Source organism: Strongylocentrotus purpuratus, unplaced genomic scaffold (assembly GCF_000002235.5).
Source record: "Strongylocentrotus purpuratus isolate Spur 01 unplaced genomic scaffold, Spur_5.0 spur5_contig_866, whole genome shotgun sequence".
NCBI classification, from domain to species: Eukaryota; Metazoa; Echinodermata; class Echinoidea; order Camarodonta; family Strongylocentrotidae; genus Strongylocentrotus; species Strongylocentrotus purpuratus.
The window spans coordinates 386,412-530,590 of NW_022145575.1; the positions used below are offsets into that span (position 1 = coordinate 386,412).

A 144,179-nucleotide genomic window follows, 5' to 3' on the forward strand; every position below is an offset into this window, starting at 1 on the left:
ACCAAGCTTTAGTTGGAAAGATTTTTTCAAATCAATAACAAAACCTCAACTTTTCAATGAGGTAAAATCAGAGCTGAGAAGACAGAAATTATATTTGGTGCAAAATATATAACAGGGAAACGATTGTAACTAATTTCATTTAAAAATACTAAAATATAGCAGTTGGAAATTAAGAAACCTTCACTCAAGAGCACCAACTAGTTATTTATTCAATTTGAAGTACAAAGGATAAAGCAGGTGAATAAAATGCTTCATCACTATACACACCTGGAAAGGAAGCACTATGAATCTGAATACATTTATACTTGATACACAACTTCACATAACGGTCACGTGATCTAGAAAATGGCGATACCCCCCCCCCCCCCTCGATGCCCATGGAGTGCTGAGAAATGTTCATTCTTGTCGCCTCTCTCATACACTTTGGTAGGGAATCTTGTAGATTAATTGGCAAGAATATAATAAACCCTTCAGAATAAGTAAAATTATTTCTTGGGGTGAGATTTCCTTTGGGTTTAACAATCCGAATTTCGAAAGTAGGCCTACTGCTTGAAGTAAAACTGAACGGATATGAATAAAAGGCAACCATATGGTGTTAAAACATAAATAATTCATTGTTATTAAACGAATGGTACGTTGGCTTGGAAAAAGGGGTATAGGCCTTAATTGTGGAATAAAATTGGAATAAAGAACGCTCAGTATATAGGTTAAAATAAGTAATAAATATTTATATATGTATTAACTCTGGATGATGCAAAGATTAAAGGGGGGGGGCGAGAAAACAAAAGAAAGAACGGGAGGAAACAAATCAAAGAATTATGGGACGATCGACGAATATAATATGAAGAAAAGAGCCTAAAGTAGAGAAAGATCTAGATATAAACGGAAACAAATTTGATTGACATGATGTGCATTAATCTTCATTACCAACAATTTTGGTAATGAAGAAAAAACAATTAATTATTTATTTTTAAGATTAGATGAGATTTCATTTGACTCTATCGACCACCTTCAGGGGTATGAGAGCACAACATATTTACAATACAATACAGAAAGATATATAAAACAAAGTAAGATATGATAATAAAATACATACCCCCTAAAAAACACGAGTGATCACGGACGTCACTCCTCTGGAAATTAAAAATGTAGTAAAAATAGAGTGAACATTCACTCTTTTCTTCTTAGAGAGCACTCTAAAATCTGAATTGATATTCACTCCTAAACAAGTGATCCCTGACGTCACTGAAAGTAAAAACAGAGTGAAAATTCACTCTTTCTTTTAGAGAGAAGTAGATATGCTACAATCGGTATTATACATTTTAATATTTCTAAAACACAATAAACATGAGCTAAAGACTAAGTATACAATATACAGTTTAGAGTTATAAGTCTAAAATATCACATGGTTTGGTTTGTCTACCACTACGAGTAACTACACTTTTATTAACAAAAATACAGGCCTTTCAGCTTTAGGAACCACCGAAAAGATTGTATTATTACTGTTATGAATTTTACGAGTTTTCTTAATTGTTTGACACTAGATCTTTTAAACAATTTGTCCATGTGAAATGTGCTAGGGTTACTCACAACAAACTGTCGATCTAAGTATAACTGCCTTTCTTTCTTGAAAAAAGGGCAGAAAAAAATATAATAAAATTCATCTCCAAAAACCTTTAAATTGCAACAGGGACATTCAATTTTATTTTCTTCGGGACTACTTTCAAACCTTCCATTATTAATTGGTAGGCGATGTGACCTGCATCGGAATCGGCACAAAGTGATTGCACCCTCTTCTATTCAACTTTAACAAGTACTGTTCAAATAAAATTTCGTTCTTAATAATGCGATTTGACCAAACATTTGACAATATGTATTTCTTGCTTTGACATGTTAGTCAACCTGAGCTTAAGAGCATAAATAATCCATGTATTACTGAATCCATCCCCTTGCCTTTGCCACACATTTCCTAGCCCAGCATTATTTAATCTATTTTCTACACAATGACAACCATTTAGATAATTGAGACTGGGTACCTCTTTCCATAAGTAATTTTAAAAGATTATAGAATCTAAATGAATATTTACAATGACTTCCTTAACTACTTTTAGCCCAAAACCTACCATTCTACAATTGTTTTTTCATTATTCACACGCAATTTCCATTTCTCACAGTAGTTAGACAGAGCATCTAAAGCCATTTGGAGTTCCTCTGGATTTTCAGCAAAGATAAGAGTATCATCTGCATATAGCAATGAATATAAATTCATAAATAAGTCTTCATCAGAAACTTTATCAAGAACATCAGAACATACCCCGTCATATAAATACCGTAAACTTTCAATTTTGGTTCGAATATATCCAACAAAATCATAAATATAAATGGCGAAAAATAAGGGGGATAAATTATTATCCTGCCTTACCCCCAATATTAAAAGCAAATGTTTCAAAGGTTTGACCACATGTCGTAACAGACGACTAAGCAGAGGCATTATTCTTAATGTCTTTAAATACATTGCCGTTCAATCCTGACATTAAATATTTATACCAAAGGGATGCTCGATCTATCTATTATTAAAGGCTTTCTAAAATCCACTAAGGCGCAATAAATCCTCCCTCCCTTTGACAAACAAATATCCAGTAAAGATTTCAACACAAATGCATGATCCATTGTGGAATAACCTTAGCGAAACCTGCCTGTTCTTTTCCAAGTACAGATTCATTTTCAAAATATAAAGTAATCCTATGATTCAATAATGAAGTAAACAACTTCAGTGGCGGATCCAGGAATTTCCTACCGGGGGGGGGGGGGGGCACAATATCGCATTTGGTGAAATATTAAACAAAATAATGGAGCGAGGCGTCAGTGGCGAGGGAGCGGAGCGACCAAGCAGGGGTGGGTTTAGAGGGGGGTCAGAACCCCCTCCGTGAGTGTGAGTGTGAAGCATAGCAACTTTAGAACCACGGTAGGCGCATTTTTAGGCACTTCCTGGAGTAACGTGGCGTAAAATTGCTCTCTCCTACCCCCTCCAAGAGTAGGGATTATTTGCAATTTGAGAACCATATTTGGCGCATTAATGTGCACCGGCCCTTACTGGAAAAAACGAGGCCTTCTGATTGGTTAGAAGTTAGAGAAAAGTGATCTGTCACGTCGAGAGACGTTGTATATGCTTCGTTGCTGCACAATGCACAAAGCCGGTGGTCTGGCGATTCACCAGTAGTAAAACATTATCTCGAGTGTATAAACTGTGTTGTTATCAGGGGCGTCGCTAGACCTTTTTCAGTGGGGGCGGGGTGTAGAGGCCACCAATTACCGACAAAACTAGCCACCAATTACCGACAAATATATTAATGCCAATGTCCCAACGTCTACATATTTAACCCTATAAACCCAGGGCCAGGAACTAAGTAATTTTTTAGCCCCCCCCCCCCTACCGTGCGAAGCGCGGAAGCTTTGACCCTTCATTAAATTATTAGAGAAAGAAGACGATTCGTTGTAACGTACCCGACTCTAACTTCTTGTTTCGCCCCTCCCGCGCGAAGCGCAGAATCTATGATGTTTCATTTAATTAATAGAGAAAGAATACGATTCATTGTATGAATTGTATGAAAATTCCTTGTATGAATTCAGAATTCCCCTCCCGCGCGAAGCGCGGAAGTTTGAAGTTACATATTACTGTTAATCCTTGTCTGATTAATTTTTGGCCTTTCCGCGCGAAGCGCGGAATCTTTCACGTTTAAATAAATTATTAGAGAAAAAAAAAAGATTCATTGTATCGTGTCCTTGTCTTAATCCAGGTTCCCTCCTCCCGCGCGAAGTGCGGAAGCTTTGATGTTTCATTAAATTATTAGAGAAAAAAAGACGGATCGTTGTATCGTTATCGACTCTTAATCCTTGACTGAATTCAGTTTCCCCCCTCCCGCGCGAAGCGCGAAGGTTTAACGTTTTATTAAATTTTTAGAGAAAGAAGACGATTCGTCGACTGTTTTCGTTTTTAATCCTTCTCTGAATTCAGTTCCCCCTCCTTTGACGTTTCATTAAATTATTAGAGAAAAAAAGACGATTCGTTGTACTGTATTCGACTCTTAATCCTTGTCTGAAAGTAGTTTTCCCCCCCCCTCCGAAGGGGCGGAAGCTTTGACGTTTTACCGAATTCAAACTTCTGCATTGATTAAGTACACGAGGATCGAGCAAGAATACCGACACAGCGAACCCGATACTGCAACATGATTATATCTGTGCGTATTTCTTTTGCCCCCTCGACGTGGTGACTCCACCCAACATTCCCCTCTCTCTCTCTCTCACTTCCACCCCTCTTCTATAGGCTCTTAATACCCCTCTCTGTCCCTTTTCCTTCATCCCCCGTTTCCTTTTTTCCCTTTTCTCTTCTTTTTTCCCTTTTTTCTTCTTTCTTTTCCTTTCTTTTCCTCTCCTTCCTCTTTTTCTTTCTTCTCTTTTCTTTCCTGTCTTCCCTTTCTTTTCCTTTTCTTTTTTTCTTTTTATTTCCATTTACCTCTCATGGCCATGATGGCCCTCCCCCTTCTCCTCATTTTCCTCTTTAGCAACGACCCTGGTCATTATCCCATTATTCTTTTAAAAGAAATGCAATTCCTCATGCTTTCGCACCTCTTTTTTATCGTTGTTTAATTTTCTTTCATTTGTTTCCTTAATTCTCCTTTAACTCACAAAAATGCTCTCTTCCCCCCTTTTCCATCTTTTTTTCTTCTTCTTGTTGTGCTTTTTTTGTTAGTTGGGGGGGGGGGGTACACGCCTGGCAGGAGGGACCCTATACTATGCACACTGCAAAATTGCGTGCCCCCCTCCGCCCCTTTCCCGGTAAAAAAAAACACAACACCTTTCTTATAATATCACCCCCTTTCTTTTTTTCCCTTTTCATTATTCTACTTTCCCTCCCTTGCTCTCCTCCGTCTTTCCGCCCTTTTTTCTTATTCCGCCTTTTATCTCCTCTCTCTTTCTTCTTTTTCCTCTTCCCCCTTTCACACTCTTTTTTTTTTTACCGGGGGGGGGGGGCACGTGCCCCCTGTGCCCTCCTGAATCCGCCGCCGAACTTTCCTAAACAGCTTAAAAGGCTAATACCACGATAGTTGTCTGGATCTTTGTCCGACTCTTTGTTTTTGAATATTTGCACAATCAATCCAACACACCAATCATGAGGCACTATTCCACTTTCTAGAATTATATTAAAACAATTGTTTTCACTTCCAGAACCTTACCGGTTACGTTTTTCTAAAATTCATTACCTATTTGATCAATACCGCATGCCTTATTATTTCTCAATTTCTTAATCATCGAAATAACCTCCTTAATAGTTGTTCAAGTCTGACACCATTTCAGTTTGGTGTACTGCACCTGTTTCATCTTGAGCACTGAACATTCAAATGACGAAAATGAGGTACAAAATTATTCAGTGAGTCCTTGTTATTGTTTTGCTCAGTTCCAGAGTTACAACTCAAATTTTCCAATACCCCTTTGGATTCGTATTTTATGTTGATCTGAGATTTAGAGATTTGCTGTCATAAATCATTTTTCTACGAAGCAACTGTTTGTATTCCCTCGCTGCTTTACAAATTTCGACCTTAATTTCTTCTATTTTATTAGATGGCTCACCCTTCTTTTTACGCTTCAATTTATTCTTGAAATTAAAATACGAATCCCTTTCCTGTTTAGATTCATTATCGAACCATGGTTTATTTACTTGTACACCAATTTTTTCCCTTAAATTTTTTCTTCGAACTTCTTCTCACAGACCCCAACTTCTAGGGCAGCATTTACAAAAGATTAATGACAAAGAAGTGTACAAAAACCATCCACACTCAACTGGGACGTTGGTCTTTCATTTATTGCACTCTGTTCACTCTTCATTTTATCTACGTAATTATCTAGATTTGATTTAAAGCTAGCAACTTTTCAGGCAGACCATTTAAAGGCAATATAGGCCTATACGTTTCTCGCTCAGAGGATATAAATAAATCTTTATCCAATATTGAGGTTTCATTGCTGCTGGGTTAATCTAAAGAAATATCATTACATAATGTATTGGCAAATCCATCGGATAGGATTAACAGCCGTCGGTCCCCTGCATGCATGGCTGCATGCTTAATTCATTAACAAGCATGCTTTCTTATATAGCAGTCAGGTACAAACAGACACGAACAATTTTCATAATACCGACCATGGGATACATTGTGATTGAGCTGCTGTGCTAAAATACGATTACTCGCATATGTTTTTTAAAACATATCTCATTTACAAAAGTCCTATCGCAGGGAGATAGTACTTATCTATCATTGATCATGTGACCTCGTTTAGACCAATCAGCTGATTGCAAGATTCTTATATGCGGGATATAAATATATATTATATGTCGCATATATCTACATCCATGCCTTGACCAAAATTATCCCTAGCCCTCTATTGTTCACAAAGAGCAAGTATTGAGGCGGCTGCTGCATTGAAACTGTAAATCAGAGCTGAGAGGCACGAATAACAATGAAATTGAAGGAATTTGAAAGTTTTCTCCAGCAAGTTGATATATTTGAAGAACCAAAGATATGGCTCGAGCAGTATCCAACTAGGCCACATATTGCAGGTATCGTTGAATCAAGTAAATCATGTCCTCGCCCTTTCCATGTTTAGTGTAGCTTAGTCCCAACCTACTCAAATTTGTGTGGCTTGATTGTCATTATTATTTTTTTGCAATCATTCATTGTTAAGTGAGGAATAGGGCCTATTCATATTTTAAATAGAAATTGAGGCTGATTAATTGAGTTTATGACAAGTAAATACTGAAGATTTGTTTGATTTCGAACCGTAATATATGAGGATTTATCATAGAAACATGATTAACCAATAAAATATAGATCTAGTAGGATCTAGATCTAGAGGTCTAGAGTAAAGGAGCCCGTAATCGGCCAGCTCCCGTTTTCGGCCGATTGGTTGGATACAAGGTAAAATCACTCTAAAATACATCGCATAATAGCATAACACATATCCCACACATACCATACCATGCCAGTGTCACTGAAGAACCACATTTGCAATGGAAAATATATCCTAAAATATCACATTTTAGCGATGTAATCGCCGGTCCCGCTACCCAAATCTGAAAAATCGAGTATCTTACGCGTGTCTGTAAGAAATATGGGTACCATAAAATGAGCTTTATTTCAAGTATTTTTCAGATTTAAAGCCCGATTTTGTGCTAGTCGCAAGCTCAAAAGTATGTCATCGCATGTATTAAATCAATGCAGCCGCACACCGCGACGCACACACGATATCTCTATCTAATTCAGATTCCAACTTCCGATCACCGCTGTGCCCGTCTTCGGCCAGGCGAGCACCAGGGAGCTCCGGCGTGGGATACCTGCTCCGCCCGCTTGTGCTGTACATCAGCGCGGAAACGCACGGCGCGCGCGAGCGCTTCCTATTGACTTTGTACATGCGGCCGTAAACTGAAACGCTCGGCCGATAACGGGCTCCAAAACAGTGAAAATTGAAATGGATATTGTCATGGCAATTCGTGATTTTTTTCTGGGATTCTTTTTTTGTGTAAATAATAATAATATTTGCTTCATGATTTGAACAAGAAATGATAATAAATAGGAAGTAAAGAGTCCTAAAAATAGGATTTTGTCTTAAGTGGCCGAAAACGGGCTACTTTACTCTAGATCTAGACCTACTGAAACTTTGAGAGAGAAAGTGTCAGGGTAGGGAGGCCAATGCCCGGGCGTAAGGCTTCTACACTTACGATTTGTGCGCTCGTCGCCCACTTCAAAAAATTAGCTAAGGGAAAAAAATGATGTAAAAATAAAAATTGAAGAAAATAAGAAAAGAAAATACAATTATACATTTCACAACATACCTATAATCACGGATCTGTAACAGTCTTTCACCATTTGTTGACAATCTTGCAGATTTTGACGTTTTTTAATCCAATAATTGTGGTTGCAGACGACCTTGACGCACTCGCACCACCGACTAAGAAAATCCTAGAGGGCGTAGAGGTTTGCTCACTAAAAACCTTCTCATTGGCAGAAGGTAGACCCTAAAAATATGGGATCCGTTTTGAGTAAAGAACTTTTGATAGAGATCAACATTTCAGATGTTCACAATTGCCACTTCTAACAACTAGAAAATATAAAGAAAAAAGATTATATCTTTTTAAATACAGATTTTTACAAACTGAACATTCGAAAGTAGATAGAGTACGATGTTTCTGTCAATCGTGCGTTGGTTTGAGCCCTATAGCTACATCCATCTCAAAATGAGAAGGAAAACAGTGAACAGTGACGTCATTGTTCGCGCCAAAAATAAAGGGTATTGCGACATAATCTGAGCTCCGGTCAGATCGTGCGCAAAGCGTAGTCTTATTTATAGACCCTAGTACCTTATTCTCACAGCACTAGATACGAGTGTCGTGCAGTAATGTATGAGAAGTGTTAAAAAAGATATTTCAGTAAAAAAAAAAGTCTACGTGAGCAGTCTATACTCCAATTGAGAATTGAAATGAAAGCCATGATTTGAAGGTGTGTGTTGTATGATACATGGTTAGTGAGTGTGTATGTTACGTATAGCGAAAGGGAGAGAGAGAGAGAGAGAGAGTGAGAGAAATATTAGTACACGTACGTTGCATGCATGGATGTGCGCTATGATTGTGTTCGCTGCAAGATGGATGTTAATTGGACCTCGTAACTTCTCGATCGTTGATAATAAGGAATACTCATGAGGAAATCAAATTATTGGAATGCACATCTAAGGTAAATATCAATGAATTATATATATTTCTATTCTTCATTTTTGAACCATCGTCTTCGGCTCGTAGTAGTAGAAGATGTAATCGTTCGCACATTGATGGCTGGACTTCAGCCTGCATCGGGGCTTGCCTGTGAAGAAGAAGGTGTGTACGTGTGCGACCGATTCAAGGCTAGCCGCTGTTGAGTGATTGCACTTTCGCGCGAAGTTTTAAACTTCATCATGAACTTTGTCCCTCGGGCCTGTCTAATTATGAACGTAACTTTGCGACATGAAATATAATTGTTTCAAGGCTCTTACGTACGGAAAGGCCTAGAAGGAACCTCATAGGAACTAGCTGGATATCTCCTATTTGATGGAACTTCTGGAGTCGGCAGATGGGTGGATTTTCTTAGTGAAAGTAAATGCTTTCTTTTAATCTTAGTTTTAGTATAAACAAATTAGTAATTAAAAAGTTAGATTTGGGCATTGGCCTCCCTAGTCAGGGAGAAAACGATTTAAAGAAAGAGGGTTAAGTTAGAAAGAAAAACAGGGAGAAATGCCGAAGATGAGAGAGAGAGAGAGAGAGAGAGAAAGAGAGGGAGTGGTATGAGAAGAATGGAACAGCTGGAACTGTGAAGACATGGAGAAGATGAATGATGATGAAAATAAGACGACAAAGGGGAAGCAAACAGAAAGAAATTACAAAGAAAATGACAAAGTTTCCTTTACAGAGAAAAACAGTACAATTTACCAATTAAACATGACTAAAATAACAGAATATATGCGCAAATTCTTTAAATATGTAAAGAGATAGAATGTACATGGGAACGTGCATAACTATAAAAGAGAGATTTACTAGTTAGTCAGTTTGACAGTTAAAAACACAGGTTTATCCCACACATACTTGCATTACTATCCTGGCTGTGTAGTAAAAGCTGCATGTGCTTTTGATTCTCAACATTTCAAACTCCACTGTACAAAACTCAACTGATTTCACTCAAAATCGGTACTTTAGTGATAATTGATGACATTTAAATAGCAGTAAAATACATTTTTCCAACTTACTGATGTTAAAAAGAATAATTTAAAAATTCAAATTATAAGTCTAGTGTCGAATTTGCTGATCAGCCCAATCGGTCCTATTGTGTGCAGTCTATGCAATATTGTGTGATGTGTATATTTGTGTATAATACCTGCCTCACAGCAAGTATGCAGTGCTAGAGGTCAATACACATTAGCATTGACTCTCTATGCTTTGCTGGAGTGGTTTATCCATTCATTAAGATAACTTGCACTAATCTTTATAATCCTTATGACTTGCGTACATATGAACGGCTCTCGTTCTTGGAACATGTTCTAGATCTACATGCATCTTGTCTTTCATTCATCTTCCAGCTCGAATGCTGCATACTATCGAGGCAAGCTATGGAGATATTAGTGGTCATCTGATAGCAGATCTTGGTTGTGGCTGTGGGATGTTGAGCATTGGAGCTGCAATGCTTGATGCAGGGTAAGATTTGTCTTATTTTTGTGATTAAACTTTTAAATGTTGGGCTATTTGCACTGAACTGGTACATTATTTTTACTGTTGGTGTTTAAATGTCTCTCTTTCTTTCTTTTTTCATCCATAAATTCTGGATTACTACACTAACATCATTTTTAGAATAGAAAATTTGAAAAATAAGCAGGAAAAGGAATAAATAGTTATGCAGACTAATTAGCAATGCTGAATTAAAAATGTACATACCCCAATAATCACAACCCCTTTTTTCATGTTTGCTTCATCTTCATTGTTAATATCAGATTCATTGAACTCTCTTTATTGAAGTAATGTAACAGTAAAAAAAAGAATGGCTTCATTACCACTGTAATTAAAGATAAAGATCAATTCTGGTCATGCGATTGCATTGTGAAAGAAACGTTGTGGAATTGATCAGAAAAGTTTGATCATCTACCATATAAGTATTGGTGTGTACTGCAAGGTTCTGCAATCAACAAAATGATAAGAAATTTGGCCCAGTCTTGGTAAAGTTACAAGCACTTTACGCAGAAAGATGTATATGGGACTACGCACACATGCGCGACACATGCGTTTTATCTATCACATAACAATAGATAATCTAATTTACCAAATATATCAATTAGTAGGCGCCTAGCCGGTTTCCTGGCAAAAATGTTATAATTATGTATTAGTCCAAACATATTCTTTCACATGATTGGTAATAAGAGCTTCTATTTCATTTTTTTGAAATTGGGTCGTTTCCAATACTTAAAGAACTAAGACTGGGTCAAATTTCTTATCATTTTGATGATTCCAGAACCTTGCAGTACACACCAATACTTATATGCTAGATGATCAACTTTTCTGATCGATACCACAACGTTTCTTTCACAATGCAATCGCATGACCAGAAATGGTCTTTACCTTTAAAGGATTGAGATAATCTGTCACAACAATTCCTTTTCAGTCTGTGCATAGGTTTTGACATTGACCAAGATGCTCTGGAGATCTGTCAGAGGAACTGTGAAGAGTTTGAGCTTCCTTGCGTTGACACTGTCCAGTCTGACCTTACCAAGATGGAGGCAGGGCCTTGGAGCAAAAAGTTTGACACGGTCATCATGAACCCACCCTTTGGAACAAAGCACAACAAAGGTTAGTCGTACAGCCTTTTCACACAGGGGTAAAATTCATCGTATCTAGCGAGTCACTGCTCGTAAATGTGCAATGGCCCTACTGAGCGTTTAAAGAGCAGTGAATCTTGAACGACCGCACCAAAATTTTCTGTGTGTGAATGATGTTGTATCTAAAGCTGATTAGTTAAAAGCTCTTTAAACTAATCAGCTTTAAAGAATGTTACCCTTGTGTGAATAGGGAGGTAGTCTGCAGGTTTGTAGAATCTCTTTTGAACTCACTGGACATGTCAGTTTTGTCTGACATGAATTTGCATCCAGTTTCAATATGTTGCAAGCTATATCAGGCTCGATATTCAAATATGGATGGTGCTTTTATAAGCCAAACACATTTCAGCTTTAAAATGGCGGCTGTGTATTCGTAGTTGAGAAAGCCTCACTCTAGGGGCTTTTTCAACTACAGAAGGAGATTAGATAAACTACAGAGACCAGAGAGACATATTATTTGCATCTCCCATTCTGCACATTGTAATTGTATTAAGACTGTTGTGTATCTATGAATCCTTATTGAATTGTAACAAGAACTAGTACAGAGTCTCTTCATTTATGCTCCTCATCTTCAAAATCCGATCCCAACACGACAATAGGTTTGACTCTGTAAATTAACTGTATAGGTTGTGTCTTTTTCAACATTTTATTTACCTTATAAATACATTTTTTACATCTCCGTTATAAAATATATAGAGGTTAATAACAATTTGTTGATGTTGTTGTTGTTGCAGTCATGAACATCTATGGTCAATGAGTTCTTTTCTCTCTGTGGTTCTCCAAATTGTTTCCATTGTCTCATAATGCATTATATCTGTATTACCAGGGATTGATTTGCAGTTTGTACAGCTGGGTTTGGAGATGGCGACAAAGTCTGTCTATTCTTTACACAAAACATCAACAAGGCAGGTAAGATGATCCAGATAGATTCACAAAAAATGTGATACACTTCTGTATTGGGCTATTTTGAGCACCTCACTGACGGCCGCCGAATGTCTGATGAACACAAAAATTTGCACGTTTGTAGATATTTACGTAAGGAACAAGATGGTATAATTAGTTTTTTTCATAATAAGCAAAAAAATGTATTGAATAAATGTTTCCTTCATCTCAAATTTATGAGGTTTCATTATTTTTATGATGTTTGAAAATGCATAGGTTAATTTGCATAAATTATGAATACGCAAATTACGCATTCATGAATATCAAATCTGGAAATATATATATAGGGAACTAGAATCATTACAAAAATTGTCAGACTCCACTTTTTAAATGTTGAAACTCATTATTCATATGAAACTTCTTTTCTAACACAAGATAGTTATTTTGATTGATGTAATTAATAATGATAATTTATGCAAATTTGGTGCAATTTTTTCAAATATTTATTTTCTCATGTATTTTATTGTTTTTTTAATTTCTTATCATATCTATTGTTTTATTTCTAATGTATTCTGTTGTTCTGGAATACATTAAGTTACTTTGAGAAACATATAAAAGCAATTTGATATGAATTCATATCTCCCACTTAGGAAGAAATACATCTAAACCTGTATTCACATTTCTGCTTGTACATGAATACATGCACATACCAATTGTTATGTAACACCTTACAGGTATATCCGATTTCGACGGAAATGGTATCAAAATGTGCGTAAGACTAGAGGGAAAAAAGTCATGAAACAACAATTCAAAATTCCAAGCGGTTGCGGCGCAATCTTCAAAAATGTCAAGGGAGGGGGAGGGGGTCTCCCAGCCCCCCCCCCCAGTACAGTAAGGGTTAAAGTTGTTCATGTTTCTATAGGAAGGCATCTATCAATTACTACTAATTAGTATATGTATGCCATTAAAGTTTGAATACTCTTGTTTTTTTTTTTTTTTTTTGGGGGGGGGGGGGGGTATATGGTAGAAAGAAATAATTGTCACTTATATTGGTAAAGGAAATGTTGTGTCAGCTGCCCTGAAAATGATAATTTTCTTTTTTTAAGTGCATTCATGCAATTCATTGCATTTATTCATTCAACAGCTATAAGAAATTGAGAAGTTTGTTGGAGATTTCATATTGAGCTTAAGTTAATTTGGGGGTACAGCGGAATCTTGTTATAATGAGGTCCTTTGGAGGAACGTAGAAATTACTTTGTTATATCAGGAATCTTGTTAAATCGGGGTAAAAAACAAACAATCATATAGCCGAGACCAGCAAAATCACCTTGTTATAACAGATACCTCATTATAACAGATCTTTTTATAATGAGTTTCCACTGTACTTTATTATTAATTTGAAGATGATAATGTAATGTGCAATATATATCAATATATCTTGTTTGTCTTGCAGCATATTCAGAAGAAAGCTGTGCAGTGGGGTGTGGATTGCGAGGTTGTTGCAGGTGAGGTAGTAGAGGTGCTATTATTTTTTTCAAGCTAAAGGAAACCATCCCATGAAATAACTTAAATTATTTTTGAGAGATTTTTAATTGTATTCTTGCCCATTAATCTACAAGATTCCCCACCAAAGTGTACAAGAGAGAGAGGTACAATGTACAATTTCTTAGCATGACATGGGCATCGCCATTTTTTTGATAACATGATGTACCACATGGGTACCTGGTAGGATGCGAAAGCTAATGTGCTTAGATTAGCAAGTGTGCGCATGTAAAAATGATGCCTGGCTGGAATGCTCCCCAGGGAGTGGAGAATGTGCATACATTGTGTGCGGGTAAGCCTGAATCCGATGCCGGGGTAATGATATGATTGCAGGGCCCTCAGGGAGAACAGTATGAATACTGATGAGGCTACCCTGGGTAAACAAGACATATTATTATTATTATTATTATTATTATTACATGTACATGTATACAAAGTTGTTAATCAAGAAAATGTATTCAAATTTATGGATGCTTCCTTCCCAGATGTGTGTGGTGATGAAGTATTTCATTCAACTGCTATTATCCTTTGTACTACAATTGTCAGAAGGCATTAATAGATCTCATCTTTCAGCGTACCTACACTTATTCTTTGGGGGTGAGGTTTCCTTCCATGTATTGGAAGTATTGTCCAGCAGTACTCCAAAGAGCAGGAGTATTTTTGATATTTTATTTTCTTTTCTTTCATTTTCCAGAGTTGCGGTTTGATTTGCCCTCGTCCTACAAATTTCACAAGCACTCCTCCATAGACATAGAAGTGGACTTTGTACGCTTCTCCTTTCCGACACTCCCGACCGGTCATCAGAGAAGTGGTCATCATAGCAAAGGACACAAGAAGAAGGCATCCGGCACATGACATAGAATGAAATGAAGGATTCAAAGAGATGGACACTGGACAGTGCAATATTAGCTCTGTGGTTTATGGCATTGATCCCCAGAGTGGAAGGACAGAGGTTCAAATATGAAGTCAGTGTGGTACTAAATGACCAATTACCCAGTCCCTCTAGTAGAACTGAAGGGAATTCCACCCTCAAAGTTTATGAAAGGATACAGGAGCACCGGAGAAAAATCGCAAGAACAGATTGCAAAAGTTAAGAAAGTAATCATATTTTCTTGATCACCCATGGAGTACCCATAATCATTTGCACCCTGGAGTAGTGAACTACATGTATACGGGTCTCTTGGCCAAATATCAACCATCCTGTGTCTAAATTTTGTAAGCCAATGAAGTGAGTGAGCAAATAATTTTTTTTTTTTCCACCATGGAAAAAATGTTGATTCATCTTTAGAATACACCAAATACGATATAAAAATTAAATTTGGGCACCTTGCTGCTCGAACTTGAGGTGATGGTTGCCCGAATATTGGAACTGAAAATCCCAAACAGTCAAACAGTAGAGCTGTGCAATTAAACTTGGATAGGCTTAATCTTCTATTCACTTCTTCCTCTAATGGGTGCCAAGTTAAGCGACCTACTCAAACGCCGACCATGTAGAGATTAAGGCGCCGACTACCATTAATCAAGTCCATTCGCTTACGTGCAGTTGTCCAAAAGAAGACCTAGATGGCTTTAACCAGAATTTGCTAAGCTACACTCCCTTTAACAGAACTAAAAAGTGTTTTATATGAACTGTTGAACAGAACAGAGTGACTTTGTAACATTGTTGAAGGTTGATGAACAAATTGCGTATTTTTTAATGAAATGTTACTTATTATAATATATTCCTTCTACTGTACTAACCCTCTAAAACGCCCCAAATTCTCAAACCATAGATATTTATGGTTTTCTTTGAAGGTGTCACTGTGCAGCACCCTTTAATTAATTAACAGTAAATTCTCCCAACCATTTTTTAATTTTCCCAACCTTTTTTCTATGAAACTAAGACATTAAAACAGGCTTTTAAAAATATTTCTACACTTAAATTTCTGGAATGGTATATAGAGCCAATTCATTGCTTTGTGATGATTTACATAAAATGTATTAAATTGTAATAATATAGTTGGGAGAATTAACGATGTGATCAGATCAGTTTTTCCCAATTTCTATCACTAAAAATGGTCCGTTTTTCATTCAAATTTTCAGATTATCTCCAATTGTACATACAGCATTGAAGTCACTACCTTAGCACCATTTTCCTCTCATCTGAACAATGTTCGTTAGTCCCTTGAAAGTGTTGAAAAAAAAATTGAATTTCAAAGGTTTACGATGAGAATAAAAGGCAAGATTTATAAGGCTCGTCTTAGAACAGGAATGGTATATGGTTCAGAAACTTCGAATGTGAAGACAGAAGAAGGTATCTTGAGGAGAACAGAAAGTGAAATGGTATGGAAGATGTGTGATGTGAAACTGTCCTAAAGAAAGAACTCAAGAGAGGCCATGGAAAGGTTGGGTCTAGGGACCTGTTTCACAAAACTTGTCATCGGTGACACATGACAGTTTTTGTTATAAGCTACTGAAATCCTTGCTTCTGATTGGTTATCAGCAGACTTGTCACTGATTTTTGTCATTTGTCATTGATAAAAAGCTTTGTGACATTTGTGTTATAATGGGGCAAAAGTCAGTAAATATACAAAGGTAAACAAACATATAAAAGTTGAAATATAATATCTATAATATATAACGTGAGAATCGCAGAAGCGGAGAAGACAAGAAAAGAACAAAACAAAACAAAAGATCTAAACATGTTCATTAGTGAAAGTATTTTGAGACAAGACAAGAAGGCTGGGCTTTATGTAAAAATCTGTCTCCAGTGATTGTGTTAAAATAAATATGTACATTATTTAAATTATTACTTATTTAATAGAAGGAGAGAAAAAAATTACTTGCACACATACACTCTCTCCCATGCACACAAACGCCCACATACTGATCTGTCTGATAAATATTAAAGCTAATAATAATAATTATAATAATAATAATAATAATAATCTTTTAAAGTCCACTCCAAATTTTTATTAAGACCGAAAATGGATTTTTTTTTTGCCCAATTGATCGTGAGCCCGGCAGCCACTGAGCAGTGCCAGATCGACGTTGCTCTATCCCTTATTGTTGAACGCCAAACAAGGTAGCAGCAACTCCCGTCTTTTAACGTCTTTTGGTATGACGCGGCCGGGGTTCGAACCCACGACCTCCCGGTTATGAGGCGGATGCTCTACTGACCGAGCCAACACACCAGTTTGAAAGTTGTTAAAGGGTCAAAGGTTTCATGGAAAGATATGATGAAGAAAAAAAGCAGTAAGGTTGTCTAAACAAAGGGGATGCTTAAAGACCGTCAATACTACTGGACCAGAAGGGATTAGACCACACAGCGAGGTCACTGATAGGTGGCTATCTCATTAACTCAGCTCTCAACTAACATAAGAAAAAGAGGATCATGGGGGACCAACAGGCACCGATTAGGGAAGTTTTCTATATAGAGGGAGCAAGTAGGACAGTGGGGCTTTAAGAGGAAAAGAACAGGAGGCAGTGTCATAATGGGGCAAAAGTCAGTAAGTTGGAAGAGGGAAAATACCGACTTTAAAAAATGATGAGGAAAGATGATGAATGAGAGTAGGGAATTGAAATAAGTCGTTCATTGGGAAATTAAAAGGAAATTCCATTCAGTTGATTTATATAGAGGCAGAGAAGTAAAATAGAGCTGTCTGTTAAAGTTTTATAAACCTGGCTTTAATAAGGACTAGTCTTTCCCTTGTGAGTAGCCCTCTTTTTATTTTGTATCAAGAATGATTCTTGATTAATGATGCTGAAAAGAAGAAATTTATCTTTCTCGCATCCTTTCACAGGACATACCAATCAGACGGGAAGGAATATAGAATTAATATCATTTGATAAAACAAACGAGTACAACTGAAAATGAACATGTAATTATGTATTCAAAAAATATTTATTAGAAGGCTTCATTCACATGGTACATTGTTTATTCATCTTTATTCAAGAAAATACATGTAACATGATAATAAAGACGTTATATAAAACCCAGGACCGAGATTTGGATTACATTGGATGCTTTTCATCCACAATAATAAAGCGAAAAAGAGAACATTATAACATCATTTTTTTTTTGAATGAAAAGATTAATGATTCCTGACAAAGAGTAAATAATTATTTTCTTAATTAGGAATACCTCACTATACATTTATATACTGTGGTCATATCTATCAATCTCTTCTTAAAGGTACTATGTCCCATTTGCAGGCCAAAAAATGAAAAGGTTAAATTCCAACGGCATTTGAAAGATAATGCTAATTTAGAGCTTCCCTAAAAAAGGTGGGGCTTAAAAAAGGCTTCAAGAGGGAAAATTACGACTATTAGTTGTCAAATCGACTTAGGAGCTATAGAGCCAATAAGTAATAGTCTTGATTTTCAGACCATTGTGCTGAATGGTCATACGTTTTATGCTGCGCAAAGATTCAATCAGTTTAATTTTGGCCATCACACGAAGTGGGTTATTGATGTAGACAAATGCTCATGTACCCTTTACAACTCATTTTATGTATGTTATTACCAAATTGATAAAAAGCGAGTTAGTCACTCAATAGTGTCCGACAGTTAAGTCTAGCAAGTAAACGGGTTTCCTTGCATAATTTGAATATTAGGACACTGCTAACGTTCAAATTTCACAGATAGAACATACATGACATATTCATAATTCCTGCAAAGTTCTACAGAATTTGAGGTTGGCTTTAAAAGGGACATAGTACCTTTAATATCATGAGTAATCAACCACGAGGAGCTATCTCCATAGAGAGAGAGTTGAAGTGGGGAAGAGGGAATGGGAGAGAGAGAGGGAGGAGTCTCGTTATAACAAGTTATATTTTACAATACATAGGCATAAGATTTACAAATATGGAAGAAAAAATCACTTGAAAGATACATGAAAACAACATATAATTGTACAAGCATGTATTTATACATTCCTTCAAATAAATAAGAAAATGACAAATGGTAATACATATAAAATATTTTGTGCTGAAGTGAAGATAGACCAATATAAGTTGGTTTTTAATAGTAAATACAGTAAAAATAAGGAGAAGATCAGTAAAAATGTGAGGAAATTTAAAAAAAAGGTATGAAAGTTCTTTGTACATACATCATAGAAAGGAAAAAAATGCAACGAATGGCAAAGGAAACATAATTGAGGTAGAAATGTACTTCCGTTCTAAATATAAGGTAAATACTTGCGTTTTATATACAAGTGCAATTGCAGTGTTCTGGTATGGAATACCTTTTGGCATCAACATTCTCCATCAGACTTAACTTAGTCCTATATACAAATCTGCAACAACTATTTTTCTTCATTTGCCCAAGCTGACAAAATCTGATGTATTTCAGTTATTTTTATGAAGTTTACAAAAGCCTGATATTTTATACCAAGCATTTTGTATTAATTGAGACTCCATTTGAATTACAATTTTTGTTTACAAGTATTAGAGGTGTTGTGGTCGAGTGGATACGTCGCCGCACTAATGTTCTTTGGCAAGACATTGATCTACATTTGCCACACTCCACCCAGGTGAAGTAAATGGGTACCTGGTAGGAATTTATTCCTTGAAATGCTAGAGCGCCGTATGGCAGCCGTGCTAAAGCCAGGGTAATAATCGGGAGTGCCAGGAGGGTCAAATCTGACTGACATGTGTGCTATACAAGAACCCACTATTATTATTATAATTATTAATTATTATTATTATTATTATTATTATTATTGTTATTATCATTTATTATTATTTATTATTATTATTCAAAAATTTATTTTTCTTGAGACTTGTGATTTGAGAATATGATCATAGTATGCTAGAATAATAATTCTTATCAAGCACTCTTTTAGTAACAGAGCTGCTAACCTTTGGAAGTATAAATTAGTACTCAGCACCTCCAAAATTAGTATTTTACCATCAAAATTAGTATTTTACCATCAAAATTAGAATTTTTCAACCGGCCTTCCTTTCACCTATTAAAAACCTATTGATGTCGTAATGCAGCGCAAATGCATACCGTAAAGACCAAATTTTTGCTGTAATTAGTTTTTTAAAAACATATTCAATTGTAAATGTTCATCTATATACCTTGTTTTAACTGCAAACTCAGTTCATTTTGGTTCCAAGCTCTTGCTTCAGCCACAAAATCACCTTGAAGATTCACACACAAGTGACTATAAGCCACTCCATATAAAATGATGCACTGAATTCACAATATAGCTCTTGTAAAAATCTGCAATAATGTAGTACAGCAGAAATGCCAACCTCTTGACACAAAAAAAACAAACTGAGTATCCTAAAAAATCAGATTTTCACGAAAACTCGACACACCAATGGCCGGTTGGCCCCGGGCCACTAAAATTTCAGAAAAATGTGATACTGGTACGTACAGTCAAATAAAATGTTTGCTCTTTCATAAAAATTTTAAAAGAAAATTGTAAAGCAAAGTTGGGGCGATTCCGTGGTTTTTATGGGCATTAACAAAAATATTTTAAAAAAATATTAAAAAAAAAAAAAAAAAAAAAAAAATTGAGGTGATATCGTATTATCGTATTTCACTCTTATTATCGTACTAAATACGATTAAATCGTACTGGTTGGCACCTCTGTAGTAAGCATTGATATAACATAGAAATGGCAGACAACTGCAATTTCAGTGATTGTTCATCATAGTTCATCTTGATACACACACTATTCCATGATATCTAAATGTAACTTCACAGTCATGAATCCATTTTGAATTTCAAAAAGAAAGACAAGCTATTCTCAATATATTGGATACCATATACAATTTGGGTGCTAAAAGCTACCCATGGCAGTAAAAAACTTAGCCTGGGTAGGACTGGCAAGTTCCGGTGGTGTTCAGTATTTCATATTCAAAGGGGTAACATGATTGTTTATTGGTGTAAAAAATCCCCCCCCCCTTATTTCAGATAAGACTTTCAAGAATATTTTTCATAAAATCTGTCCCCTTTTTGCCTGAAAAAAACTAAAAAAAAGGCTTTACATACAACCCTTCTTTCTGGCCAATTTCAGTGATTGTTCATCATAGTTCATCTTGATACAAACACTATTCCATGATATTTAAATGTAACTTCACAGTCATGAATCCATTTTGAATTTCAAAAAGAAAGACAAGCTATTCTCAATATATTGGATACCATATACAATTTGGGTGCTAAAAGCTACCCATGGCAGTAAAAAATTTAGCCTGGGTAGGACTGGCAAGTTCCGGTGGTGTTCAGTATTTCATATTCAAAGGGGTAACATGATTGTTTATTGGTGTAAAAAATCCCCCCCCCTTATTTCAGATAAGACTTTCAAGAATATTTTTCATAAAATCTGTCCCCTTTTTGCTTGAAAAAAACTAAAAAAAAGGCTTTACATACAACCCTTCTTTCGGCTGATCAAGTAAAAATTCAAACAAAGTACTAAGTACCCCCTTTTCAAGGAATTTGCCAGTGTCATTCATATCACAACTTTCTCTTTGAAATATATAACCCTTTTTGTGAAATTAATACGTAAAATATCTCTTTTTTCCCCTTCAAATCTGTGAATACTGAAATACTTGAAAATGTTCTGTTTTGCAAAATGTCTTAATATCGTGCGCAAACAAGGACAACGTGAAGTGATACAGGAAGGGGGGACATAATCACTACAAATTAACACAACTTTCTCCATTAGATGTCTGGTGAGTTTCCATCATTTGCTGGATGACTCCCGTCAAAGTCAAGTCGGTTGTAGTGCTCTCTATAGAAGACCATAAGAGGGATGCATATAACCACAGATCCTAGCATCACCCAGTTCAGCCAAGCAAAGTCAACTGAAAATTTGAAGAAAAAAAAAAGAAGAGACAATAATTAGCTAAAGCTAGGGTAAAACATGTAACTTCTAAAGCTCTTTGGAAGCGTGTTGGGACATTATATCATAATGTGTTATGTGCTATACAAGAATGGATTACTATTATTACATTTGATTTCATTATTCCTTATGAAATGATCAGCAGTAGAGGTGTCAGGGTGAAGTGGTCAAACACTTGACTGAAAAAGTAAAGGTCATTGGTTCAAAAACACCTGGGGGTTGCCTAAGTCATACTTGAATTCATTTGCCATCACAATATTTTTCTCGCAGAAATTCTCTTTTGTGATTTTACACTACAATATGTAATAACGAGAATCTTGAATGCATTCAAATAATGCAAAACTGAATTTTGATTATAAGTTAAGAGACAGCTTTTAAGAGAGATGCACTAAGGCTCTTTGTCATGCACTCATCAATGTTCTTCCTGCGGTGTGTGTTGGTGTGTCTGTGTGCATGTGTGCATGTGAATGAATGAGGTGAGTGTATGTTTGTTTTGATAAGTTTTACAATGTTTGTTATAATAATTTGCTTGTATGATTATTTTTGTACAGGGCCCCATTCTCACAAGCATGCTTTTCTTGGGGTCCTTCCGATTTTGCTGTTAATTTGTTATGTATTTTATTCTGAATTTTTAATGGAAAATAAATGAAATGAAAAAGTAAACTGTAACAGCTAATCTGCTCTAGTTTACTGGTATATAAAATGGCTGAACATTAATTTATCTTTTATCAATGGCTGTATATGCTTTAATAGTTTCACATTACCACAGGCAGTCGATGAGAGCCAGTTGAATAGTCCTATTTCAATTTTCTGTTCATTTTTGCAGTTGACTGATAAATGTAAGACGAAAATGTCTCTCTTCATTGTTAGTCTTTGTTTTTTTACGAGCACATGCAAATACAACATGATATGAAATATGCTTCATCGATGTTTGTTCTAGGGTTTCTTTCATCAAAAGCATTAGTCTATACAGTAGGGCTAGTTTGAGGGTTGCATTTGGATTTTCAATAATAATAATAATATTCCATGTTTATATAGCGCTCAATACATCGATTTTGCAGCGCTTTACAGATATATTGTTACCCCGGTCATCGGATTCAGGCTTACCCGCACGCAATGTATGCACATTTTCCGCTCCCTAGGGAGCATTCCAGCCAGTCGCCATTTTTAGGTTAGGTTTAGAGTTACGGTTAAGGTCAAGAATAGTGCAAGCTAGATCTATAGGGTTGCAGTTAGGAATTTAGTAAGTATAGGAAATCACTGCAGAGCTTTTTTACAGGAGCAATATGTGTCTTTTATACAAACACATACTGCATCAACATGGAAACTTGAAATTGTCTCAATGACAACATACAAACCTATGGATGGGACCATGGGTAGAACGAGGAAGCCTAGAGTAGTTACATTATTCAACATAGTCATCATAATTGTGGTCGTCTCTTCACCGATGGGGAAAGTGCCCTCTACAGTTATCTCCAGAAAGAGTGGTATGGTGGAGTTGAGGAACAATCCAAATAGAATGACAGTGACATACAGCCAAGCTATGAAAGAAGACAAAATAATATGTTTTGAGGTTCGGTTTCATGTTTACATAAATGGTGACGCTTAAAGCCCCACTGCACTACTTATAGCTATACTTGCGCCCTCTATATAGCTAACAATGCCTAAAGGTGCCTGTTGGTCCCCCATGATCCCCTTTTTCTTATAATTAATTGAGAGCTGATTTGATGAGATACCGCCCTTCAGTGACCTTGCCTTTGGTCTAATCCCCCTGGCCAAATTAGTGCTGATGGGTTTTAAGGGGTCGTTCAGATATGTCGCTGCAGTAAAGTGTTATACACTTCACATTTCTATATCTAATGACATAGAGCTGAGTGAACATGCCCAATTAAGTCTTTGTTGCGCAGACGGAGTTGCCATTCATATCTGAACAAGCCTTCACATGTATAATCATCCACCTCCAGAAAAAAGGGTCTAATCAAGGACGAAAAATGGAAATAGAAATGCAAAAAAGGAAACAACAAACTTCCAGATATAATTGATCAGTCCAAAGTTCAATGAGCTGAAAGATAACAAATAAAACAATCAATCAGTGATGTTTTCCATAAATGAAATGTAAGGTTTCAAGCTCCATTTTCAATGTATACAAGGCAATTAAATCAATGATGAAATTTCAAAGGTAGACCAACGCACCTGCACTGCTATATTAACATGGTGAATGATTGGCTTTTCCACTTCAAATGCTCCCCCTTAATGTAGTTTTATGGAAAAATCCAAACATTAGAATACAACTCAGGATCACAATCGGTTACATGGTAGGTTTAATAATTTCAAGACTCCCCACCAATATGCTGATTATAATTAATACAAATCAATTACATTAGTAATAATGATGATTATGATAATAATAATAATGATAATAAAAACACTAACAATAATAATAATAATAATGAAAATAAAAACACTAACAATAATAATAATAATGAAAATAAAAACACTAACAATAATAATAATAATAATTATAATGAGGTTAACACTCCCCTGGGAGCATTCTATTTCGTATATGTATCAAAACTCTTACCCAAGTTGAAAGGGATGTAGTCATGGACGAGAAGAATAGCCACGGTTAGAGCTACAGAGGATGTTACGATGAGGAATAGAAGAATGGGTTTCATCTTCGCAGTAAAGTAATCTGCACATCTGAAGCACAAAGCACAAAGTAATTATAGTAATAATAATAATAATAATAATAGCCTAATAGTCCACTCCAAATTTTATTAAACCGACACGGAAATTCTTTTTGCCCAATTGATCGTGAGCCCGGCAGCCACTGAGCAGCGCCAGATCGACGTTGCTCTATCCCTTATTGTTGAACGCCAAACAAGGTAGCAACAACTCCCATCTTTTAACGTCTTTTGGTATGACGCGGCCGGGGTTCGAACCCACGACCTCCCGGTTGTGAGGCGGACGCTCTACTGACTGAGCCAACACTCCGGAAGTAGTATGTAGTAGTATTAATAATAATTCATCATCATCATCATCAATAGTGATCTGTCAGTTTATGACAGGTTCAGTGACCCATTCAAATTTCTATATCAAGTGTCTCTCCAAGTTTCTCTCCAAGTTCCTTGGTCTTGAGCCAACCGTTTCATTGTTTCATACCCTGTTGCTCCACATTGTGTGATTACATCGTCTAGAAAGCCTTTACGAGGTCTTCCCTTCTTCTTCTTTCCATGAATACGACCTTCTATGACTCTGAGCATCAAGCCCTCGTCATGCCGCATTATGTGTCCAAGCCATTTCTTCTGTCTCTCTCTAATCGTTTGAATCAGCACCCGCCTTTCTTAATGATTATAGTAGTAGTAATAATAATAACAAATACTGATGATTATAATAATAGTCATAGTAATAATAATACTATACTGGGTAATAATAATAATAACAGTAATACTAGTAGATGAACAAGAAGAAGTAGAAGAAGAACAATAATTTTGGTGATATTAGTGACTATTTTCTCTATGATAGAGGTATAATACACATGCATATTACATACTTCGTGGCAGGCGCGTACGCAGGATTTTTCAAGGGGGGGTTTTAACATTTATAAATCGGTCCGAAAAATTCGCAACCACTCAGCCAGCCGCTGAATAAGCGGGGGGGGGGGGGGGGGGGGGGGGGGGGGGGGGGGGGGGGGGGGGTAAGAGGTCATTTTTTTTTTTTTTTTTTGGTCCCAAAAAAAATCGCAACGACTCAGCCGACCGCTGAATAAGCGGGGGGGGGGGGGGGGGGGGGGGGGGTTAACCCCCACCCTCCCCCCTGCATACGCGCCTGCTTCGTGGTAGAAAGAACCGGTAACAATAATAATGATTTACCTATAGGGCATCAACCATATAAATATACTCTAATGCACTAGCAATGTTTTCTATAGCTTATTTCTTTTGTAGAATTAACTGAAACAAGTAGCTAATGTTTTAGGAGAATTTGGGGATTAATTGACCTTTGATAGTTCATATATAATATAATGATATAAGGACATTTAGAAGGATTGCCTTTTGTATTTGATATTGTCAAATTTCTTTTATTACTGTACTACAACTTTGCCAAAATATACTTCAATCACTAACAAACCTATTACAGTGTATGGTGACATATATGTCCTTCATCTTTCACCAAACTAAAACAAAACTCGAGATCTATAGTGAAAATGCCACCACATTAATTCCTACTTTTCCTTACCTGCCAGTCACTGCCCCTCCAACTAATGATGCTAAATTTGTGTAAAAACCCATCCAGCCTGAGGTTGTCTAAGGATAAAACCATTTAGCAACACAAATGTTATTATCTACGTATAAATCACAATGAAGAGATTGTACTAATTATAGTAATGATATGATAGATAAATATAATAATATTACATTTTTAAAGCGCCTTTTTATTAGAATTTTCGCTTTTGAATATATTTTATTTTAAGGCTACAAATGGCTCGATCTCCATAATATTTAAGTCCAACTTAAAGTTAAGTTTGACTTGGGATCTTTGTGAAACAGCCCCAGATATTTTTTTTGCATGAAATGAGTATCTTCTTACCTGGTCAACTTTGTCACTGAAAATGGCCCCAAATTGTGATGTCCAACCATAAAACACACCAGTGATACAAGCATAAGCAATAGCAGGAATCCAGAATGATTCTTTCCTTTTAGTAAAAAGAAAAGAAATACACAAATACATGGCAATTACACACTGTTCGGAGTCTGTTTTTCTACTAAACTCTCGGAGTATAGAAAGCAAATAACTACCCTTGGTGAAGAGGATAGGGCAAACTATCACTTCCGAGGTGATCTGGATGTAGCTTTCTTTCCGGTCTAGCGCGTGCTAGACCGCGCTATCTCTCGTGGACCACCCCCAAGAGGTGCTCCAGTGGCACGCCGTTTTGGCTTGCCGTGGCTCACTGTTGGGCGGACCGAAACGACGTTGTACCTTCCACACCGCAGAGATAGCGCGGTCTAGCGCGCGGTAGACTGCGCTATCTCTGCCGGTGTGAACAGCCTCATAGTTTGCCATCGCCTGAAACCAAAAGGTGATTATTTATGCTTTATATTCCACATCAGAAACATTTCACTTCTTCCGTCATTTTAGAGCAAAAAGTAATCAATTAACAGCTAGCAAATGGTGTACGATACATATACCGTACAGTACGTGCATGCAGTATGGTGGTGTGACCATATAGTTCGCGCATGACCAAAGTTTGCGTACTAACACTAAAAGCGCTGAAAGAGGAGAGCAATACGCATATGCAGCGTATACATGGAAAGTGTGTTGCACTGTGTAGATAGTACTTCTATCTTCAGTGAAAGTGTGTTGTACTGTGTAGATAGTACTACTATCTACACAGTGCAACAAACTTTTCTTCTCCCATCAATGATTGGCGAACTTTTTTTCATCACATGATTTACTTTTGACCAATCGTAGAGCATGATTCTAATTAGTAATGGAATATAATAAAATCTGAACAGAAAGTATTTGAAGTGAATCCTGGTTATCCTAATCATAATTATTTGTGTTGAAAGTAATAAGAGCAATATTTATATTGCGCACATAATTCTCCCAGGGGATGCTCAAGATGCCTACAAAATAGTATGATTATCCTGGCTTTAACTCAGCTGCCCTAAGGCGCTTTAAGCATTCAAGGAATACATTCATAGGTAGGAAAATTAGGTGAAGAGTGGCAAATGCAGATTAGTGACTTGACACAGGACTTTAGCGCCACGACAGGACTTCAAACCGTGATCCATGTCATCCACAGTCCAGTCCACTAGACCATGACACCTCTATACTCTTCCCCCTTTTTTTAATCAACAAGGTTTAAACACACATGTGCCTTTCAACATTAGAATGCATTTGTGAGATATGTCATCAAATAATTTGAAATAAAAGCATATGACTGTATCATTCATACAACTAAAAAAAATAGAAAAAAAAGTTAATAATAAATATCTCCAATGAAAGTCAGTTATGTACAGTACATGCATCACATGCTGTAAGTACACTCCTTCAAAGGTGAATTTAACACTCTAGGTTTAACGATGATTGAACAGATTATTTGTTTAATTCTAATCTAATCTAATCTTGTCACTGAAAATTCATGATCATTAACAGAATTCATATATATATATATATATATATATATATATATGTCACTCCACCAAAAAAGTTAAAACTACATGTATATGTATACGAATTTTGACTCACTTAACTAAAGCAATAATTCCAGTTCTCATATCTTGTCTCTCCGTCACAGCCGAAGCAGTAGGTGCAGTGGCAGGTTTAGCAGGGAAGCGAATCAAAGCTACTAAAAATACCACAGCTACTGCACCAAACTCTGTTGAAAATCAATGGGGAAAATACATCAACATTAAAAATCTGATGCTTGCCATTGCTTGGTCTTTCGAACAATTTTCTGTGCAGGTTTCAAAACTCGCACAAATGATGTAAGAGGCTGGTTTGGCTCATCTGAAGGCATCATTGAGAATGTGGTCAAGCAAAGCTTTAAAGCCTGTCTGCACTAGTTTGGCCAAGGGGATTAGACCTCCCTGCAAGGTCACTGACAGGTGGTTATCTCATCAAATCAGCTTTCAATTAAAAAGAGGGACCAACAGGCACCGATTGGCATTGTTTGCTATATAGAGGGCGCAAGTAGCTATAAGTAGTGTAGTGCATGGGGGCTTTATTAAAACCTACATCACTTAGCTACTTCTGCATACACCATCTAGGTTAACTTCAAATCAATCATCAATGCTGTCATGTAAAGGTACAGAAGATATTTTTAACTTGATTTAGATTTCTACCATAGTTCAAGCGGAACCGTATAATACTCTATTGCACTGCTGGCATCATTCAATGAAACCTAAATTTTGTCAATATCATGAAGTGTTCTTGCATATCTCTTTATCATTATCAAATATATTTTGAAATATAAAGATAACAAAACATACTGTTTCATGAGTATTTCTGCAATTTGCAATAACTACACTCAGCAAAACAGAAAGTGGGTACTCTCTATCGTTCAATATTTCAATAAAAATCATCAATTAAATATAATGAAAGCTATATCAAATTAAAGAAAATTTGATACTCTACCAACTGTTGTGTTGTGGGTTGGAAACTAGTAACTATTAGGCTAAATAAATATGAGTATAGAGACATCAACAAAATGGAGCCTGCAGAAAAACGTGTGGTTGCTTAATTGGTAATTTAACCCAGACTGTCTGAACATGTGCATATTACATATGTGCATCAATCTGTGTACAGAATAATATTTGTCTGCAGTACGATTGTATAGCAGGCAAATGTTGTTTGTATCGTTAATGAATGCATACTTATGTTGGGTTCGGGGCTGTTGCCCTGGTGGAATGTAATTTGCATAGGCATGCAGCTCGTACAGGTGTGGGAGCTAATTCTGCCACAGACACCAGGTCGTGGCATGAATTAGTGTGTAATTGAATCATTCTAGCTTGAACTTTCAACAAGACAACTTTTATTTACAATGAAAGTGCGATGTGAAATGTTGGGTCTTAAGGTTTTCCAGAGTTTTTGTTTTCGTTGAATTTTACCTCTGGTTTTTTACCCTGGACCAGTTGGTCCAGTTTCCTTAACATGAAGGAAACAAGAAGAAATATGTTTTGTTAAACATTCATACTGAATAAACGGCTGGCTCCCAGTAGTCGTTGTCAGGCTATCCCACAATAACTGAAGTGTATTATATTGTGTTATTTGTTTGTAAGAGGGATGACAGACGAAATATATGTGAAGTTATAGGACAGACCAGAAAACCCTTGCACATGCACATTTGCCTTCACTTGCAATGTGTGTATACATGTGTACATTGTACATCTTATGAATAACCATGAGCAGTGCCTAGCTATACAGCTGCACTCTGCATATATTCTAAGTTTCAATGGCATATAGTTTCAATGCACCTGTTTCTAAACATAACACCAACATCAACTTTTGAACTTGCATGTTTGGATGGGCACAATCATGTAACCTTTGGTAGGTCTGACTAAGAAATTTGCAAAAATGGAGCAACTGGCCGTTCAAATTGTAATGAATATTATGATGTGCATCTGTAAGACAATCTTGATCAACGATGAAATCAAAGAATGAGAAATAATGAGGAGGATTATTTGAGCTCTGGATGTCAATTGTAGCCCGAGTCTCAGGACTCGATCCATAGTCTTAACAAGGACGGTAAAGATGCCTCTCCTTTCCACCAAAGATCGTGGACGAGCAATAGGATGTACCTCCAATGCTCATCAACATTTAAATGGCTAGATCGATGCCCCATATTTTTGCAATTTTTCTTTCTGAGATTAATTTATCATAAAATACCTATATGCTCACTCATGCATGGATGGTATGATTAGTTGCATATCATCTTTTAAAAAAAGAAGGATAAATTCATATTTATTTTGATATATAAATTAGAAGTTGATACCAAATATTCATTTGGAATTCTTAACTGTAAACATAACTGTAAACATAGACATAATCCCTAAAATTTATCAAATAAAATGATTTTTTTTTCCAGCTACATTGGCTAAAATGTAAAAGGTATAATACCATACACTGATATGGATAGAAGTGTAATAAACTAATCAAAGAACTGGGCATCATATATCAAAACCAAATGCTATTTTACTAGGTTTCAGATACTGCCATACCGCAATACTGTTTGCTCCAAATTTTTGCCAGACACAAAAGTATTACTCTGGGCGCGAAGGTCTGTTCTCTGTCTAGTCTAGCCTAGTCTCTTTTAATTTTTTTTTTTAGTCTATTGTGCAACAGTCCTTGACTTCAAGTAGCTAAAGCCAGACACAAAATGCATTCAAATCACTTCATATCATTCAATGAAGAGGTCATCCATCAAAAGCCGACATGTACTTATTCTATATGTAGAATATGGGAATGGTGCTGGTAGCTTGGTAATCACACCACTGCAAATCTCTGCAACTTTGCTATTGGCAGCCCCCACAGATTGTTATTCATGCTGTTACTGATATATTAATATCATCTGTAGTCTTGTGATCATATATCATTTCGTTTGGTGACTTATATGTGAACCTGGAGCCCTGAATGGATAAGGTCTTCTGTTTTTTCTCTCTTTTTCACCTCTTCCCTTTTTCTTTCTCTCTATCCCGGTGCTCCTTTTTTAACACATATATTAATACATTGTAATTTGTATTGCTATCGTACTGTACAATTGTATATATTGTTGATTATAAGTAACTTGCATGCCTCCTAACCCACTGGGTTGACAGGCCTATTTGTTTGTGCATGATGTCTAATAAAGACGTGATTTACCATCATATTGTCCATAGAATTCCTACTTTTTGATCCTAAGAATTTGATTTTCCAGCACCAAGGTCAGACAAACAGCCTATTTCAATAAATTGTTGTCAATTATGAATTTCTGTGAATACGACAATTACAAAACGATCCCAAAAAAAATTGTCGTGTTTGTGTCTAACTTTTTTTTCCTATGACCTTGAGTTAAGTGGCTTCATGACTAAACTGCACTCGCTAGTCAGGCATAAAACTCTATTCGAATCCCTCTTTATCTGTGGTTATTAAAGTCTAAGCTAGGCATCTTGTGCGTGAATGCTGCAATTCACAATTATTGTATTAAGCTGCTATACTTCATTGCATTTTATATTGTTTGGTGCAGATTAAAGGTCATCCATAAAAAGCATTGTGCATGTACTTTTTTTAGTATAGTATTATGCATAGAATTCTTAGTTTTTTTTGTTCATAAAAATTGCACTCCCAGGCCAGAGGCACACCCTATTCAATAAATTGTCTTCAGTGCACGGACCCAAGATATTGTTATGTTTCTGACCCAATTTTAGATGGGAGATTTTTTTCCATAACCTGAAGATTTTATGACTAACTTGAACCAAAGTTCAGAAATTCTGCACTGAAAATGGATGCTTCATATAGGTAGAAATGCAATCTGTATAGTGTCCCATGTTACTCCTTTAATTTTGTTGTTGTTGAATTGAAGCAAATTACACTTTGATAAAAGTGTTTCTCATGTAATAGCTGAAGACACAAATGGCTTAATTTGGACACAGAGTTGATATGATGTTTAGAAGCATATTACACCTTTTATAACAACATCTCACTTTGAATGTGATTATTTGGTGGAATTGTAAACTAAAATTAAAATTAAAATAAGAATAAAACAAAAACAAAAATAAATGCAAAAATAAAACAAATATAATGCTCGGTGAACTCACCTACATACATAAGCTTTCGAATTTCCTGTAGATGCTCTTGATTTTCATCATCTGTAAACAAAACAGTTGACCATTTTTATTTAAACAATCAAAATACTACAAAACATTTTGAATGGCTAATCTTGGTTTCCTGTTCTTAAAGTATATCATCTCATCAAGTTTTAATTGCAGACTTTGATTGAGGCTTTTAATGTGTTTCCTATAAAACTGAAGTTAAGTTGCTCAAAAGAAATAAGGGGTCGTTTCCAATTAACCGAAGGCATATTATAGAAACAGATTAATTCTTCATGTATCGACCTCAATGCAAAATTATAATTTTGCCTGATATGACTTCATAATAGTCTGATTATTGTCATACAATGATATTATCTTTAACCCTTTATGGAAAGAATTTATCTTTAGGGTTAAATTAATCACATATTGTTATTCAAATGGGCAACATTAATGTTTTCTGTGATTGCTACCTCTTTAAAAGAAATGTTATGTCTCTGAAAACCATATATATTTGCAAGAATGTCAAATATTGGAGAATGGCCTAGTTTGATTGAATAACAATGAATTTGAATTTTTAAATGTGTTGCCAATTCAAGAATTTAACGGCTTATTTTCCTTTAAAACTTCCTGGCATCACACGCAATAAGGTCATGCAACAAAAATGGTTACGTATATTGCGCACAGAATTATTGCCAGTTTTCCTAGTGCATCAGGTATATATCAAAAGTTATTGAGCCAAAAACCACAAAATGTGGAATAATTGTCTCGAAAGGGTAAAAGTCAAAGCTCACACCTATGTAATATTCATCAGAATAATTCCCACTATACGTTGTCAGTGGGGATCTATGCAAGAGAAAAATAAAAAGAACAATGTCATTTCTTCTCTGCTTAATAACCATAACAGGAAAATATATACAGTCAAGCCTGTGTTTAGTTGCCACATCAGTATAAAGGCCACCTGTAGACAGTGGCCATGCAGTTTGTATCCCTTGAGATAGAAATGTGTGTTGAACAACCTGTCTAGAATGACTTCTCTGTCTACAGTGGCCACTTTTTGTGTTTCCATAAGGTGGCCTTAATAGACAGGTTTGTATTTACGATCAAAGAGACCGCTGCTCCAAATCAATTAAGCTTCACGCAGCTTTATGCTATCGAGAAGTTAAGAATAACAAGACAGTAACTGCTTGCTTTAAAGTATATATCAAGGTACCGGTATGTGTGCATTTCTTTACATAAGAATCCCTTTCAAGGGTAATTCTGAGGAGTTACTTACACCAACCGCGTGCCATTAACTGCGACTGTTTAGCAAACATTGGAACATGACTAATAATGATATTTTACAATATGTGTAATGCAGCACATCGTGATTAATGCCACTTCAAAAGAGCTAGCTGTGAATGCTATTGATAGAAGCTGGTAGCTCTTGATAGTTTTATTTTACATTTTCCTATTTTGCACATCACAATGCTTACTATCTGCTTACTCATTAGTATATGTGCTTCAAATGTGCTTTGCAAATTATTGACATAAACTGAGGCAGCTGTTATCAGCACAGAGTAAAAAGGAAGATAAAAGAAAGTTGTTGCCCACTCCATCTTAGAACATATATGCTTCAGGCAGGGATTTTAACGCACATCTCATATATTCTATATTTTTACAAAGTGAACCAAGTAACATTTGTTTCTGGTTGGCTATAAACAATGTGTGGCGGTTCCCAGCATTTCTCATGAATAAAAATGACTGTTTTTTCCCTGATGGAGTCTCAAAATTGCAGGATCACTATTTCATTATATTCCCATTTGGCTTTTAGTATAGAGGTATAGAGTTAGATTTCACAGGTCATGCACCTAATCCCCTTGGCTACAGAGACAAGAAAAGGTATATACGTATATATTACACACTAAAAAGAAAGGAAGAAAACACCCCAAACAACTCACATAGGTAATCTTCTACTGTGTGGACACAAGATATTAGACAGACTACTTTCTTTTAAGGCCAGTGCCAAAGCTATTCCCTGCTTTTTACATGATTTAAGTGTTTTTTTCTTCATATTTCCTGGGTGGCGGGAGTGGCTCGACGTTTCGAACAGGTTGACTATCCGTCGTCAGGAGTGGAGAATAGCTTGCGTGCGTGAGCTTAAGTCACCGTAATGAACTTGTTTTCCCTGATTTCCAGGATAGCTGGGAACCCTGTGTGTGGAATCTCTGAATTTCTGGTGGCAGCGGTGGGATATGTATGAATCTCTGCCCTTACAAATGACCCATGAATCAAACTCTCAACTGAGATAAAGTGATTGATATCTAAGGAACCATTATACAGGGGTGATAGTGAGCACTAAGAACAATTTTTTTTTTCCTCAACCACCTGCGCCCCGTGAGTAAAAAAAAAAAAAAAAACAGATTCAGGAAGAAAAAAATGGCATCTAAATAACAATATTCCCCGTCTTTTGAGTAAAAAAATTGGGAAAAAAAAAAATTGGGAAAAAAATAATCAGGAAACCGATTTAAATCGGGTAATTATCAGGCCTGAGTACACCACATTAATGCTCACTTGACTACGATGCAAGCCAATAAAGTTCTCAAAACATTTCCCTATTCTCACCACTGCCAGAAAATGTAATAATCCATCACAGTCATATATTCTACACTGCAGTGTTTAGTCATTCAATACTGCATTATCATGTTACCCTGCAGTTCAGATTTATTATAATGGCTGAACTACATGTCACATACCCAGTTGTTGGACTGTGAATTTCTGTCACAATGGCTGGTCCGATGACAAAGGAGGCTGCAAGTCCAAGGTACGGCGAAGTAGCTGAGAGGGCCGTTGCTGTGGTACGTTCATTAGTTGGAAACCAGGTGGCAGATATACTCGTGACTGCTGCCATCAAGACTGGCCCAGACAGTCCTATGAAGATGTGCCCAATGTTCATGGTCCTGTATTGCAAAAAGATAATTTAAAGAAACAAATAGATTTCCAAGCCATGTCATTTCTTTCAAAAATGTATTTTTATACATATATTCCTCACATGGGATCTAAATTGGCAGTGGCGTTTCAGACTTCAGCCACATATCTATCAAAGATAACAGCAGTGCATATATTGGTCAATAGTTTTGTAAGGCTTCATTGATGAATTTCGAGATACATGTACATAATAATGCACTCATTACCCCCTTAATTGTCCTACATTTGAAAGGTTTTTTGTTTTGTTTTATATGGTTTGGGGTTTATTCTGCAAAGTGCCCCACCCTTAATTGCTCTTCATTGAAATATACTGGTACTAGCATGTCCAACATAGCATGTCATAAGAAGAAGGACAGGGTCAAATCAGGAGTTAAATTGATCAATCTGATAAAAAGTCACTAATAAACTATTGTGTATATTAGGTTTCTTGACCACAACATTACAATGTCTACCATTTGATAAATTGATTGTTTCTGACAAATCTGTCTTTAGAACATAATTATATGGTTAAGCTGAACATTTTGGGCTAGCTAGGTGTGTTAATTGGGCTACATCAGTTAATTTTACCTGAAAAATGACAATATGGTGGAGTACTGGTGTTGTCATGGAATTTGTAGGGTGTCCAGTACAAAGGTCAAATGTAAAAATGTCAGAGGTAGATACAGTTGGACAGGAAATAAAATGTCAAGAGGGGGAGCTGAATAGCACAGGTGAAAATAACTAAGGTATATAATAAAGACAAAGATAGAAAAAAATTCATAGTAAAAAAGATGGTGGTACAAAATAACAGAGGTAAAATTGTCAAAGCTAAAAACGTTAGAGACAAAAAAGGTAAAGTTAAAAGCTTTTTGATTGTTCATACCATTTCATCATAGCTATGGATACAGGGATACATCTTATACCACATCCAATGAAAAGAAGTCCACCAGAAATCAGAACTGATATACGAAGACCTGCAAAATATATTACAATACAAGGATTATACAGCACTGTTTTTTTGAAGTATGGATACATGCAAATGCATTGTACAGTAAGGCATCATGTAAATAAAGTAAATAGAGGTAATCAATTGCCTGATTTTAGGCTGATTTTTAACTAATTTCTCCAAAAAAAGATGGTGGTACAAAATAACAAAGGTAAAATTGTCACAGCTAAAAACGTTAGAGATAAAAATGGTAAAGTTAAAAGTTCTTTGATTGTTCAAACTTGCTGAGGAATAAATGACATAATATAAGTACCCTTTAACAGCCCAAAATCTGACGCTATTGTTTTTTAATCTTTTGACATCAACAGTGTGGTAATTAAGAAAGAAGCAATCATATAGGCTAAATATTTTTACACACACACCATAAATATCCATAGTATAACACATCAAAGACATTTATAAGGATAATATTTAAACTTTATAATGGGTCTTTTTCTTTCTCTCTATTTTGATATATTTCCCCCTCTTCTTTGTACAATTGGATTGAGAAGGCTTGTGCCTTCTTGTATAGTTACAGGGCAAAGGGGTCACACATATTTTAGGGATATCATTTAAAAAAAAATGAATGGTGGATATACTGACCTTTGGCATGAAGAAGCCATGAAAAGAAGAAAGCAGATGTGAGAAATGAAATGGGGCCCCAGTTGGCTAGCAGAGCAAATTGACCTGGACCCCACTGCAGAACCTCAGAAGCTACTTACATGTACGTGCAAACAAAGAAGAACAATCGTTGAAAACATCATATTGATAAAATACGGTAAGTGAACTGATCGAGATAGGATATCAGTTTGACCTGAGATAGGAATTTGACCTCTGATTACATACCCAGGCCATGTCCAGTATACACACATAAACACCCTGATTGACCGGACCAATATTAGCTTGCTATTAAGGATGGATTTCCATTTTGAAACGAAGCATTAATTAGCATGCAGGCTTACAGTGGTATTACATTTCAATAAATTGTCTTGTGTATATTGTGGTCTTAACACTAATCCACAACATATTTTTCAAATGAAAATTTTGTTGAGGTGATTTAAATTTCACTAATATGTAACTTTCAGAATATACGGTCAAATCTGCCTAAGCAGCCACCTCTATAAAGACCACCTGTCCATAGTGGTCACTTATTTGCTTCCTATAGGGGCAAATGTGTTTCGTAGAACCTGTTTAGAAAGTTTTAAAATTTCCATTAGATGGCCTACATAAAAAGGTTTAATGTATGAAGCCTAGACAGGCTTCTGGCCAGGAATTAATTCACAATTGAATGTCCTAATTGAAAAATAGGATGTCCCAAGAAGGTAGCCTATGAAATAATGTTGATTAAAAGAAATAATGTGGCATCTTCCTCAAGGAAAGCAGGACACCCTCTGTGATAATTGAGCCCAAGCTTGGGTGAAAATAAAAAAGTATATAAATTTGCTTTTGCTTCTACTTCAAATAAAAAGTTCCAAATAAAATGAATTACTTTGTGTCCTTGACAACCCTCATTGCATTTGTTTCTGAATATTTAAGTCCCATGAATTCAAATCTTGTCTTACCTGTGTCTTGTATAGGTCCCCAGGTATTCCAATTACACAAGTAGAGAAGGGCTAAAGCTGAGAAAATGCCCAAAATGTACCATCTTTCTTTATAAATGATGTACTCCTTGTTGAGCGACCGAGTAGGAGCATTAACTCGCGTTCTCTTCAGGTCTTCTTCACTATCTTCTCCTGTTCCATCTAAAAGGTGTTCCCTCTCCATGTCGCCTCGATTTGAATTAATAAACCCAGACATGACTCATAGATTGATAGATATCGTTGTCTCCGATTGGTCTCGATGACGGAGCAAGTCTTGAACGTATCACAAGAGAAACATCCAAGCATTGAGAGCAACACGTGTAACAGAATCAATAGTCAGGTAGGACAAGCCTAAATAAATAAAAAAGGTGAAATTCTAAAATTAAAATTCCAAACAAGTTTTAAGATTTGTGAGGTTGCAGGGCAAAACATTACATCTAATAAAGAGAAGAAAAAAAAGGAACAAATCCTAATGTAATCATGAAAAACTGAAAAGACCTTTAATAAGAAACGTAATTATATCAACTATAAATGCAAGTGAGTGGAGGGAGGGGGGGGGGAGCTTCATGAGAAACATAGGAAAGAGTTGCTCTTTGTCGCTTTATTAATAGGGGCACATGTAATGGAGAAAGGAAAAGTGGGGGGGGGGGCACTTGAGAGAAGGGAAAAGGACACTTATAATAAAAGAAAAGGAGCAAGTGTCAAAGTAGAAAAAGGGCAATTATCAGAGGTGAAAAAGGCACTTATGAGAATGGAAAAGGAGCACTTGTCAAAGGAAAATGGGCGTTTATCAGATTGAATAGGAGCATTTATCAGAGGTGCAAAAGGGGTATTCATGAAAAGGGGAAGCACTCTTATAAAAGAAGTACAAGGGGGCACTTATCAGAAGGACATAGGAAACTTTTTATAAATGAAAAAAGGGCACTTATCAGAGGTGAAAAGGGGCACTCATCAGAAACGAAAAGAAGCACTTATTACAAAGGTAAAGGGGCACTTGTCAAAGAAATGGGCACCTCTAAGATTTAAATAGGGGTACATGTAATTATCAGAGATAAAGGAACACTTTTCAAAAGTGAAAAATGGTATTTCTCATACCTGAAAAGGGGCACTCATCTGAAGGAAAATATGTACTCTTTAGAAAGGAAAAATGGACAGGCTTTGAAATTGAAGGGGCACTTATCAGAGGTGAAGAGCTGAATTTATGAGAAGGGGAAGGGCTTTTCATGAAAAGCTAAATGGGCACTAATCAGATTGAAAAAGGGGGCACGTGTCGAAATAAAACGGGCCTTTGTCAGAGGTGAAAAGGCGCACTCATTAGAAATGAAATGGAGCACTTATCAGAAGGAAAGGGGCACTTATCAAAGAAAAACAGGCACCTCTCAGATTTAAATGGGGGCAATTATCAGATGTGAAGGGGGCACTTCTCATACCTGAGAAGGGGCACTTATGAGAATGGAAAAGGGATGCTTATCGGAAAGGAAAAGGGGCATTTGAATTGTTGAAGGAAACAGGGCACCTATCAGATCTCAATATGGGCATTTATGAGAAGAGGGAAAGTGGCATTTGTCAAAGGAAAAATGGGGCACTTATCTGATTAAAAAGGGGCACGTTTGGGGTACTTGAAAAAGTGGGGGGGGGGGGGGCGGGCACTTTACTCCCCTGGTGTGCTGCCTGTAAATGAGCTTGTATATAGTTGTACTACTGTACTACTAGTACTACTCTACTGGAGTACTACTCTAGTCTCTAGTACGTCTCTCTCACATAATTGTCGAAATATCATAAACAAACTAAGCAATAGGAACCGATAACAATTATTAAAATAGTATATTAAGCTTTGTTTCATGTCTCTAGCCAGAATGCCTGTAAATGATGGGTTTTCAGTTAATTTCCATGTGCAAAAGGCCATATCTATGCAAATGATGTGAAATGAATATATGTATATAGAGAGAAGAGACTAGAGAAACAAATAGTAATTGTAACAAATCCAAGTATGGAATGAGTCCAATTTTAACTCATCATAAACTTCCCTTTCAACTAAAAATGTCCTCATTTTTTTTAAAGAGCTAAAACATTAATTTAAACATCGGATACGTCTACTCATGCAGATTAGTTTTCTTTTCTTCAAATTTTGCTATTTCTATTTTGAACAGCCACTGACGACAAATTACTTTTATATGTACTTAACAATAAAGAATAGTTTGATACCTTTACAATTACATTCAGGATATATCTTCTAAGTCTCTACTACAGAAGTAAAAAAAAAAAAATAGTCATGAATTACTTGGAAAACATTGTCATACTGACACCTTTGAATCCAAAATGCTATACACTCTTCAAATATACATTGTCAAAAATATACTTTTCCCAACATTTTGTTGTTGTTCTGATTTTAAAATGAATTGAAAAAATAATTAACATCTTCTTTTCTTCCTTGTTTGTTTGTTTGTTTGTTCATTATCATTATATTGCTCATCTGAAGATTTCAATACGTTTTCCTGCACTCATATTTTTTCTCAAATAAAAACATAATCAACCAATAGCAAAATAGGATTTGAGAGTAAGACTGAATATTCATAAGGAAAAGGAGAAGAGAACCAATGATAAGTAAGTGGAAATACCAAAAGCATTCACATAAGATATGATGAGAAAGGAGTTGCTGCTAAATATTTTCTCGAGCCCCCTCCCTCCCCGCTGGCTGCATGGATCCGCCCCTGATGTAACGTCCCTGCAATGAATCCGGGCTAACTCGCCCCACGGGACATCTCGCCCCGGCCTCAAAGACTGGGGCGAGATGTCCCGACAAATTTAATCGATCGAGAGATACCAATGTGTATATGTTTGTGCTCATTGTGACTTAATAATGCCATTTTCAACCACAATCTGTAATGTAATTGTGTTAAATGATACTATTGAAGACAATCTATAACTTCTCTTTAGGTAAAATGACAAAAAAACGGCATTTCGGACCATTTACTCACAGCTCGCAAATCGCATTGCCGCACGTACATTAAATGTGCGTTGTATCTACTCGGACCACTGAAATTCGAGCAGTGTTTTTGTCGGTAAATCACTGCAAAAATATCATTTTTATCTCGTATGAAGGTCTATTTTTATTCCTGACACAGATTTCATTATTGAGAAGTCGAATATAATACATTTTAGACGAGATGGTTGATGTTTGTTCACATTCTTTCGTCCTGGCCGTAAATTAGCAGACTACTGCCTAGTGCTACCGCAGCAGCTCAGCTCAGTGTGCAGCTAGCAGTACAGCGCCGCCGGCCGGGTCGGCGGGGGAATTCACTGACTCGTGCCGGGCTGCTGCACTGCATTGCACGATTGTACTGCCCAATTTGATCGAGTGATGTGTGAGTATAACTAATCAAACTAGATCTATATCTACTGTATTATCATTATTCATTCCGAGTAGAATATCCAATTTGATTTAAACTAGACCTAGACTCTAGATCTATATCTACTGTATACATCATTATCATATACTAGATTAGTCATTCAGAGTAGAATATTCGATTAATAAAGGAATGGAATTTTTCTTTTTCATAATCAGATAATCATATTTTACTCCTAAAAGTTACCCCCAAAAATGTATTTGGTGGATCTCAGATATCATTGAGACCCCCAAGTATTTTGGTGGGACTCTGATATCATTAGACCCCCAATTATTTTTGGTAAGGCTAGGATAATATCACGGAGCCCCCCGCCTTATTTGTGAGGGGCTCAGATATCATTGAGCCCCCCCCCCAATATATCTGAGACCCCCAATATTTTTTTTCAGATCCAGTGTTGAATTGTCGCTCCTCAGCTTGACGACAATTCAACACTGGATCTGAAAATGCTTACAGCTTAGTTATATTCTTATATAATAGACTGTTGCATAGGCTTAGGAACCGGGTGGCTTGGGGGGGGGGGCACAGCCCCCAATAAAAATATTGGGGGTCTCAGATTTCATTGCGCCCCCCCTAATATTTTTGGCGGGGCTTAATATAGATATCATTGAGCCCCCCAATATATTGGCTGGGCTCGGTTATCTTGAGCCCCCCCCCCCCCTAATATTTTGTTCGGGCTCGGATAGGCTATCATTGACCCCGCCCTCCCCAAATATATTTGCACACTTATGTTCTGGGCTGGAAGCTTCATGCGTTTCTATAATCCACTGATCGACTTAGTATTCAAATTATTATTAAAACTGAGAGTTTATGAATTTTGGAAGATTGATTGAGGGTGGCTCCTTTGTCAACAACCAGTATTGTCTCGACACACGTACTGCACACCAGCCAGAGGCGGCCCTCCCGGGGGGCAGGGGGGCACAATGGCCTTCCACTTTTTCAAGCACTCGAAAAGTGCCCCTTTAACTTTGTAAAAAGTGCCCCTTTTTACATATGAATAGTGCCCCTTTAACTTCGACAAGTGCCCCTATTAATTTGTAAAAGTTCCTCTTCCCCTTTTCAACTCTGATAAGTGCCCCTTTTATTTGGACATGTGCCCCTTTTTGCCCCTTTTCCTTCGACAAGTTCCCTTTTTCTTTTGAAATAAGTGTCCAATTTCCATTCTCATAAGTGCCCTTTTCAATCTCTAGTAAGTACCCCTTTTCAGGTACGAGAAGTGCCTCTTTTCACTTTTGATTAGTGCCCCCTTCACCTCTGATAATTGCCCTATTCAAATCTGAGAGGTGCCTCTCTTACTTTGACAAGTGCCCCTTTTCCTTTGTAATAAGCGCCCCTACCCCTTTTAATAACTACCCCCCATTTTAACTCGGATAAGCGCACCTTATATTTTCACATGTGCCCCCTTTCCTTTTTAATAAGTGCCCCATTTAAAAAAGAGCCCCTTCTCCTTTTCATAAATGCCCCTTTTCATCTATGAAAATAGTTCCTTTTCATTCTCATGAGTGCCCCTTTTCATCTCTTGTAAATGACCCTATTCTATTCTGAGAGATACTCGATTTACTTTGACAAGTACCCATTCCCCTCCTGATAAGTGCTCTTTTCATCTTTTATAAATGCCCGTTATTTTAACACTCCCCCTTTTCCTTCCTAATAATGCCCTTTTTCCTTGTAAGTGCCCTTTCCCCTTCTCATAATTACCACCTTTCGAATTGATAAGTGCCCCGTATATTTTAACATGTGTTTCTTTTTTTTTTAATAAGAGCCACTTCCTCTTCTCATTACCCTTTGAACAATATGTGCCCAATTTCCTTTCAACATCGTCTCCATCCCTCCAATCAACTGCATCACTAACAACCCTCTCATCATCTGTATCTCTTATCAACAAACATTATCTCCATCACTCTCGTCAACATCGTCTCCACCCCTCTCATCATCTGCATCGTCAACATCCCTCATAATCTGCATCTCTCATCAACATCGTCAACACCCCTCTTATCTCCATCCCTCATATCATCAACATCGATCGTCTTCATTCCTCTCATCATCTGCATCTCTCATCAACATCGTCTCCATCCCTCCAATCAACTGCATCACCAACATCCCTCTCATCAACAAACATCATCTCCATCCCTCTCGTCAACATCGTCTCCATCCCTCTCATTATCTGCATCGTCAACATCCCTCATCATCTGCATCTCTCATCAACATCGTCTCCATCCCTCTCATCATCAAGGCAAAGTATAATACACCTGAATTACTCATAACTATAGGATACAGTCCATGAAAATCAAGATATCAAACTTTGATCGTCATCAGTGGCGAAGCTATAGGGCACCGGCATCATTATGGAGCATCAGTCTTTCTCGGAAAATAATTGCAAATTTAAGGGACCGAGGATGATGGAGAGATGTTCATGGCCCTGGGAAGCGGGGGTGCTGCAGCAAAATCATATAAAATTACCCCTCAAAGCGTTTTTTAAATTTTTTTTTATACAAAAATAAAAAAATTGTGGTAATTGGTGACCAAAAATGACAGACCTTACCCCACGCCAATACCGATCGACCAAATTTTCAAATTATGGAGATATTTTGCGAGATTTTGGGGACCAAAAAAATAAAAATGTCCTCTTACCCCCCCCCCCCCCCCCCCCCCCCCCCCGCGCTTATTCAACGGCTGGCTGCAAGATTTTTGGGACAAAAAAAAAAAAAAAAAAATGTCCTCTTACCACCCCCCCCCCTCCCCGCTTATTCAACGGCTGGCTGAGTCGTTGCGAAAATTGCGCAATATATATATCTCAGCGGCTCCGGTGAAAAAATCGTTCCCAGGACCCTGAGCACCCCCGGTGAAAAAATCGTTCCCCAGGCCCTGGAGATGTTGCGGGAAAAATAAAGGTCCGGACGTCAACTATTCTCTCCCCCTCCCCCCATAATCTGTTTGTCTTTTCTAACCCTCCACTCGATTCTACGGGGTATAGGTGCCCCCTAATAACCTACGCCCAGGGGCGGCCGAGCGACTTCAAAAGTTGGGGGGCACCAAAAAAAAAGGCACTTTCTGGAGAAAAAAAAAGTCACCTACATTGGGAAATCTCAAAGCGAAAATATACCATTTTTTAGACATTGGTATATACCCCTACATTGTGATTACATTATTAGGGATGATTTCATTATTTTTTTCTCTTCATACATCATACAAGATATCGCTTAAGCATCATACTGCACAGTTGGGTGTGATGTCTGAATAAGCATTTACGAGCGAGCGAAGCGAGAAAAATTTTAAAGATCTGTGAGGTCGCAGTGCGAAGAATAACATCTTATAAAGAGGAAAAAGCCAATCGTGATGAGGTTATAAGCACATTCTTATTACGGAAGACTGAAAAGTAACATAATTATATCATCTTTAAATGCGAGCGAAAAAGAGGAAAACGCCAATCGTGATGAGGTTATAAGCACATTCTCATTACGGAAGACTGAAAAGACCTTTGATAAGTAACATAATTATATCATCTTTAAATGCGAGCGAGCGCAGCGAGCGAACTTTGGGTTCAACGGCTGGCTGAGTCGTTGCGAGATTTTTGGGACCAAAAAAAAAAAAAAATGTCCTCTTACCCCCCCCCCCCCCCCCCCCCCCCCCCCCCGCTTATTCAACGGCTGGCTGAGTCGTTGCGAAAATTGCGCAATATATATATCTCAGCGGCTCCGGTGAAAAAATCGTTCCCAGGACCCTGAGCACCCCCGGTGAAAAAATCGTTCCCCAGGCCCTGGAGATGTTGCGGGAAAAATAAAGGTCCGGACGTCAACTATTCTCTCCCCCCTCCCCCCATAATCTGTTTGTCTTTTCTAACCCTCCACTCGATTCTACGGGATATAGGTGCCCCCTAATAACCTACGCCCAGGGGCGGCCGAGCGACTTCAAAAGTTGGGGGGCACCAAAAAAAAAGGGCACTTTCTGGAAAAAAAAAAGGTCACCTACATTGGGAAATCTCAAAGCGAAAATATACCATTTTTTAGACATTGGTATATACCCCTACATTGTGATTACATTATTAGGGATGATTTCATTATTTTTTTCTCTTCATACATCATACAAGATATCGCTTAAGCATCATACTGCACAGTTGGGTGTGATGTCTGAATATGCATTTACGAGCGAGCGAAGCGAGCGAGAAAAATTTTAAAGATCTGTGAGGTCGCAGTGCGAAGAATAACATCTTATAAAGAGGAAAAAGCCAATCGTGATGAGGTTATAAGCACATTCTCATTACGGAAGACTGAAAAGTAACATAATTATATCATCTTTAAATGCGAGCGAGCGCAGTAGACAGTATAGGCAGTAGACAGTATAACAGGCATGCATGGTAAAATTGGTAATTAAGGAGTATCGAGACAGATTGGATGGGTCTCACTCAGAGTACTCAGTCCCTTTCTGCTGTGCTATACAATTTATTTAATACCAATTTATCTCTTTAAAAAATAACTTCAGTTTTTTATTTTTCCATATTCTCTTTTCCTTTTTTTGACATCCATGCCCCATGTAACTACGCCACAAGACCGAAGATCTTGAATACATGAATACAAACTTGCACTACATACAAGGGTCTCAACTAGACTTTGCCAGAGGCGGTGCCCCTTTTTACATAGGAAAAATGCCCCTTTTACTTTGACAAGTGCCCCTATTACATAGGAAAAGTGCCCCTATTCACTTTTTAAAGTGCCCCTTCCCATTTCTACCTCTGATAAGTGCCCCTTTTATTTTGATGCGTATAGAGGGGGGGGGGGGGTGGGGGCTGCGTAAATATACAAAAACTTGAAACCAACGCCTTTAATAATTCTTTTTTTGTAGAATTTTTGTGAGGCAGCTCCCTCCAAAAAAAAGGCGATTCGTCAGCTCACTTCTTTGCTTTGAATACTATGCTAGACCCGTGTGCTAGGCATGGGCGTCAATCCAAATCAGACCGTGGGGGGGGGGGGGGACACAAGTTCAGACAGGGCGGCGCCAGGTTATTTTGTAAGGGGGGGCGAATGGGCTCGCCACGCAGGGGGGGGGGGGGGGTGTCTGAGGGGATGTGCCCCCTCAGAAGTTGGATACTTTTTTTAATTGATGCATAAATGGCTCAATTTGGTGTATTCTTTTTGCACATTAGAAAAAAAAACAGTAGAACGCAGGGGGTGTCTAAGGGGGGTGGGGTGTGCCCCCCTCAGAAGTTGAAGATTTTTGTTTAAATTGATGGATAGATGGCTTGATTTGGGGCATACTTTTTGTCAAATTAAAAAGAAAACAGTAGAACGCAGGGGGTGTCTGAGGGGGGATGTGCCCCCCTCAGAAGTTGAATCTTTTTTTTTAAATTGATGGATAGATGGCTTGATTTGGCCATACTTTTTGCCAAATTAAAAAGAAAACAGACTTAAGTTCAACTAACAAGAAACAAGAACGCAGGGGTGTCTGAGCCCCCTCAGAAGTTGAAGATTTTTTTTTTAAATTGATGGATAGATAGCTTGATTTTGGGCATACATTTTACCAAATTAAAAAGAAAACAGTAGAACGCAGGGGGTGTCTGAGGGGGGATATGCCCCCTCAGAAGTTGAATCTTTTTTTTAATTGATTGATAGATGGCTTGATTTGGGCCATACTTTTTGCCAAATTAAAAAGAAAACAGTAGAACGCAGGGTGTTTGAGGGGGGATGTGCCCCCCCCCCCCTCAGAAGTTGAATCTTTTTTTTTTAATTGATTGATAGATGGCTTGATTTGGGCCATACTTTTTGCCAAATTTAAAATAAAACAGTCTTAAGTTCAACTAACAAGGAACAAGAACGCAGGGGTGTCTGAGCCCCCTCAGAAGTTGAAGATTTTTTTGAAATTAATGGATAGATGGCTCGATTTGGTGCATACTTTTTGCCAAATTAAAAAGAAAACAGTAAAACGCAGGGGGTGTGGCCCCCTCAGAAGTTGAAGATTTTTGTTTAATTTGATGGATAGATGGCTTGATGTTGGGCTTAATTTTTGCCCAATTAAAAGAAAACAGTCTTAAGTTCAACTAACAGGAACAAGAACGCAACGGGAGGGGGTAGATAGATGAATTTGTCGTTTCCATTGAACAATCAGCCTTAAAGTTTGGAAGATACAAGGGATTAATTTGATTTTTTCAGTTGGTGAAAGGATTTTCATCGTAAACCAATGTTTGAACTTACGGTAATGTGAATGTAATATTAATGACGCTTCTAGTTTTATTAATAAAATCTGATCGCCTGATTTGGCTTGATTTTTCTCAACACAGAGAGAAAGAGAGGAAGAAAGAAAAAAAAAGAGAAGATTTTAACCCCGAATCATGGGGGGGGGGACATTTCGCCACCTGAAAATTCGTGGGGGGGGGGGACGTGTCCCCCCGTCCCCCCCCCCCCCCCCCAGGATTGACGCCCATGGTGCTAGGCCCTAACACAAGATATAGCTATTTATTAAGTCTTTAACTTTTAAGAGTAGAATATGAATATCTGATTATGAAAAAAGAAAAATTCCATTCCTTCAATTCATTAATCACCATCATGTTAATCAGAGATTCTACCCTGATTCCCTGAATGAGTAGTAAAGATGATGTAGCTACAGTGATCTAGTTTACTCACTCAATCAAATTGGATATTCTACTCTGAATGAATGAATAATGATATAGATCTAGATGAATGTAGGACCCTACTGTAGTTTGATTAGTTTACTCACTCGATCAAATTGGGCAGTGCAGTGCAGCGGGTACGGATGCCGAGTCAGTGAATTCCCCCGCCGACCCGCCTGGCGGCGGCGCTGTACTGCTAGCTTGACACTGAGCTGAGCGATGAGCTGCTGCGCGGTGCACAACAGTAGTCTGCTAATTTACGGCCAGGACGAAAGAATGTGAACAAACATCAGCCATCTCGTCTAAAATGTAGTACATTCGACTTCTCAATAACGAAATGTATACCAGGAATAAAAAATAGACCTTCATGCATTATGAAAATGATATTTTTGCAGTGATTTACTGACAAACACACTGCTCGAATTTCAGTGGTCCGAGTCGATACAACGCACATTTAATGTACGTGCGGCAATGCGATTTGCGAGCTGTGAGTAAATGGTCCGAAATGCCGTTTTTTTTGTCATTTTACCTTAAGACAAGTTATAGATTGTCTTCAATAGTATCATATAACACAATTCCATTGCAGATTGTGGTTGGAAATGGCATTATTAAGTCACAATGAGCACAAACATATACACATTGGTATCTCTCGATCGATTAATCATGTCGGGACATCTCGCCCCAGCTTAAAAGGCTGGGGCGAGATGTCCCGTGGGGCGAGTTAGCCCGACCCCCCTGCAATATGGCCCAACAGAGGCTAGCTATACAACGGCGATGCCTCTCATGCCTTTGTCATATTGTTTGATCACTTGGTAACTCCTGGAAGCTCCAACACCGGCGCCGGTGTTGGAGCTTCCCGGAGTTGGTAGTTATATTACACCGACCCCCGAAACTTGAAATGGTATGCAATTTGTATAAATATAGTCTATACTCACCAAACAATAGTGGCAGGTGCAGGTTGTAACATTACAACAAGTTCCAGTGGCGGAGCGACTGTTCACGGCCTTGCTTATCGACAAAATAATACTCGGTGCATTTATATACAATATCCAATTCTGCCCAAAATTATAATTCTGATTTCTGTGTTGTGTTCTGCGAGCTGCTGCGGGTCTTACGTCGTCTGCACCAATTTGCCGTGTGTGTGCGTCAGGTGATCCGATTCAGTGGCAGTGTGGCAACAAGCTCGGGTGGCGATAGACTGTAATTAGCTATACGGTTCGCCGGATATGTAGCTCGAGGTGAAATGTCTCCTGGACCTTATACAACTAAAAAATCGGCTTAAAATAAATATGTAATCTATATCGAATGACAACCATTTTTCTGTATTTTTTTTCTGAGTCGGCGGAAAAAATTACCCCTTCTTTATTTCATTATATTTATTATTCTTTTTTGTATTCATTGATTTTATTTCTCAAAAAAAATTCTTTTTCAATAGTTTATACAAAACTGCAACATAATTATTACAAAGCTTTGTTACCATTTGATAAACAAAAATATATACAATACAATTCCTTGTTCATTATTTCACAATGTAGGCCTATATATATAAGGTCGAAAATATATCACAATCACATAATAGAAATATATCACCGCACTACACAGTTAATTCAACCACAAAACTACAAACAATGGGGTTTTTTCTTCAGAAAAAGACTGAATATAGTTTAAAAAAGAATATATAAAAATAATGAGTTTCATATTTTCAACATATTTTTATACAGAATTGAAATTTTTAGTTTTCTTTTATCAAAACACGATCTATCCCAAACCCTTCCCCATGGACTTATCCACCCCCCCTTCCTCATTTCTTTCCCCCCTCCCCTCCTGGATAGGGAATGCATTCTGGTAAAGGTTTCTTTACAATTGTGTCGAAATGACTCACTTGACTTTGTTCCACCTCAGTTTTCCCATTTTCTGAGATGTAGGGGAAATTTTTTTCTTCTCATCAATGCTAATTTTTTCCCCTCCAATTCACATTCTTTGAAAAAAAAATTTTTTGTACATGGTTATATAGGTGAAATCCGTTCTCTTCCCATGAAAATCAAATATTTACCAGAATTAAAAAGTGATTTACCAATTGCTCCTTTCCTTGATCAATTAATGTAATTCCAAAAAATATGTCCTCCCAATTTAGATTAGGTAAATTGGATATATAAAGCCAATAATATTCCACATACTAAGAATCTTGCTCTAAGATTGGTCAAAAGTAAATCACGTGATGAAAGATAGTTCGCCCATTAATGATGGGAGGCTGAGCAAAAAGTTTGTTACACTGTGTAGATAGTGCTACTATCTACACAGTGCAACGCACTTTCACTGAAGATAGAGGTAGGCCTACTATCTACACAGGGCAACGCACTTTCACTGAAGATTATCTAAAAGCGCACTAAAACAGGCGTAATTAAGCGCGCATTACCAATGAGCGCAATTAAAGAAAACACATACGCACACCGTACCCTCAAGTGGTTTGGTTAAACTTATACTTTTTGGGTATGAATTTGGGCCTAGGTATCTTTTATGTAGATGCATACACATCCTTCTCTTTTGTAGTTAAATTGTTTTAGATGTGGAATATAAAGCAAATAATCACCTTTTGGTTTCAGACGATGGCAAACTTCCTCGTCGATCAGAATGTATACGCTATCTTTCCTCAGCTTCGCTTCTGAAAGATAGCTACACTCAGATCGCCTCGGAAGTGAAAGTTTGTCCCTTCACCTTCACCAACGGTAATTATTTGCTTAATATATTATTACAGCCGCTCCATATCAAACGAACTATTTCATTTTTCAGAAAAAATGACGATATGTCTCCTCTTCCTTTTTTCAAAAGCAACACAGATTAGTTTGGGCAATTCCAAATCGATACAAATGATTATGTGTAAATAATTCCATGCAGTAGTTTAAATCGGAACTCCCTTAATCGGCTATTTAATGTACTTTGTCTTGGTCTCTTAAAAACGTTTCACGTCTTTATTAGAAAAAACATGTTTATCTTTTATTCTTTCGAAAATATTTGGCGTTACCGATTTCGGTTCAAGAAATTCTGTGCAGATTTTTTTAATACAATATCATTTATAGATATCATATTTTTTCCAGTACAAACGCAATTCCGTGTACATCATGAACCGTATCCCTGTCTTTTCTCATATTTCTTTTCCAGCTGACTGGAATTGTTTCATAAATTGTCTGTATTATTCTAAATTCAATTAAATTCAATTCCAGCTGTTGGAAATATGTCTAATAAATGTTTTATTATATGTATATTTTTATCGAATACGTTTTTGTAAGATATGCATTTCCCTCTACTCGTATTATTTTGTTATCAAAAATTATCTCATTTCCTTTATATGGTTCATATTTCATCTGAAAATCTCTCGTATCCATCAAAGAAGGAGGATGAAGAAGGAGGAGGAGGAGGAGAAGGATGAAGAAGAAGAAGAAGGGGGAGGAGGAGGAGGAAAAAGGAGGAGGACGTAGAAGAAGAAGGAGGAGGAGGAGGAGGAAGAGGAGGAGGAGGAAAAAGGAGGAGGAAGAAAAAGAAGGAGGAAGAAGAAAAAGAAGAAAGAGGAGGAAGAGGAAAAGAAAGAATAGGAAGAGCCAAGAGAAAGAAGAGGAAAAGGAAAAGAAAGAAGAGGAAGAGGAAGATGAGGAGAAAGAGGAAGAGGAAGAAGAAGAAGAGGAAGAAGAAGGTGGAAGAGGAAGATAAGGAGGAAGAAGAAGAGGAAAAGGAAAAGGAAGAGGAAGAAGATGAAGAGGAAAAAGAAGGAGGAAGAGGAAGAGAAAGAAGAGGAAAAGGAAGAGAAAGATGAGGAGGAAGATGATGAGGAAGAGGAAGAAGAGGAAGAAGAAAGAGAAGGTGAAAGAGGAAGAGAAAGAAGAGGAAGACGAAGAGGAAGACGAAGAGGAAGAGGAAGAAGAAGAGGAAGAAGAAGAGGAAGAAGAAGGAGGAAGAGGAAGAGAAAGAAGAGGAAAAGGAAGAGAAAGAAAAAGAAGATGAGGAGGAAGAGGTAGAGGAAGAAGGAGGGAAGAGAAAGAAGAGGAGAGAAAGAAGAGGAAGAGAAAGAAGAGGAAGATGAGGAGGAAGACGAGGAAGAGAAAGAAGAGGAAGATGAGAAGAAAGAAGAAGAGGAAGAAGAGAAAGATGAAGAGGAAGAGAAAGATGAAGAGGAAGAAGAAAAGAAAGAAGAATAGCCATAGCATTGCCAATATATTGTTATTTAAAAAAGCCCATCTGTATAACAGATCTGCATTATAAGTCATTGCTTCTCCAAACAGTACTACTACTAGTAGTCGGGTGGTTAGAAGGAGAATAAGAAGAAGAAAAGAAGGAGAAGAAGAAGAAAAGAAGGAGAAGAAGGAGAAGAAGAAGGAGAAGAAGAAGAAGATGGTGGTGATGCTGGTGATGATGATGGCGATGGTTATTATCATTATATTGGTCATCATAGTGATGCTGGTGATGAAGAAGAAAAGAAGAAGAAGATGAAGAAGAATATGCTGGTGACGGTGATTGTGATGCTGGTGATGATGATTACTATCATTATATTGGTCATTATGATGGTGATTATGATGGTGGTAGTGATATGATGATGATGGTGATGATTATGATTATTGAAAAGATGATTATGGGGACGGCAGTGATGATGATGACTATTATTACTAATGTTATAATGCTGAACATGATGATGATGATGGAGAAGAAGAAAAAGAAGATAATAATGATGGTGGTGATGGTGATAGTGATGATGATGGTGGATTTTGATGATAGTAATTTGTTGGTGATAATGGTGATCCTGATGAGGATGATGGTGATGAACATGTTTAATCATAAATGCACCCTAGATATACAAATAATCATAGCACATGTTTTTACATAACCCCTGTATAAAACAATTTTATACCTTCAACAACAAAGAAAATGGAATTTTTCATGAAATTGTCTGTACTAGAGAGAAAATATCCAAAGACACATGGATGTCAACTTGTTCACTTGATTACATCTTCAAAATTTCATACCTTACTCATTAATTTTTTAAATCTGATTTGGCTCAAACTTTTCAGCATTCCATTTCTGTCATTGTTCTGCTTCCCGGCCTTCTTCTTTACATCTCTGCCATTCAATCATTTCACAGAACTACACACGACACAGTTTTCATTATAAGAAATAATATCTATTTCCATTACCATATATTTTAATTTTTCCAATACAGCAGAGTCCTTAAGTTACAAGTTCTCGCATTAATAAAATAAATGCATAAATCGGTTTTTATTACTTCTGGAAAACAAATGTCAAAAATTTAGCTCTCATTTATCGTTTAACTTGATTAATAGGCAGATAATATTTTCATTGATAAACACAGTTTAAGAGGAGGCTTTCATAAAAAAGACCAGATTCAGGTCAATATCTCGATTTAATAATAAAAGGGAAATAACTTCTGCAATACTTTTAATAGCCCGACAATGTATAACAATAACTTTTTATGGCACATTTGTGCAGTGGTACCTATTTCAGAATGATTTAATACACACAGATACCAATAAAGCATATTGACTATTCAGAGCCAAGCAGAAGGGCATTAACTCTGTGTTACAGCATTTGATTTAACACGCCCTTCTGGCTCCAAACAGACGATGTCATCTTGGTGATGATAATATGAGCAAGGCAACACAAGTGTACAGCATCAAGTTAAGAAGATGGAACAGATATATTCTGCCAATCTTGGTGCAATGGCGATTTCAGACACGGGGGAAGTCATTCACAACAGCATTCATGCATCCTATTCTGGGCCGTGTTTCACAAAACTTGTCACCAGTGACAATTATGACAGTTTAACTACTAAAGTCCTTGCTTCTGATTGGTTATTAGCAGATTTGTCACTGATATTTGGTATTGAAGAAAGGCTTTGTGAAACACCCTCTAGGGGGGCATTTCACAAAGCCTTTTTCAATGACAAATGACAAAAATCAGTGACAAATACACAGATAACCAATCAGTAGCAAGGATTTCAGTAGCTTTAAAAACTGTCATTTGTCACTGATGACAAGTTTTGTGAAACGCCCCCCTGGTCTCTACTTTCTCTTGTGTGTGTTTGGAAAGGCAGTAATTAAAACCTTGCCAAAGAACGAAAAATTCATGACTAATATACAAACCTGGACTAGATCACCCATTGCCTTGTGTAACTTATAATAGAATCATAGAAGACACAACAAGTTGTTATTGTGTATAATCCCTAAAAAAATATAACTCTATTGGTTTGACATGTTTATAAACATTCAAATAGATTATTATATTTTGAAAATAAAACAAAAGCAAGAAATAACATGATGCTGCTGATATTAAACTATCGGCTTGCATGGTGATGTAGATATACAGTAGGCTTACGGTTGCACCATGTGAGAAAGGGGGGGGGGGTGGAAGGGGGGGGGGGAAGGGGGACGATTGGGGAGTCCTAAAAAGGACTGTCTGTAATCTTTCTTTCTTGAGAGTGTGTGTAGTCCTGAACCAGTGCTATAGTTCTCTTTAGACCTACACACACTCTCAAAAATGATAGATTACCGGCAGTCCTCTCCCTCCCCCTCTCTCACATGGTGCAACCATTATAACATGCCTAGATCTAAACAATCCAGGAGTAAAATATGTTAGTCAGCTGTACTGGTGCTTTATAAATTTGTAAACACAAGTTCTTTCTTCTTCGACAGGGTAACTATAAACCTTTGTGAATTTCTGTACTTTTTTTCCTTATGATGTTAATAGCTGTGATATTAGGATTCTAAACAATCCAATAAATGTACATGTAATCCACGCTGGGCTTATTCACAATGCTGCAAAATGCACTCAGCTACCCCTCACATTTCTTCTACTTCCATGAAATATATTTTGATCGCTTAAATTCAACGAAAAGAATGTGAACATGCAATGTACTTGAAGGAATTGTCCTCAATAGGCCATTTTCGTAATGTAACAAAATTTGATGCCTAAGTCTTTGTGAAGCGCCTCAATAAAAATTATTTAATTCATCTGAGAAGAATAATAGTATTTTAATAGTCAGAATGCAAACTGCGTATATTAAGTGTTGCTATAGGTAGGTCAAGCCATAATTTGTGTTCTACCTGGCAACAATTAATGTATGAGGTTTGGATTCTGTCTATTGAAATACTATTATTCTTATCAGGTGAATGAACAAATATGTATTGAGGCACTTCACAAAGACTTATGCATTAAATTTTGGTTACATTACGAAAATGGCCTATAGGGTAGATTCACAATTAACAGCAACCCTACCGGCAAGCCACAAATTCTGATTAAAACCCTTATCTCCTAGCGAATGCCACAGCTGAATGTTTTTGTCAACTTTTTCCCAAAATGAATCACGTGAAATCGCCTTTTCACTGGTGTCACTAGATGGTGCTGGGGATTGTGAATCCACTGTATTAAGGGTGTTTTGCTTGGTAATAAAATGTTCTTGGTCCAGGGATACATGTACATCATACTTTAATAAGACGACAATATTAAACTGCATGACAGTCTGAGACGTGAATGTTATCATCATATGAATATGGCCCATTGTGGATATAAACTGAACATACATGCAATTACTGCAGCTATGACCAATATCATTTTAGCTGCTCAACAGATGAAAAAAATATGGGCTCGTTGCACAAAACTTACCATTGATAGTAACTTTGCCATCAATAGTAACTACCATGGAAACCACCTTGATTTTGATTGGCTGTTGAGCCCTGTTACCATGGTAGTTGCCATTGATGGCAAAGTTACCATCAATGGTAAGTTTTTTGCAACGAGGCCATGAAAGGTCACATGACGTCAAGCTCTCTGAAAGGTGAATCAAGAAATTGTTGCTGGCTTTTTTTACCAACCAATTTCTGACTGCAGAACAAATCCATATTCAGAGAAAATCACACAGAACTTTTTGGAAAATTTAAAGATAATACTAAATAATAAAGATAATAATGTATATACAAATGTAATACAGTGGAAACTCAGTATAAAGAGGTCTGATATTAAACAGGGTATCTGTTATAACAAGACGTTTTTTGCTGGTCCATGCTCTTTATATTCTTTTGCTTTTACCCTGATATAAAGATTCCCGATATAACAAGGTAATTTCCTTGGTCCTAAGGACTGTGCACTGTAGCTATGTGTATGTACAGCACAGAAACTTTGGACACTGATGTACTGCAACAAATAAGAGACAGGGTTGAATGTGGTTATTAATACTTAATTTTCAAAATGTGCATAATTTTGGATTCCATTTTTTTTCTTTGTGCATATCTTTGAAAATAAAAATATACAGGGTGAACAAGTTTTGTGGTGTAAAGTGGAGGAATTGGCAAGAGCTTTGTGAAAAGCAATTTGAAATGGGATCAAACACTATATTCATGAAATTTTCATTCAAATCACTTTGGTTGATAAAACCTGTGACGATTGTCTAGATCATGTGAAAGGTCACATGACCAACAGCTGATCTCTGGAAATGAATCGTGATAACCTGTTCAATACGTGTTTTAAAGAGAAACACTGTCAAAGGGAAACAAACAATTGTGAGTGTGTGTATTGGGTTTTGACAGACGTGTATCAATCAGATATGATTATTTACGTCTGGGGACCGACCTTTAAACGTCACCATCCGATAGACGTGACTCAGTTTCGGACCTGCATCCTCGCCTGAATCGGTTTGTAACCTCCACTGTTAGCTGGATTACAGGCGCACGCCAAAACGCCTAGTCTCATCTTTATAGGAAAGTGGTCTTTCTATATACATGAAAGTGGTTGCTAACTCGCTATATAAGCAGATTTACAGTGGAGGTGTTATATAGTGGTATAGTGGTTCTTTCACTTGACTCTCAATCCAAGGCTTGAGGGTTTGAATCTCAGCCCAGCATTAGCGTCCTTCAGCAAGAGTAGACGTTAATCCGCGTTTGCCACTCTAGACCCAGGTGTAAATGGATACCTGTCACTTGCTGTAGTAATAATAATTGCAGAGCCCTCAGGAGGCCGCTACTAAGTCCTGGAACTTTTTACTTGCACCATGTGAATAGCATTGCACCATGCACCTGGCTCTCGTAAGCACACACACACACTCATCAGTCTGCAAGAATCTTCAACTGTGAAGGAGGTAGACTTTACCCAAAGAAGAAGAAGAAGAACAGCATTGAAGCTGATGAGGCATCCCTCGGTAAACATTATCATTGTTATTGTTATCTGACTGCATAGCCAAACCTTGTGATAGATCACATGACTAACAGCTTTGTGGAAGGTGTACCAAACCTCAAATCAGGTGATACAAGTGAGTCACATGACCAAGAGGTCTCTGGAAGGTGGCCTAAGTATGATAATGAAATCATGTGATGTGTCACTTGACTGAAATCTCTGTTGAAGGTGAGACGGCTGCTACGGAGTCTAGAAGCATACATCGACACATACAAGATGTGACTGGGCACTCACTGTGGGTCCTGCATAGAAATAAATAACATGTAAAGAGTGACTATCAATATCAACCAATGCATGTTTGATACAACTTTAAAAGTACCTGTGACATAATAGCCCCAAATAGAGCAACAGGCTTCTGGTAAATGTTGCATCTAATACTCTAAAACTAAAAAAAGCTTTTGTTTCTTCTTAAAATTTTAGCAGGCTTATGAGTTGTGATGTTTGATATCATGGATCACAGTTAATATCAAGATGAAGAAAAGAAAGAAGAACCATGATGAAATCTTGTATCATGAAATATTCAATTTTGATACATCTGTCAGTGTAGAGCACGAGAAGGGTCGTTTCTTCTCTCGTTGCAGAATTGTGAGTTTACAGTAAACAAGTGGAAAAAGGCAAGCAAGATGATCATCATTGCGTAAGAAAAGCCTCATCTATTGCTGTCTTCAAATTTTTGTTGAAGAAGCACTTGTTTTCAGGAGCTCTTTAACATTTATTTTTATTGTGTGTCCGTAGAATAGGACTGTTAGAAAGTTTTTTTTCATTACAGCGCAGTAGAGTACATCTTAATTATTATTTAATTATTATTATTATGCTTTAGTCTGTCCAGTACTATTATATAATTGTACAAACACAGTCCCATAATTATAATGTTCTACAAACTTTAATATTATGAGAAACTGTTTCAGTCAATATACATTTACATGGTACTTTGTTGCACTTAAAAGAAGTTTGTATTGTGAGCATACCGGAACCATTCTGTGAGATGATCAGCGTGACCTCCATGTCTACAGCTCTGACACCATGAAAACCATTCTCCAAAATCAGTCTGTCTCATCATAGGTTGTACTGAAGCTAAGATTACAAAAACAAGGGCACTAGAAGGGTAAATGCAGTTTACAGAAATATTAATAATAATATTAATATTCAAAATCTGGATTTATATAGTGCTTAAAAACGAAATACCGTTTCTAGTCTAAGTGCTTTATAGATACCCCAGTCACTGGATTAATTCAAGCACAATGTGCACCATCTCCTCTTCCTGGGGAGTATTCCTACCATATGGTCACCATGAGGGCATATGGCAATTACTAACACAAAGGCTTTTGTCATCCTACTAGGTCCCCATTTCTCTCCTTGCTATGGAGTGGCAAATGTAGATTAATGCGTTGCCAAAAAATATTAGTGCCGTGTCAGGGATCAAACCCACAACCCTAATCTTATACGAATAGTGCAGTGGGTTCATAACGTGCAAAGATGGTGAATCTCCTCTACACAGGGCCTCCATTTAACGTCTTATCCGAAGGGGGAGGGGGAGGGGGGGACGATGGATATATCACTTTTAGGACATGTGTAATTCTGTATATATAAACTTAGCCATGAGAAAGGGCTTTTCAAAGATTAAATCTGACTGTAAGCTGCAGCTATAGGGAGGGGCGAATGCTCAGTGCTAGTACAGGTTGTCTCTTAACCGTGAGGTCTGGGGCTCGAAACCAAGTCAATATGCTCGTGCCCTTTGGTAAGGCATTAATCCCCATTACCAAGTCCCTCGGAGAGGACTTAAAAGCTGTCTGTCCGCTGGTTGCTTACGTACATGCATACACATGCTTTCTCAGCAGTCGGGTAAAACGATTATCATCATCATCTATAATATGAGCTTTTAGTCTCAAAACCTCTATCTGCAAGTGAATGTAGCAAGTGAATATACAAGGGATAAACATCTCATTAACAACGTACCTGCCAATCTTTCACAGCAAAGAGTAGGAATCTCCCAAGGCAAAAATAGGAATACAGTCTATTTTGTATACTTTTCACACAGAATATTTCAAAAAACTAGAGGAATCTACGGTACAAAACAGTAGCTAGAAGACCAAAACAAAAATAGGAATTATTCCTCCAAAATGGGAATGGTTGGCAGCTATGTGACAATTGATGTACTAATTCACTATACAAACTGAGCCACGAGAAATGGCTTTTCAAAGATTCAATCTGATTGTATGTAAGCTGTATATAGCTACCTGCTTGCTTGCTGGAAGGTTTGTAACTCCTCTGTTGTGGACTGAGTTTGGACTCGCCAGACCTGGTACCCATGTGCATCAAGCATAGAGCACAGCGAGGCAGCGCCTTCCTGCACTTGTAACAAGTATTCGACTGAAAAAAATAGGCACACACGAATACGAGGGGTCAGTGACACAAAGACATAACTCTATTTTGGCCATTTTGAGAAAAGTGGTTTAGAGATAGAGGTCCACTTGGGCCTTAAGGAGTTAAGTCTATGTTTCACTAGCCATTGACTTCAATGGGGATGTTTGGTGGAGTAAATCTAAGTCTTTGTGTTTCCGGGAATGCCCACATTTATTAGAACATTTCGATATCAAATACAAATTTTGGCAAAATATGGAGTTACGTCTTTGTGTCACTGAACCCTCAAATATTGGTATTATTCCTTAGAGTTCGGATAAATATCAATGGATATTTATCTTGGGTAAATGATTTTACAAAATACATATCTATTCAGAATTAAGATGGCTCCTCATTTTCAATTTCAATGTTATTCATATATTTGATGTTTGCTTGTGCATTAGTGAATATGCACATCCTGCATGCATTTTAAATCACAATGGGATAAAGAACGAGACATGTCAAATTAATTATTCAGCTAATTATTCAAGCTATAGAAGTGGACTCTCATGGGAAATTTGACACCGTCGAGTGTTTACCCAATAACAGGTGTTGTCAATCACCAGGATTTAGCCTTCAGTTTTATGACCAACATGCTCTGTAATGCTCTGTCATTTCCCAAGTCATTATCTGACATTTGCATCATCCAAAGACTCTTTGAGAGACAAGGGGGCATTTCTTGATGGGACTACAGGTTTGCTGTGTGCGAGATTTGTGCACGCATTAATGGTATTTCCACCAAGTCTGGTGTCAGCGACCTTCTGCACATAAAAAATGAAGGCCTATTGGCTTAAAAACTCGGTCCCCTTCAATAAAAAAAATGGCATGCATCAACACAGAATGGCAGACAGTATTAGGGGCTAAGGTGTACATGTAATTTGGACTACATGTACATGTTACATAACCAGTGCTTTATAGCAGGATATTAATCTACATCTGCCACTCTCCACCCAGGTGAAGTTCATGGGTATGAAATAGAAAGGAATATTTTGAACACCCGAGCACCTTATCACGGAACCCGCTTAGTTTTAAAAGCTTGGTTAATACAAGAAATCATGGCTTTGTATCTCAGAAAAAATGAAATTGACTATAATAATAATTATAATAATAATAGGCATTTCTATAGCGCCATCTATCTAGAAATTCTATTCCGAGGCGCATATAATATTACCCCGGCTTTAGCCTAGCTGTCATTACAGCGCTCCAGCATTTCAAGGAATTAATCCTGCCAGGTACCCATTTACATCACCTGGGTTGAGTGTGGCAAATGTAGATCAATGTCTTGCCAAAGGACGCAGCGGGACTTGAACCGAGGACCTTGTGATCGACGGTTCGGCCACGTATCCACTCGACCACGACACCTCTATAAATTATGATGATTGCAATAATTACCCTTCTCTGCTGAAATCCTCTTGCGTAGCCTCCCATGTAGCCAGCCTTACCTCCCTTAGCTAGCTCGCTAGGTGAGATAGGACTCTGGCAGAAGTGACAGCTGACGTAGATTTGTTTGGACACTTTCTCTTTAGCATGAGCCTGGTATAGCAAATCAAACTTGGCCCTGAAGAGAAAATATCAACAAAATCAAGGTTAGGACTGACAGAAGTGACAACAAGTCGTTTCGCGGGTGGTATCTGAATTGCAATGCATCAAGTCTTTCGTCTTCTTTGTGCATGGCTGATCGTCAACGAAACGGAGTTAAATCTTTTGCCAACTGTTTGTTTATGGCAGGCAGCCAGTGCATGAAAACAAATTCGTTTAATCAAATTATGGAAATGCAAGCATTACTTTTAAACATGTTATTCCTGGCTCATTTTTTCTGATTGAGGAGTCGTATGAAAGGGCAGAAAATGAACTTTCTAGAAATGTGATTTTCTCGTTGAAATTCAGATACCACTCGCCAAATGACTTTTTGTTACCCTCTCTTTAAATTGTTTTTAATCACTCATGCGTGAAATATGCATCATATGGGCTGCATCAAATGAAAGAGGAGGATCTAAGCTTTACAATCATGTATCATTTATCAATTTTAAGTTATGATAAAACATTGATAATTCATTTTTTTTGGGACGCACTGTATATTGTGCAATTGCAAACAATGATCGATTTAGGTTATTATTAAATAACTGTTGACATCTGATCGTCTCAGCAGTCCCTAGACTCGTGAATCAAGCAATCAAGAGATGTGAGTTGGTCTAGCGGTACGGTCAGCTCTCTGTCTTCGCCTACAAGCCAACTCAGGCGGACCCCGATTCGAGAATGAGTCACGTCTTTCGGATGGTGACGGTAAAGGTCTGTCCCGGGATGTAGGTTATCATACCTAATTGAGACACCTCTGTATCAAAAAACCCAATTACACACACACACACCTTCAATCAAACTGATTTGTTGCTCCTCGAACTATCATAATTCTGTATTCGGCATCACCTGTGCCTGGGGAGGGGATACGTGACATAATCCTGCACTATGACCATCTAGTCTCTGGAGTTATGATCATCTTGTTTCCTAATTTTTTCTGGAAATAAAATTATACCTTCTATCTTAATGCCAGTCCCGCCCCCCCCACTCAGTGTTATTTAGGGTATGCGTATGCATGTTCCCTCCCTTTGAAAGCACCCCCCTAAGTCTGGTGTGTAAAGTCAATACGAGCCAATTTTTTGTGTACCGGTATTACGAGCCAGACTTTGTTGCGTGAAAAGTACCCCTTTACCAGAGATTTGGGGAACATGAATGTGATAAATTCTGCAATTTTTTTAAAAGTGAAGTCAGTGCAATAGACTGCATGCACAAATTGCTCTTTTAATACACATTAGCTTTGAATATGTGAGCAGTTAAACGCTAACCTTTCATGCCATAGTCTCCACGTATCTAAGAGTTGTCGATAGCTTTCTATCCAGTGCTGCACAAACTCTTCCCTGTAGAGCTCTGGTGGTAGAGCCTGCACTGCTACAAGACTTGCTGTCTGTACATCGGCAGTCTGAACGGTACAAATAATAACGTCATGGATCAAGTCAAATACGAGCAAAAGAGCAGTATCATCAAGACATTAGGAGACCTCTTGAGATACTTGTACTCCCTTCTTTTAATTTATTTCTTATTAAATTAAACCAAACATACCTTACAGAAAATATATTTGTTATAAAGATGGATCCATGCATAGATTTGGCAAAAAATGGAATGTGCTAGAATTAGGATGATATAGTGACCTGTTTATGTTGTTTTTGTCTTTGTTTTGTTTTTTTATCCATCATTTTCGGTTTCTACTCGTATTATATTTGCCATTATTTTGTATTATGATAATTATGTATTTGAAATACATGTGTTTCATTTTAATTTGTATCATGTATGAGAAGTTTTGACCGAATAAAAAAATAAAAAAAAGACATTAGGAGACATCAGCAATACTAAGATAATTGCAGACCTGTGATCAAATACCGGGTGATAAGCATGAAACAGCCACAAAACCTATCAATTTTGAGGGAAATCTCACCCAAAGAATATATTTTTCACCAAATATAATTTGTGTCTTCTCACCTATGATTTTCCCTTGATTGAAAAGTAAAGGTTTTATTACTGAATTAAAAAGTCTCTCCAAGTAGAGCTTGGTGCATGATACCTGTACAAGTTCGCTTGGTACGTCACATTATCAAGAAAATGGCTGAGCCCATGTCATACTAAACGGCATTACATCATGCCAAGAATATCTACATTTATAAATCTCTGTACATTTTTGTTAGGAATATTGTACACCAATAGAATCTCATACTTCTGCGAACCCACTTATTCTCTAGGGTGAGGTTCCTTGTAATATTAACACTAAGCACATCATAGTGATATAGATTCCATTGGCATAGAATGATATTGTATATATTGAGGGTTCAGTGACACAAAGACGTAACTCCATATTTTGCCAAAATGAGTATTTGATATCAAAATGTTCAGAAAAATGTGGGCTTTCCAGAAAACACAAAGACTTGACTCCACCGAACACCCCAATTGAAGTCAATGGCTAGTGAAACATAGACTTAAGTCCTTAAGGCCCTAGTGCTCAGCGACACATAAACCACTTTTTCTCAAAATGGCCAAACTGGAGTTACGTCTTTGTGTCACTGACCCCTCGATATGCATGTACAAATATGACCATACATGTAGCTCCACAAATGCACAGTTGTTTGTCAATGTCCATCAACAGCTGTCTTACCCTGTCAACATATGACTGCAAGAGCTCCACACCATCCTTGGTGAGTCCAGTAAGGAGAACACCAGCAAGGTTACCATCGGTTACGACCTGCAAGGTCAGCTCCTGTACAAAGGTCACCAGCTGGGCATCGTTCAGGAAGATACAAGCAAAGGCCACACGATCCTCAATGCTGATCTCCAATTCTCTCTGTAATAAGACCATAAGAATAAGAATGAAAATCGGTATTGGAAACTGATAAAGGGTGCAAGATTTCTCAAATGATTACTGTAAAACCAAAGAGTGAGACTGATAAAGGTGCAGGATTAAGATTTAGGAATAATCTTCCTAAATCGATTAAGAATAGTAAGCCAATCAACCTAGTTAAAAGACTATATAAGGAATGGGCGTTGTAGCGTGCTCCTGTAATCCAGCTAACAATGAAAGTTACAAACTGATTCAGCTGAAGACTCTGGTTCGAAACTGAGTCACGTCTTTCGGATGGGGACGTTTAAAGGTCGGTCCCCAGACGTAAATAATCATATCTGATTGATACACGTCTGTAAAAACCCAATTATACACACACACACACACACTTCTTTTTGGTAAATTCTAATGACTTATAAAGTCAATGTTCATAAAATGGTCCCTCTTCTTTTCTCTACTTTCTTTATCTTTCCCCTTTTTTGGTAATATTGATTTTATGCAAATTATGTACCAAAGTTATTGTTATTTTGTGAGGATAATTTTTAACAAGCCATTTATGTGCTTTTCATGATCCTCACACTTCAGATATCTTATTATATATGTTTGTATTTTCAAGATTATATAATATTGTTTTTGTCTTGACCTGGAAATAAATAAATGAAAGGAAATTAAAGTTATTTAAATGACTACTTTAAAACCATTTACTTTGGCAAACAGACCTTCAGCAAATAGTATTTTGCAGCAAGAAACATTTGAATGGAAACATATTCACTGTTGAAATTCAATCATTTTGTGGCATGAAACTGCCATAATCTTGACTATCAGATGATTACATCTGCAACAATAAAAACTGGACTGGTCCAATCTACATTGATGTTATGACATACAAAATGCATTCTGCTTTCATACTTACAACGACAGCCTCGTATTTATCATCGCTCGTTGTAAGGAAGCCAAACATTGCTCTGAGGTATGGATTGCGAAGCTGACGACACAGAGCGCTGCACATTGAACACCAGAGGGTGTCCTTGTCTGGAGTAAATCCCGATAGCGCCATGGCAACGGGATGCAGGTCATGCTTGCCATCTTTACCACATGATGTCAAATAGGGGGAGGTTTAGAAAGGGTAAAGCACATTACAATGGAGGAATACCTCTTTAGAAATGAGAAGGTAAACAAAAATGTAATTGTATGTAGTTATCTTCACAGATAAAACAAAAAGGCGAAGTGAATAACAACCATTTTGTATAGACAAAGAAAAATCCTTATAAGAGTACTTTTATATCACCAGTTTTGGTATCATTAAGAAAACAATGATAAAATATTTCTTTATTACATGAGATAAAGAAAAAACCTTTCTAATGTACAACTCAAGGAAGCACAACCCTTGACTATAAGTTGCTTTGGATTGAGGCATAAAGTAAGTAAAAATTAAATTGACATCAAACGTAACTACAGTGGAACCTCATTATAAAGAGCTCTGATATAACAAGGTATCTCTTATAACATGGTGATATAACAAGGTATCTCATATAACATGGTGATATAACGAGGTATCTCTTATAACATGGTGATATAACGAGGTATCTCTTATAACATGGTGATATAACGAGGTATCTCATATAACATGGTGATATAACAAGGTATTTCTTATAACAGGTGATATAATGAGGTATCTCTTATAACATGGTGATATTGCTGTTTTTTTAAATTTTTTTTACCCTGATATAACAAGGTAATTTCCTTGGTCCCAAGGACCTCATTATAACAAGTCTCCACTGTATTTCCATATAAACAGATACATGTAAGGGACTGCAAAGTTGCAAATGATTAGAGGACTTACGATTGATTTGCATCAATCAACCTTTTATAAGACAGGGCCCATTACTCTGAAGGACCCATTGACATTTTCTCTCAAAATACAATTTTATTTATACCAGGACCCCGTCCTAAAAAGAGTTGATATCGATCGCTAATTATATTTTGATTGATAAGTTGCGATTGATATCAAACGTAATTATGTACATAACAGACTTGCGATTGGTTTGGATTAAATCTTAAATCTTTATAAGACAGCGCCCAGTAGATTAGGATTTGATTCGTACCTTTAGCAGCATCAGCCCCTTTGTTGAGGATATCAATGGCTTGCCTCATCTTCAGATGGAACACACAAATAGCTGCTGCTCTCTCATAGTTTCCCTCAGATTCTAACCTACAAACATTGCATTGTACATAAAAGGTACATTTTTGTTACTTTTTTGTAATAGATTTGGTAATTTCTTTGAGTTATGCATAAATCTAGTACAATAAGTATTCTTACATATCCGGTAGGCCGAAATTCCTTGGATGCTTGAGCGCCTTTCAATTGTAGCTGGGCTAAAGCCGGTGTAATACTATGATTGCAAGGCCCTCGGAGAGAATAATATTAGTAATTAATGAGACTTTCCAGGGTAAACAAGATGCATTATCATTATATAATTATAGCAACTTTAGTGTATCTTTTTACTATTACACGCAGTACACAACTTGTAAGCCATCAAACGATGCAAGTCTTATGTGATCTATAGATCTGTTTATCAATGTATTAGAATCTATAGATATTTCTTTTTTGAAACCCCTTGTAAAAAGCCAGTAAAGTCACCTCCTACACATGATAGCTAGACTCTACAGGGTGGAAATCATCTTGCATGCATTAGTTGTTGCTATGTCAGACAATCCTCAGGCTTTTGGCAGTCTGAAGAAATTCGAAATTACTTTATGTGTCACTCAAATGATATCAATATTGTATTTTCTATTAAATGGAGAAGATTAGTTACGGCATCAGAAAAATGTTGACATTCCCTTTATAAACAACTAAATGGAAAGTCGATAAGGACATTAAAGGCTACCAGGTATTAAAGCCCCACTGTACTACTTATACACTGTAGCTACTTGTGCCCTCTGTATAGCAAACAATGCCTAATCGGTGCCTGTTGGTTCTCATGATCCCCCATGATCCCCTTTTTCTTATGTTAATTAAGAGCTGATTTGATGAGATAACCACCTGCCAGTGACCTTGCAGGAAGGTCTAATCTCCCCTGGCCAAAATAGTACAGACAGGCTTTAAAGTAAGCATAAGTTTTGAATACATAGGGTCACATGTCTTTAATTTGCCCCACCCCTCCCCCTTCAAACACACAAAAAGGTGCTGTTACACTTTTTAGTTTCATGCTGAAGTAGTTCTTAATGTTTCAAACTGCACTCCATCTAACATATTTTTCTTACATCTACCGGTAATGCCGTTTTGAGTTCCTATTCAGACTCCCTGAGTGTGTAATTTCATTTATAAAATGCATACTTTTGCTATCATGTCGTATAGTTAAGGAGACAAAGCTTTTAAAGGGAAAGGTACACAATGGATGCTAAAAATCACCATGACACACAAAAGGGGCAAGCTCATGAAACATGGCCATAGTAATTCTGTCTATATTCCAATGGGGTTGTTACCTCTGTGTGAAATCCCTGAAGGCATTAGGATCACTATCAAAGTCCCATCCACATAGCCTGAGTGCTTGGGACCTGTCAAACAGAGAAATAGCAAAAAATATTTATTTATTTTCATATTTGAGTGATTCATGGTCTTGAAATACAAATACGATTAGCAGCCCAATGGCTGAATTGTTCACATTTTAAGAGCAAATTTTAAAAATACATAAAATGCAATATTAAAAATGGTAAAAAAACACAGGGTACATAGACCACTGTGGTTTGAATAATTCAAGCAAAACATAAATAGAAGAAACATCATATTAAAACACAATTCATAATTTAATAGAGAGAAGTAATTGTATTTGTGATTGATAAACTATGTCCATCGTTCTCTCCGTTCTATCCATCCTCTTCCCTCTGTCTTACATTGCATGTTAAGCCTTAGCGTTTGGGACATTGCTTTCAAGGTGACTCAAAGTGGTTTTAATAGCCAAAATAGTAATTGATGTGGTTCTCCTAATTGTTGAGGTTATTGGTAAACAATTGCATGGAAAAGGTCCTTTCTAATATGAAAACATATATATGACCAATTCAGACTTGCATTATTTTTCTGCTTTAAATCTGACTGAGAAAATTAAGATGTTTCTTGTGAAGAAGAAGGACAATGCATACTTCTGCGGTATCAATGCTATAAATGGTTACTGGAAAAATTATTGAATTGCAATTACAACTTGGATCTTATTGAGGAAAACAAAACCCCTCCAGGGAGGGACAGACAACGGCTTTCAAACACTGATGCTCTGAAGACTCCTCCCTCTTTCTAGGTAAATTGTGCAGAGACGTTCTTCTTTAAAACACCATCTAACCCTCGCATCCTGCTTTGTACCAATAAAAAAAAACCTCCAGTAGTCTATCTAAACATTCTCCTTTCCCACACAAAATACCCCACCTTACTACTTGCCCCCCCCCCCCCCCCCCCCTGTATGAAACAAGGTAGAGACCTTTCTTTGCTCCTATAGATATTAGCCTCCCGCGTTCCGTCCACTCCCTCCCATGCTATTGGGTCTCTCCTATACAACACCATCTACCCTCCCACCCTGCTTTGTTCCCAGAAAAAAAATGTATTAAAGCATTCAAAATTGAGAAATATCAGCCCAAAGAGGGAGTAAAACAAAAAAAAAAGAAAAGATTTCCGACTGACCAACCCATGTTTTGGCACCTAAAGGGCAATGTATACAACATCTTTTTCTTAAGGCCTAATGTAGAGACCTTTCTTTGCTTCTATAGATATTAGCCTCCAGCGTTCCGTCCAATCCCTCCCACGCCATGGGGTCTAGCTTGCTTCTCAGTCCTCCTGCCTGGTTCTCGGAGCCTTCCCTACACATCAGCTGTTTCACCCCACAGAAGTCCATCATGCCTGATGGCGTCGAGGAGGACTTTGAAGACGATGCGGATCGGCTGATCGTCTGCAAGGATTTTATTCGTACACATGTCAGTTAAGGGAAATGGAAGCATAGACCTTTGTTAAAGCCCCACTGCACTTCTTATAGCTACTTGCGCCCTCTATATAGCAAACAATTCCTAATCAGTACTTGTTGGTCCCCCATGATGCCCTTTTTATTATGTTAATCGAGAGCTGATTTGATGAGATAACCATCTGTCAGTGACCTTGCAGGGAGGTCTAATCCCCCCTGGTTAAAATAGTGCAGACAGGCTTTAAAACAAATATGTATATCTACATCACTTTTTAAAACCATTTTTACATAGCTAGCCCTAAAAAACATACATTTTCTCATCTGCATCCCTCAATCTGGATTTTCATGCTTTTCAAGATTGGTAGCTAGGGGTCAAACAGGCCTGGCTATGCCTGAAACCAATTGATAATTATAAAAAATGATTGCTGTTATTACATATAACACTTCAAAATGTTTTTCCCTTTGCAGGCCAGAAATACACAATTGTATGAATACAATAGTAAACAGAAGAAAATACCCTTTGATAACTCCCTTCTGAATTAAGGGATTGGAAATTTGACTTTTCCTAGATTGAAAAACTTGAAGGCAAATGAAACTATGGAAATGAAATCAACCTTGAATTACCCCCAGATTAAGCTATTGCGATACAATTTAACATAATCATATCATTGACATAAGTATTGAATTGAATACCGGCCCAGTTCATTTACAAGTGTTTAAAAAAGGATATTGTGTAACCAATGCCATAGTTTGTTGACCTGCAAGTCATTGCCTGCTAATGCTGCATTCTGGCTTAGTGGCTCGGTCTGGAAGAGAAAATCAGAAGGGAATACAAGATACAGGTAAGATAAACAAGTACAATGATGATGATGAGGGGACAATAATGATAAAGGATGATGATGATGATGATGATGATGATGATGATGATTATAACATTGATGATAATGGTAATAATTATGCTCACAATGATGGTGATAATGGTGATGATGATAAAGGATGATAAAGATAAAGGATGATGAGGATTATAATGATGACGACTACAACAATAATGATGATGATGATGATGATGATAATGATCTTGTTGATAATGATGATGATGATGATGATGAGGATGATGGTGATCATGTTGATATTGATGATGGTGATCTTATTGATAATGATGATTAAGGTTGATTATAACAATAATGATGATCTTGTTGATGATTATAATGATGATGCCAACAATGATGAGGATGATGATGATATCAATATGACCTCCTTACACGACAGAAGTGTTTTTCATCTGCTCCTGTTGATAATCTAGATCTCACATTAAAGGCATCGTTTAACAATGTTAAATCTGAGATGAGATGTTAAATCTGAGACGTGTTATCAGTGTCTTTGATATGGTGTAATATTGAAGCCCTAAAAAAATCTTTGAGTGACCGGTTTTACCATAACGTTTTTCCCAATAGACTGTAGTGTTATGAAAACCGTTAGCAAAACGCAAAATTTGATTTCGATTTCCAATCATAAATATCTTGATAATCAGACAGGCGATCGGCTTGTAAAAGTCATGGGGTTCCTGACTGACCTAAAGTTTTATAATTATCATTGCAGCATGAGCTAAATCTAGAATTTTGTTTCAGAATCTGAGACAAAGTTACCGGATCCCTTTAAAGCTTGCAAAGCACACTGAGTTGGATATCGATGAGAATAACATAATGGAGATAACTCTATGGATGATTATCCTGTGTGTATTCCCCCTTCACTGTACACACGCGACATCTTTCTCTAGACATTTTTTACACAATCTCCTTTGGTAAGCAAAAAAAAAGAGCTTCATACTAACCTTCATACCGTAGCCATTAGAAGCCCTTCTCTTCATGGTACTTGATATATCCTCATCTTCTGTAGTGCAATCAGAGGATGGAAGACAGTAGAACAGATGCCTCCCTGAGGCTACAGAATAGGAAGAGTGGGGAGACCAATCCTAAGAGGAACCACAATGAAGAAACAAATCATATACAGTGAAACGTGTATATAAAGACCGCTCAAGGCAACTATGGCAAGTGTTCATTATAGGCAGTTTGTTTTATTTACAGGTTTCTTTAGTACAGGTTTTTTAATGAGAACTGATATTCAAGGGAAATTAAAAATGTGGTCTTTATAGACAAGTGGTCTTTCCATACAGGTGATCGCTAAAGCAGGTTTGACTGTAGTATGAATACCAGTGGGAAAATGTAATTCATAACAGTATCTTCTCTGCTATGGCTACACCCCCACTTCAATCTTTTTTTCCGATTCTACTTCCTGGTAAAAGTTGCTGTAATAAACTAGAAATATCGCAATTTGTATTGCCACGCAATGTGAATCTATCCCCCGGCAGTGGCACTGATTTTTGTGTCATCCTTATGTTTGAAGGAGGGACAAAGATCCCCTCTCCCTTCCCTGAAACAAAATAATGACGTAAAGATCGGCACTAGTGGCTCAGACTATTGTCAAGACTAGGAGCAGCATCACCAAAACAATGTGTGTATAGATTAGAGTATAATGCATCTCTGCAGAAAACTTAAAAGAAATCTATCAAGAATTGTGGCATTTAGAGTGCACAAAAGACAGCCACCAAAATATGACCTTTGACCGTATAACAGACGGATCACAGGGGATACAATTACAACAGTGGGTTATAAAAATGCTCACCAGTGATATGGCATCATAGATTGTAAGATCTTGCATAGCGCCCCCTGGTGACAGAGCAAGCATTCTATTCTCCTGGTTGGGATGCCAAGCAAAGATGGCTACCTGATGCTGGTTTAGATAGTTGGCTATTTAAATACGCCAACAACAAAAGAAAAAAATACATCAACAAAAGAATTTGACTGAGAGTCTGAAATTCTCATCGAACCCCCCCCCCCCCCCCTAAGAAAAAAAAACAACCTGACAATGTTGAAATAGAAAACAATATCGCTAGTGATATTCTTTTGTCTCGCAATGTATGGTCATCAACAAGGGATCTAAAAGATGACATCCGCAATGAGTAATATATTTAGGAATGTTGAAATCATTCACAGGAATAAATCTAACTAAAATGTGTTTTGATTTTAAAGACAGTCTTTATTTTTTCCCCACTATGAAACAGGAACAGGATCAAAGATTTTTCAAAGGTTTCTTCCCATACACAGTATTTTATGCCCACTTTCACAGTAAAAAAAAGAAGAAGATTAAAACCTTATTTAACTCTTGAAAGGTTCCCTATGATAAAAACAGCAATCCTCAAGTAACATCCTCGTTTAGTAACCATAATAATGAAAACATGTATTATTTGTACTACATATGCCACATAAAATACTAAACATAATGCGCCTGATATAACTTTCCAACTATTTGTATGCTGGTAACAGATTTTTAGCGAAGTAAGGGTTTCAAAGAAGAGATGTTTTACACCACATGGAACATGAGATACCAATAAACATAGGAATAGTTCAAACAGCCCTAACCGCTTCATTTGGACAAAGAAAATTGTCAACAATATTCATGAATAGTGCTGTTAGAAGTCATGGAGTACACCAAGATTCACAGTGAAATAAGGAAGCATAATAAAACAGACTTGTCCCACAAAATTGTTAATATATATATTTGGTGTTACAGCAGGTGCTTAATCTATTAAATATTAAAGCCAGACATTGCTCATGATGAAACCCATGAGAAATGCTAAATGAAAAGAATAGTTTATAAAGGTCTACATTTATTGAACACTTACGTTTGACATGCTTTTCAGTGTATTCCACTTCTTGACCTAAAATAATGAGAAAGAAAGAATACTTAAACTTCCCAACATTTTTACTTGAATTCCGTTTCCATTGATTAAAACTGGAAATAGTATTAATTGTTAAAACCCTGAATGTTTGAATTATGCATGTGTGATTAGATTCTGATACCTTTCAATACCTAGGCCACTTTATGTGAGCCATCAAATTTAATGTACAGATCTTTGTTAAGAGCCTTGTTACAATTACAAATAATTATACTTAAGTAGTCAGAATGTCCTACCTACATGTAGCAACAATAAATGTATGAAGTTTGCATTCTGACTGTTGGAACATAATTATTTGTAACAGGTGAATGAAATAACTTGTAACATGGCAACAGAAAAACAAAACAAAACTAAATGTTTTAATTTTGCAAAGTTGATTTGATTCCAACTCCTTTCAATTGGAATGTCAAGAAATATATTTGTCAACAGGTAAAGAATTATTGGTCAAGCGCAAATTAAAATCAAGAGAATGTTTAAGGGACAATTAATGAAATGAGATATGAAGTTATATCTAGCCTCTTGTGTACGGTTTAGTAAGTCTCAAATTCACAATTGATATTTGCGTATCTCAGTTTACAGTATCACTAAAAGTAACAAATCAATATACTTCCATAAAAGTCAATGCTCAAGAAACTTACGATTAAAAACAAATTAGAAAGAAGAAGAAAAAGATATGGAAACACCAATTAGACATAAAGTAATGGATGACTAGAGCAAGAAAGACAAGTCATAAAAAGTTATTCAGGGGTGATAGTGAGCACTAATTTTTTTTTCCCTCAACCCCCCCCCCTGAAAATCTGAAAAATCTGGAAAATAAGGAAAACATCTGGAAAATAGGGGGAAAATAGGGGGGGGGGGGAATCGGAGAAAACAAACAATAATTGGGAAACCGATTTAAATCGGGTAATTATCAGGCCTGGATATTATAGGACATACAAATATACAGGTGAAGAAAAAATGAAGCCTATGAAGGGTAAAAAGAAAAGTTAGCTAACAAGGAGGGGTCTATTCGCTATTCATAAGGACCGCTATTCATAAGGTCCGCTATTCATAAGGACCGCTATTCATAACGTGTAAATTCCCGTACTTCCGGGTCCGCTATTCATAATGGCAAAAGAGGGTCACTATTCATAATGAAATAAGGTTCGTTAATCATAAGGACCGCTATTCATAACGTGAGATGAGGGTCGCTATTCATAATTCATATTAAGTGTCATTAATCATAAGGACCGCTATTCATAATATGAAATCAGGGTCGCTATTCATAAAACGACGAGAGGGTCGCTATTCATAATACGAAATAAGGTTCATTACTAATATAAGGGTCGCTATTCATAACACGGGAAGAGGGTCGCTATTCATAATACGAAATGAGGGTCGCTATTCATAATAGGAGAAGAGGGTCGCTATTCATAATAGGAGAAGAGGGTCGCTATTCATAATAGGAAATGAGGGTCGCTATTCATAATAGGAGAAGAGGGTCGCTATTCATAATAGGAGAAGAGGGTCGCTATTCATAATAGGAGAAGAGGGTCGCTATTCATAATAGGAGAAGAGGGTCGCTATTCATAATAGGAGAAGAGGGTCGCTATTCATAATACGAAATGAGGTTCGCTATTCATAATAGGAGAAGAGGGTCGCTATTCATAATAGGAGAAGAGGGTCGCTATTCATAATAGGAGAAGAGGGTCGCTATTCATAATAGGAGAAGAGGGTCGCTATTCATAATAGGAAATGAGGGTCGCTATTCATAATAGGAGAAGAGGGTCGCTATTCATAATAGGAGAAGAGGGTCGCTATTCATAAAAGGAGAAGAGGGTCGCTATTCATAATAGGAGAAGAGGGTCGCTATTCATAATTCGAAATGAGGTTCGCTATTCATAATAGGGGAAGAGGGTCGCTATTCATAATAGAAGAGGGTCGCTATTCATAATAGGAAATGAGGGTCGCTATTCATAATAGGAGAAGGGGGTCACTATTCATAATAGGAGAAGAGGGTCGCTATTCATAATAGGAGAAGAGGGTCGCTATTCATAATACGAAATAAGGTTCATTACTAATATAAGGGTCGCTATTCATAACACGGGAAGAGGGTCGCTATTCATAATACGAAATGAGGGTCGCTATTCATAATAGGAGAAGAGGGTCGCTATTCATAATAGGAGAAGAGGGTCGCTATTCATAATAGGAAATGAGGGTCGCTATTCATAATAGGAGAAGAGGGTCGCTATTCATAATAGGAGAAGAGGGTCGCTATTCATAATAGGAGAAGAGGGTCGCTATTCATAATAGGAGAAGAGGGTCGCTATTCATAATAGGAGAAGAGGGTCGCTATTCATAATACGAAATGAGGTTCGCTATTCATAATAGGAGAAGAGGGTCGCTATTCATAATAGGAGAAGAGGGTCGCTATTCATAATAGGAGAAGAGGGTCGCTATTCATAATAGGAGAAGAGGGTCGCTATTCATAATAGGAAATGAGGGTCGCTATTCATAATAGGAGAAGAGGGTCGCTATTCATAATAGGAGAAGAGGGTCGCTATTCATAAAAGGAGAAGAGGGTCGCTATTCATAATAGGAGAAGAGGGTCGCTATTCATAATTCGAAATGAGGTTCGCTATTCATAATAGGGGAAGAGGGTCGCTATTCATAATAGAAGAGGGTCGCTATTCATAATAGGAAATGAGGGTCGCTATTCATAATAGGAGAAGGGGGTCACTATTCATAATAGGAGAAGAGGGTCGCTATTCATAATAGGAGAAGAGGGTCGCTATTCATAATAGGAGAAGAGGGTCGCTATTCATAATACGAAATGAGGTTCGCTATTCATAAAAGGAGAAGAGGGTCGCTATTCATAATACGAAATGAGGTTCGCTATTCATAATAGGAGAAGAGGGTCGCTATTCATAATAGGAGAAGAGGGTCGCTATTCATAAAAGGAGAAGAGGGTCGATATTCATTATACGAAATGAGGTTTGCTATTCATAATAGGAGTAGGGGGTCGCTATTCATAATGCGACGAGAGGGTCGCTATTCATAATACCGAAAAAGTCAAAATTACATAAGCAATAAACTAAATGTTAATAAGAAAGCGACATAATGGACACCCCATGGCTACAGCGTAGGCCGGGGGGGGGGGGTGGGGTAGGCCACATGGTCCCAAACATTTTAAGAAAATATTTATTGAAAACTCACATTTCTGAAGAAAGAAAGGCGTGCCTAAATAATGAACGTGTCCCATCATTCCGGTCACCAGCCCCCCCCCCCCCTCTCCCCCCCTTCCCCCCCAAAAAAAAAGTATGGAGGGAAATGAAAGGGCCAAAATAAGATTGATTGATTGATTTTTATTAGCCAAGCTTCCAACAAACAACAATATCAAATAATAACAGATCAAAATTAAGTCAGCTTGAACAGGATAACCTACGAAAGAACAAATTATTGAAGATAATAATGATGAAAATAATAATAACAACATTAAACTGCTGATAGAAATGATAATAAGTTCAAGGAGAAAAATAAGAAGGAGAAGAAGAAAAAGAGGGGGAGGAGGAGAAGGAGGAAGAAGAGGAAAATAATGATGAATATGTTGAATTTCTATAACGTACAAAAACATAAGTATAAACAAAAATTAAAAAGTATGAACAGGCAGAAGAAAAACAAATCTGTATTTCAATCATATAACATGTCATTCGTTTTTCTCCTCGGACTCTGAAGTGTTAGGTATGCCTATTTCTTTAATTCCTCTTAAAATGAGCAAAGTTTTGCATTTCCTTTATAGTAGGCCTATTAGGGGAAAAATCCAATGTTTTATGGCAATGTAATAACACAAATTTCCAATACTACCTATTCTTTCTGGTAAGTTAAAGTTGAATCGGCTATTTCTTCTATTATAATTAAGTTTCAGTTTCAGTTCAGTTTAAGTTTTATTTTTCATTTCCAACAGGACAGTAATTTTGAAAAGAAATCATATATACAATTCAACATTCAATAATATAATACATTTTACATGGTTTAAAGTTATGTAATAGAAAGTATACATAAATATCCAGTATTTTAATGGTTTTTTTCAAAAACATTTTAAGATAAACCTGTGGCAATGGAGGGATGGGGTGCTTTCAAAGAGAGGGAAATGCGTACGCGTACCCTAGATAACACTGAGTGGGGGGGGGGGTGGGTGGGAGTCGGGTGAAAAAGGTGGAAAGACAAGGAAATGGCGCTTAGTGACAGTAACTTTCGAGCCACGAAATCAAAGTTAAACGTTAAAACAGCCCCTGCGCTGCAAAGTCAATTTTGTAATTAACGGTAGGGGGGGGGGGGGGCGCTTCACAACTCTTATTTTGCCCTTCATTTAGCTTCAGCTCATATAAACTCGCTTGAGCTTGTATTTGAGCTCATGTTGGTAGTAATCATGGACATGGACGGCAATCCTGGGCCCGATAGGAGGACACGTCCCCCAGGAAATTTAGAAATATAGCTAGAAAGATATATAGCGGAAAGAACGTACATAATTATTGGGCTTAGGGATTCCTAGAGTGCATAATGTCAGCATTCAACATTGCAAAGTCTCGCTTGGTCGCTACCCCCCCCCCCCCCCCCCTCGCCCAATAACCCAAACTATGTATGATATGACACTCGGCCCACGCTCCCGGCCGTGATTTATCCATGGTTGTTGCAATAATTTTTGTTCTTTACTATTTCTACTAACATTATTGTGTGCTATCACAATCATGATTGTTTCATTTTCCCTTTAAGGCAGGCGCGTAGCCAGAGTCGAGAATGGAACAACGAATCGTCTTCTTTCTCTAATAATTTCATTAAACTATGAAAGGTCAAAGCTTCCGCGCTTTGCGCGGGAGGGGGTGGGGAAACTCAAATAAGACAAAGAAAAAGGCTCGAGAATGGTACAACGAATCGTATTCTTTCTCTAATAATTTCATTAAACTATGAAAGGTCAAAGCTTACCCGCTTTGCGCAGGAGGGGGGAAACTGAATTCAGACAAGAATTAAGAGTCGAGAATGGAACAACGAATCATCTTCTTTCTCTAATAATTGCATTAAACAATGAAAGGTTAAAGCTTACGCGCTTTGCGCAAGAGGGGGGAATAGAATTCAGACAATTATTAAGAGTCGAGAACGGTACAACAAATCGTAATTTTTCTCTAATAATTAATGAAAGGTAAAAGCGAGGGGGAAAACTGAATTCAGACAAGGATTAAGAGTCGAGAGTGGTACAATAAATCGTCTTCTTTTTCTAATAATTAATGAAAGTTCAAAGCTTTCGCGCGTATTGGGTGGGGGAGGGGAGGGGGGGGGGGGACAGCAAGCTGCCCGAATATGAATTTTTTTATATCTTTTCTCGTTTATCTTGGTGATAAATAACACTTTCACAAAAAACATATAATGCTCAAATTTTTGCTCGCTCGTTTCGCTCACAAGCAGAATTGTGAACTAGAAAATTACCTTTTCGGGCATGAGGCTTTAGCCCCCCCCCCTCCCCCCCCCCCCCCGATGAAAATGTCAAAAAATGTATATCTTAAAAACGGGGAATGTTGATATCGGACAAGAGACCTGAAGTGAGCTTGCACCCCTTTCCAAAATTGTTCCTGCTTCTAGGTACCCGTATCGTGTTTCTAATATGACCTTGTCAGTATTGGTATGTTGAGTTGAAAAAACGGTCTGCGCATTTTTCAAATTTCCGTCCCCCCCCCCCAATTGGAAAATTCTGGATCCGCGCCGGGGCGTACTGATGGGGGGGGGGGCTCGGGGATCGGTAGATACTGGGCTTAGGTCCAATTGTCAGGTCCAATTCCGCTCAGTAATTTGTAGGTCCATAAGTCCTAATAAAAATTACTTTCCACAAAAATATTATTGTCGTATAAACAATTACTAGTTTCTTAAATAGCAAGCTAAAATGGATAATGGGCCTGCTTGGCGTACTTAATATCTCAGTGGCGTAGCCTGGATAAGATCAGTCGGGGGCAGGGTGGTGGGGCAAGATTTCCAACAAGGAGGAAAATTTACGATAGGATTACATGTGTGTTATGTTTTACTTTTTTTTCGTCACCACATGAGCGGGGGGGGTTGGCTCTATATAATTATCAAAGATAACAGATAAAATATAATTACTTTAAAAAGAGACAACTATTCAGGGCTATATATCGCCCCCCCCCCTACAGGACCAGGAACGTAGCCGAGGGGGGGGGGCGTATTATGAATAGCGAACCTCATTTCGTATCATGAATAGCGACCGTCTACTATTATGAATAGCGACCCTCATTTCTTTTTTATGAATAGCGACCCTAATTTCGTGTTATGAATAGCGACCCTCATTTCGTATTATGAATAGCAACCCTCTACTCCCATTATGAATAGCGACCCTCATTTCTTATTATGAATAGCGACCCTCAGTTCGTATTATGAATAGCAACCCTCTACTCCTATTATGAATAGCGATCCTCATTTCTTATTATGAATAGCGACCCTCATTTCGTATTATGAATAGCAACCCTCATTTCATATTATGAATAGCGACCCTTATTTCTTATTATGAATAGCGACTCCCTACTCCTATTATGAATAGCGACCCTCTTCTCCTATTATGAATAGCAACCCCCTGCTCCTATTATGAATAGCGACCCTCATTTCCTATTATGAATAGCGACCCTCATTTCGTATTATGAATAGCGACCCTCTACTCCTATTATGAATAGCGACCCTCTTCTCCTATTATGAATGGCGACCCTCTTCTTCTATTATGAATAGCGACCCTCTTCTCCTATTATGAATAGCGACCCTCATTTCTTATTATGAATAGCGACCCTCTACTCCTATTATGAATAGCGACCCTCTTCTTCTATTATGAATAGCGACCCTCTTCTCCTATTATGAATAGCGACCCTCATTTCTTATTATGAATAGCGACCCTCTACTCCTATTATGAATAGCGACCCTCTTCTTCTATTATGAATAGCGACCCTCTTCTTCTATTATGAATAGCGACCCTCATTTCTTATTATGAATAGCGACCCTCATTTCCTATTATGAATAGCGACCCTCTTCTTCTATTATGAATAGCGACCCTCTTCTTCTATTATGAATAGCGACCCTCATTTCTTATTATGAATAGCGACCCTCATTTCCTATTATGAATAGCGACCCTCATTTCCTATTATGAATAGCGACCCTCTTCTTCTATTATGAATAGCGACCCTCTTCTTCTATTATGAATAGCGACCCTCATTTCTTATTATGAATAGCGACCCTCATTTCCTATTATGAATAGCGACCCTCTTCTTCTATTATGAATAGCGACCCTATTCTTCTATTATGAATAGCGACCCTCTTCTTCTATTATGAATAGCGACCCTCTTCTCCTTTTATGAATACCGACCCTCATTTCTTATTATGAATAATGACCGTTATGAATAATAACCCTTATGAATAACGACCCTCATTTTGCATTATGAATAGCGACCCTCATTTCGTATTATGAATAGCGACCCTCATTTCGTATTATGAATAGCGACCCTCTTTCTGTGTTATGAATACCGATCCTTTTGTAATATTATGAATAGGGACCCTTATGAATAGCGACCCTCATGTCGTATTATGAATAGCGACCCTCTTCTCCTATTATGAATACCGACCCTCTTCTTTGATTATGAATAGCGGTTCTTATGAATAATGACCCTTATGAATAATGACACTTTTCTCCAATTATGAAAAGCAGACCTTATGAATAGCGGTCCTTATGAATAGTGGACCTTATGAATAGCGGACCTTATGAATAGCGGTCCTTATGAATAGCGACATTGACCCAACAAGGATATCTTACCAACATGCTGTATGTTGTAGAGTTTGATGACATTGCTCTGCTTGGTTAGGCAAGCCAAGGTGCCGTATCGAGTGGGACTCCACCCGAGCTTGACCACGCCCCTTGCTTCACGGAAGCTGAGTACCTATACGGCACAGTCTCCGGTTAAGATAATAACATTCATCTCCCTCCCAATACCTGCCATGATAGTTTCTCACAGATCTATTACAGGGTACAGTTTTATTGAACTAATAGTCCAGGGGGTGTTTCACAAAGATCCTGAGATGAACTCATCTCTAAATTGGACTTAAAGATTTATGGAAAGCCGTTGGCATCTATGAAAATATTTTGTAAAAGTTATTTAAAAAGGCATAAAATGTTGATTCAAATAATTCCTATTTTCTATTTTCAAGGAGATTTCATGTTCTCGAAGTGGAATTTATGAAAAAGTCTTAAATACTTGAATTTTCAATTTGAATATATTTTATTTTCAGGCTACAAATGGCTTTCCATAATATTTAAGTCCAACTTAGAGTTAAGTTTGCCTTAGGATCTTTGTGAAACACCCCCCTGATATTGGCTTCCTGACAGGTGCATACTTGTACAGTGTATCCATCACCTACAGTGGTAGGATTAAGGACAAGGTGCAAGGTGGGAAAGATTTCTGTTAGTGTTACAAGGTCTCTAAGTGTAACTTGTTAGTCTAACTATACTCGATAGTCTATTGACTATTGTCTAAAGTCTGTATGTAATGCTACGGTCACAAAGGTTCATACGAACGATAATTTCGTACGAATCTCCGTTTTTCCATTGTCTTCCCAAATTTTCATTGTCTGAAAATCGTTTGTACGGCATTCGTAGCAGTTCGTAATGGCATTTGTGACCGAGGCTTAACTTATAAAGTAGGTTTAACAGTTAACATCTATCGGTACAGGCAGTTCATATCTCTCTGGGAGTTTTTACCAGATAAACGTTAGGGCTCTACTTTGTCTTTATAGATCTAACTTTAGTGCAAGCTTTTAGGTGAGCACAATTAAAGTCCAAGTCTACCCTAGTATTCTGGTACCGTTAGATAATATAGCTTGACTTTTAGGATTTATTTATTTTAATGAGGGATAAAAAACCATATATGCATGGCCTTTCATAAAAAAAATATAGTTGAATCTATGGGGTCAGTCTCAGCGACTACCGTCAATTTACCTTCGGGCTACTGCCCCTCGAGGAAAAAGGTGACTGACCCCATAGATTCAACTCAATTTTCTCAGGCCCTGTATATTTGTATATTATTATTATTATTATTAAACAGTAGTTACCAGTATTTAAACAAAAACGTGATCAAATTATATGTACATGTATCATTACCATCACCACTACAATTATATCACGTTCATTATCATTATTGCTACTAATATCATCATCATCATCTTAATCATAAAAACGATGAACATTCTCATGAAAGGATACTGGTTTTTCAAAATGGCGCAGATCCCAGATCATGGTCTGGTCTTCAAAGAATGAGGCTAGCCGATGTTCATACAGTGGGTCTGCAGAGATTCCATACACTGCCTTGGTGATGGCACTGCTTTTGTGCTTTGAGGGATCTGAAGAAGAGCAGAAAACAAGCGACCATTGCACAGTTTCATTAAATGCTAAGATCCTTCCAACTAAGGATCCAAAATACAACTTTATATCAATGAAAAGCTGAATTTCATTTCATTTCATTTATTTTCCATTAACATTCAAAGTAAAATACATAGCAAAATCGGAAGGACCCCAAGAAAAGAAAAGCTTGTGAGAATGGGGCCCTGTACAAAAATAAACATACAAGCAAATTATTATAACAAATATTGTAAAACTTATCAAAACAAACATACACCCACCCTCATTCATTCACATGCACACAGACACACCAACACACACCGCAGGCAGAACATTGTACAGAAAAATCTACTCAGTGCACATCATGTGTTTAAACATTAACTGTTTACATGAATATTTAAACTTTTTGAGAATGAACCTAGAATACATATAAAAAGAAATAACAAATATTTTCCCTTTCAGTATTGAACTATGCAAAACTGTAGACATGGGGTATGGTACACACACGTTGCATACCCATGGTGATTATTTGCCTGTCATTATACCTCAAAGTTAGTGTTGTTATCTAAACATTAGATTCCGTCTCGGAACAGTCCCATAAACTTTTAATTCTCAAAACAGGATGTGTATGTAAGGCCAATTGCCTCCACAACTACACCTATAGCCCTCAAATCGTCAAAGCTGGAACACCAGCGGCCTGGCTAGCTCACTATCCAGTATCAAACAATTTTGTACACCTGTCAAAAAACCACTTAAAGGGAAATATAATGAAAAATGCTGAAATATTGATAAATAATGCCTCCCTATTCAAATATGAACGGTGGTCAGAGAAAATCGCTAACCGATGCACGCCAGCAATATTACGGCATTTGCCGTATATGAACACAGCTAAAGGCTTACCTCTGATGTCATAGAGCCTTAGATTCTTCTGACCTTGTCCCACCATGAGGTTGCAGGGCTGGTGTAGTAGCCAGGCCATGGAATGCAGGGCATCACTGTATACTATACACAGAAATTGTGGAAAAAATAATCATTCATTTGGTGTTAGACATGTACTTGCTTGAAGCAAAACACATGTTATTAGTGCTTTTTTGTCAAATCAAAGACAATGACTGTGTATTATCTCCCTTGTGGGATAAGCATTCCATATTTTTAAGGTTAAATGATAATAATATTTATAGTAAAATTAATAAAGTACTTGATTCTAATAGTTGTATAAAGTGCTGTGCATACTATAATTACCCCTGCATTAGCCGAGCTACTCTCATTAGGGGCTCTGTCATTCTGGGAATTTCTTCCCAGCAGGTACCCATTTACATCACCTGGGTGGAGAGTGCCAAATGTAGAATAATGTCTTGCCAAAGGGCATTAGTGAGCTGCAAACCATGTAATCCACAGTCTGGTGATGTATCCTATAGACCACGACACCTCTACAACTTGAGTTTGGCTCTGTAACCTTTGATTAAGAGCCCCCTCCCCCCATATACCACATGCATGAAAAGAAAGGGCAAGACATTCTGCATATACATCGTTTCCATTTTTGTGTCAAGTCCATATTGCGTTTGACACTTGGATTTAAAAAAGAAGACAAATAAGCTTTAAAATCCTGAAATTGGAAACACATTGAGAGGTTCAAAATCATTGTCTTTCTATCAAAACTGGACATTTTGTGACTCTGTATGTACATGTATATTGTTTTTCGGAGACATTGCATTAGGTATTAAAAGAAAAATATTACTGTTGCCAATTTGAAAATCAAGAAAAACAAGGACAATATGTTTGAACATTTAAAAACACCAAAAAATTCAACATTTTACAAGTCTTTCGTGCATGTCCAGCATTGGCCCGCACCCTCCAGCATCCCTTCTCTGGCTGCCAAGACCAGATGTAAAAACACATGAATTTTACCTTTTTGGGGGTTGGGCCCCCCCCCCCACGCGCAATGAGGGGGGGAGGGGGTGCAAATTTTTAAATTTTCGAGGACCCCCCCCCCCCAAAAAAAGTGCTCACTACCCCCCCCCCCCCCCCCCCCCTCCCCTCCCACTGAGCGAAGTTTCGGCCGGCGCAATTTTCAAATTTTCGGGAGCAAAAAAAAAAAGAAGTTGGCCCCCCACAAGATATCCTGGATCCAGTGTGGCCAAGACTCCCCAAATTGGAATGCTGGATGCGCAGTGTGAATAGGGCATTACTTCGATAGAACTTACCTAATTCTGTTACCCCTCTGGTATCCCTTTCACTTCCAACTGACAAAGGCCTAGATTGCCCTCCTCCACCTCCTACAAGGGAATAACCAGCCACACAACACATTAGGTATAATTAATTTTTTTCTTTCTCTTTGCCTGTAATGAGGTGTTCATTCAATATTCAAACCAAAACATAATTTTCCTTACAATTTAGCAAAACAATGGAACATCAATAATACACATAATATCTGTTCAGATATAACTAAGCAAATTCGCAGGAAATTTCATATTTTGTTTTTTTAAATGCTCATTTATTTTTATTCTGTTAGTCATTCCTCTCTTAAATGAATGAATCAAATTCAAATCTGTATTATCATACCCATACTTATTACGAAAAATAATCATTTTATAAATAAGGTATAATAATAATAAATAATGTTTTAATATGTCTTGTTTACCCAGGGTAGCCTCATCGGTAGTTCTCCCTGAGGGCCCTGCAATCATATCATTACACCAGCTTTAGCTGAGCTACCATGAAAAGTTGCTCAAGCATTCAGGGAATTTTGCTCCTACCGGGTACCCATTTACCTTGCCTGGGTGGAGTATGGAAAATGTAGATTAACACATTTTGTATCATGCCAAAAGACATTAGTGCACATACATGTATATATGTATATCAATGTCTATCCTTTAAACTTAGTGTAACGCTTCACACAATCATATGTAGGTCCAATGTTACCAGGATAATAGGTCACATTTTTCAGAGCTGATATCGAGTCAAATATTTCAGGACAAAGATAATTTTGACTTCCTTTTTTCAAATTTAAAGAGGTTCACTGTAATGGAAAAATGTTAGTATCATATGAAGGCATATGAATATGAATACAAACTAGAACTGAAAAAGATAATACCGCAAGGATGCACTGAAGGCTAATGGAGATGAGGTGAACAGAAAGCTTAGATGGATCAACGCCCAACTGAATAAGACAGTTAACAGGTCTATCACTTGTCTTGGTCCATCATATTGGAGGGAGAACGAGAACCAGAGGCGGGAAAGGGAGAGGGTAAGAGAGTAGACAAAGAGAGGCAGAGACAGAGGGAGGCAGAGCAAGAGAGGGAGAGGGAGACAGAGATAGGGAGAGGGTGATAGAACTGTTCACTCTGGAGAACCATCACCAACAGGGGCACGAAGGGTCAGTCACGACTCAAGACCTATTTCCTATCCTCAAACTTGCCAAACTTGTTTGAACTTGGGGAAACCATAAGGCTTAAAGGCATCGTTTAACAATGTTAAATCTGAGATGCACGGCCCTACGTGTTTTCTGTGATATGTTGTCATATTGAAGCCCTACAAATATCGCGCTTCAAAATGATCAAGAAGTGCCTCAAAAAAGTTAAAATCTTAGAGTGACCGGTTTTACCATACTTTTCTTCCCCAATATATTGTAGTGTTATGAATACCGTTAGGAAAAAATGAAAATTTGGTTTCATTTCCAATCTTAAATATCTTAATGATCAGACAGGCGATCGGCTTGTAAAAAATCATGGGGGTCCTGATTGACCTAAAGGTTTATCATTATCATTGCAGCATGAGCTAAATCCAGAATCTGAGACAAAGTTACCGGATCCCTTTAAAACTTCCTTCCTCATACATGCAGGAGAGTTGAGTATGAACCAGCCCTGGTTACAAAATGGCACTGCCCACTGCCCATCAAACTTCTTCACAAGTTTTGAAGTTGTCATCAGTCAAACACAAATTGGCAACACTGTGACGTATTATACAAATAACCAACGGCCCAGCGTTCGTTAGTGGTGAATGCAATGTGCACGAGCCGCTTGCGGCGAGTTCACATTGCACTGTAATGAAACAGAGTGTACACTGCTGTACATTACACACAACAGGGTCAAGTGGGTTATTTGTTTTATAAAATAGCGACACATGAAAATCAAAACAAACGAAAGTCTAGATCTAACCTTAGATTCCATGAGAGTTATGTTGGTTCTAGAAAATTATACGATAAGACCTTGCTACTTGCTCTACACATACGCTGCGCTGGATATTGATCTTTTAGTGTGCAATATCACTTTTGACAGTGCTTTTTTGTCACGATCGTGCATGCACCAAACATAGGTGCATGTCATGTGACACGTTTTGACCAATCACGATGCTTAAAATACTAGAGCTATTTATAAATTATTTTAACTCCTCTCTTATAAGCTCTGTATTGACAATTTTGATAAACTTTTATTTTCTTAGTTATTGATGAGTGAATAGATTTGTTTCATACAGGGGTTGTATAAAAACATTAACATATTTGCAATAACCATATTAAGGGGGGAATGCATGAATAAACAATTTCTTAAGGGATAATATAAATTTTTGTTAAGTTTTTTTCATACAAGGTGACCTCACAAAATAGGTCACACAGTTGCCAAATTTTGTTTGACGGATTGCACCTTCAAAAAATTCATAACTTTCTTATTTCTAATCGGTTTTTGCTCAGACTTTCACCGACCTGTTTCTCATATTTTCTGCTTCTAATAAAACCAACTTAATTTTAGAGTGGACTTCCATTACAAAAAAAATCTTTAAAATGACATCATAAGGAATTAAGGATAGAATTATTCAAGATGATGCATTGGCCTGCATCCTGTAACTAAATGTCTGAAGCCTACTCTTTTCTGCTGGTATTAAAGGCCCACTGCACTACTTGTAGCTACTTGCGCCCTCTATATAACAAACAATGACTAATCGGTGACCATTGGTCCCCCATGATCCTCTTTTTCTTATGTTAACTGAGAGCTGAGTTGATGAGATAACCACCTGTCCAGTGACCTTGCAGGGCAGTCTAATCTCTCCTGTAAACTACGGCAGATAAGCTTTAACATCTGGAGCCAGCTATCAATCGCTTGATAGCTGTATACCCACAATTATACAATTTTCTCACAACTGCGCCAGGAGAGTCAATGTTGACAGACATGGCGTATTACAAATGTTCACTATTATTGTTCATTATATACATGTACCTCTCTTTAATATGTTCAATAAATCTAGTCATCTGATTGGTTGAAATTGGAGTCGTGATTTTAGCCATGCCTGCCTATGGGTCAATAGTTTTTAAAAAGATGCCCATTGCCCTGGGTAACGGGCCGCATAAATAAATTTTGCTGAGATCCCCATTGGTTTCAGTGTAAAAAGTTTCTTTGTGCGAGCCCAGATACAAAATACAGTGAAGTGTGCGTGCAATTCCCAAATGATCCTAACATTGAGGCAACTTTCCAGCGAAGATTTACAGACAGTGTCTCAGATTTTCTGCGATGTTTTATTAAACCAGTCTTTACTCAAGAAAAGGATAAGGTAAGAATTCTTTGTAGATTAGTTTGTGAATTTGGTATATAAAAGATATATGGACTGCTTGAATATATTCAAAGCATAGCTTTTCCTATACTGGCTCTCGGCTTGAGCCTATAGAAACAGCGATGCCTCTCATAGCAGTCAACATATCTACTGTTATTACACTCACCGCCTCTCACATTGATGTCATAGATCGATAGACTGCAGTCTGTTCTGTATTTGTCAAAACTAACAGCCAACTGAAAGAAAATTATACAGAATAGTACATAGCACACAATTATTAAAAAGCTTTGAAAATCACTTTACGCAATAGACAGGTTGACTAACATATTCAAAGTTATGGACGTTTCTTTCCCTGTGAAAAGTTACTTGGAATCCAGTCTGCATACATTACTTGTTGCTATGTCAGGAAAGCATCAGGCAAGCTTTCAGGTTGTCAAGAACAACCTTCTTGTAATAAGTTTGCATAAACTTTGAATATGGTAGTAAAACTGTATATCATTTGATACTACCAAATATTATTGAAAATTTGAAAATATACTTTTTTTCTCACATCAACATCGGAGACGGGAAGATTGCAAGAAAAAAAAAAACATGTGGAGGAAATCATACAGGATATATGTTAACAACAACCCAATTAAAAAATAAATACTATACGTAGCCTTAATGTATAAATGGTGAAAACATTGATTAAAATTTAGTCTCTCCTTCCTTGTATCATATTGACAGTGACAGATACATGGTATACTTTATCTACACAACAGGGGAAAAATGTGCTCAAATTTGTGCAGGTGCCAAAGGATGCCCTGCTCCAATATGGATGTCACAGTTAATATTTATAAAATGGGTTCAAGAAGGTGGCCAATGAGAAACGTCAAAATGGATCATGTGACCGTGCATTATTTGTTACTATCTGCATGGGATGCATTTGGGTGATAACAACCGTGGATGAAGGTCGCAGGGAGACATCTTCTGCTTATGGCCTTGCTAAGTAAGATTGTCGACCCATTTTATAAAACAAATAATACACAGGTTTTCGTTTATGACGTTATGGCGATGCAGCGCTATTCGGGTATTCACAATGGCACAAAATACACTCCGCTAGGTCTCATGAATTTTATTGCACCATAGTGAATACCCTCATGCACTGCATTAACCATAACGCACTCACACCTGTGTATTATTTGTATACTATACTAGTCAAGACTAAAAGCAAGCTGAAATTATGCCCAAATTCATGACAAACTGAATGTTTTCTATGTACCTGGTATAGAATACACCGATATAAAATCTATGCCCCCTCTATACGATCGATATCAAAAGATACAGGCCTCAACAGAAATGATACCATGTGGAAATGGTACTTGCTGATTATGTATGCAAATCAAGTAGGATGATAATCAAGACAAATCATGTTAAAAAAAACCCAATTTCAATACAGAGGAGGCGCGATAGCTCAGTCGGTAGAGCAGTGGTCTCGTTATCCGGTGACCCGGGTTCGAAACCAAGGCTAATGCCCTTTTGTAAGGCATTAATCCTCATTACCAGGTCTCTCGGAGAGGACCTTAAGCCGTCTGTCCTCTGGTTGCTTTAATACTAACAAGCATTTATGCTTTCTTAGCAGACAGGTAAATCAACCACCACTACACAGTATGATATCAAAAGATACAGTATGATATCAAAAGATACAGGCCTCAACAGAAATGATACAATGTACAAATGGTACTGAATCTGTATGCAATGCAAGTAGGATGATAATCAAGACAAATCTTATAAAAAAAAAAAATCCAACACACAATCCACTACCTGAAAACAGTTTCCCCTGTATTATTGTTCTAACAAGCCAAGCTTATACAGAGCCTATAATAAGTAATGCTGTGGTCCATGCACAACATTACGTATCATAGGCTCTGTATAAGCTTGGCTTGTTAGAACTCATGTGAGTAATGTGCCGCGGGATTCCATATCCACGAACAGAGCAACAAGACCAAACTCTGTAATTATTAGGATCTCTGTCCAGTAGTGCCGTGTTTTTGCCATGAAACTAAATTGACCAAATCAATTGAATCATAATATATATATATATATATTCTTTTTTTCTTTCCCCGTAACATGAGAGTAATTTTAATAGTTTCATACTTTTAATTAAATGTAATGTTAATTGTTATTGTACAATTGTTTTAAATGGGGGCATGCTACAAGAGTCCTATCTCGCACCCTGGGGCAACGTGTCTGACACGGCCGGTTGTAGCAACTACTTCAAAGATCAAGATACATTAATCTTGCTCTAAGGAGACACAAACGAACGAAATGCTGCCAAGCCATCGGATATTACTTACCAACTTTGAGTCGACAGCATTCCATGCCAGGCTGGTACATAGTCTGGAATGCTTGGGAGGGAATTCTGCTCCGATGAGATTAGTAGGATCTGTCTGCGGATCTGAAACAAACGAAGTGAGCAACACCTTTCCTGTAGAGAGACCAAGACCAAGCAGGTTCTCCGGTACTGCCTTCGGGTAACAGGCAAAACACTGCACAATCATAACAGAGAAGGACAAACAAAAATCCATGTTGAGTGTGAATATTTTGCCCAAAAGAGCATAGATGGTAAAAAAAAAAGCACTTTTTAAAGAGGGAAAATGCACTGATTACTTTTTTTTTTTATAGAGGTAGGTAGAGTATTATACAGGACTAGCAGGACCCGCGGAAATCCGCGGGATTCTAGAGGGGGGCGGGGGGGTGTCAATATAGAGACTGTCTAAATTAAAACCACCAAGAACTTTATTTGCCATTCAGGCCATTAAAAAAATATACATGTTTAGCGTCCCCGCCCGCTTCCTTTTTGGGGGCCGCCTCCTATTTTATTTTTTTTGAAATTTTTTTTTTGAAAGAAAAAAAACGGCGTCCCCGCCCGCTTCCTTTTTGGGGGCCGCCTCCTATTTTTGTTTTGATTTCTTTTTTTTTTTGAAAGAAAGAAAAAAACATGAAAAGCACTGCTAAAATGTATTTCTGATTTTAAATAATAATTGTCGGCCGCCATTTTGAAAGAAAAAAAGAAAGAAAAGGTCCTCCTCCTTCCCATTTTTCGAAAAAACAGGACGCTAAACATGTTTTTTTAAAAATTTACCTTACATAAAAAAAAAAAAAAAAAAATCCAACTGTACCGGTAGTTATTCTTTAAGCCACTGGAACTGCGTAGAGTTCCGTAGTGTAGCGTTCCGAATACGCAGAAATTAGGCTGCTATTAATGGGAAAATTGTCCCTGCGTAGGTTATGCGTAGGCTGGCGTACAGGTTTGCTTATGGTTGCTTACTGTGTGGAAAGCTTTTACTGCTTTGTCGATCTGGCGTAGGGTAGCGTACTGCTGCGTAGTCATGTAGAGTAGTGTTGCGTAAAAAGGCGTACTTTCTGCGTCAAGTTTCTACGCCGAAAGTACGCGAAAAAAATTATACATGTTGAATTGTTTTCGTTCATCTTGCGTACCCCTTTCCGTCCTTCAGCATATAGTAACGTAGGCCAGCGTAGTTGGTACGCAAGACTACGCAACTCTACGTATTGACCCCACGCCAATTAGTGACCCGCAAGTGTCACAAATAAAGTATGAAAAATATGCTCATCTGACCCTAATTAAACGCCTAAAACCCCCAAGCTTTCGGGGGTTTATGGCCCCTTGAAACCCGTGGACCCCACGCCTATATTATATATACACTCAACTCGCTGCGATCTGATCTCTCCCCCCCCCCCCCCCCCCAATTTTGAAGAACGTAACCCCCGAGCTTTTGGTAATGTAACAGATGGTAACAGATGAGAGTGTTGAAGATAAACCCCCCAAAAGAATAAAATGATATAGTCTATACCATCAACTTTGCTAAACACTTTTATGAAAGCAAGTTTAAAAGGGACAATTACCATTACCGGTAAAGATTATTTGCATCAAATCACCCCTAAAGCTATAAGACATACAAGTGGTTTTAAAACAAAAGAACATTAGGGGGAAAGATGATTCCATATGAATTTTCACTGATAAGTTATCTCACATTTCACTTCGTTGTGTGTGCGCGTACGATTGACTTACCGTAACCGTTTTACTCTTGTCGTTCGTGTTTTATATTATGAACCTTACTTTTATTCTCTGTACTTCGTCTTTGTTGTTCGTAAAGAGATCCGACTTGGAGAATTGAAGGCGTGCAAATCCTGTTTCAGAAACCTGCCGACCTGATGGTTTAGAAGATCCTGCAAAAAGTGCACAAGTAAGTTTCATGTGAATAATCATGAAGACTTATATAAAGAGTCAAAACATTCCAGGCACCATCTAACAGACTCAAGTTTAATCATACCGGTACAGCCAAATTGTGACCTTCGTGTATTACAACGCATATCACCTTATGATACAACGTCTCTAAGGGCTTATAAAGGACTTTGGATATTATGAGAGGTAGATGCCTGCAATTAAAAGTCTTGATCTAACATAAGAGCATAAAAAGGAACATCTTTAAATGTAGCTTAATTCAATAATTACAGCATTCATAAAAATATGGACAATACTCTAATCAGTCTGGACACTGAAGGTATCATAAATCATGGAAGCATAGCGTTTGGCTGAGCCAAGACATTCAGTGCGAGAGTCTCATCCACAAAATTCATGACGATATGTTTAATGGTTTGTTTTACCCAACTGCTCGGAAATCTACTTGTAAGTAAGCAACCATGGGACTGACGGCTTTTAGTCCTCTCATGGTGTGAACTATAGCTTCTCGGCTGTCTTGAGAATGTTCTACACCCCTAAACTTCAGCTCAAGGCACAGCACTAATTCAAGATCACCTTCAGTGACAGTTTTCACCTTACCCATCAAAGCAGTCAATATTTGAAGAGTTTAATTCCAGAAGGAGCTAAATTCATTTTGTAACTTCAGAGAAAAGGGAATTTTTTTACCAGATTTTGTACAGGCGTCTATGGAAAAGTGATATTAGAAGGTTTTCATAATTGTTCCCAATAATTTTGTTGAAAGACGGGTTCTTAAGTGAACAGTGTTCTGATATCAATTACTCAATTTTCATCAAAAGTGGATTTAGCTCCTTTTGGAATTGATCTCTTCATTTGTACATCATCCTCTTACCATGTCCTGCTATGTCATAATTGGAGAGTGACTCCACAGCATACTGGTTGAATTCCACTTGATTCGTTCCAACCGACAGGGAGAAAAAGGTATCAGGATGCACCGGGGACCATTGAATATCCTGCGTCCACTTGCTTGTCATCTTGGTATCCAGAAAGTTACAGTGGCAGGTTACTACTCAGCATGACTACTAAGATGATAAAGCTGAGAAGATTTGTAATCGTTAAGTCGCTTCACACAAAAGTACTCTTGTATTCAAAATAATGGACTAGTTATCAAAAGTCATCAAACTGCTTCATCTAAAACTGCTCAAATAGACGCCCCCCCCCCAAAAAAAAAAAAAAAAATTCTTACAAATATGAGCACTAGCAGATCGACAAAGAGATATTGACAGATGTACATAATGATTACCAACCACTGGTTCAACAGGAACGACAGAAGATTAGATTGCAGATTTAAACAACAACAATTTTCTAACATTGGTGTTGGGCAAGTTGGACTCATTGTATTTAAATTACATTTGGAAGTCAGTGTGTCAGTGAACATGTCCAGTGTTGCTTACCGCTCCTTTTTAAACTATAAAACGTATCGCTTTTCTCATAAAATCAGTAAAAAATTGGCAATGCAAAATCAGACATTTTTATACGCCAGTTTTATCTGCGATACCAGCCAGGATCAACACCATGAACCCCCGTCAACATTTACAGGTACATAGGATTCATGTACAAGGAAAGGAAAGCTCTGTCATTCATGTAAAGAAAATCCCAATTAAGTGTCATTTGTGAACCGATTTCACGTGTTGGATGACTAGAAAGAAGGATCCTTGAGGGTAAATTGAAGGTACTTTGCAAGGTTTATTGTGTGCAGGAATAGGTGATTATGTTCACATTTGTGTTTTTGATTACATGGCTCTTGCCATATCTATGGCTGTGGGCAGTTCAGTGCCAAGCCCAACAAAGGGTATCCAGATTTCTGTACCTGCACGAGAGCATCATCTAGTGGTGCATGAATATGCCTAGTAATGAGCTTCGTAACACTCACATCATACAAGTAGTAGATCTATTTTCAATTTTTATTCTGGCATAAAAATATTACTTTAGCTTTGGTCTTACTCCTACTCTGAGATACACTAATAAAATGGTCTTATTTCAAAACACATTAGGCCAAATAACAAAAAATAATGTGTTTCTAGTCCCGACTTTAAAAAAAAAAGAGGGGGCAGGGCATTACTACCGGTATTTACTATTTTGCAATTTTTGTTGCAATTTTTCCCAAGATGGCTGCCATGCTAATTATAGCTGACCAAGCCTATTTATTCACGGATATTGGGCTATGTGAATATACTGATGCAATACATGACAAAACGAATGATTTGTATCACTTTAGAAGCTATTTAAAAAGAATGTATTTCACAGGCTTTTTTTCTTCTTATTCTGAATAGTAAATAGTAAAAGAAAAGGAGGCGGCGGCCAAAAAGGAACACTTCATTTTTGTTATTTGGCTTTAATAAAATGAATATTTGTGAGAAAAATAATTGTTATTGATCACTCCTACAAATTACAATGCACAAGGTCTAACTATAAACCTTAAAAGTGACTTTGGCCTTAAATTACTCCTTTATTTTGTGGCTATTGCTGCCCTCTATGGCCAAATACCTTAGTTGCAGTAGCAAGAATTGCCACTTAACTTCTTAATCTTATAGGCTTAACAGCGTGTCCACACACACACACAAATTTATCCCAAAACTCTATAAAGAAACGTCGTATAAACAATCATTGTATATAGCGAACAGGGCGTCCATACAAAAGAAACGTCGTTTAGCAAACGGCGTCCACACACACACAGTAAGAAACATTGTATAAAGAAATGTATAAAGAAACTGATTTTGACGAGATCAGTTGACATGCCAGCCGGCCGATCATGAAGTGCGGTCATGTGAAGCCCCGCCCAGTTATACCGTTCTAGTTTGATCGTACGTCCACACACAAAACATTCTGTGATTCTTTATCGAGTTCTAGTTCAAAACGACGCCCAGACCTGCGTTTCGTTATACGACGTTTCTTTATATGACGTATAGTTAGTAAGCGTACACACACACTATTTCATTGTATGGCTATTCCGAAACGATATTCTATACCGTTTTAGGATAGTTATAACTATAAGATGAATTTTTTCTATGTGGACACGGGGTAGTTATTCTTAATCTTAATTTAAGCGGCTTTTAACTTAAATTAGGTTAAACCTAAAGTTTAAAGATAAAGTTGACTTACTTATATGAGTTATCCAATTTTTATCTCAGAACTGTGAAACGGTACATTCATGCATTCGAACTGGTAATCTATGACATGACCCGTCTGATATATTTCCGGGTCAACCTACCAAAACATAGCCCATGGCCAATCAGAGCACTCATTTAATATTGGGTTTATCAATATTTATATATCACTGGATCAAGCCGGGCTGATTCGTACGTAGCTATTGGACGTTCGAAAAAGAAAAAATTAATATTCATCAGCTAAAACCAAGATGACTGACAACGAATATGTCGACTACAAGACTTTCTCGAATTAATCATGTGAGCAAGCTATCGTAAGTCAAAGTAGATATTTCTGTGTTATTTTTTATCTTTAATAAAAATCAGTGTAATATAGTGCAGCCAGAATGGATATATGAAGACTTACTAAAGAGTGAAAAACTTTTTGCATATATCTCATTCATCGCGGTCCAGCCGAACCGAACCAAATCCTCCCGTACAGTCCCCATACGACGATCTTCAGTCTATGTATAGAGGCAGTCAGAGGAGCCAGATGCGATCTAAGCAGAACAAACGTTGATATCAGAGACTGAAGATTTCGGTCTAGGTCTACTCTTCAGCAAAAATTATAACTCTGCATGTACCACTTTTTTGTCCATTCTGGACAAAACTTAGATGAATATACTGCCTATATTTTGGGGAACCGTATCTTTTGATAGAAATTCGGTGAGTTTTGAAATTTGAAATGTGTTCTTCTGAGTAGACTAGGCCTAGATTTTTCGAGTGATCCAACCACAATGGTGAAAAACAATCCCAAAAGGAAATTGAAAAATCGTTTAGACACAAAATGGTGGCATAAAAATCAGGCCTCATTTTTATAATTTTAGGCTGTTCTTCTGAATGGAATTCATATTCGGACATCGCTAGAAATCAGCGCTAGGTCTAGGGCACTCCAGCAAAGCATAGAGAGTCAATGCTAACGCGTATTGACCTTTAGCACTGCATGCTTGCTGTGAGGCAGGTATTATTATACCCATACACAAATATACACACCACACAAAATCGCATAGACTGTACACAATCATGTCGACGCAGCTGTAAGCAAAGTTTGACACTAGATTTACAATTTGAATTTTTAAATTATTCTTTTTAACATCAGTAAGTTAAAAAAAATGTATTTTACTGCTATTTAGGTGTCATCAATTGTCACTAAAGTACCGATTTTGAGTGAAATCAGTTGAGTTTTGTACAGTGGTGTTTGAAATGTTGACAAACATATAGACTTTTCCATGGGATTGACCGCAGTGACCTCAACCAATTCTTTCAAAGACCTTTGAATGACAGAACATGTGGCCACGGCTTCAATCTATCGAAAGTTAGAGCCTTCACTTCTATCCGAATGGGATCGTTTTCACAGCGAGTCGTCAATTTACGGAATGCGCTTCCAGTTTATGTAATTGATAGCCCATCTGTAAACTCATTCAAATCCAACCTAGAAAAAGCATGGAGAGCTAAATATGACATGTACAACCCTAAAGAAATGTTTCCTTGCTATTGCATTGTCCGAAGCTCCGACGTAGGCGCAATCCCCAGTACATACAGACATTAATCCTACTGCAGAGGGGCATATAAGTAATTATACTTGAAGCCCAACATCATGGTAAATCAAGGTAAAGTTAAATCAAATCAAGGTAAATCAAAAGCCCAGCTTTTACTACACAGCCAGGATAGTGATGCTCCTATGTGTGGTCTAGGGTCTATTGTCCAGAGCTGTAACTTGTCATATTTAGAATATGATTGAAGGCATTTGAAGAGCCATGCTTTTCAGGGAACATTTTTTTTCCTTGATGGTCTTCCACTCTTCCACACTTGCATAATATTAATAGCAATGAGAACGCTCAACCTTCTCTTCAACTTCAAGCCAGACCAACTGCGCCAGGGCCAATTTTATGAGAAATCTGGTAAGTTTTGTACAGTGTCTGTGGTGTCTGTGTTGTATGAAATTGTTGAGAAACAACAATTGTTGAGAAACATGTTCATACACATAATAGTATACTAATGCTCCTATTACCAAAACAAAGTGAAGGTCAAAAAAGTAAAGATTAATAAATAATAGGCTCAACATTAGACAGCAATAACCATCTGATTTGGGTCATTTCTTTAATAAAACTGACATTTGTTGTCATTCCCCAATACAGATGGCAACCCAGAGATCTCGTACCGTGGGGGTAAATTAGAGCCACAGCGTAACAGCTTTTCGTTACCGACATTTCTCCCCCAATTTTCTTTATTTAGATCTAATTTCCTGATTTCTAAATCAGATGTAAATTAGGTCGGTCTATATATCTCCTAATTACAGTTTTCAAAATTTGCTAACCTATTATAGATCTAGAATGTGAAATTTTCGGACTTACTTATATGAATTATCCAATTTGTTCCTCAGAACCGCAAAGCAGTTACGTTCATGCATTCGAAATATTACCCGGCGGCCGATATATTTCCGGGTCCACCTACCAAAACATAGCCAATGGCCAATCAGAGCACTCGTTTCGTGGGAGTTCGTTGGTCAAGCCAGGCCGCGACTTTGCGTTTTACACCCTGGCCTGGACATTTTCCCGGTAAATAGCAATGAAACTGCTTGAATGAGTCTAGTCTACGCTCCTCGATCGGGCGCGCCAGTTCCAAATCGAATCGTACATGCACAGACGTACGTCGATGCAGCATTTATACACACCGTACGCAGCTGCAATACTGAAGATTAAAGGGAGTGGATCGCCAGTTTCCATGTGCAGAAGGCCATAATTCGCTGACACCAGACTTGGTGGAAATACCATTAATGGGGGTACAAATTTGCACACAGCAAACCCATAGTCCAGTCAAGAATTACCCCCTAATCTCTCGGAGAGCTCGAGAGTCTTCGGGCAAATCAAAGCATTACATAAGGTCCAATGGTCATAAAACTCAAGGCTAACCCTGGTGATTGACAACACCTGTTATTGGGTAAACACTCGAACGGTGTCGAATTCCCCATGAGAGCCGACTACTCAGTGACTTTAAGGGAGAAGATATAGGATTTCAAGTTCAGAACAACAAGTTAAGAAGCTTGCTGCACGATGGAATTCATCGAGGATGATGACGGAGTGGCAAGTCTTAGAAACAAATATGAAGAGAGAGAGAGAGGCCTTAGAAACAAGAGGGGGTTAATGAGAGAGAAAGAAAGAGGGGTCTGAGAAATACATACGAGAGAGAGAGAGTGGGTCGAGAGAGAGAGGTCTTAGAAAACAAATATGAATAGAGATGGGGGGGGGGGCGGGGGAGAAATGGGTCTTAGAAAACAAATATGAAGAGAGATGAGGGGGGGGGGGGGGGAGGTCTTAGAAAACAAATATGAAGGGAGAGGGGTCAAGAGAATTAGAGAAATTAGGTCTTAGAAACAAATGACATGAATTTAAAAAATGAAAGACGTGATCCCACAATAATAGAAAATGGTACGAGTGCAATATTTAAATCACAGTTTATGTATTACATTACCATTACACATGTCGAGTGTAGTCTGTGTATGTGTCGATATGTGTACACGTGTGTTAGGGGGGGGGGGGGGGTCCGAATCAGCAAATGGTTTGAAAGTAGGCTACACGTCAAAAATTGAAACCCTGAAGAAGGCGGAATTAAACCACAAAAACCATAATATTATTTGGTTTCTCTCTTTCCTTACTTTGATTAATTCCTTCTCTAATTTCTCTCTTTCTTTCAAGTTAGTTTTTGTTTTCTCTCTCTGCTTATGACATTCTTTGTTTCCTCTCTGTTCTTTAATTATTTATTGTTTTTCTCTATTTCCTTCTGTTGTTATTCGTTGTTTTTCTCTCACTCGTACGTCTCGATACAAAAGTACATGTACCGCGTACCGCGACACTGGACATATAGGACGTACGTTGAGCATTGCAGAAGAGCTACGTGCGCGCGCAATATCTTGTCATGGATAGACTTTTCCCAGTCGGTTCCTTGAAATTTATTGGGAAAAGGTCCAGGCCAGGGTGTAAAACGCAAAGTCGCAGCCAGGCCGACTCGTATGTAGCTACGGTAGCTATTGGACGTTCGAAAAGAAAAAATTAATATTCATCAACTAAAACCAAGACGGATAATGTTGACGACGAGACTTTCTCGGATTAATCATTAATTAAGGATCTAAATGAGCAAGCTATCGTAAGTCAAATAAGCTATATTTAATATATAGACTAGACTATGTTATTTTTAATTAGACTCTAATTAATCTATTGTCATATTGCAGCATGTGCAGATGTGTGAGGATGTAAAGAGTGAAAATCTCGTAGCATATCTCATTCATCGCGGTCCTGCCGAACCGAACCATTGGTTCCCTACAGTCCCGATAGGACAATCTTCAGTCTCTATAATCGGAGGTCTAGTGGAGCCAGACGTAGTCTCAGTGGAACAACCGACGATTAGAGAGACTGAAGTTTTCGGTCTAGCTCAACATTTGCTTTGACCCGACACCATTTACTACATGTGGGACCTTATCTGAATTTTAGCTGCGAGAATAACGTGATTTGATTTTGAAATCTATGGTCAGATCTACAATTTACAGGTGAAGGAGCGAAATAATTGACACCGAGCTATTAATAATATTCACACAAATTAAACGGTGAGTATTCTTACCTCTAGATTAATAAATATTATAATACGATGTAGGCCTACAGACTATCATAATTATCGGCATCACATTTGGACTCCTTTTGTAATCGAAACTAGCGACCAATAAGCGCCATGCATCGGCGACCAATACGTTTCGATCATCGACGGAACTACTGCTGTACATACACGAAAAATCCTTATTGTCAGGTGTAATTTTATGCAAAATGCTAGTTTGTCTATAGTGGAAAAAACTAATTTTTGGCTCAGATTTGATATCCTTATGATAAGATTTTACACCACATAGCTAGTCTTCTGGAAAAATGACTTGAGGATTCACAAGACTGACATGCAGTCAGTCTCGTGGGCATTAAATTCTGACAACTTTTCTGAGGGTTCGATATAGAGAAAAACATCAGTGGCGGATCCAGGGGTGGGCCGAAACGGCCGCGGCTCTATTGGCGAAGCAAAAAAATTGAGAAGGAAAAAAGAGGAAGAAAAAAAAGAAGGAAAAAAAGGGGGAAAAGGAGAAGATAAAAGAAAAGAGAACAAAAAGTAAAGAAAAGAGAGAGAGAGAGTTCAAAAAAGAGGAAAGAAAAAGAAGAGAGGAGCCGGGGAGAAAGCAAGACAACGAAATGGCACTAAAAATTAGTGACAGTAACGACGACAACGACGAATAAGGGAAAGACAAGGGGAAGGGGGTGCGTGAAGGCGGATGCATTAAGGGGAGGGGGGGGGGGGGGGGGGGGGGGGGTGACTGGCCGTATTCTTATTTTTAGGTTATGCGAAACTGAGTCGAAATTATGCTTCTTTTCAAAACAATCTTAGCATGCTTGTTTATGTTAAGCCGGAGTGCATGAAAAGGTTAGTGCAGAAACACTTCTGAAAAGGCCGCGCCCGGCCCCTCCAAAGAACGGCAGAATGGTAATCTATAAATTACGGGGTCATTCTTGATGGCTTGGGAGTCGTTATTAATTAAGGAGGGGCCGGCCCTACTCAAATGGTTGTGACCAGGCGCGGATCCAGGATTTCTTAGGGGAGGGGGCCCAACTTTTTTTTTTTTTTTGCTCCCGAAAATTTGAAAATCGCGCCAGCCGAAAAGACGCTCAGTGGGGGGGGGGGGGGGGGGGGGGGGGGGGGGGGGCTGGTACAGAGCACATTTTTTTTTTTTTTTTTTTTTTTTTTTTTGCTCCCGAAAATTTGAAAAACGCGCCGGCCAAAAAATTCGCTCAGTGGGGGAGGGGGGGGGGGGGGGGGGGGGGGGGGGGGGTAGTGAGCACATTTTTTTTTTGGATCCTCAAAAAAATTTCAATTTGCACCCCCCCCCCCCTTGAGCGCCAGGGGGGGGGGGGGGGGGGGGGGGGGGGGGGGTAGTGAGCACATTTTTTTTTTGGATCCTCAAAAAATTTCAATTTGCACCCCCCCCCCCCTTGAGCGCCAGGGGGGGGGGGCCCAACCCCCCAAAAAGGTAAAAATCACGTGATTTTACATGATTTTTTTTCTCAAGGCCCCCCCCCTGGATCCGCCACTGGTTGTGACGGTAACGATGGATAAGGCAGAGGGGGGGGGGGGGGGGGTCGAACCCCCCTCAAATTTTTGTCAAGTTGTCAAGTTGGTCCTGATGTGTATAATGCGTAGACCAGGGGTTCTCAAACTTTTTCTTTGACGGTCCAGAAGCGATTTCTATGAAAGCTGTAAGGTCCGAAATGACACTTGTATACTGAAGATAATGAGGCTTGTTTTTGGTCTGATCCAAGGAGAATTGTTACAGTTTAAAAAAAACAGAACCGCCAGTGCTTCCACTCGTTTAAATAGAGTTTCCTGAAAAAGAACACCCAATATCCTGGAATTTGAAAGAATTTTCTTAAAACATTCAAAATGCCTCTTACGTGGATTTCTTATTTGGATGAATCGCACAAGTGAATAGGGATTCTTGCTATACACTTTTACCTTTGTGTAAATAATAAAAAGTCCACGGGCGTGGTTGTTAGAAGCTTAAACTACATAAAACTCTCTCCAATTTTGCAGGGGGAGAGCCTTTGTCGGGAGTCTTTAATAATAAAAGGGATAAATCCTTCACTGAATAGGGATTCTTGCTATATGTTACCTTTCTTCGCTCCAGTGATCTCGAGGCAGCAGACAGCAAGAAATTGTGTAAATAATTCGCTGTTGCCGGGAGTCTTGCATGGGGCGGAGCCCCAGGAAGTTCTTGAACTTTAAACAAAATTAGGAAATTCCAAATAGTCGTCATGAGCGATAGAAATTGTAATTTCCTCCTTGAGAGTCACATACCCCCTTTCATTTCATTTTAGAATTTAACCTCTCTTTCTCTCTTAAAGACAATTTCATATAACTTCTGTTTTCGTATTGTTGTACTTTCGTCCGCAGACTACTTAAGCACATGTCGAGCCAACTCAGTCGGAAATGTAATATGTAGGTGTAAGTGTAAAGTTAAGTTTCATGTTCTTCCTTTTTTCTTTCTTTCTTTCTTTCTTTCTCTCCCTCTCTCTGTCTCTCTCCTTTTCCTCTATCTTCTTTAAAAAAAAAAAAAATCTTTCTTTTCTTCTCATTTTTCTGTGTGTGACATGCGTTGCGCGTACGTCTATCAATGTCTTAATATGGTAGATTTACATTTTGATGTTTCCCTTTGTAGGTGCACCTTATATTCCAGAAAGTGCCCTATTTTGATGGTGCCCCCCCCATGTATTGATCTCGATAAAAAATAAATTTCTCATTTATTCTATTTCCAATATATCTAATACTTGCACTAATTAACACCAATTTTAGCACCAATTAAAAAAAAAATCGTCTACTTTCTCTCAAGACAACATTATATAAAGGATTCATTAATGCAAGGCTATCACGCGAGTAATCTCTCAATTTCTAACTTCCTGCTTTCCTCATCTCCCAGTCTCCCTTGCTTTAATATTCCTCGTTACTTCCTTCCAATTGAACTCCAACTTAATTGATGTTATACACTGTATCTATTCTTCAACTACAGGTAGATGCAAATGTTACTCAAAATCCATTATATAAATCACACTCAGGATACAGCCAATCGACGAGAATTGTTTCAATCTATATTTTACATGTATCATTAATATATGGTTTTACAATGGCTATGGTGATGAGTTGTCTAGGTAACATGTTGATGTGTTTGTTAAAATGTATTACCATGGTGCACCCAAGTTCTTGGTTACAAACAAATTATGTGTATGTATTAACGTAAGTTCGTGCCTTTACATATCACAGTAGAAATCAATGTTTTATATTTGATGCAGAATAATATTAATATTTGGAGATTAGAAACACAAACAGTTTCCATAACCGTTCAAGTGTTTCAAGAAAAAGTTAAGAAAACTTTCTCCTGGATGTTCATTGGAATTAATCGAGAAATTCCCCTCGCTAGCGTGTAAATAAAAATACGCCGGCCGGCCATACGTAAATGGCAGTGACGGTAACGACGAATTAGGAGGAAGGGGTGCATACGTGAACTACAAGCGTATTGGGGATGATCATACTATCATTTTAGAGTGTGCAATCTGGGTCGGAATCCAGCATAATATATTTATAAAAAAAGAGGTTCACATAAAAGCACTCATGATAAAGCCGCGCCCGGCCCCTACAACATCATTTTGGATTTTCAGATGATGGGGCGGGTGGCAGGGGTAGGGGGCAAAGTTCGCCCCACTCTTCAAGTACCCCCCTCCCCAAAGGGCCACTTTTACTTTGTAAAGAAGTGCCCCTTCCCCTTTTTAACTCGGATAAGCGCACATTTCATCAACACATGTGCCCCCTTTCCTATCTGATAAGGGCTATTTAGAAAAATGAGGCCCTTCATAAATAAAAAGTGTCCCTTTTCATCTCTGGTAAATGACCATTTTCATATATGAGAAGTTAATTCTTTTCACTTCAGTGCGCTCTTCACCTCCGATAATTGCCCCTATTCAAATCTGAGAGATGCTCGTTTTACTTTGAAAAGTACCCCTTCCCCTCCTGATAGGTACTCTTTCATCTATGATGAGTGCCCATTTTCACCTTTGCTAACTGCCCTTTTATTTTGAATCGTGCCCCTTTTCCTTTCTATTAAGGGACCTATCCCCTTTCATAAATGCCCCTTTTCACCTCTGATAAATCAATTTCTGATGGATGCCCCTTTTCCGTCGACAAATGCCCATTTCCCATACTCATAAGTGCCCAATCTCATTTCTGGTGAGTGCCTCCTTTCAGGTGTAAGAAGTGCCCAGTTTAAACCTTGATAATTACTCTTTGTACCTTGACACATGCTCCTTTTCTTTTCTAATAAGTGTCTTTATCCCTTTCGATATGTGTCCCCTTAACCCTCATCATCAGGCACGTAGGCATGGGGGGGGGGGGGGGCACGGGGGGGGGGGGGGGCACGTGCCCCTAACCTGCTCATCATTAGTCTTGCACTAATTTAAAGCGACTAAGAGTAATTTCCCCTAAAGCTTGCTCGCTCGCTCGCATTTATAGATGATACAATTATATGTCACTTTAAAACAAATGTTTTTTCAGTCTTCCGTGATGCTTATAACCCATCATGATTTGGTTTTTTCCTTTTTATAAGATGTAATTTTTCACTCTGCGACCTCACAGATCTTACATTTTTCTCGCTCGCTTTGCTCGCTCGCAAATGAATATTCAGACAATCACACTCAGCCGAAAGTGTGATGCTTAAGCAATAACTTGTATGATATATAAAGAAAAACAAATATTGAAATCGTCCCTGATAATGGGATCACAATGAAAGGGTATATACCAATGTCTAAAAAAATGTATATTTTCGCCTTGAGATTTCACTTTGTAGGTGCCCTTTTTTGTTGGTGCTTTCCACTTTGGAAATAGCTCCGCCGCCCTGCTTACGCATTAGCGCCAGCGTTAATTTCACGCTTGCGCGCACAGGGGGTGTCTCTGTGCGTGTGTGTGTGTGTGTGTGTGTGTGTGTGTGGGGGGGGGGGGGGTTCCTCTGATTTTTTTTTAACCTAGATTCGTGCGATTCGGTTAATACTTTTAGAGGGAGTCTGAGGGGTGATGTGCCCCCCTCTGAAGCTGACATTTTTTTGGATTTTTGAAACTTTTTTGTCCCCTTTCCAAAATAATTGTGCCCGTTTGTAGGTACCAGTACACTATTAAAGTACAGTGCTTCTAATATGACCTTGTCAGTATTGGTAAGTTTAAATAATGGTCTGCGCGAATTTCGAATTTCCGGCCCCCCCTATTGGAAAATCCTGGATCCGCGCCTGAACATTGTTGGTACATGCCGGTCTTGTGGGCTGTCGATGTAATCCCTTCTAGATCAAAAACAGGAAATTAAAAAGTAATTCCCTTTCTTTCATTTTGTTGAAATATTTGACTTTGCCGTTTGCGAGATTTATAGCAAGCAGTCAGATGGAGAGATGGCGGGGAAGGGGCAACTGCCAACTTGCACATATCACAAAGTATATAGAAGAAGTCTATTTGTCTATTGCACTCAAAATTCTGCATTATTAAATTTGTCCCCAGACACTGGCCAAAATGAAGAAAAAAGTTATTATGAATTAACAAAAACAACAAACCCCACACATTTTCGGCTCAAAATATATTTTACACATTACATAACTCAATGAAATGGATCATATTTGAAGACAAGGGTGTCGATTTGTATCCGTGCATGGTTGGGGGGGGGGGGGGGGGATGATAGGTGCCAAAATATTTTCGGCAATGGATCAAAGCAACCAAAGTGGTAGAAGCGTGTGGCAAGCAAGGGTGTCGATTTGTATCCGTGGTTTGGGGGATGATAGGTGCCAAAATATTTTCGGCAATGTATCAAAGTAACCAAAGTGGTAGAAGCGTGTGGCAAGTTGCACCCCTCCCAAGCACGTAGCCATGATTTAATTTTAGGGGGGCGGTAGTAAGCACGCGAAGCGCGGAAGCTTTGACGTTTCACTAAATTATTAGAGAAAGAAGACGATTTGTTGGACCGTTCTCGACTCTTAATCCTTGTTTGAATCAAATTCCCCTTCCTCCGCGCGTAGCGCGGTAGCTCTGACGTTTCATTAGATTATTAAAGAAAGAAGACGATTCGATGTACCATTCTCGACTCTTAATCCTTGTTTGAATCAAGTTCCCCTTCCTGACGTTTCATTAGATTATTAGAGAAAGAAGACGATTTGTTGTATCGTGTCCTTCATGAATTCAGTTTCCCCAGAGAACATGTTTCAATAAATTTCAATAAATTATTACTATTAATCCTTGTCTGTATTCATTTTCGCCGATTCCGCGCGTAGCGCGGAAGCTTTCACGTTTCATTAAATTATTAGTAAAAGAAGACGATTAATTGTATCGTGTACTTTGACGTTTCATTTGATTATTACTCTTAATCCACGTGTGAATTCAGTTGCCCCTAACAGCTTTGCCCTGTTCGCTAAATTATTAGAGAAAGAAGACGATTCGTTGTACTGTTCTCTGTATTAATCCTTGTCTGAATTCAGTTTCCACACTTGAAATAAGTTGTGTCACAAATAAGTTGTGATGTAATAATCTTTCTCCAAAAATGAAAAATGTTTTAGGAAATATCAGGAAAAAAAATAAGTGAAAAAAATAACAATAAAGATACAATGACGTGAATTTTAAAAAGGGTGAACGGAAACAACATAACAACTAGTGAACTATTTTATAAGTCATACTAATGTCCGAAAATCTTTCTCCTTGTCTCCGATCTCATCACAAAATCGTCAAAGAGTTCATCTATTTTTACACTGTCCAGGATTGTCTGATGTGCATTGCAGATTACTACTTTTGTGCTTCGCGCTTAACATTTAGCTCGTGGCTTTTGATGCTGCGTCTTTGCATTTGGCGCACTGCATTTCTATGATGCTGTTGATTGAACAAATCGAATAAATTCATCAATTCCTGATGAAGCCGTATGAGCGAGAATTCAATTTATTCTTGACTCATATACGGTTGTCTTATTTACTTCGTATATATTATTATGTATTATGACAATGAGATAGCAAAATGTGTTTATTGATGGTCATCTTGCGAGTAATAACCATTAACTACTCTCATCGGACTCTCATCATTAATTTTTCTCTTCATTTTTTAATTTTTTTTTTATGGTGAATTATTGGGGGGGGGGGGGATGCATTGTACAGGCCATCCCCCCCACCTGAAATATTGGGGGGGGGGGGGATATATCCCCCCATCCCCCCGGGATCGACACCCATGTTTGAAGATAATGTAATTATCCATCATGACACCAAACCCATTGTGTTTTGAGGTTTTACTTTAACAAAACAAAAAAAAAAAAAAAAAAAAAAAAAAAAATCGTCTTTTAACTCGATTTAAACACAGTAATTACGTCCGCAATACACTAGATCTATTTAAGGCATATAACACATGCAGATATGGGCCAAACAATGTCGTTTTTGTTGAAATCAACCCATTTTTAACTTTGGGTTACTCTCAAAATGTATACAAGACATTAGTTGTCCTCGCACAATCATATGCGAATTCCTGGAAAGTTTAAAGTTTTTATGGAAAAAATTAAAAATGTCCTGTTTGTTAATTAGCCCCAATTCCATTGAAATTGATATAAAATGTAAGTAATTTATTTCTCTTTCATATGATACCAAGCTCATTGTTGTTTAAGGTTTCCTTGTAATTTAATTTACGACATACTATTTTTGTCAAAATGGCCTCCCATCTATTTAGGGGTGACCTCTACAAAAAAAGACCTTTGAAAGATTGTTTATTATGATACAATCTTTCGAATAAACAAAGTATGCTAAGTTTTGAATCAGAGGCAACCAAACCCCTCTTTTCTGACTTTGACCCTTCGGATCCGCTTACATATAGCTCCGTTTAGTCTCATTTGACAACGCCCCCTATCGGCAGAGTCCAGCAGCCTAAACATGTACGTTAGCCTATGGACTTTTACCTCCCAAATCGTTAAAAATTCTTGTTTTGTTTAAACGAAAAACACATCCACCCCGACGTACGTTATCACTAGCTCTTTCATTGGAACCCTCATGTCCCCTTGACTTTTGAAAGTTCACCCACCGTAATTTGATCAAAATAGGTCGCAAGCTCGATCGTCATTGCCTATACCACATGTGCAACAAGTCGAACTTTGAATTCAATTTGCCACGCGATTGTAAGGTTATAGGTCAATCACACGAAGGATAACAAGCATGAATTATCATAGATGCAGTTCTGATTTGTTCATTATGTCCATTTCAGCCAACCCCCCACCGTAATTTTTCCATTTACTATAGGCAAGCATTTTGCCGAGGTAAGCAAATACATGAATATTCATGAACGCCATGAACTATTCGATTATTTACAGAGGGGTGCAATTGTGCACCACATCAAACTCCCCTATACTTTCAGTCAAGTATTTCATTGTATTATGTAGTTTGGTAGGTTTATTTTACTAACTGTTTAATTATCAGATATCAATGATAGTTTGAATATATGGAATAGGTTCTTGTATTTCATATTTAGCAAAGCAATCTCACATACAAAGTCACTATCAAGTGTCGTCTGATCCGCCAATTGCCGTCTGCTATACGTACGTTCAAGGCACCGAATGTGATGTGCACAGTTTACTCGTCATTGTAGATTTATGATTAGCCATCTGTCATGTATTAGTCTTTAATAAATTGTTGACACACATGTACACTCTCACTTCCCCCTCCCCAACACACCATTTCCGCATTTTCACACATCATACCCAATGACATACACCCTGTAACATAGTGGAACATTCTAGTTTGGTAGTGACGGCGAACTAGCTACGTTTGTGCTGGCAATTAATGGTTCAGCGAGCGAAAATGAGACAACTGGAGCAATATGTAGACTGACATCACATATTCTACTCATCAACTACTGAAAGAGGTCTCTTCCAACCTCTCATCTTTTAATCCCCGTGCCCTTTTGAACTTCATAGAGCATTAAGCTAATCAATTGCTCTATGTTCAAGAAATATAAAGGTTCAAACAATGAAGGGGTTTCCAAACTAATTATGCATGTTAAAAAGAGACAATCATAATATTACCATAATGTATACGTGCTATGACAAGATGATTGATCTCCCGGCTCATCTCTTCCGAAAGAATAGATTTCTCATAGCCTCCTTAACACGCGACCCTAATTTATGGTAATCTATTAAAGGTCTTATTCATTCCATTTTTTCATTATGAGATTGTACTTAAAATCTCATTAGGATTGGTAATTTCATATAAGTACAAAGATCTATTCGGTCGCAATGCGACCTCCAAAATCTTACTTACGCCCGCTCACAAATTAATCTTTAGACTTTTACGCACAATTACTGCATGGTATGAAGCTCAAGCAGTATCTTGGACCACATAAAGAGAGAATGTTGAAGATCATAATGTATTAATGACAATGTAAAGGTATATACTAATATCCAATAATAGTATGTTCTCGCTTTAAGAATACCCGTTGTAGCTATAGGTGCCAAATTTGTCAAGAAAGTGCCCTTTTGTTGTTGGTGCACACTAACTTTGAGAGACGCTCCGCCGCCCCTGTATGGGTGGTCCTAAATGTTTGCAAATTACTGCAATTGTTTAGTACTGTAGTATGACGAGGAAACGATTTAAGTAGAAAGGTGGGGAGACATCAGAGAAAAGGGAAAAGAGAGGGAAAGAGAGAGAGAGATAGAGAGAGAGAGAGAGCGAGAGGGAGAGAACAGGGAAATGTCACGTAACCTATTTATTAGCTTTAATATTTCATCATATTGTTCGTGTGAAGAAGACAGTGATTTTAAATAGATATCTTACTAAAATAGTACCAGTATAATGATACAACAGTGAAATAAATCACATCGTTAAATTCTGTTGATAGGAATCCAACTCCACAAGGAAATACAATCAACAGTGCTACCACCAGTGCGTGCCAATATAGGCGTAAACAGGATACTCACATTCACCCACACACTTACCCATTTCGAGGTAGATAGAAATGAAGTTTTAGTAAAAGGACATCTCCTTGTTGACATTGCTGTATTTTATATAACCATAGGATCGAGTTAATGAATCTCAGTGGTTGTTTTTCTTTTTCTAATTTCATGCAAATGTTTTAAGAATGGAACTTTATTACACGGGATTGAAATTTATTTTATCTCATCCATCACGTTCCAGCTATAACCCTAACACTCATTTCTAACACCCCATCTCGATCTGTTCCTGCAGCATTTCATACAATAACATCGATCCAACTGAATTTGTGTATTTTTATGAAGACTTATCTTAGGATGAATGACTAATGAAATATGAATAGAACATCGCAGTGATAACTTAATATACGATGGCAATATTATGTGAGGTGGTATTAAATATTATTGATGATTGTTGGAAGTTATTCTTGGTAAGCTATTTGCATCAACACCAGGGGAATATTTGCAAGCATTTCCCTCTGCTGGACATACATCTTCTTATTGGGTATTCCAGGAAGATATTGTAACTATGTATATCATTGCAAAGGAATTAAAAAAATAATCGCTTTCATGATAATCTAACTGTTTTTTTTATGTAGTATACTATTCTATCAGGCAGTAAAAAGAACATACTTAGTATGCGTTAACATTTTGAAAATTCTTACAACTACGTAAACCTTTTCCTCTTTTGAGTGGAAGAGAAATGTTTTACTAATAAATCTATACTAGATAATGTATGATGACAAAGGTACCAGACTTGATTAGCAATAATGTGCTATCATATTATCCTTTGATGTTAAGTGTATTAATTAACAATGCCATGCACTGACAGGCCCAGTTGAAATCATAAATTCTCTGAGGTAACTAGGAGTTCTCCAAAAAGAATATGTCATTTTATCGATACCTGTAAGAAGTGCATGGTATACATGTATTTGGTTTATATCCATCATCAAAACACAAATTACAGATCTGAAGTACGAGGTGTAAACTATAGCAAGTTGAACATAAGTATTTAATCACCATTTTTTGTCAGAAGATGCAGAAGAGTCTAGCGCTGCTAGTATACACTAGAATAAATGGATAATTGGCTAGGATATCCCTTGATTGACGTAATTCCATATCCACTTATTTTTCATGGTGGAAATAAATAATGTCGTGTGAGCCGTCCCGAGGCAAATCCCTTAATTTGATTTTTTTGGGGTAAATTTAGGATATAAACTGTGTATACATCTTGCAGGGCTAAACACTGTCTGGGGTCCGGGGCACATGGGAGCCTAATATCGAAGGCCGGAACCCCTATTTTTTTTTTTTTTTTAAAGGGCTCATGCATACAGACTGTAAAAGAACAGTCCGGACTTCTTCCCAATAAAAGTTAGCCTGGAGCAATGCCCTTTGTATTTAATAATTACAAACTAGTAAGGATAACATGATGTGAATTCATTGAAGTGGGATACAATAAGCAGTCCCCTTTCTTCTTTTTGATGAGTGTATAAATAAGTATGTATGTTTATATGTTTGTATATATATATATATCTAATTTAAGATAAAAAATGAATCGAATAAATTGCATTTCTTAATTTTATTTTTTTACTTTTAACCGGATCTTGTAATATTGTAGGTTGAAGGAGGAGGGATTCCTTATTTTTCATAAAGTCAAACTGTAAACACGTGATATGTTAGCAAATTGTGTTTGAAAGTTCTAATAAAATTAACCGGGTCGTTCATTTAGATATCATTATCTCCTTTAAAGATTCACGGAAGCCTGAGGAAAGCCAGTGACATATTAATTCCACCTTGTTTTAGAATGACGAATGAGGAACTCAAATAGGACACTCGGATCAAGTGATGTTTAGATATTGATAAACAAATATGCACTGGTATTTTTATGCATGATATGTTAATATGATGGCATTTGAATACATACCTTTATATATATATATATATATATATATAAATACAAGCAATTATGATGCTCCATACACGATGAAATTGTTCAACACATTTTCGCGATGAGGCTTTGCCAAGTAATGACTGTATTTGACTTAGAACAAAATTATATTGTAGATGTATATATTACTTAAAGAAATAATTTCTTTACGTACGGAGGATCACTATTTATTGTCTAGTATATATATAATAATTATAACATTTGTCTGTATGACCTTTAGCCTTTCCACTGAATACAATATGAGATATGTTTGATGTTACTATATTTAGTTCAAAAGTTATAATGAACCGACTCATCGTTTGAATAAAGATTCGCGGAAGTCTGAGCAAGACTAAGACACCTTATTTTCCCCCTTTTCTAATGATGATTGAGGAACTCGAACAGGACATTCGGATCGACTGCTATTGTAGATATTGATAAAGATATATGTGCTGGTAGTATTATGCATGATATGATATCTTAACTTTATTTTGAATACAAACACATACTTTTTTCTCTCTTTTCCTCACACGAGACGTTTTATTACTTTATATCATTTTAACAACATCGCATATAGAGTTTAATTACAATATATATGCAAAATCAACAGACTGATAAAATAAAATAGGGGAGACAAAAAGAAAGTGGAAGGGTAAGATCAAGACATGAATAGAATTGCATTAAAGGCTTAACTATTAAGAAAGATACATTTTGATATTACCTATTACTTTTTCTTGGTGTTTGTATTGCCAATTGACATAAAATATAAATTCACTTTGAAAGTCATCCAAATTGGATGAATATTGAAGAATTTACTTTTAAACTGATTAAGCATAAAGTGCATACTATGCGTAAACAAGTAGTACATTCATGAGCAGAGACTCCGCGTCATTAATGTTAAAACCAATTAATATGAGTTTTTCTCCTAACACAATTATCTTCTTCGAACAAATTCATTACTATTCGATGAAATTGTTCCCAAAAGATTGCGACTTGACGACAGCAAAGCAAAATGTGTATTAACGATTCTGGTTCAATACAATATGTACAAAGCATATCGGGTGTGATTTTCCCACTTATAAAGATCATCTTTGAAGGGTAAAACTTTATGGAGCAATTTGAAATCGAATTGTCTTACTCTGTTGTCTTTGATCTTTTAACATTTAAAATCTAAAACATGCCTCCACTCAAAATTGATTGGTAGTTGCAGCATTTCTTTCCAAAACATTGACACCGGAAGATTTTCTTCTCTGGACTCGTTCATATATCATATATCTGTAAAGAGCTGTGAGAGGGCCTTCGGTCCTGAAAAGCGCTTTATAAGAACTAGCTATTATTATTATTATTATTATTATTATTATATATAAGTGTTTTGCCTTCATGAAAATTAATTTAATCAAGTCGCAGTTTGATGTATCAAACATTTCTTCCGAAAGTTATTTTCAATTGCATTAAAATTGGTATTTCTTATTTATAAACACACATATATATATATATACAAATATATATACACACAAATATATATCTTTATATTATTCCTCTTGAAAGCTATTGCAGCTGGAAGCTTGGTGGTCATCCTTTTCATCTTAGTGGTAATCGTTTTAACCACCAGAGAGAGAGAGAGAAAGAGAGATAGGAGGATAGGGAGAATACTATAAGACTAAATGTGTTGACATGGGCGTGGGTTTGAATTACATAGCAAAAAAATAAAAAGAGTTGGCTAATCCCATTTGAACATGTATACAAGAAAAGAAAAAGGAAAGAACTGGGCTGTAGGGAAAGGAAGTATTAAAAAATATATATATTTCATTTCAACTTTATTCCAAAAATGCCAGAACACAACATGTATAATAATACATACACACAAACCATGTAAAGATAAGAAATACGTTCAGGATAAAACGTAGGTTTCGTCAAGAATATGTAAGGAAAATGGAAAGAATATAGGAAGCCAGAAAATAAAAACGATTTTATTGCGTTTGATCACGTAGTACTAATAATCACAAATTAAGGGCAACTCATTGAAAATATAACTTGAAGCTATGCAAGAACCCCTCAAAAATGATCAAATCTACATCTTATATGATTTGCATACGGATATGAATGATCTCATGGCAGCAAATGAAGTCTAATGTGACTTGACAGTAGTGCAAATAATTCATTGTACTAGAAAATACATTCTGACTATTGTGAAACCAGTAATTTTTTACTGGCATAGATTTACTAATCATATTTTGTTTCCTATTAGTTAAGAATTAGATTAAATTATTGCGTAGTTTGACAACGTGTTTGAATGAAATAAGAAGATACATACTAACTTAATATTTGTGTAGATAACAGTACTGTTCTGTGAACGAATACACCAAAGTGGGAGATTGACCCAGATTGTACGTCACAGAAAGTTACTAATATCTTTAATCAAATATTTACCTAAAAGAAACCCACTTAATTGTGACGAAATGATTGTAGTTATGTATGTATTCTATTTCACATCCTCTTTCTTTTTGTTACCTAAATTCAATGCGCAAACTTGTTTCATTCGGGCTTAATATCTCTGTCACACCAATGAGACCAACACAAGACCGAAAACAGAAAATTACAATAGTAATAATAATAATACTAATAATAATCCGGATTTATGTAGCGCTTAATACGAAATACCTTTTCTAAGCGCTTTGGAGACATTATTACCAGTCATTGGATTCATTCACGCACAATGTGCACCCTTCTACTCACTGTATTCTGTATTCCTACGTTATGGTCACCGTGAGAGCATATTGCAATTACTAACACAAAGGCTATCGTCATCCTACCGGGTCCCCATTTCTCTCCCGGGTATGGAAGGGCAAATATAGTAAAAAAGCATACACCCATATTGCCTTTTCCCTCTTTTTTAAATTTTTGTTTAGGGGAGTGTTGCTTACACTCACGTATATAGATGTTCATCTAATGCAGACTGTGACTAGGCCATACAGATGGGCCAGCTACCCCGACAAAATGCATATCATGTACACACTGTTTAGCAACTAACTCAAACGTACATGATTACAGATACGTAAAGGTCATGTTTGCAAGAAAAGGAAACGTTGAAATTTAAAGAGAAATATGATTTCAATATGATTAGCTAATAGGCTAATCATGGCCTTTTTGAACAAATCGTTTACATACATACATACATATTAATAATTATATAGCGCCTTTACATAAACATGCTCAAAGCGCTTTACATTTAGTAAATAAAACAGAATAACTATTTCGCTCGTTTATATACGACGCGGTAAACCGCGCAAAAAAGAGGACACTTTTTTTTTTGGGTCTCGAATTTTGAAAATCTGACATTTTGCTCCGTTGGGGGGGGGGGGGGGGGGGGGTAAGGTCAGCTTTTTTAGGTCAGCCATGGGATTTTTTTTTTTTTTTTTAAAAATAAAAAACAAAAACAAAAACAAAAACAAAAAGGGGGGGGGGTTTTAAGGGGGTTATGGGGGGGGGGGGGGGGAGGGGGGAGGGTGTTTACACACATAAAAATACCAAAGGGGGGGGGTTTAACCCCCCAACCCCCCCCCCCCTGTGTACTCGCTTGCATGCGTGTACACAGCACATGGTGCGCGCTAGCCTCCGAACCGGAAATTAACCTGGGAAGATCCGATTTTTATTTGGGTTTAGAAACAGCTTTGCGTTTATCATTTCTCAGAAACGTGATTCTGGCTGTATGTCACATTCAAAACACACCTTTTTGCGTCTTCAGATATCCCCATATCTAAAGACGTTTTAAAAAGGCTTTGCGTTTATCACCTTCAAAATTTGCCTGAAAGACGTTTGAGAAACCTGATTCTAGGCACATATTTGGTCAATAAACGCACCCTAAGTTCCACATGTCTCAAAGACCTTGTCGGAAGTGAAAAATGAAATAGAGAAATTATTTATCAAACGAAAGCTTACAAGCCATATATTACAATAATACCGATTACATACGTTGGTACCAGTCAGATGAGTAACAGATCTCTGAAAACTCGAAATTTAAATCGTTGATAATCAGGAGTTGTTTACCTTAAAACTAGCTATCGAATTGATGACATTATCGTATGTGGAGTACGTATATTCCTTGCATTGATTAAGCACGGCTCATCGCCTCAGCTATATAGGCGAGCCGATCAGTTGTTCATATTATGTCGTCACTGTATCTGCTGCAAATTTGACCCCTGTTGACCTGTAATTGGGAGAGGTGCGGAAAATAAGGCTTTAATTCGTTTTTGTGCATTGCTGGAACGGAAAATATTTGAATTCCTTTGTATTTGTATTTTATGTTCATTCAGCTTTCCATTAATAACAAGTTGTATTTTCATCGGATAGGGTCTTTAAGCACTTGTGTACTGACGGTCAAAGGGACTTCTAAAATCACTTTATAAAGGCAGTCCAGTTCTCACACTTGCTCGAAGATCACGTGGATGTATCGATAGCAAGAGCAATAGACAAGGCACATACGAAATACCATGGAATAGCAAACTGAGCCCCCACAAGCGCACAAAATATCTATAGCGTGTATTGTAAATAAGTCTTTAACATAACAATATCAATAGACGATGTATCAAAGCAGAAAAATAATACCACGCAAAAGCAGGAAAAGCCTTCGACTGCTCTATTGTGACTATTTAAGTCTTGCTGAACGAACATAGTTCATGGATATCGTACATCATTTCGATATGATATGATCATTCCATCCGGGATATATGGGAGGAATAAACACGGAAGAAACTCAGTCAGACTTGTTAACTGGTGAATGACTGTTCATGATAGCCAGGAATACGAGCAGAGACAATTCCTGCGTACGTCAAAATAAGTGCTTTCAGCGATTTCCTCCTCTTGTTACTGATTTCCTGACCTATCGCCAAAATGAAGTGTTTGTCATATCAATTCATATTTGTCGTCATTCACGTAGTCACATCGTCTCACTATATATGTAAGTATATATACTAAAGGCAGTCATTCGATTAAGGGATGTCATCGGGAAATGATCATGAGTTTTCCTAAATAGAGCCATATAATATACATGTGTTGTTTAACGTTTATTTCATGCCTGTGTCAGTGAGTTTACAACGTTTTTCTGAGGAAAAGTAGATTCATGTGTTTAGTATCTGTAGTCTCTTGTTTCTTGACTCATCTTAATCATATAGAATCCCAACACGGCACTAATATCCTTTGGCAAGATATTTACCTGCACTCTTCACCCAGGTGTTAAATGGGTACCCGGTAGGATGCAAAAGTTCATGTGATTGGACGAGCAAGTGTGCGCTTGTAAAATGGCGACTGGCTGGAATGCTTCCCAGGGAGTGGGAAATGTGCATACATTGTGTGCGGGTAAGCCTGAATCCGATGACCGGGATAATAATATATCTGTAAAGCGCTTAGGCACATCGTTGGATCGATGTATTGGACGCTATAGAAACATTATTAGAAATCCGATTTTGCACAAACTTTTTTTGATTGGTTTGGCTAATTTTTCTGCTTCTATTGAAAGTAAGTTTTTTTTTTTTGGTGTGGACTTGCCCTTTTTTATACAGAAGAAAAGCTATGAAAATAATGTAAAGGTGTTTTAAGATACGCTATTCAAAGCATAACCTTGCATCATCGTATTTTGATAAGACGTTTTTCTAAATTTGCCGCTCTTCATCCAGGTCAGGTGTCAATTATTGATACGTGATGACATTTAAAGTACTATGTCCCTTTTTGCAGCCAACATCGAATTCTGTAGAAAATTGCAGGAATTATGAATATGTCATGTATGTCCTATCTGTAAAATATAAACATGGGCAGTGTCCTAGTATTCTATTTATGCAAGGAAACCTCTTTACCTTCTAGACTTCACTGTCAGATAGTATTTAATGATTGACTGGCATCTTTTTTTTCTGGTAATAACATACACAAAATTAGCTGTAACAGGTACATGAGCATTCGCTACATCAATAACCCACTACTTTAATGGCCAACATTGAACCGATTGAATCTTTGTGCAGCACAAAGCGTACGACCATTTTGTACAAGGGTCTGAAATCAGGCTATTACTTAGGTGATTGCAATCACTTAAGTCGATTAGACAACTAATGGTCGTTATTTTCCCACTAAGAGCCATTTTCAAGCCCTTTCGTTTTGAGGGAAGTTCTAAATTAGTATTGTCTTTCAAATGCGGTCGGAATTTAAGCTTTTAATTTTTCTTGGCCTACTAATATGACATAGTACCTTAAAGAGGGAGCCTTGTTCCCCCTAAATTGATCATTGTTCCCCCTGCAAAAAGACATTAGGGAGGTGAAAACCTTCGTGTTTTTTCTAGGGGTGGGGTGGTTTTTTGTTTCGATAGCAACTACTTTAGCAAAATCAAACTAGGGAAATTAAATCGTCATACATTGAAATGTGTGAACAAGACAATGACGTGCTACGTAGCCGGGGCATGATTTTTATGGGACAACGATATAGGGTATTGAATTTGCCCTTGAATTGATACTCTAAAGTATAGTTGCGATTATTTTCCAACATTATATCCTCTCCACAGGTTTGATATCAGCTGGTTGTGCCATGCCAGAACCTATAGATAACACCATAACAACCTTGCCGAACCAAACGCTGGATACAGGTTCTTATATCACATGGGAGTGCGTTGATGGATACATAATGGGTGGCCTGACAAACGCAGTTGTATGGGTGTGCTTAGAGGACGGGTCTTGGCTGGATCATATACCCATATGCACGGGTAAGTGCTTGACCTGCTCAAATAAATAAATCTAAATCAGCGCATAATACAGAGAATTTAAAGAAAATATATGTCACTTTAAATTTAGAAGGAAAAAGCCACTATGCATGACTAAAGTTTACCAACAATAGCCATGTAACAACGTTTATATGGTAGATATTGTATTTGTGTCTTAAAGCTTTTGGACCCCTACCTATTTAATCTTTCTTTCTGAATTATGGAATTCAATGGCCCATACCTACAACAATTTCCTAAATCATGATCCTTTTTTTTTTTAATGGAGTAAATCGGTATGATATTTTTGTTAACAGGTTAATCATGTTAGTAAGCGGCACGAATTCATTCAATTAACTGATAAATAATCGATGGCATAATAATATAGCGACAATAAGTCCCAGAAAACAACTCAAGTTCAATTCAAACCATATTGCCAGACCATTAGATTTTATATTTTGCTTACGTAATGCGTCAGTGTAATGCTGGCATATTGGCCATTGGAATAGACCGGTTCTCAACCTATTTAAGTGTTATGCATACTGTTTAAATAAAGGTCGTTTTTAAGAGCCCAAGTACTTGCCCGAGGCTTAATCGACATAGCAACAAGTAATGCATGTAGACTGCATTTGAAGTATTGCAGTTCATTCATTGTTAACAGGTTAATTGAGTAATTCGTCACGAGGTCTCCAGGAAAGAAACATCCATACATATTATGTTAGTATACTGATGCATTGCCTTAGATTGATTTTGGGAAAGTATACTAGCTGCGATCACGTTTATTAATCAGTACTCATTTTTCTTCAGCTATTGAGTGTCCATCGCCTCCCATAGCTGCTTATTCAGAGTTCGATCCTCTCTTGGCTCAAGCTCCCTTGGTAAATCAGACGATATCATATACATGCAGCAGCCCTGAATACACTCTGATTGGAAGTAACTTGAATAAATGTCTACAAGATGGCACTTGGGAGAACGATCCTCCCGTTTGTCAAAGTAAGCAGCTATTTTGATTCCCTTTTTAAAGGTTTATTCTTTTGTAACCAGGACCACATATTTGATCTTGTTTACTGCGTTATTAGTATTAATGACTATCTCTACCTCTAAAGAAATGTAAAGTTTCTAAGCTCTACTTATATTATTAATGATTAAATACAAATCGTGATCAGCAGATCATGACTCAATTGTTTACAATTTACAAAACACATTTAAAAATGAATGAAATATGATGATGCAAATGGTAAATTGTACAAACTCAACAGTCAGAAAATGTTATACAATTTTTATAATCTTGTTCTATTTGTTAAGGGGATTGCGGCGGTACATCCACTGAAATCATACGATACTCAGATCTTACTTGTTACCGTCGAAGTGGTGTTAGTAATGCGAGAAATTGGATGGACTCGTTAGACCTTTGCAATGCTGACGGAGAGCTACTTGCCACCGTGAAAGATGCTGAGACACACACGTTTCTCGTCGAGTTCATTGGCGATCAAATCGGCAACAGTGTTTGGATTGGAGCGATGGAAGGACAAGACTGGATTTGGAGACATAGTAAATTATCTCTAGCTTTGTTAAGTTCATTTGTATTTTTATTTTCACAATCTTCAGTAGCCTATTATTGACAAAACAAAAAAGCAATGGTTATTAGTGTGACAGAATAAAGATTACCGTCTCGTAATGCAAAAATGGACAATTCCCGAACGAAATGATGATACATTTTCTCAAACTTCCCTTTAATGATTCTCTATAGTAAATGGTTATTTTAATCTAAATTATGGATGCAGTCACGTGCGTATTTTCTAAACAGAGTTAGACGTACATCGACATGACATTTGATGAATTCTATCTTTTTCAAGTTAAATAAATTATAACACGAATAACATGATTAAGTAATATGATAATGATACACAAAAAATGAATGAAGAAATAGTATTCAGAAGCAAGTTTGCAAGAATAACAGGACAGATATTGAATGGAAGACGGGCTAAATAGCAAATGCCAAGATGAAATAAATGTTCTTTCTTTCTTTCTTTTTTTCTCATGTTGATCGTTGTTTTTCTCAGGTGGGAAATACATCGAACGCTTTTTTTGGCAATATCCATTTCCGAGTTCAAATTCAGGGGATTGTATTGAACTGTCATATCAGGATGGATCATTTTCATGGAGTCCTACAACAAACCAAACAGGCAATGGCTTGCTCTGTCAGTATGGTAATTGCGTCTATTATTATTATTATTATTACTACTAATACTATTATTACTACTACTACTACTACTACTACTACTTCTACTATTACCACCACTACTACAGGATTCCTGTCGATTTTAACACTTATTTTTCATTCAATGTCATAAATGTGCACTTCTTTTTCATCCTGAGAATCCGTTAACGTTCACATTTCAAAGTTAACCTCGTCGTGTGTCCTTTAAGCTGGCCAACGGTCAATCGATTTCAACACATGTCCTTTAAATGTCGTCAGACTTCATTCAGAGTAGTCTCACATAACGGTACCTTGCAAAATGTAATAATAACAACAATAATAATAATAATAATAATAATAATAATAATGATAAAAATACATTTTATAGAGCTCAGAAATTATCCAACATTAATTATATATTCTACTGTGCTATAAGAGCTCCTGATATGCTTAGATTTACAGTTAATTGAGAAGATGTGCTTTCAGTTTTGATTTAAAGATATTCACAGATGGTGATTTCCTGACTTCCAATGGGAAGATATTCCAGAGTTTTGGAACTGCACAAACAAATGCTTGATCACCTAGCGTTATTTTTTGTTGATAGATAGGATTTGCAGCAACAAAGTATTTCGGGAACTGCGCAGGTTGAGATTGTGTAGATTAAGTTTAAAATTTAACAGTTCTTTGATATAAGTGGGAACTTGACCAAGAAGTGCTTTATGTACAATCAGCAAGATTTAAAAATGTTATTTTCTGGCGTACTGGTAACCATTGTACATTTCTTAAAACTGGGATGATCCGTGTGAATTTGGAAAAACCACGCATCAGCCTTGCACAGGTGTTTTGAACCAGTTCCAATCTCACTATTTGAGAGCCAGTGATCCCATATAGTAGACCATTACAATAGTCCAACTTATTAGTGATGCATGAACAATGTATTTCGTAATGTCACATATACAATGGCAGGAGCGGCGGAGCTTCTTTCAAAGTGGGGGTGCACCAAAAAAAAAGGGGGCACCTACAAAGGGAAACTTCAAAGCGAAAATATACAACTTCTAGACATTGGTAGATAACCCTATATTGCGATTACATTATCAGGGATGATTACAATATTTGCTTCTCTCTTAACATGGTTCAATATACTGCTTTAGCATCATATATAGCAGTCAGGTGAGATGGTCCGAATATTAATTTGTGAGCGATCTTTTTTTCTTTATTTTTACATTTGTGAGGTTGATCGTAGTGCGAAAAGTTTAATTTTATAAGGAGGAAAAGATACAATTCTGAAGGGGATTTAAGCACAATTTAATCATGAAAGAATGAACAGACCTTTTATCAGAAACAATATAATATCAACTTAAAATGCGAGCAAAATAAACTGTTTCTCGAATGATCTTTCTTCTTAAGCCCTATTTTTTCCTCTTATGAAATCGATATCTTATTTGTGTGAATTCCTTTAAGACGGTGGCTTGGTGTCCAAACTTCATATCCTTAATTCTTATTTTAGATCATTCCAAAGAGAAATCGATTCGTGCAATGGTACTTTGGCAGCCGGGGATGACAAAACTTGATTTGACTTTTTATGTGATTTTTGATGAAAACCCCACCCCCTTGTAAAAAAAACAACAACATAGTTTTTGTTTTGGTCCTCTTACCCCCCCCCCCTACGCTTATTCAGCTACTGGCTGAGTCGTTCCGAAATTTTTGAGACAAAAGATAATAAAAATGTCCTCTTACCCCCTCTTAGTCATTGCGAAACTTTTGGGACCCCCCCCTAAAAAAAACAAAAAACTCTTACCCCCCCCGCCGCTTATTTAACGTTTGGCTGAGTCGTTGTGAAATTTTTGAGACAAAAAATAAATAAATATGTCCTCTTACCACCCCCCTGTTAATTCAGCGGCAGGTTGATTCGTTGCAGAATTTTTGGGACCCCCCAAAAAATTTAAAAAATATGTCCTCTTACCCCCCCCCCCACTTATTCAGCGGCTGGCTGAGGCGTTGCGAAATTTTTCGATTTCAAATTGTTAAACCCCCCCCCCCTTGAAAAAATCCTGCGTACGCGCCTGACCACCACTACTACAACCACTACTACTACTACCACCACTACTACTACTACTACTGCTACTACCACTGCTACGACTACTACTACCACTGCTACGACTACTACTACTACTACTACTACTACTACTACTACAAGTTACATAAAAATTTACAAACATATTGAGACCATCAAGTAAGAAGATTCAAGTCTTTTTTAAATCCATCAATCAAACTTAAATGCCGATGAATGTCAGATAAAGCTAATAAGTATAAGGGTATAAATGCAAGAAAATAAAATATGATGAAATACACATGAAAAAAAGCAATCTTAAAAGAAAAAGAATGAGCTATAAAAAATGTGTAATAACGAGAAATGTTTAGTGACCATCAATTTAAGTGCACACATTCCTAATTTGAATACTTCAAATGAAGTGGAATGCTAAAAGTAAACCGTCATGATGTCAGGAAATCATGTTGCGCCAACTCGAATGACCAAATAGCGAAATAAGCACATTGTTCATTAATTTGAATGAAATGGATTCTAACAAAAACTTCATAGATTTGAAAACTAGACAAAGGTATATAAACCCGACATATATCTGACAGCACTAAAACCGTCGAAGTTGAACGCAAGACAAAATTAATTTTGATGACAGACTCACGAATTTGGCCAGGAAATCCTATACTACTGGTATTACTACTACTACTACTACTACTACTACTACTACTACTACTCCTACGACTACTACTATTACAACAACTACTGTCAACTTTACTACTGCTGTACTACTACTACTACTACTACCACCACCAATACTACCTATATTGCTACTACTACTACTACTACTACTACTACTTCTTCTACCGCTACCACCTTTACTATTGCTTCTACTTCTAATTGTACTACTACTACTAATGCTTCTACTTCTACTACTGCTACTACTATTCGAACTATTAATTTTACTACTGCTAGAAGTAATCTCTATTTATGTCTTTTTTTTGGTTAAATGAAATATCATCCACTGTTAATTGGCCGAATCGCACAATTTTGTGTAGGAACTATGTAGCTCATTATTCTTTTGCATATAAACATATTTTCCCGAAAACAACTATTTATGCTTCGTTTGTGGTAAAAAATGTGGGGGAAAATAACTAAAAAATATTATTTTGTAAATGATGTTAGGAACCTAGGTTATTATCAGGTTCCCTGCCTGGACTCTCGACGTCCGACTTAATACATTACAAGGTGACTTAAATTTTGATATCAAGAACTCTCACCCAAGCTGCAATACTAATCGGCTTTTGACTTTACTTGAAAATTACCATTTAAAGCAATTAATCTTTAAACCGACTAGAATTACTCGTAACTCTAGTAGTACAATAGATTTAATCATTACCTCCAGCGAAGAAAAGGTCAGTTTTAATGATATAGTTCAGATTGGCTTGAGTGCTCACTACATGATTGTAGCCTCGTGGGGCAACATCAGAACTAGGGTTAATGAACATAAGTATATCACTTTTCGTGATGTTAAAAAAATGAATGTTGATGATTTTCAAGGAGAATCGTTAAATGAATCATGGAATGATGTACACAATATAAACGATGTGGATGAATCTTATTGTACATTTGCAACAACGTTTAAAAGGATTGTTGATAAGCATGCCCCAATGAAAACGAAGAGGGTCAAACAAAATAATGTCCCATGAATATCAAAAGAAATAAAGGACATGATGAAAGAAAGAGATAAACAGAAGAGGAAAGCTAAGCGCATTGGCAATGATGATGAATGGGAAAGTTATAAGAAGTTAAGAAATAGTGTGTTACTACATTCATGCGAAATTCAAAAAAGGCGTACTTACAAGATAAAATAAAGGAAAATGCAGGTAATAGTGCTGCGATTTGGAAAGCACTTAGATGTATGATCCCTAATAAATGGACTAACTCTCGTATTCCTGGTGTTAGATTTAATGATGAAACGATTAATAACGATCATGACATGTCTAAAATAATGTAATGATTTTTTTTGTCAGTGTTGCACAAAAATTACATAATGGTTGTAATTCAGATGGTGACTTTACTTCCTTTTTAAAAAGGGCAGATACAACATTGGAATTTAAGGCGGTTTTGATCGAACATGTAAAAAGAGTGCTGACAAATATTCCTGAAAATAAGGCCACTGGTTTGGATGAGTTACCGGCTAAAATGATTAAAATGGCAATGTCCTGCATTGTCTCACCATTGACACATTTGATAAATTTGTCTATAACCAGTGGTGTAATCCCGAAGGAATGGAAAACTGCAGTAGTAATCCCCATATTCAAAAGTGGGGATGTTTTTGAATTGTCGAACTACCGACCGATCTCGATCCTCCCGATCCTATCTAATGTTATTAAAAGGATTGTGCATGAACAGGTCACTGAATATCTTACACAAAATTCGTTGTTGTATACAGTCACCAATCTGGATTTCGCCAAAATTATTCATCCGCAACACCCTCTTGAACCTTACTGAAGATCTATTATTTAATATGGATAACGGTCTGGTAACCGCATTTATAGCGTTGGATTTAAAGAAAGCGTTTGATCATAAAAATCACAATCTGCTCGTAAAGAAAGTCAAATGGTACGGATCTGATCAAAATAGTGCATCTTGGTTTAAAAATTATATGAGTGAGCGCACGCAAGTCACCAAAGTAAATGTTATTACATCATCTGTTGGGAAAGTAGAGTGCGGAGTTCCACAAGGGTCAATATTGGGACCGATGTTATTCCTAATTTTTATAAATGACATTGCAAATGTGGTGAAGCATTCATCAATTTCATTATTTGCAGATGATACGTGTATATATTATTCCTCCAATAGTGCCAATGATGTATCAAACAAGGTTAATGATGATTTAAATTCTGTAACTTTATGGCTGAATGCTAACAGGCTGATACTTGATATGAGCAAAACTGAATATATGCTTATTGGATCCCATAAAAGAGTAAAGCAGTTTCATAATATATAAAATATACACATCGGTAATAATGCACTGAAAGAAGTTTATAGTTGTAAATATCTTGCGTAATTCTTGATCTTAGATTGAATAGGAAACTGCACATAGACCATGTACGCAAAAACGTTGTCCGAGGCTTATTTCTCTTTCGTACAGTCAGACCTATTGTTGACATGTGTACTGCTAGAATGCTATACTTTAGTATTATTCAAACACACTTTGATTATTGCTCTATAATTTGGAATAATGCTACTCAAGTCGTATTAAATAAGCTGTACGGATTATGATTAAGGCACCTTTTGAGCAAAGAACTCGAGAAATCTACCAGCAAGCAAAGGTAGTCCCAATCGTTGACAGATGGAAAAGAGGAAATTTAATCATGCTCTTCAAGATAATGCATGACTTAACTTCAACTTACTTATCTTCACGAGTTTAATTACGACATAATCCACACGATTTAAGAAATAGCGATCATAAAATTCAGCTTCCAAAGCCTAAGACCGAGTTTTTGAGAAGAAGTTTCTTTTATCATAGCTCCAAATTATTCAATTGTCTCTCTTTTGAACGCGAACCTTAAACATACTGGCTACCTTTGTTCGCACCATTGATTTGAATGAACTCATATAGACTGAACATTGTCTTGCCCTTTTTACAATTTTTACCTTCAATTTGATATTCCATTAGTTATGTTTTAATTTTTTTTATTAAAAAAAAATAAATAAATAAACGTGATAAATATTATACACATCCTCTTATTCCTGTCTTGTTTTTTTTCTTCTTGTTTTTTGTGTGTTATGTTATCGGTTTTACAGTTTTACTCGTATGCTTGTTGTCGTTCTAGTTGAATATCTGCACTTAACTGTCTTATTGTTTGTTTGTTTTGTACATTAATTTGTTAGATATTTATTTGTTGTAACTACATGTACATATTCATTGCCTTATTTCTTGCATTTGCAACGTTTTACAAATTATTGTATAATTCACTGTATATTTATTGTTTTTTTTAATGTTTGTGGACCCCTTTGAAAATCAGCTGTGCTGAAAGGGCCATCCACCCTATGAGAGGAAATAAATAAATAAATAAATAAATAAATAAAAAGGCTACACAGTGAATCGACATATATTTTTGATAGTAAAGCAATTGTATACATTTGGAATAACTAATGCAAGTTCTATAGTCACATCTTGCAATCAAAAATGAAGTTTCCCGGCTTGAACAATTAAATTTACGAAAGAATATATATTCGTTCCATCAGGCGCGGATCCAGGATTTCTTAGGGGAGGGGGCCCAACTTTTTTTTTTTTTGCTCCCGGAAATTTGAAAATCGCGCCGGCCGAAAAGTCGCTCAGTGGGGGGGGGGGGGGGGGGGGGGGGGGGGGGGGGGGTAGTGAGCACATTTTTTTTTTTTTTTGATCCTCAAAAAAATTTCAATTTGCACCCCCCCCCTTGAGCGCAGGGGGGGGGGGGGGCCCAACCCCCAAAAAAGGTAAAAATCACGTGATTTTACATGATTTTTTTCTCAAGGGGGGGGGGGGGGCCCCCCCTGGATCCGCCACTGCGTTCCATGCTTTGTTATGGAATATAACCAAATTTCCAGCGCAGTCTAGTTTACTATCGAAGACACGGAAGCGCTTCAAGTCAATCGTTCCAAAGCAATAAGGCAAACACCTATCCCGCCTCCTGAACCGTACTATATATATATATATATATATATATAAATAAATATTAGCTCAAAAGCAATACAGTATCCTATTGTGTCATATAGACATCATGTTCGGACTACATTTTATATAATATGTCACTGTAATGTTCACACGATCATAATGTGACGGACGAGGCTAGTTAAAATTACTTAAGTCGATATTTTCGAAGGTGTGTAAGATCGTGTTTTAGCACGTCTTAACATTATATGTTTATTTCTAGATCGGTCTTGCCAGAGTGTTGGACTTAACCAATCCGACATGGTACTAGAATACATGGGCACCTGTTTCCAATTCCTGGATGTTTCGAGGAACTGTGATGTCGGGGCCGAAGAGTGTAATGAGAGAAGAGGATTTCTGGCTGAAATACTCGATGAGAGCACTAATGCTTTATTGCTGGACCGAGCCCTGTATCTAAGAGACATAGACGTTAACAAGGCATGGTGGATTGGTGGTTATGACAAAGATGACGGAGTCGGACGGTCCTGGTATTGGTCTGATAGTACGTGACTCCTCAAAAAAAAATAGAAACAGTAAAATTTAGTCTTTATCTGTTTATTGGAAGAAAAAACATTTATCTTTGAAACAAAATCAAACAATAGCAGAGGCAAAAGGATTTGTACTGTAAACAAAAATTTGATCGGTATACCATTTGCAACTATTTGTATTAAATGTCAATACAATAAAACTTCCCAAATTCGTTCCTATTTCAACTCAGGAATTGAAATAAGATAAGAAATATTATACGTTATGTAATCTGTATCAAATGTATCGGTAATTCGTTATTATCGGTAATATATGTAAGTAATTTGTTACAGTTCAAATATAAAACAAATAAATTGTTGAGTAAAAATGAAATAGTTTGGCAAAATGAGATCCTCGATCTCGACCTTGTTGCAAAGTAATAACATACAACCTAATTTAAACATGTTCAATAATTATATTTTTTAATAATAACCTTACATAGGACTAGGAGGTAATAAGAGTCTATTTTGTGATAATTACAGTGATAAATATGCAATATCAAATGTCACCATGTTTTGATCAATTACCTGCATTTGCTAATTTGTAATTAAATGAATTGAGAACTTAAATCTTGAAAACAATGAAAAGAATAAATTTAGTAGAATAACAAAAAAGATACATTGAATAGTTTTGTAAAGAATACGAAATTTTAAACTGCACATCCTGCTGAAACTTTTTGAAAATTTAAACACTCTATATTGGGCACATCTTGAATGCTATAAATTCAAATCTGAAATTAAACAAGACCAAAGAGAAATGTTTGGAACTGTCTATTCAAATACAGATCAGTATGTACGAGTAGTATTTACATTAAGGCTTTACAATGGAAGTGACAATCAGAGCAACTTTCTAACGAATAGTAGGACACCATATTCATCATACCATTCATCTCTTTCTTCAGAAACTCGAATGAACTATGAGGAATGGTACGAGGGCGAACCTAGTACGGATTCCGAAGACTGTGTAGAAATGAGAAAGGATCATCAGTACCAATGGAATGACCTATCTTGTTCAGACCGAATTCAGAGTCTATGTCAAATTGGTGAGACAATGTGAAATCTACTATTTGAATATCTTTTAGAGGGTCATGGACTTGTAAAAAATACAAACTGACTATGTTAGACGGCTTCTTTGAACAGATGACAAGAATTATAGCTGATGTGATTTGACAATATTTGAGCAATCAACATATTTTGTATTGTTTAAAGATGATTATACATCATGTATATTTTGGTACGGTTTTCTTCACGTAAATGAAGGAATTGATGGAATAAATGGCTAAATTAGTTATTAAAATTGATGTTTCAGTGATAAGTATAACAATTTTGTCTTATATATTTTCCAGGAATTCCTGCCTGCGGTGACCCAGGTGAACCTTTGCATGGTAATCGTTTACCAGACGACAGAACAACTTACTCTGTCAATGCTACTCTTCATTTCACCTGTCAGGAGGGATACACATTAACTGGAGAAAGCGTTGTAAGGTGTATGACTAATGGAGCATGGAATCATCAAAGACCATCGTGTGAAGGTAAAATAATTGATAGTTTAATAAATAAGAGATACTAATTGAATCTTATTTACCCACAGAGTAGCCCCATCATAATTATTGCTGCTCTTCTTCGTGTTCATGTAGGCCCTTGAATTATTATTACCCCTTCAATTGCTAAGAGCCTACTACACATGGCTAGATACTTGCAAATGTGGATTTATGTCTTGTCAAAGAAAAGTTATGCCGGGATGAGATTCGAACCCTAAACAAATGAAATGAGAGTCAAGTGAATGAATTACTATACCAGATTTTGTTCCTCAAAACACGTGTAAGGTCCGTTTCAACATTTGCGGATGATATTCCGTATTACATGAACATTCTCGATATGTAGTCATGCTTCAGGATAGGGGTTTAAGTGCTAGCGTAATAACAACAACTATCAAACTTCAGTAATATGCGGCTGAAACTATTTTTGATACAGAATTTATAAAGCAAGGCGTTGGAGAATTTAGTCTAAATTGTTACCGTTAATACAATTGTTATTCATGAAGGGTTTACAATAAGGTATGCTCACGTTAGAGCAAGTGATACAAATAAAAAATTAATTTAAAAAAAATTGTACCAACACTATATTTGGATGTCAAGAGAGACAATAGCATCCCTTCGTGAACTTTGAACAATGACTTGATATTATAGGCTTTTATGTTTTCCTGAATAGCTGTCGAATGTGAAGAAAGCCCCCCAAACGTCACACTTTCCTCCAACATGATACTAGGATCAGTGTATCAAGATATAGCTGTATACATATGTCAGGGTGGTTATATTCCTGATAATGTACCAATCTGCTTCTGCCAGCATACAGGCATATGGAGTACACCTAACTTTACATGTACAGGTAAGATATTATTTATTTAATTATTTATTCTATGTTTTTTTATATAGGGTAGACTCTTCGGTACAATAAAAAGTAGTATTTAGCGCAAGTAGACGGTTTGTTTTACTTGTCAGCTAAAAGTGTATTAATATTATAAAACTTGGAATTAAGTAACCAGGGAACCGACTGCTTTAAGGCATCTCCGATGAACTGGGTAATTCCTTCTTAAAGGGTTCTAGTGTATCGGCTTGGTTTAGACCTCGTGACATCCCATTTACGAGACCACTGCTATACCTCTGAGTTGTCGTGAATTAAAAAAAAAAACAATTAAATATAAATAACTTGATATTTTTAAATTAATATCGCTATAGCGATGATTCTAATCTAAGGACATTGATTTCAGTTGTCAATGTTTTGTCTTGTTTTTGATATATTTACTGTAAACCTGTTTTCTATTCCCAGCACTCGGTCCATGTTACAGTAACCCCTGTATGAATGGAGGTACTTGTTATAAAGTAGATGGATCACCATTCACATGTGCATGCACCCCAAACTACACTGGCTCCACCTGTGATGAAGCCTAATCACGATACTTTTCCTAAAATTACACACTGGGCCCTGGCCCAGCGAAAAGAATCTGAGGAAATGTAAAAGGTTCCTCTTTCTGTGATGATGCGTGATTACATAATCAACATTGTCGCGTCAAATGAATGTCCTCATCAACATACATATTATCAGGTGGCGGTGGTCATGATGTGATCAAAGAAACACTCTCATTATTAGTCCATCTGTAGTAGGGTCCATGGTCAGGTAGTATACTTACAAGTTGTTGTTATGAAGGTGGCGGAACGAGGCATAACTTGATGTTGTCTGTCAGCTAGTCGTTACCGCGTTAACTTTATAAACATTAAACGAATTCTAAACAAACCTGGGCCAGGTACATGTATGTATGAATAGACAAAGATGAACTGATTAAATTTCCGATGTAATGTGGTTACAGGGTCATACAAGTGTAAAACTTCCAGAAATTAGATCGTTACAGCGAGCATTAAAAAGCAATTCAAACGAATAATGAAGAATAATAAGCATGTAAGGATACTAGAATGCACATGTAAGAAATAAAAAGTGAAAGCTCACACGGTCAGGAAAATTAAAAATCCCATAAAATATCTTGTGAGTGTAATAATTTATCAAAAATTAACAGATGTCAAGTAAAAAGTTGCTAAATTATATAACAGGGCCAAAATGCGTTTTCAACTCTCAAGGCTGTTAAAACTATCTTATGACATGTTAACTAAATATGACCTATAGGCCTACACCTCTTAAATCGATACTTGGTAATACAAGCATATAGGCGGAGGCATATTAGGGACGCAGTCGCATTCATTTTGTTTACACTGTAGTTTTTTACAGCTATGGAATTCAGGAGGTGACGGTAGTACACTGATTTTAGCTATTCGAAAAACGAAAATTCGTATACTTTGTGGAACACGTAAATCATAATTTAGCATGGCCAAATAACACATAGTAGGCCTATAATCGATTTCAGTTTTTCCTTATTTCTGGACACGCTTTTGATATGTGCTTCTCATGTTCATTAATATATGTGATCAATTGCCCACTATACAGCTACAACCCTGTCACCGATCACAGGAGCTAGGCCTAAATATGAAATATTAAATGTGAGTATATACACAATTTAAGCTGTGGATAAATATTTAGGATCAGGCAATGTAATTTCATAATTTATATCTTAAAAATTCCACCTATCAACCGCCACAGGCTTAGACTATGGTCACAATTCAGAGCGGCGACCGACCGATTAGTAGCCTGCTCGGTCGCCGCTGGAATTAAGGCATCGCCAAACGAATTTTTTTTGGAGAAGTCGAGCAGGCTGTAGAGCAGGCTGTAGAGCTCCAGCGATGCCTGAATTCTTTAATGATCTACTGTAGTTCAATGAGGCATGTAATACCATCCGCCATTTGCCATCTTAGATGTCAACCTTTCGATATTTTTATCTCTAGGAGACTATCACGGAAGACAATTTAGCTATCGTGTCGGTTGAACTGAAGATCTTGACTGGGGATTCGAACAGATTAGATGAGGAGGATCTTCAGTCTGTCACAGACAAACTAAGTTCAGTAGTTGGATTTGCGTTAGACCAAAACCTGACAGAAGAAACCGTCGTACAGGTAGATCAGGGAGGTGATAGAGAAGGAGTGCAATCAAGCCGCTCTCCTTTGACCCTATGCTCCAAGCCGCCGAAAAGTTATGCGCTAATCTGCGACTTTCGACCAGGGTGAGAAAAAAGAGCGCATAAAATACCAGGATTAGAATTCCTACATCAGAAAATAGTATCTCAGCAAAGGTTCGCTGTACCAATGATTTCTCATCAATTATTGAATGTGTAATGAGCTGAACAAGCGAACTCAAACCTTTGTAATTTCATACTTTTTTCCAACCCAAAAATACAAAAAGCACGCGAAAGCACGCATAAGCAAACTTAAATTTTCGAAGATTGTAAATCATGGATTAAATGGCGGGACATTAAAACATGCTAAACTAATCGGATTATCCTAAATTATTGAATTTTTGTCGGGATCTAATTTTTCTTTTACCAACTCTAACACACAAATTATAGGAAGGGCGGAGTACTAAATTAGAAAAATTGTTTGATGCACCATTCCCAATACAATCCCCATATAAAGATTAAAATTTACACTGACATTTTGCCGGTAATTCCCAGCAGTGGAAGAGCGGCTCGGAGCATGAAACTTCAATACCAAGTGGAATGTTACGCATTAAAACTCACACATGCGTTTGAATACATAACAAGAGTTTCCACTCCTTCTCTATAACCTTCCTGGGTAGATAAACCTTTTAACAGTGACTTTCCATAAATTAAAAAAACCCGGACAGGTGGAATCCCCTTTAGGGGGAAAAGGGAATCTACATGGGCAGGACCGCCTGACTTTAAGACCCTCCGTGTCGTTTTAATTTGTCCATAGCGGTGAATTAAAAGTACTGCAAAGTCTTGGTAAATTTTGAAAATTGGATGGAAAGTAATTCTTTAACATTTCGATATATTTAAATTCCTCTGAAGATGTATTTTATGCACTACAAAAATTATCCCCTAAAACACTTCTTCTTTCGAGAAATTGAATAATCAAATTTTTCCGGTGCACCCGGTAAGTTTTTAAATATTTCAAATTGCGCCTAAGACCAATCATAGTAGTTGCAACCATGAACATCTCCGAATATGCAGTTCTGGTATACAATTTCAAAACGGGGATAGCAAATCGGGCGATTGTAGTCAAGAAACATTGTTTCAAAACTAAAGTAATATCAGTCTTGAGAGAGAGCTATACCACATACAGATTTTATTATTTAAAATTTCACCACTTTTGAATCGATTTTAACCGCGATGACGATCATTGAATAATGTAAACTCGCATCTGTTTCCAATATGTTCATTTGAACCAAATCCACGACCCCATACTAAACTTTGTATTACTTTTAAGATACTATGTCCTTTTGCAGCCAACATCAAATTCTGTGGAACTTTGCAGGAATTATGAATATGTCATATATGTCCTATCTGTGAAATTTAAACGTTAGCAGTGTCCTAATATTCAAATTATGCAGGGAAACCAGTTTACTTGCTAGACTTAATTGTCAGTGACTATTGAGTGACTGACTGGCTTTTTTGTTGTTGGTAATAACATACATAAAATGAGCTGTAAAGGGTACACGAGCATTTGTCTACATCAATAACCCACTTCTTGTAATGCCCAAAATTAAACTGATAGAATCTTTACGCAGCACAAAACGTACGACCATTCGGTACAATGGTCTGAAAATCAGACTATTACTTACTGACTTGGTGGCATTTAAGTCGATTCGACAACTAATATTCGTTATTTTCCCACTTAAAGACATTTTCAAGCCCCCCTTTTTTTAGGGAAGTTCTAAATTAGTATTATCTTTCAAATGCCTTTAGAATTTAACCTTATTATCTTTTTGGCCTGCAAATGGGACATAGTATCTTTAATGGGGAGGAGGTGAGGGCCTACGTCGGGTTTGTTCTACATTGCGTTTACAACAGTATACTCAACTTTGGTAGCTCATAATTTAAACGTTAATGTAACTTGAAATCCATTTTATGGTAAGGAGTAATTCCTGGGGCCCATTGAAACCCTATTCATAATTTTTTTGCCGCGTGTGACTGAGCACAAGGGTCTTCTAAACATACCGGCCCGAATTCACAAAGGAGGTTTGTCGACAAACCTTGGTTTTCGTACGTCATATGACGCATTTTTACGCGTTTTTTTTACAAACCTGGTTTATAAAACGCGTCGAAACGCGTCATATGACACACGAAAACCAAGGTTTGTCGACAAACCCCCTTTGAGAATTCGGGCCACCAAGTTTGGGCTGATGGAATGAATGTGGGTCAAGCCTTACGCATGTCTTAAATCCTATCAAAAATGTAATTATAATTCGTGCGTCAGTGCTTCAGTGTCGAAACTGATACAGGTAAGTTCTCAAAGGACATTGATTCAACCCGTAGGATTTCCCTAATTTATTAATAAACAGACTAGATATACTAATTTCTTGTGGTGTAATATCGACAATCTCTCTGCCCAATTGTCCATTACTACATTTATCATGCATAACGTAATTGTCTCAAACAGCACACAAATCACAAAGGTTTCCTAACTTTAAAGATGTTAGTAAATGCAATGCAGAAAACACAATGTTGATAACAACCACACAATTTGGCAGTACACTGATGGAAAAGTTACATTCCAAATAAACTTTATCCATATTGGATGACTCTGTGAAATGGCTCACTGTAAACAAGGGTTGCGAATATAACAAAGAGAATATCATACATTTTGCTGATAATAAGTCTGTATTTGAGATTGATTTGACATTACACGCTTCTCTATTCATATTCCCGAAATCAGTTTCACTAAAGTCAGCAATTGTTTTCAGACTGAAGTAACAAATTCGATATGGCTTTTGACCCAATTTGTTGCTTAAGCCTAATTTGGTACAAAAGTATTTTGACAATACTTTTTGAAAAGGCATTTGCTCAGTCATCCGTGGTAGCATGATAATGAATATAAAGTATCATGAAATATGAGAGTGTTATTTTAATCGATGTTCACAAAACATCGTTCATAAAGGTGTCTGAGAGTGTGATAGGAGCAGTGGATAACATCTTGAACATCCTAGAGAGTACCTTCGAGACACTGAGCTCCCAGCAGATTTTAAAAGACATACTGGCTACAATCTCCACACTTACTGAAGCCATTCAAAAGGCATCCAGCAACAACTTCACCTACAGGTATGTGAGAACCATAGTGCCATCATTAATTCTAAATGTCATGGGCGCAATACATTATAATCGTTTAGGTGCCCCCATATGAAATACCAATACCTGGGGGATATTTTTAAAGTATTCGTGTCTTTTACACCGTCTTAAAATATTGCCTAGTGTATCAAAGCTCTTACTATATTTGATGGCAAAACCTACTACTTAACTTGATTTTCTTATACAAAATTTATGACCTTGATTAACGTGCGGAGGATCCTCTTTAAACGACTCGTAAAAATATTATGTTATTGTTCATTAGGCAAACAAAATCTACATAAACATCAATATTAATTTTATTTCTGTGTAGTGGATCAAACCTTGTACTGGCAGCCGTCAAAGTAGACAGGAGAAAATTTCCCCTCACGGCTGCTATAGGAGGAGCCATGGATGACGTCATATACTTTTTAGCCAATGAAGGATCTCCGTCTAACGCGGCAGGTGTAACGTCAGTATTTCTGCCAGAAGCAATTCTTCCTTCGGTATCTAGTAGGTTCTCCTGTTCCAGCTTATGACGATTATGTTTCATATACTGTAAGGTTAAATTGCAATTTCAAAGCTAATTCGGACCCATGTAAACATGCAAAATAATTTATGACACGAACCAATGCTGCAAAGGGAATGCAAGGTAATGCAGGTACCGATCAAACACGATTTCAAGCCCAAAATGTGAAAAATTATATTTATATGATAATCACGAGTGACAAGTCGGTGTACGACTAGCAGCACATATTAACTTGCATCATATATCACAAAATAACATGATTTTTGTTAATCATTTCAGGTACTAACCAGGTAATATCCGTCAGCGTCTTTCTACTAAACTCGCCTAAGCTGTTTCAGGGTAACAGACTGTTCTCATCCAGTACTCCATCGTCTGGAGACAAGCAGAATCAGCAACCGAAGACGGTGTCGGTTGTCGCTTCTCCTATCTTAACTGTGACCATTGAGGAAACTGATATCAAAGACCTTCCTGATAATGAATCCATTGTCTTTGCGTTTCCTGTAAACCAGGTAGGCCTACGGTGTCATGACAAACATTCTTAAAGAAAGCGATACACAAGATGAACACAAACAATCATATAATCAATAGAATTTTGAGATACAGAAGTAAAAGTATAGAAACTACAAACACTATTAAGAGAAGACTGATTGATGCACTACCGAGGTCAAAATATTCAATCTCCATGCCAATCTTTATAAGTTTCTCTCATTGCACACTGAATAAATGAAAGTAATAAGATAAGTACGAACAAAAGCAAAATTAATCCTGGAAAAGTCTTTGCAGAAATTAATTTGTTTTTGGTTAAATATCAACTTTTAACTCAGAAATTGATTGGAGAAGAAAATGATGCTGAAGTGTCGCAACGTTGTGTGTATTTGGACATCGACTTAGGAGCGTGGTCGGACGAAGGGTGTAAAACCGAGAAAACAGCTCTTCAAGGGATGGTGTCTTGCCGGTGCTCTCATCTTACTAGTTTCGCCGTTCTCATGGTATGCCTACGCTGCATCAATAATTCTTATTACAAATAGCATGGTAAAAGTTTCGGAAATCAGCAGCGTCCCCTTGAATATATCGATAATCTATTCCAACATATTTATTACAAGTTATTTATATACATTGCGTCCCAGGAAAAACGAAACCGAGAATTGTCGATGTTTTATCATAACTTATTCACATTAATAATGCATATTTCACGCATAAGTGATTAAAATGAATTTGAAAAGAGGAAACCAAAAAGTCATTTGGCAAGCGGTATCTGAATTTCAAAGAGAAAATCACATTTCTAGAAAGTTGAGTCTCTGCCCTTTCATATGACACCTTAATCAGGAAAAATGAGCAAGGAATGACAAAGTTCTGTTTGTTTAAAGTAGTGCTTGCATTTCCATAATTTTATCAAACGAATTCGTTTTCACTGGCTGCCTGCCGTTGCAACTAGCAGAATTGACAAAAGACTTAACTCCGTTTCGTTGACAATCAGCCATGCATTAAGTCTGTCGTCTACGGCTGATTGTCGACGAAACGGAGTTAAGTCTTTTGTTAATTCCGTTTGTTGCTACGGCAGACAGCCAGTGAAAACGAATTCGTTAAATAAAAATAAGTGCAACCACTACTTTAAACAAACAGAACTTTGTTATTCCTAGCTCATTTTTCCTGACTGAGGTGTCATTTGAAAGAGCAGAAACTAAAATTTCTAGAAATTTGATTTTCTCTTTGAAATTCAGATACCGTCCGCCAAATGATTTTTTGGTTTCCTCTCTTCAAATTCATTTTAATCACTTATGCGTGAAATATGCATCATATAAGTGTCATCAATTAAAAGGGGAGAATCTAAGCTTTACAAATATGTGTCATTTATCAATTATAATTGTGATTAAGTTATGATAAAACATCGATACTTCTCGGTTTCGTTTTTTCTGGGACGCACTGTATATATTCGCCCATGTATTGCCCTCGTTCATTTAAACATGGCTAGTGGAACATGTGGCCATGAATTCTACGGTTTGGGTGAACCATCGAATATAGAAGATGAAATTCGATCCATTGCGAAAGCTCCTTATTAAAATATTATCAAATAGATTCATCCTCTCGTTTACTGTCTTCAACTTACACTTTAGATATCTTTGTGACGTAATTAGAGAAAAAAACACCTTGGGCCAGTAGAATTGAGTCCGTTTCTAGATTAGACTAACACCATATATCTTCATTATGTATTCTTAATAGGATATCAAAGGAAGCATCATATCTAAAGCTCTTGATGTAATCAGTCGCATTGGTTGTATAGCTTCGATTATTTGTCTCGTCATAACCCTCTGCGTTCTGCTAGGTTTTAGGTAAGATTCCAAACTTCCTGCCCTCATCAAATAGTGCCATGTATTTACTCATAATAGAGGTTATTAGAGGAAGAGAAATACAATATAAAGATATATTTATAGATCGCATACAGAGAATAATTGCTAGCATGTTACAAAATATTCGACACCCTGTTAATCTTTAAACGATTGTTGTACTTTGATGCCTCTAAATTATTGACACAATTTCCTGAAGATGTGATATTATTGATTCGATTTTTCTGTACGATAAAAAGATAATCAGCAAGAAGCCTCAATTGATATGTGGTGTAACGTTGAGAAATAGTTGGGCTTGAATTGACCACTTTTGTACCATGCATTAACACAAAACAAATGAAATATATTTTTAACACTTTTAAGAGATTGCATATTGTATATAAAAAATATTCATCATAATCACGGGTTTTATCTTTACTTTACAGGAAACTGCGCAGGAAACAGCCACAGCAGATACTTATTAATCTCAGTTTCGCGCTACTAGCTCTGTACGTCACTTTCGTCATCGGTATTGACCGACCGACCTGGAGGATCAGCTGTACTGTGGTTGCTATACTATTGCATTACTTCTGCCTTGCATCGCTTGCTTGGATGGGTGTAGAAGCCTTCAACATGTACATGATGTTTGTTAGGGTTCTGAATTCATACATACCGAAGTTTCTACTAAAATGCTCTATGATCGGTTGGGGTAAGTTACAAGGTTCGAAAGTACAGAAGTTTTCATAGATTAGTATATACAATTTTCAATATTTTGTACACGTAACGAAAATCTATTATTAATAATAAATCTCAGAAAAAAGCCTCTAAATGTGAACTCTTGGTATCTCATTGCGAAAAATCGACACAACTGTTGTGACATTAAACTATTTTGTTGACATCCATCCATGTTCTCTCATCGTAACTTTTCATAAAGTAACTTGTGACTTGAATATTCACAATTTACCATGTCAACAATTTCAAACAGTTGATTTAAAAAAAAAAATGTAAATAATAACTATATGCTGAGGTACAAAACCATTATCGACATAGGTTACTTTACTCTTGGTATCTCATTGCGAAAAATCGACACAACTGTTGTGACATTAAACTATTTTGTTGACATCCATCCATGTTCTCTAATCGTAACTTTTCATAAAGTAACTTGTGACTTGAATATTCACAATTTACCATGTCAACAATTTCAAACAGTTGATTTAAAATAAAAAAAAATGTAAATAATAACTATATGCTGAGGTACAAAACCATTATCGACATAGGTTACTTTATGTTAGCAGTAAATACGCTTTAATCTGTCTAGCATTGTTTATCAAAAAATGTATTCCCTAACACTTTACATAACTGACAATTGTATCGAAGACTTGAAAATGATATGATCTTGAATTGTGTCAGTTTGTAATAATTTACGTTACAGATGGTTGACACCGTGAAATGCCTGCTATTCCTCACGAGGCCATGACATGTTTCCTAACACGATATAATTCGAGAAAATGTGATTGAATAGTCAATGTTTACTCTGCTGATCTTCATTAGTAGATAACGTAAAAGGGGGAGGGGTTAATCATCTATATAATAAAGCTGGTTCACCAGTTTTAGGAGTGAATTCTTGCTACCTATTTACATAGCTAAAATTTTGAAAATTCATTTTTTTTTTGCACCTGAACGTAGAATCTTAAGCAAATTTAAAACTAAAGACCTTCATTCTGGTCTTTCTGTTTTCCCCGCTAAAATTTAAGATGTGTATATGTTGAGCTTATCCTAACTTTTCTCATAATTTTCTTTGACATCTTGTATGCAGGCACTCCATTGGTTGTCGTCATGATAACAGTTGCCAGCAATTGGACAGCCTATCAAAATAGTGAATAGTAAGCGAATATTGAAAATATGTGTATCTAATTGCATGTTTGTTTCTAGAATTTTTAAAAGATCCCAAGAGAGATACTTATGCTATTTTGTATTAAACAATATTTCATATTTAATGTGTTTATGAATGATATTCCTGTCAAATGTCAACAATTTAACCAGTTGGAAGTTCCGAAATGTGTGTGGTTGTGCATGCAGGTTGTGCCCGTGTGCCCGCGCGCGCGCGTGTGTGTGCGTGTGTGCGTGCGCGCGTGTGTGTATGTGTATGGTCGCTTTGAACAAGCAAGGGTGTATCAGGGGGAATAATAACAATAAAATAAAATAGCAATATGAAATAAGGACTTGGCGGGAAGGAAAAGAAGAAGACACAAGTTGACCTGGGAGGAATTATGTATTATGAGGTGCATTATGGGGGAGGGTGGGTTGGGTTTTCAGTTCAGAGCCATGAGCGGGGTCGGAGGGTGTACTGAAGAATTGTGTTAAATGAATGATATTGCATTATTATGGGTGAGTGTTTTTTGTATGCTGTCTGTGTTGTGGTATGTCTGTGTGTGAGGGGGTGTCTGTTCCTGCCTATACTCACGAGTTACAACTTGGGGCGCATGAATTGAAGCTGTTTGTTTTGAATTTAAGGTCAATAGATGTTCATAATTTCATGGAAACTTTACAATTGATAACAAATTCTTACTGCAATTTTTGTTTAAGTATGTGTATAAATAGAAAAGAAAATCAATGAATAGTGTCAATTTTTTGTCGGTAAATGTTAGAGGTTTAAGGGATAGCATTAAACGATTAGCTTTTTTCAATTGGACTAAAAGTAAGAAAGGGGTTGAAGTAATGTTGCAAGAAACGTACAGTACACCAGATATTGAATTGGCGTGGAGAAAGGATTGGGAGGGGCCAATGTATTTTTGTCATGGCTCAAATCACAGTAGAGGAGCTCTTCTTCTATTTGCGAAAAATGTAGATGTTAAAGTGGAGGAGGTAGTCAAAGATGTGGATGGTCGTTCTATTTTATTAAAAGGTTCAATTTGGGATAAGAGGCTCTTAATAGGGAAAGTGTACTTCCCAACAAGGGGAAATATTCAGCAACAAAAAAATATCTTGTAAAAATAGACTCAGGTATTTCAACTTTGTACTCTTTGAATTATTCGATCATTCTAGGAGGAGACTTTAATGTTATTGGTGATGAAAAAATGGATTACATGGGAGCTACGAGTATAGTTAGATCAACCTTTGTAAAGGATTTAGAGATGTTTTTGAGAAAATTAGAGTTGTACGACGTATAGAGGAAAAATAATCCGGATTAAAACAGTACACGTTTAGGCAAAAGACGCCATTGGTTCAAAGTCGGTTAGACTATTTGGTTTATTTCACATCAATTGGAACAAGCTGTATCTACTTGCGAAATATTGCCGTCTATCACTCCTGATCATGCCGGAATCATTCTGGGAGTTAAGTTTGTAAAGACAAATTATATGCATGTAAGGTCATTTTGGAAATTTGATAATAGTCTTTGTTCAGATAAAAAGTTTTTGGAAGGTATGGTAAATGAAAACAATTTGATTAAAAGAGATTGGGAAAATATATTTGACAAGAAATTGTTATTTTCTGATTATTTGAAAATAAAAATGAAGGCATACGCATTAAAATTTCGAAGGGAAAAGCAAAAGAACAGAAAAAGAATATTCAAAGGCTAAAAAATGAAGTAAAACAGCTGGAAAGCGAATTAGTTAAGTTTCCATTGAAGTTGGAAGAAACGGAGGAAAAGAAAAAAACAATTAAAGAAATTGCATGAGGAGTCTATAGAAGGAATACAGATTAGGTCACGAGCTGCGTGGTACGAGGAGGGGGAAACTGCAACTGCAAACTGCAGGGAAAACAGCAACTGCTAAAGTCAAATAAGAAGAAAACAGTGGTAAGGAAATGTATGATGAAAATAAATGTGTTGAATATAATAGGAACATAATTTTGGAGAAAAATAAATAAGAATAATCCAAATATTTTTAACAATAAAGATTTGTTATTGAAAAAGAAAATTATTTTTGATGAAGAGTTGTTTACACGCAATATAATTTTAATTCAAGATATTTTTGCTGAAAATGGCATGCGGGCAATATCTCATTTTCAAAATTTGGGGTTAAAAGGAAACAAAATTGTTGATGTATGGAATATTGGGGAAGCTATTTTAAAAAGCGGAAAAAAGAATAACTGGAGTTTAGTGGATGTAAAAGAGTATGATATTTGAATGCAGTTTAACAGTACTGTGAAGCTCCTCAGAGATGTATTATTGAGGAAGGTTTATGAATATTTTATAGAGAAGTTACACAATTTATTTGTCTTAAAGATTCATGATGGACAGGAATTTTCAGATTTTTCAAATGAGGTATGTAGGGAGATATTTAGTAGGCCTAGGAAAGTTACTCTTTTTAACAGACTAAGAGAAATTCAGTATAAACTGCTTCATGGAGCAATATATACTAGAGAACATTTATTCAGATTTGGCTTTGCTGTAGATAACTTGTGCTCATTTTGTAAGCAAAATATAGAAAAATATTTACACTTGTTCTGGGAGTGTGTACATGTTCAAAGATTATGGCAAAATGTAATAGCTAAGTTTGAGCTAAGGGAATTAAGGTCTATCGACTGGATAGATATTCATTTAGGGTTGTCCGGTAACTCCCCACGAATAAAGATTTGTAATACAATTATTTTTGCAATGAAATATTGGATATATTGATGCAGGAGAAAGTCCGTAATATTGTTCTCGGGGGAGTTTCAAAAAGAACTGTTGGAATTTAGGGAAGAAGAAAAGAATATTGCAGGGAGGGCAGGTAAATTGGCCTTACATTTAAAGAAGTGGGAACAAGTAAAGTTTTCATGAACTTACACTGGAATATTGTGGCTATTGTAGCCTCGTTTAAATGATTTTGTTTTAAAATGTTTTAAATAGATTGTTTCTGTTTGTCTGTCGCTCCAATTTGGGGTTTCCGAGGGGGCTAGGAACAGTGTGTGGTGGAAGTATGGTCGGGTGGTGTGTGTGTGACGCATGGTGGGGATGGGGGGGGGGGGTAGTAGTGTGTTTGGTTGGATGGGGTTATTTGTTTTATGCTACAACTGATTTCATTTTTTTTTCATTAATTGTACAATTTATGTAATGAAAAAAATTTGAATTCATGTCAAGGAAAAACAACTGTACTTTATTTCTAAATTAATTTGTATTGTTTGGAATCAATAAAAAAAATATTAAAAAAAAAAAAGTGCGAGAAGGTAATATTATGTTACTTTACAAAAGAAACCTCTGCTACATTCATGATAGTTTTCTTGCAAAAGGCATTTACTTTATATCGGAGAATCAATGTCGAACTGGTGACTTATTATCTATAATTTGTTCTTATTTCCAGCTGTTTCATTCTCCCTGGATATTCGTTATACTTCGGACTGATCCTTCCCATCGGACTCATCCTGTCATTTAATGTCATCATTTTCGCTATGGTACTCTACAAACTGAGTTGTGGTAGGATCTCAACCTCCAAGTCAAGCACATTGGAGTCAAAGAAAGATAATATCATCAGAGCGCGCATGGAAGCCATTCGCCGCGCCCAAAACGCCGTTACGATAGCCACGCTGATGGGACTGACATGGGCTTTCGGGTTTCTGTCTTTTGGTGGAGGTCGCTACTTGTTCAATGTCTTATTCTCCATCTTTAACTCCCTCCAGGGAGTTTTTGTGTTCCTTCTCTTTGGCATCAGGCAACCAGAGTTGAGAGAAAAATTGAAGATGACTAAGAAGCGTTTTCTGCATATTGCATCGTCTGCCCGTAGACGCAGTTCTGAATTTTGGGCATGGTCGAGTGGAGCACGTATGACCCAACGACCTTCTGACGTCACGTTCATCTCGATGGTTAAAACTAATTCTTTTGCTGAAGGTCAAGCTTCCACGGACTTCGAAAGCACTCCTGATACAGGTCTACCTTTAAATAAAGAGGATAATGATACTCTGCTTTAATGACAAAACAGAAAAAGACCTCTAAAATTCTATATAAAACATATGTATCACATATGCAAACGGTACATGCCCTGACATCAAATATTAAACAAATATTATAGATATATTAACTGCTAGGAAAGGCCTGGCTGTTTTTATAGGCTCAAGGGGACGTTGCATCCTGCCATGATCCCGAGGCGCGCCTGGGTCCCCAAGAGCCAGTATAGAAACAGCAAGGCCTCGAATATTAAAGCAGTCGATATATCTTTTATACCGAACTGACACAAAAATCTACCGAGGATTATTACCTTATCCTTTCCTTGAGTAAAGATTTGTTAAAACATTACAGACAATCTCTGTGTGTGTGTGTATTGGGTTTTTACAGACGTGTATCAATCAAATATGATTATTTACGTCTGGGGACCGACTTTTAACGTC

At 37.1% G+C, this 144,179-nt stretch overlaps 4 protein-coding genes and 1 long non-coding RNA gene across 5 annotated transcripts; 2 read left to right on the forward strand and 3 right to left on the reverse strand.

Moving 5' to 3' along the window:
- Positions 1-6,454: 6,454 nt before the first annotated feature.
- On the forward strand, positions 6,455-15,100 carry LOC584008 (methyltransferase-like protein 5). Its single transcript, XM_783892.4, has 6 exons — positions 6,455-6,610; positions 10,150-10,264; positions 11,223-11,407; positions 12,260-12,342; positions 13,769-13,820; positions 14,552-15,100. Exons 1-6 carry the CDS (start codon positions 6,511-6,513, stop codon positions 14,710-14,712), a joined length of 696 nt encoding a protein of 231 aa, XP_788985.1. The 5' UTR covers positions 6,455-6,510; the 3' UTR covers positions 14,713-15,100.
- Positions 15,101-20,917: 5,817 nt separating this feature from the next.
- LOC115919815 lies at positions 20,918-24,296 on the reverse strand. The gene is made up of 3 exons (XR_004062027.1): positions 24,273-24,296; positions 23,050-23,232; positions 20,918-21,653 (listed from the first exon to the last, which is right to left on the reverse strand). It is a non-coding gene; the product is annotated as an uncharacterized LOC115919815 (long non-coding RNA).
- Positions 24,297-27,939: 3,643 nt separating this feature from the next.
- Positions 27,940-37,923, reverse strand: LOC115919817 (solute carrier family 49 member 4-like). The gene is made up of 6 exons (XM_030974171.1): positions 37,471-37,923; positions 36,512-36,622; positions 35,807-35,897; positions 34,713-34,916; positions 31,987-32,037; positions 27,940-28,070 (listed from the first exon to the last, which is right to left on the reverse strand). Exons 1-5 carry the CDS (start codon positions 37,703-37,705, stop codon positions 32,034-32,036), a joined length of 645 nt encoding a protein of 214 aa, XP_030830031.1. The 5' UTR covers positions 37,706-37,923; the 3' UTR covers positions 27,940-28,070; positions 31,987-32,033.
- Positions 37,924-56,713: 18,790 nt separating this feature from the next.
- LOC584030 (GATOR complex protein MIOS) lies at positions 56,714-99,313 on the reverse strand. Its single transcript, XM_030974181.1, has 23 exons — positions 99,237-99,313; positions 92,309-92,512; positions 91,315-91,424; positions 89,531-89,722; positions 87,361-87,430; positions 83,858-83,929; positions 82,554-82,655; positions 81,519-81,655; positions 80,076-80,199; positions 72,188-72,223; positions 71,128-71,252; positions 70,277-70,417; positions 69,176-69,251; positions 68,240-68,453; positions 66,989-67,060; positions 65,608-65,714; positions 64,416-64,588; positions 63,320-63,505; positions 61,962-62,095; positions 60,514-60,679; positions 58,959-59,091; positions 57,690-57,795; positions 56,714-56,963 (listed from the first exon to the last, which is right to left on the reverse strand). Exons 2-23 carry the CDS (start codon positions 92,448-92,450, stop codon positions 56,864-56,866), a joined length of 2,718 nt encoding a protein of 905 aa, XP_030830041.1. The 5' UTR covers positions 92,451-92,512; positions 99,237-99,313; the 3' UTR covers positions 56,714-56,863.
- A 27,688-nt stretch (positions 99,314-127,001) lies between these two features.
- Positions 127,002-138,620, forward strand: LOC115919715 (adhesion G-protein coupled receptor G2-like). Its single transcript, XM_030973701.1, has 11 exons — positions 127,002-127,275; positions 128,200-128,340; positions 128,644-128,829; positions 129,509-129,624; positions 131,689-131,856; positions 134,857-135,017; positions 135,355-135,533; positions 135,829-136,058; positions 136,374-136,538; positions 137,770-137,879; positions 138,320-138,620. The coding sequence occupies exons 1-11, from the start codon at positions 127,035-127,037 to the stop codon at positions 138,618-138,620; spliced, it is 1,998 nt and encodes a 665-aa protein (XP_030829561.1). The 5' UTR covers positions 127,002-127,034.
- Positions 138,621-144,179: the final 5,559 nt, after the last annotated feature.

Coding starts and splice junctions, on each gene's coding strand:
- LOC115919715 (XM_030973701.1), top strand. CDS start 127,035: ATGGTACTAGAATACATGGGCACCTGTTTCCAATTCCTGGATGTTTCG. Junction 135,018..135,354: donor AGCAACAACTTCACCTACAG/GTATGTGAGAAC, acceptor ATTTCTGTGTAG/TGGATCAAACCTTGTACTGG. Junction 137,880..138,319: donor TGCGTTCTGCTAGGTTTTAG/GTAAGATTCCAA, acceptor TTTACTTTACAG/GAAACTGCGCAGGAAACAGC.
- LOC115919817 (XM_030974171.1), bottom strand. CDS start 37,705: ATGTCTGGGTTTATTAATTCAAATCGAGGCGACATGGAGAGGGAACAC. Junction 36,623..37,470: donor GGGACCTATACAAGACACAG/GTAAGACAAGAT, acceptor ACATGTAAGTAG/CTTCTGAGGTTCTGCAGTGG. Junction 35,898..36,511: donor ATGGCTTCTTCATGCCAAAG/GTCAGTATATCC, acceptor TATATTTTGCAG/GTCTTCGTATATCAGTTCTG.
- LOC584030 (XM_030974181.1), bottom strand. CDS start 92,450: ATGACAAGCAAGTGGACGCAGGATATTCAATGGTCCCCGGTGCATCCT. Junction 60,680..61,961: donor TGGAGACTATGGCATGAAAG/GTTAGCGTTTAA, acceptor TTTTCTCTTCAG/GGCCAAGTTTGATTTGCTAT. Junction 56,964..57,689: donor CATCTCACAGAATGGTTCCG/GTATGCTCACAA, acceptor ATTTCTATGCAG/GACCCACAGTGAGTGCCCAG.
- LOC584008 (XM_783892.4), top strand. CDS start 6,511: ATGAAATTGAAGGAATTTGAAAGTTTTCTCCAGCAAGTTGATATATTT. Junction 11,408..12,259: donor TGGAACAAAGCACAACAAAG/GTTAGTCGTACA, acceptor CTGTATTACCAG/GGATTGATTTGCAGTTTGTA. Junction 12,343..13,768: donor ACAAAACATCAACAAGGCAG/GTAAGATGATCC, acceptor TTTGTCTTGCAG/CATATTCAGAAGAAAGCTGT.